The 123,208-nt window shown below is 39.2% G+C and overlaps 2 long non-coding RNA genes and 2 pseudogenes across 15 annotated transcripts; 1 reads left to right on the top strand and 3 right to left on the bottom strand.

The window, feature by feature from the left end:
- Positions 14,890–16,711, bottom strand: FUCA1P1 (alpha-L-fucosidase 1 pseudogene 1; annotated as a pseudogene).
- RPL29P8 (ribosomal protein L29 pseudogene 8) lies at positions 17,627–20,341 on the bottom strand (annotated as a pseudogene).
- Positions 41,435–59,996, bottom strand: LOC105373757 (uncharacterized). Of its 13 annotated transcripts, none has more exons than NR_187997.1 (5): positions 59,868–59,996; positions 56,803–56,970; positions 54,089–54,188; positions 41,989–42,091; positions 41,435–41,732 (listed from the first exon to the last, which is right to left on the bottom strand). It is a non-coding gene; the product is annotated as an uncharacterized LOC105373757 (long non-coding RNA). The 13 variants fall into 13 exon arrangements; NR_187996.1 differs by having other exon boundaries at positions 59,844–59,996; NR_187998.1 differs by lacking the exon at positions 54,089–54,188.
- A 129-nt stretch (positions 59,997–60,125) lies between these two features.
- Positions 60,126–72,721, top strand: LOC105373756 (uncharacterized). Of its 2 annotated transcripts, none has more exons than XR_923603.3 (6): positions 60,126–60,212; positions 67,107–67,221; positions 67,834–67,921; positions 68,443–68,538; positions 69,681–69,897; positions 72,588–72,721. It is a non-coding gene; the product is annotated as an uncharacterized LOC105373756 (long non-coding RNA). The 2 variants fall into 2 exon arrangements; XR_923602.3 differs by lacking the exon at positions 60,126–60,212 and adding an exon at positions 60,224–60,313.
- The last annotated feature ends 50,487 nt before the right edge of the window (positions 72,722–123,208 follow it).

Here is a 123,208-nt window from a genome sequence, read left to right on the forward strand (position 1 = left end):
CTTCCAGAAGCTGCATAGCCAGAAGTCAATTTTTCCCATTGATATTGGACCAACTGAAAGAATAGAAAGATTAAATTGATGAGAGGATTGGCTGTCATATAGAGCTTTTCTCTCATCTTTGGCCAAGAAGGGAGAATCAAACATAGTGCTCAAGGCTTCAATTGGAGTAGGCACTCAACTAATATTTATTGCATGAATAAATGAATGACTGACTGGAGAATAAGTGTTTCCCTTCATTAATAGTATATCTTTCCCTTAACTTGTTTAAGTTCCTTCTATGAGAACTTCTAATGAGAAGCTTTGACTCACAATGTTGTAAATATTGCTGTTTCTGTCTTATATAGACCAATTATTACATTAAAATTGTAATATCTTTTACTTCTCTTTCTTGGAGAAAACTTCCCAGGGACAGTGAGACTTTTTTCAGACAAACAGCTGCTTTGGAATTCATAAAACCACTGGTATTTTAAACTCTACAGATGATACCAAAATGTTTTTTTTAAAAACTAAAAAGAATAACAGACGGAATTTATTATCTCATCTTGGGAGTGGGGGCAGTGCAGCATGCACTTAGATCAAGAAATTTCCTGAGTTGTGAGTGGATGTGACTCACTTTTTATACCAAGGCCATGGAATATTAAGGGACCATTTTCCATCTCTATCTTCCTGAAATGGTATCATTTCTACATCATTGATGATAAATGTATTATGTTTTCTGTTAAATATCCTATTATCTGGGGGAAAAAAGAGGCATTGGTGTTACCAGTGGTTAGAAAAGAACCTTTGTATATCTCTAAGTTTTTACATCTTTAATTGGGATTATTCTTTTCTCTATTTCTCTCTCTCTCTCTACCCCCTTCTTTTCTTTCTTTCTTCTTCCTTTCTCTCTTAATATACATCTACTTCTCTTGAGCAATTACATGTCTTTGGTAACTCTCATCAACATAAATTGTCAACATTATTATGAGCCTGTGAGTTTTCATCCTGAAGTGATGCAGTGGAAGTTTCACTGAGGCAATATCTTGGTGATATTCTCCTTCCAGTAGGGCTGGGTTGTTGGGCTAAATGTGCAGTTGAAGAGAGACCCCCACCCCCACCCTCCAGAATCACCAAGAAAGTTCTGTGGTTATCGACAGTGGGAATTGAGCCAGCTACAGTTAACTTTCAACAATAAACCAACTGGGATATCTCTGTGTCCTCATCAGCATGTGCATTCAAATGAGCTCCCATTAGCATTATTATCCCAAATTTCTTTCTTTTGTCCCACCCTGCTGAAGCATCCCTGCCAAGGCCTCCCAGTGAATTCCTGGGAGTCCCCAAGGAGTGTCTCGCCTCCTCACATGCCTGCCAGTCAGGTCCTTAAGCAGCCCCACACCTTCCTCTCCTGGATCCTCCACCCATGCCAGGCTGGAGGGAACCTCACTATAGCACCAGCTGGTGGTGCCTATGGTAAGAACGAAGTGTAACACTGGTGACATCTCCCTAACCCGCTAGTCTTCAAGAAGCCAGAGCTGTCTGGGTGCCTCAAAGAAGTAGGGGAGAATGGTCCTCAACCCTAGTTCTGTGCCATACTTTGATATGCACAAGAGTGGCCATGTTGGGGTCCAGGTGACAATGTCTCTTGAAAATAGCTCCTTCAGACTCTGGCCCTTACCCTTCTACCCACCAGGTGATAACCCAGTCCAGGGGATCAGTTGCAGATGGAGGTTAGATCATGGCTTCAACTCTCCATGGCTATGCCCCCATCTCAAAACTATGCAAAACAACAAACAGAAAGAAGTCACTACCACCACCACCAACACACTCTCCTTGCTCCAAAAACAAGAGCTCTTGTGGATATCAGATTATACAAAGTTGTACGCAGAATAGTCACTACTCTACTCTATGCTGTTCCACAAGCAGCCTAATTCTGACCCTCCACCTGTGCTCAGCAGAGCCTCACGCTACTGTGCTCTACATGGTAGCCCCCACTTTCCATGTTCTGCACACCCTTGCTGGAGACTCCGCCATTCGCTTACTCACTGTGCGTTATAAGCATGATGCAATGAGCATTCCTTGCCTCCTTCACTTGTGCATTCAGCAGTTCTGCTGGTATCAGTTAGCCACAGCTAATGTTGTACATCAAACCACACTCAAACTCCATGGCTTAACAGAATAATCATCTATTCTCCCTCATATATTTGGGTTTGGCTGATCCAGGTTCAGTTCAGCTGGGCTTGATTTCAAGCTACAGATTTGGTCCAGATGTGCTCCTTATGTCTTCTTCACCCTCTTTGGACCAACAGGCTAACCAGGACATTTCTTCTCATGGCAGAAGCAAAAGAAGGGCCAGCCCAACTGCACAAGTACATTTGCAGGCTCTGCTTATATCAAGTCTACTAGTATTCTATCGAGCCAAGCAAGTCACAGGGCCAAACCCCACGTCAATGAAGCAGAGAGGTACTGCCTCCATGGAGGTATAGAGGGGCGGGAATTGGGGATGGTGGACAGGGAGTGAATATTTGCTAAATGATAGATTAGACTATCACAATGCTCAAGCTCTAACTTAAATGGTCAGTAAACAAGTATCAAATGTAGTCAAGAAAATACCAACGGAGCTATTTTTGCCTGAAACAGGCTGCTCTAACAAGTTTATGTGGAAGCATACATCCATGTTTCATATTGTGGGACCATGTGTACAAATGTTTCACATCAAAGCATTACCACTTGCCTTCTTGGTCAGCTCCCAGCTGATTTTGTTTGAAACAGTCACGACTTACTCAGTGAGGGACCTCTGGTTTCCAGAACCAATTCTGCCTTGTCTTTCAAGAAATCATTCCTGCTTTCTCTGCCTTATATTCCATCTGAACTTCCTCTTTCACTATTGCCCCATTTCCATATCTCCTGTGTTCAGACTTCCCTGTTGTCCCAAAATGTTTCTGGAGAAGTCTGTAATAGCTTTCCAAATTCAAAAGAAGGAAAAAAACAGAGGTCCTTTTCTATCACTCTTCTTCCAGCTTAAATTATGTGTGTGTGTTAATATATACATGTATGGGTGTATTTATGTGTTTGTATCTATAAAGAGAATATATGTGTGTGTAATGTAATTATTACTCTTATTACTGGTGATGAAACAGAGATTAAACAAACAAAAACAGTAAAGACATATACAGCACTCACCCCTTCCTGCAGGTGAGGAGAGTTGCAACACTATATTTGGGATCCTTCTTGCTTCTATTGTTCTGCATTCTCTTTGATCTGAAATAGTAACATAGAAATTTTCTTTCACAGGGAAAAAGATATCCTTTTTAGCCACATGTTTAATTCTTCAATGTCAATATTTGCAGAAAACATGAGCACAGCATGATATTGCCTTAGAGTTGTTGATTAATCCCATTCGGAAGCTTCCCTAAGTTTTTTTTTTGATCTTCAGTTCATCATTAGTCTGGTAATGGTGTGTGTGCCTCTGTGAGTGTATTATTGTATTGCCCCAAAGCCTAATAATGATGACAGTGAGGCTTTATTGTGGATTAAGTTTACAGACTTCCTCATTCCCATCCAGTTCCATGGGAGTAATGACTTAACTCAGCTTCCATGGGAAATAGAGACCAGCCATAGATGCCTGAGAGGAGTAATGGTGGCACTGATGTAATCTCCAACCTAGATATGCCAGGGATGTTTGTCACCTGTTTAAGAAGCTAAAATGTCACCATGGAGTCTACAGTTTTTTTGATAACCATTTCATCTACAAAACAAAGGAGGTGTGTGAACACATGAAATGAAAAATAAGAGACACTGTGAGCTAGGGGAGCCCTGGATGCCCTCCAGGAGTCTCTACGTCTTGGGGCACTGAGGTCCTCTCCCAGGGCTGGGCACAAGGAGTCTCTCATTGTGCTCACCCTTTTCCCTGCCTCACTCTGGCTTTTGGATGAGAGTAAATAGAACTGAGAAAATATCAGAAAAGTTGCTCCATAAGAGAAAGGCAAACCATTTTCAGTCTCCTAACCACTCTTCTTCCTTTCTTGAGGCTTAAACCAACTTTAATCACAAAGCCATGAGGCCACTGGTTTTCCCACCCATTCGCTGCAATGTGGGATCAAACATTTTCTTTTTTGTGTCTGTTTATATGATCACTTATGTAGCCTGCAGACTTTCAGAGAGATGCCGTATTGGTTTCCTTCAAATATTAGGGCTTTATTTTATTTTCATTTCCCAAAATATAAAATCTGAGTCCCTTAGCTTGGGATCACTAAGTACCAAGAAATTAGCTGAGTTAAAGTGGCTCACAGAACTTGGGACAATTATAGCTTCTTGCAACGCCAAAAAGTACTTCTGAGCCAAGGTCATTCAGGAAATCTCAGCTAAATAAAAATGTCATTAAGTTTTGTAAAACCTTTTTGCTGGGCAAGAGGTAAAAAATAACTTAGAAACCATTTGAAAATCCTAAAGGTCAGACTTCTCTGAGCAAAGGCTTCATCAGGCTTCTGCCTCTTACTGAAAGTCAAAGCATCAAATGTCCACTGATTCTTGAGCCCTCTTTATTCCCTACCCAGAGCTGAGCCCAATGCCTCACAGTCTGCCTGTTTCCAATTCCTCTGTGCCAGCATATCTGTTAATGTCCCAAGCGGCTTCCTTTACAGCCGCGCGATCATCTGTGTATTATTAACTAACCGCAAATTAAAGTCATTACTTGGTGCTTAATTTTATGTAACATTTCTTTGTAATGTGTACAAAAGAAATTTGTTTTTAGCAGGAGTTTTGTAAATAGCATGTGCCGTGATTAATTAGAGAATATGAATCTGCTGATTTGAAATTAAATTCAGTGCAACCATTTTCTTTAGAAATAATTTCTTAAATAACATTTCAAGGTGTGTGAGTCTTCAAAAGAAAAAGTAAGCATCTTGCATTGATTGTCCTAATGCTCCATCCTAGATACTGTTTAGACTTTACCTGCTAGAGAACTCGCTTTTATTTTTCTCGTATCTATAGGCACTGTAAGGAACAACAACATTCAAAGGGCTATTATAAATCCTTTTTGGAACAAGGTAGAGTATAAATGAATAAACAAACAAATGAGCAAATCCTAAAATACTTGGAGGTCAGTTATATTTCAGTATAGTTTGCTCTTCTCCAACTACTGTGCTTTTTCTCTTCCTCTTACACCCCAAGTGCATTCCTGCCTCTAGGCCTTCGCACTTGTTCCTTCTGCCTGGACATCAATCCCCCTGGGTCTTCATGTGGCTTGAACTTTAGTCAGGGACTTTTCTGATCATTGTAGCTAAGGAAGTTCCCTGCCCCAGCCCCTATCACATCACTGTGTTTAATGTTTTATTTGCTGAATAAATCACTCTGTGATATTACCTGGCTTTGTGATTGTTTCTTTTCCTCTGTCTCCTCCTATGAAATGTAAGATCCTCAAGAGCAAAAACTTGTCTGCCTTGCCTTCCCTGTATCTCTAACACCAAGAACAATGTCTGGCACATCAGTGGGTGCTTAAATAATCTCTGCAAAATCAATGAATGGATTGCATTGCTCTCACAAGCCAATAATTAACCATGCCCCTAATGGAGAGAAAGCATAATCGGCTTTCAAAGTTTTCTTGAGGGAACAGAAAGAGAAATTCAGTATTTGTTGCCTAGCCATGAGATACCTTGCAAGGGAATGAAGAATTAAAATATGAAAAAATTAGATGGGAAAAGCAGGAAGTAAATGTTGTAACTAGACGCCCCCTGAGAAGTGAAGCCTTCAATCACTTGGCACCTCCTGCATTTATGAGCCCAGCAACCAGTTGAACTGTTCCTATTAAAATGACTTGGCCAAGCCATCATCTTTGTTGATTGATAATAAATTAAAAGATCTGAAGAATCTTTCAACCTTCATGTATTTAAAACAGGATTCTTAGGGTTGATATGGTGTTTCTGAGCAAGAATTAGATGAGGGTGCTGCTGTGATATCACAAAGAGTTTCTGACCAAGAGAATAAAAATTAAGAGGTATAAATGTACGTGTTGTATCATACTACATTTTAGTTTTGTCTTCAAAATATACCAAAGTCTTTCTTTCTCCCCAGAGTCTCATGCCTTTTAAAGCTCTTCTGTAATTCTTCCTTTACATTAAGTCTAAATCGAATGGATGGGACCTTGCCTAGCAATATTAAGATTTTAGCCTGGGTCCAGTGGCTCATGCCTATAATCCCAGCACTTTGGGAGGTGGAGGCAAGGCATCTCTTGAGGTCAGGAGTTCGAGACCAGCCTGAGCAATATAGTGAAACCCCATCTCTACTAAAACTTTTAAAATTAGCGAGGTGTGCTGACCCATGCCTGTGGTCTCAGCTATTCCAGAGGCTGAGGCAGGAAGATTGCATGAGCCCAGATGTTTGAGGTTACAGTGAACTATGATCACAGCACTTGTCTCCAGCCTGGGTGACCCAGCAAGACTCAAACAAACTACAACAATGACAACAACAAATGATTATATTTCCCAATTGTGAGTAGAGTCTGGAAAATGTTTATTTTCTGATTTTTCTGTGTACTTAAAGTGAACAAAAATTTAGGTGGCTCAGTGTGCAATGAGTTGCAATTGCCACATGTTCAAATTCCATCTCTGCCATTTACTAACTGTATAAACTTGGGCAACATACTTAAATCTCGCTGAATCTCAGTTTTCTCATCTGCAAAATGGGCTTAAGATAACTCACGTGGATCAAATGTCAAGCATTTGTTTTCATGTAATCACAAGTGGCAGTTCTTTTACTTTTTACTTTTGGATTTTAAGGTGTGCTCTAGAAAGTCATCTCCAATCCTGGTTATAGATTAATTCACCCAGGGTTTTTTCCCTCCAATATTTTAGATGTTCTACCTTTTACATATAAATTTCTCATCCACTTAGAATTTGTCCTGTTATTGGCTGGGTGCGGTGGCTCACACCTGTAATCCCAGCACTTTGGGAGGCTGAGGCGGGTGGATCATGAGGTCAGGAGATCGAGACCATCCTGGCTAACACAGTGAAACCCATCTTTACTAAAAAAATACAAAACAGAGGAGCCAAGATGGCCGAATAGGAACAGCTCAGGTCTACAGCTCCCAGCATGAGCGACGCAGAAGAGGGGTGATTTCTGCATTTCCATCTGAGGTACCGGGTTCATCTCACTAGGGAGTGCCAGACAGTGGGTGCAGGTCAGTGGGTGCACGCACCGTGTGCGAGCTGAAGCAGGGCGAGGCATTGCCTCACTCGGGAAGCACAAGGGGTCAGGGAGTTCCCTTTCCTAGTCAAAGAAAGGGGTGACAGATGGCATCTGGAAAATCGGGTCACTCCCATCCGAATACTGTGCTTTTCCCACAGGCTTAAAAAACGGCGCACCAGGAGATTATATCCCACACCTGGCTCGGAGGGTCCTACGCCCACGGAGTCTCACTGATTGCTAGCACAGCAGTCTGAGATCAAACTGCAAGGCGGCAGCGAGGCTGGGGGAGGGCGCCTGCCATTGCCCAGGCTTGCTTAGGTAAACAAAGCAGCCGGGAAGCTCGAACTGGGTGGAGCCCACCACAGCTCAAGGAGGCCTGCCTGCCTGTATAGGCTCCACCTCTGGGGGCAGGGCACAGACAAACAAAAAGACAGCAGTAACCTCTGCAGACTTAAATGTCCCTGTCTGACAGCTTTGAAGAGAGCAGTGGTTCTCCCAGCACGCAGCTGGAGATCTGAGAACGGGCAGACTGCCTCCTCAAGTGGGTCCCTGACCCCTGACCCCTGAGCAGCCTAACTGGGAGGCACCCCCCAGCAGGGGCAGACTGACACCTCACACGGCTGGGTACTCCAACAGACCTGCAGCTGAGGGTCCTGTCTGTTAGAAGGAAAACTAACAAACAGAAAGGACATCCACACCAAAAACCCATCTGTATATCACCATCATCAAAGACCAAAAGTAGATAAAACCACAAAGATGGGGAAAAAACAGAGCAGAAAAACTGGAAACTCTAAAAAGCAGAGCGCCTCTCCTCCTCCAAAGGAACGCAGTTCCTCACCAGCAACGGAGCAAAGCTAGACGGAGAATGACTTTGACGAGCTGAGAGAAGAAGGCTTCAGACAATCAAATTACTCTGAGCTACGGGAGGACATTCAAACCAAAGGCAAAGAAGTTGAAAACTTTGAAAAAACTTTAGAAGAATGTATAACTAGAATAATCAATACAGAGAAGTGCTTAAAGGAGCTGATGGAGCTGAAAACCAAGGCTCGAGAACTACGTGAAGAATGCAGAAGCCTCAGGAGCCGATGCGATCAACTGGAAGAAAGGATATCAGCAATGGAAGATGAAGTGAATGAAATGAAGCGAGAAGGGAAGTTTAGAAAATAAAGAATAAAAAGAAACGAGCAAAGCCTCCAAGAAATATGGGACTATGTGAAAAGACCAAATCTACGTCTGATTGGTGTACCTGAAAGTGATGAGGAGAATGGAACCAAGTTGGAAAACACTCTGCAGGATATTATCCAGGAGAACTTCCCCAATCTAGCAAGGCAGGCCAACATTCAGATTCAGGAAATACAGAGAACACCACAAAGATACTCCTCGAGAAGAGCAACTCCAAGACACATAATTGTCAGATTCACCAAAGTTGAAATGAAGGAAAAAATGTAAGGGCAGCCAGAGAGAAAGCTCGGGTTACCCACAAAGGGAAGCCCATCAGACTAACAGTGGATCTCTCAGCAGAAACCCTACAAGCCAGAAGAGAGTGGGGGCCAATATTCAACATTCTTAAAGAAAAGAATTTTCAACCCAGAATTTCATATCCAGCCAAACTAAGCTTCATAAGTGAAGGAGAAATAAAATACTTTACAGACAAGCAAATGCTGAGAGATTTTGTCACCACCAGGCCTGCCCTAAAAGAGCTCCTGAAGGAAGCACTAAACATGGAAAGGAACAACTGGTACCAGCCGCTGCAAAATCATGCCAAAACGTAAAGACCATCGAGACTAGGAAGAAACTGCATGAACTAACGAGCAAAATAACCAGCTAACATCATAATGACAGGATCAAATTCACACATAACAATATTAACTTTAAATGTAAATGGACTAAATGCTCCATTTAAAAGACACAGACTGGCAAATTGGATAAAGAGTCAAGACCCATCAGTGTGCTGTATTCAGGACACCCATCTCACGTGCAGAGACACACATAGGCTCAAAATAAAAGGAAGGAGGAAGATCTACCAAGCAAATGGAAAACAAAGGCAGGGGTTGCAATCCTAGTCTCTGATAAAACAGACTTTAAACCAACAAAGATCAAAAGAGACAAAGAAGGCCATTACATAATGGTAAAGGGATCAATTCAACAAGAAGAGCTAACTATCCTAAATATATATGCACCCAATACAGGAGCACCCAGATTCATAAAGCAAGTCCTGAGTGACCTACAAAGAGACTTAGACTCCCACACATTAATAATGGGAGACTTTAACACCCCACTGTCAACATTAGACAGATCAACAAGACAGAAAGTCAATAAGGATACCCAGGAATTGAACTCAGCTCTGCACCAAGCGGACCTAATAGACATCTACAGAACTCTCCACCCCAAATCAACAGAATATACATTTTTTTCAGCACCACACCACACCTATTCCAAAATTGACCACATACTTGGAAGTAAAGGTCTCCTCAGCAAATGTAAAAGAACAGAAATTATAACAAACTATCTCTCAGACCACAGTGCAATCAAACTAGAACTCAGGATTAAGAATCTCACTCAAAACCGCTCAACTTCATGGAAACTGAACAACCTGGTCCTGAATGACTACTGGGTACATAACGAAATGAAGGCAGAAATAAAGATGTTCTTTGAAACCAACGAGAACAAAGACACAACATACCAGAATCTCTGGGATGCATTCAAAGCAGTGTGTAGAGGGAAATTTATAGCACTAAATGCCCACAAGAGAAAGCAGGAAAGATCCAAAATTGACACCCTAACATCACAATTAAAAGAACTAGAAAAGCAAGAGCAAACACATTCAAAAGCTAGCAGAAGCCAAGAAATAACTAAGATCAGAGCAGAACTGAAGGAAATAGAGACACAAAAAACCCTTCAAAAAATTAATGAATCCAGGAGCTGGTTTTTTGAAAGGATCAACAAAATTGATAGACCACTAGCAAGACTAATAAAGAAAAAAAGAGAGAAGAATCAAATAGACACAATAAAAAATGATAAAGGGGATATCACCACCGATCCCACAGAAATACAAACTACCATCAGAGAATACTGCAAACACCTCTATGCAAATAAACTAGAAAATCTAGAAGAAATGGATAAATTCCTCGACACAGACTAAACCAGGAAGAAGTTGAATCTCTGAATAGACCAATAACAGGAGCTGAAATTGTGGCAATAATCAATAGCTTACCAACCAAAAAGAGTCCAGGACCAGATGGATTCACAGCCAAATTCTACCAGAGGTACAAGGAGGAACTGGTACCATTCCTTCTGAAACTATTCCAATCAATAGAAAAAGAGAGAATCCTCCCTAACTCATTTTATGAGGCCAGCATCATCCTGTTACCAAAGCCGGGCAGAGACATAACAAAAAAAGAGAATTTTAGACCAATATCCTTGATGAACATTGATGCAAAAATCCTCAATAAAATACTGGCAAACCGAGTCCAGCAGCACATCAAAAAGCTTATCCACCATGATCAAGTGGGCTTCATCCCTGGGATGCAGGGCTGGTTCAATATACGCAAATCAATAAATGTAATCCAGCATATAAACAGAACTAAAGACAAAAACCACATGATTATCTCAGTAGATGCAGAAAAGGCCTGTGACAAAATTCAACAACCCTTCATGCTAAAAACTCTCAATAAATTAGGTATTGATGGGACGTATCTCAAAATAATAAGAGCTATCTATGACAAACCCACAGCCAATATCATACTGAATGGGCAAAAACTGGAAGCATTCCCTTTGAAAACTGGCACAAGACAGGGATGCCCTCTCTCACCACTCCTATTCAACATAGTGTTGGAAGTTCTGGCCAGGACAATTAGGCAGGAGAAGGAAATAAAGGGTATTCAATTAGGAAAAGAGGAAGTCAAATTGTCCCTGTTTGCAGATGACATGATTGTGTATCTAGAAAACCCCATTGTCTCAGCCCAAAATCTCCTTAAGCTGGTAAGCAACTTCAGCAAAGTCTCAGGATACAAAATCAATGTACAAAAATCACAAGCATTCTTATACACCAACAACAGACAAACAGAGCACCAAATCATGAGTCAACTCCCATTCACAATTGCTTCAAAGAGAATAAAATACCTAGGAATCCAACTTACAAGGGATGTGAAGGACCTCTTCAGGGAGAACTACAAACCACTGCTCAAGGAAATAAAAGAGGATACAAACAAATGGAAGAACATTCCATGCTCATGGGTAGGAAGAATCAATATCGTGAAAATGGCCATACTGCCCAAGGTAATTTACAGATTCAATGCCATCCCCATCAAGCTACCAATGACTTTCTTCACAGAATTGGAAAAAACTACTTTAAAGTTCATATGGAACCAAAAAAGAGCCTGCATCTCCAAGTCAATCCTAAGCCAAGAGAACAAAGCTGGAGGCATCACACTACCTGACTTCAAACTATACTACAAGGCTACAGTAACCAAAACAGCATGGTACTGGTACCAAAACAGAGATATAGATCAATGGAACAGAACAGAGCCCTCAGAAATAACACCTCATATCTACAACTATCTGATCTTTGACAAACCTGAGAAAAACAAGCAATGGGGAAAGGATTCCCTATTTAATAAATGGTGCTGGGAAAACTGGCTAGCCCTATGTGGAAGCTGAAACTGGATCCCTTCCTTACACCTTATACAAAAATCAATTCAAGATGGATTAAAGACTTAAATGTTAGACCTAAAACCATAAAAACCCTAGAAGAAAACCTAGGCATTACCATTCAGGACATAGGCATGGGCAAGGACTTCATGTCTAAAACACCAAAAGCAATGGCAACAGAAGTCAAAATTGACAAATGGGATCTAATTAAACTAAAGAGCTGCTGCACAGCAAAAGAAACTACCATCAGAGTGAACAGGCAACCTACAAAATGGGAGAAAATTTTCGCAACCTACTCATCTGACAAAGGGCTAATATCTAGAATCTACAATGAACTCAAACAAATTTACAAGAAAAAAACAACCCCATCAAAAAGTGGGCAAAGGACGTGAACAGACACGTCTCAAAAGAAGACATTTATGCAGCCAAAAAACACATGAAAAAATGCTCACCATCACTGGCCATCAGAGAAATGCAAATCAAAACCACAATGAGATACCATCTCACACCAGTTAGAATGGCAATCATTAAAAAGTCAGGAAACAACAGGTGCTAGAGAGGATGTGGAGAAATGGGAACACTTTTACACTGTTGGTGGGACTGTAAACTAGTTCAACCACTGTGGAAGTCAGTGTGGCGATTCCTCAGGGATCTAGAACTAGAAATACCATTTGACCCAGCCATCCCATTACTGGGTGTATACCCAAAGGACTATAAATCATGCTGCTATAAAGACACATGCACGTGTATGTTTATTGCGGCATTATTCACAATAGCAAAGACTTGGAACCAACCGAAATGTCCAACAATGATAGACTGGATTAAGAAAATGTGGCACATATACACCATGGAATACTATGCAGCCATAGAAAATGATGAGTTCATGTCCTTTGTAGGGACATGGATGAAATTGGAAATCATCATTCTCAGTAAACTATCACAAGAACAAAAAGCCAAACACCACATATTCTCACTCTTAGGTGGGAGTTGAACAATGAGAACACATGGACACAGGAAGGGGAACATCACACTCTGGGGACTGTTGTGGGGTGGGGGGAGGGGCGAGGGATAGCATTGGGAGATATACCTAATGCTAGATGACGAGTTAATGGGTGCAGCGCACCAGCATGGCACATGTATACATATGTAACTAACCTGCACATTGTGCACATGTACCCTAAAACTTAAAGTATAATAATAATAAAAAAATAAATAAATAAAAATACAAAACAATTAGTTGGGTGTGGTGGCGGGCGCCTGTAGTCCCAGCTACTGGGGACCCTAAGGCAGGAGAATGGCATGAACCTGGGAGGCGGAGCTTGTAGTGAGCCGAGATCGTGCCACTGCACTCCAGCTTGGGCGACAGAGCAAGACTCCATCTCAAAAAAAAAAAAATAATAATAATTTGTTCTGTTATGTAGTACAAGGAGTGGCGTCAATTTTATCTCTTTGCATACAGCTACCCAGCTACCCTAACACCATTTATTAAAAGTTCCATCCTTTTCTTACTAATTAGAGATGCCATTTTTATCATATATTAAATATTCATGTGCAACTAGGTATACCTTTGAATTTTCTGTTTTTTCCGTTCTTATGCTTATTCATTAACACCAAACTATTTTAATTTTAGAGGTTTATGTTTTAATATAATACCATTGCTCTTCTTTTGAGGCATTTTCTAGCTATTCTTGCATGTTTATTCTTCTAAACACACTGTATAATCAATTTGTCTAGCTCTAGGAAAAAATGTGATGAGATTTTCACAGGGATTACATTAAATATTTAAATAAGCATAGAAATAACTAAGATATTTATGTTTTCTTCGTGACTATCATTTACCTTTCCAATTAAGTCTAATTTTGTACCTTTATGAGTGTTTAATAATTTTCCTAATAGTGATTTTGAACATTTCTTGTTAAGTTTACACTGAGGTATTTTGTTTTTAGCTATCAGACACATGGTCTTCTATTCCATTATATCTTCTAACTAACTGGTTTTGTTTGCATCTATTGATTCAGGAATCATGTTGTTATGGCAGTACTGGCATTAGTATTCTGAAACTGTTGTGTATGTAGTGTGAGGTAAAGCAAGAATATGTATATATTGGTGTCATTGAGAACTGGAATTTTCAGCTTGGGTGAGAGTAGATACAGCTTTAAGATCAATGAGGTAAAAATACTGTAGTCCTGAAAATAAATCTGAATAGCAGTACTAATTCATAATATGTTTTATGGTTTAAAAGCATGTATTTTCTAGTTCTTTCCACTGGAAAGGCCTAGAAACAATGGCCAACCTACTACTACTAGCAGTGAGCACCTCCAGAACCCTGATTGCATCTCTAAAACTATTTTCCACCAAAAGGAACCCACCTCTTGGAAAGATGGCTGATTCCAGATCTCAGACAGGGAGTTTATGAAATGAGCCTGGAATATATTGTCATGCCAGGTATCAAGGATGCTATGAAAAAGTACTATGATTCTGTCCAAAGAGGATCCAACTGGCCAAAGATGGGATAATTTGAGCTCTTCAGTGGAATGATAAATGAAATGAATTCAATGGAAACATATCAAGTATATTTAAATGTAAATTCGGAATGATATCAAAAATCTAAATTCATTAATCATCTTTAAAGAACGCTACAGGATTAATTCATTGTGTTAAAAAAAATGGTCTCAAAGTAATCAAATAATCAAGGGTAAGTTTCTCTTTATAGAATTTTTCCAGCTAATAAATGAATGAGGATGGATAGAATTGAGACATCAGCATGTTGCAACCTTCTAATGAATTAATGGCTCTGGACAGTGTTCACTAATGGCTGCTAAACACCAAAGAGAGACACTTAGACATTACGTACCTCCTAACGGAAGTGCAGAACACTACATGTGCATTAATCTTGACAACAAAATAATTGAACCTGAATCTGGTTAAGCTTCTAAATCCAACTACCAATTTACAGCTTACAATGACAGAGGAACATGTTAAACATCACAGGGATGCCATCAGCAAACTCCAAACTGTGGGAAATTCCAAGACAGCCAGTTTATTCAACATTAACTTAAACAAGTTGCAAAGGGGAGGTGGGAGATATGGTTGAGAAACTTACAAATTTTTTTGGCACGCAAACATTCATTTGACCGTATTTTAAAGGCAGAGCAGAATCACATTCACTTTCTTATATATATATAAGATTATATATAATCACTATAAACAGGCTGGATTTCAGAGCTCTAAGTTCACTTTGGAAACTTTTGAACAGTTGACCACTAGCAGCCCAGCAAGCTTTTTCCTTCCCTTCCAGGCTCTCCTGCACTTTAGTAGGGAGGAGGCAGTGTGTTGGTGACAACTGATGCTAAATAAATAGTGCGTGGTTGTGCTTGCCAAACCCTTTCCACCTCTTCCACAAGCAACAGGGAGACTTGGCTTATTCTTTATCTGAAGTCTCCAAGTCAACAAGTAGGTTATCAGACACAAAGAATAGAGGGAAGCTTCTGTTGTAGATAATTTTAAACGTTAAGAATGGATGAACTTGGAGCTTAAGTGCTCAGTCCTCCTTTTGCTGACCAGAGAGAGGTATGCTAGCAAGAGAGCTCAGATGCTTGGTCTATTGAAGCATCAGTGTAATATATTCAGTTCCTTTGATTAAAAAGTGCTGGAAAAGCCATCTCTGGGTGGAGAAGGGAAGTGAGTTGATTACAATGATGGTACTATAAAAGGCAAATCAAAGCAGCAAACAGCAGGCAATGCCCCTTTCCTCTTGAACTCCAACAATCAGTCCACTCCTGTCAGCTTTACAGGCCAAGAAAACTCAACTGGGAAAGCAGAGGATGATAACTGGGGCAGAAAAAGAAGGCCTTTGTCCAGACCTGTGGACCACTTCAGACATTCTTTTTTCCCAGCACTGTGTGCTTTCTAGTCAAGGTGGTTATGGGGGATTCAAGGTTTAAGACTCCATTTTCTGGCCAGTGCTGTAAAATCGCATAAACAGCTGATCCTTTAGAGGTATACCATGCAGATGTCATGTTCTTTTCCAATTGCACCTTCCATGGTTTAGAGGCATAGATAGCTTCCCCACTGATGCTCAGCCACTTCCTAAAAGCAAGAAGCCTTTCTTGGAAGACAGGAACAGTTAGATCATCTTTAGCTTGTCCAATGTTGAGAAGATAGTTGCCTCTTAAACTTGCTGTCTGAAGCAGTTCCAAAACCATTTCAGATTCACTTGCAAAGTCAGACATTGCCATGTTGCAACCATTGCCCCAGAATTTCTTGTCAATGGTGGTACACATCTCTTACTTGTGGTCTTGCAACCTCCCCAGCTTAAGTTTCTCTTGACAGTTGTAGTGCTGTCCATGGTGACAGAACCATTTCTGACCCCATCAGTCATTTACTACCACCTCTTCCTTGATAGATATCATTGTAGAGGCAAGTTCAAATAAGTATCAGGACAGTCTCACTTTATTAGACAAAATCATATCAGACTTGTGCCTGTTAACAAGATCATATAGCTGTGGCATTGTTTTTACACTGCCAAAATGCTGTGTTTTGAAGCCATTTTTTTTTAAATCAAGTAGCTAGAGTGGATGGAACCATTCTAAGAAGTGATAGAGTTCATTGTGTATGTTCCTCTTCCAGACTGTTTCCAACTCACCAACCAAACTGGTAGGGCCCCACATCCTTAGAATTTAAGTTCTAAGACATGAGACTCAGCCAGTTTGTGATGCTTTGTATCATGACTACATACTTGGCCTCCAAATCCTGGAAGAGATTGGCCCACTTGTCCATTCAGATGGAAGAAACCCACTGTGAACTGCTGGCTAAAATCTGCATGGCTGAAGCCAGGTGGGTAGTGGTGATACATGAAACGCTGGTAGTGAATCTGTCTTCACCTTTCCAGAGCCACCAGCACCAAGAACACTCCCCAGTGCACAAACATGCCCCAGTGCACGAACATACTGAAACTGGCCTCATCAAATCAGTGTGGCAGCAGCCAGGAATCCAGCCTCAGCCAGTCCAAAGTGTACCTGCCTGGAGCCCCAAGCACCCACATGACGGCTCCATGCGCCAGCAGCAGCAGTAGCAGCAGCGCAGGGGCCACTGCCAGCAACTTCATCTAGTGAGCCCTGGAAGCCTGCAAATTAACAGAGACTTTTAATTAATTAATCCTAATGAATAAACTTTGTTTGGATCTCAGTCAAGCAAACAAACTTATGTTTGTCATGCTTTAAGGAAAGCAGTACCAATACGGTGTTCATGGAAGCAGATGGAATCTATTGTGGAAATCGGAAAGAATTAAAAGAAGTTGGGGAGAGTGAAGGTTCAGGCCAAATGAGCTGGTGGTGGTACTTTTCACAGCCTGTGTGGTGGTACTCATTACAACCTCATTTATTATCCATTGTCTTCAATTTGCCCCTCGGGGAAATAGTTTGGTCTAAATAAAAGCTCAGAATAAGGATCTAGAAAAAGATTAGCTACATTAAGCCATGCACTCCAATTCAACTAGAGATAAAACATGAGGGAAAGAAGGCATATCTCCAAATTCAATTCTCCTAGCTTCAGTTATGTTTTATGGAGAACTTCTGCCATTCACAAGAGATGTAGTTTCCCCAGGGGAGACAGCAGGTGTACATTTACTCTCAAGGTTATTTAATTGCTGTCAGGAAGACATATGATTAACAAAGCCAAATGCTGGAAATATGAAGTATAGACAATTTTAAAGTTGTTTATATAGTGGATTACAGTATATCATACAATGTGTTTATTTGCCATAAACCTGCCTATCACAAACTGTTTCCACACCTGTGTGTCTTCACTAAACTGCCTATTGCTTAGCTGTTTGTGAATTCCCAGCTATGTGGATGGCCAGCAGCTGGACAAGGGGCAGCTTCCACTGGTGGCCTCTCTGAGCCACCTCCAATGTACAAGCTTCACACCAGGGCTTTGACCACTCCAGTCTAGGGTTGAGACCTGCTGGCCCATTGTGTCCTCTGCTTTGATGAGAGCCCTATGGAAGGAAACCAGTATGGAAATGAAGGGCCTGTGAGGTTCCCCGCTGTCCTTTATGACACCCCACTCAACGTGAGGCCCACTGTCTGTCATCTGTGGGATACTCTTCAGAGATAAGTAGGGAGTTGAGAGGAGGCATTTAGAACCGTCAGAGCCATTTGGCAGCATGCATTTGTGTATGTTGAATCTTAAAATTTTGAAAAGGGACTTGAGTTTTATATGTATTGGTTTTTTATTTCACTTTAAGTTATGTTTATTACATTTTGCCAATCAGTCTGTGACTGATTGGAAGTAAAAAACAAAACTGATCCTTCACTACAGATAGTTTGAGATGCACTGGTAGAGAGTGACGGCCCCAAAGCACGCTGCATCCCAGGGCTTTACCCTGACACTCAGCAGTTCCAAGGGGACAGCAGATGGGAAAAATGTGACCCACAAAGATGGCTTTCGAAAGGGTCTCTCAAAGGTGAGGAGCAAACATTGAATCTACTGCATATGTGTTAGGTTCATTCCAGGGCAGGGCAGATCTAACAAAACCAGCCTAGCTGACCCCTAGTCATGGCATAACTCTTAGGCCTTTCAATACTAGCAGCAGCAGTAGTAGTAATAGTAGTAGAAGATGAAGATACAGCTAAGACTTATATAGGACTTAACTGTGATCCAGGTTCTGTCCTAAATGCTTTGCCTTGGCAGCATGCGTTTCTGAGAAGGGGCAGAAAGTCGCTGTCTTTACACAGAGTCTAAGAAGGCTTATATAGACTTACTATAAGCTACAAAATAGCAAATGGTCTTCCCTTCTCTTTGAAGTGATCTATATTCTAGCCTATACATGTACAGAGAAGTATAACATCCAAATCTGTTTACAGTGATTCCTTGTATAGCCATGCAAATTTACTAATGACTGACCCCTTCTTAGGGTATTTTGAAACATCATGCCAAATATACTAGCTATATTGCATATGCCAGATATACTAAAGACAGTAATTAAAGAAATTTAATACCCAGGAAATAGGAGTTTGTGTGCAGATACTGGTCATGGAGCATATCTGGAAAATTATTAGTACAGAAACAGCATTCAATTTTAGAAAATATGGAGATAGTTTGACCAATGTTTTGATTATTTGTTGCTGCACTTGGACATTCTCAGGCATGAAACAGAAACAAAAAATATATAAGAAAGACAACAGAACAAAACTTACATTACTGCATAGAGACATTATCCAAGACCAAGTCTTTATCTGCTAGTTTACTCCCTCCGAAAAGATAGAAGACTGAGAAGTATTTCAGATATTTCTTTGCTCCTTCCTGCATCATTAGGGTTTTTAAAAATGTTTGAGTTTTCTAAAGCCTATATTTAACAGTATAATAGAGAGTCTGTTCACCCTATTCCTCTAAGAATGAGCCTTCTTAGACTCTGTAAAGAGAGCTACTTTCTGCCTTCTCCAATAATCTCTGCAACAGCCAGAGCTACCCCCACTATTGTTGGCAGCCAGATTCCCTGCCTGGCTTTGAGGTGGTCAGAAAATAGTTAATCACACACAGACTTTCAGTGTATGGTTGTAGGGAGGATTAAGGAGTTCACCCTAGGGAAACATAAATGGTGGTAGCGATGGGGACTAGTTCCCTACCTCACGTTTCCATGGCCTCTTGTCCCTCGTCAGGTTCCGTGGACAAGCTGGTGCTTGACTCTGCAAGCACAGTGGATAGTTTCAATCCCAGGTGAGCAGGGAGGGAGATGTTTCCCCTTCCAACCAACTGACTAAAATTTCTTCTTCTTCCCGTAAATTTAAACCTAGTAGTAAAATGGTAATGCTGAATCCCAATCAATTAATATTCACTGGAAGCCCATAACATTCCAGAGCGATGATTCCTGCCCTTGGGAACTTTACCCTAATAAACTGTAAATCACAGGAGAGCCTTCTCCATATTAACTCTGTGTACCCTTTGAGATGAGGTCATGCTTGTAGGCCTACCCTAAAGGTAGAGAATCCAAAGGAAAAGAAGGCCAATGCTGCCCAAGACTCAAGGTGTGCCAGTGAAATGCCAAGAAGAAAAAGACATTTACTATTTAGTGGGGATATTTCCAGGAGAGAAATTTCCAGCTTGTATGAATAGCATAGGAGGTCAACAGCCTCAGGCAGATGGCAGCTGTGAGGCCACACCAATCCTTCTGTCCTCATATTGGCAGACAGAGGCCTCCACCCTGGAGCTTTGGTGGAGGCCTGGCCACATTTGGGAGCCTGAGCTGGAGACAGAGCCACACCTGGTGCTTGGTTTGAGCCCTGGTCTTTGACTTTGGCCAGCAGAACCTGAAACCCTTGGTGATGCAGGGATGAGCACACTTCCTGAGCTTGGGGTGGTCAGTGCAGGCAAGTTGATTGAGTTTGCACCTAATGCCCTTTGGGATCTTGGTCTTGACCTCCTTGGACTTCACAAAGGCCCTGACAGCCTCAGTTGATTCACTCGTGGCCCTGACATCATTGACCTGCGTCTTCTTCTGGCCCTTCTTGTGCTTCTTAGCAAAGTGCATGTTCCTCAGGAACTTGGGGCCCACCCTTTTAAGAGATTTACATCTTTGACATAGGGTTTTCTTGATGCCATTTCTGTTCTAGTTGTGTGTAGTGTGATTCTTGGACTTGGCCGTGTTTACACAGTAGCCCAAGGCTCCCAAAGCAACTAGTAGCGGTAGAGAAAGCGTCCACCCTGTTTCTTTGTGCTATTTCTTATGTCTGTTATAGCGAGAAATAAAGTAACTTATAAAATATCTTCAAAAATTGTTATTGTATCCTCCCAACAAGGTGATAAGATAGATACTAATATCTCCATTTTACTGACAAGGAAACTGAAACGCAGGAAGAATACATCCCTTCTTGAGGTCTTGCAGAATCAAGGCCTTAACTGAAGTCCTTTTCCTTCAACCCCAGTGTTTTTTTGCCATTTTGGCTGCCTTTATGGTCTTTTACTGGATTTTTTTTTCCTTTGGGTATTTCACAGTCATCTCAAATTGAATTTATCCAAAATGGAATTCCTGATTTCTTCAAATTGCGTCCTTCTCCTGTTTTCTATATAAGAAATCTGGGAGTCATTTTTGATACCTTGTCTCTCTCATTTTCCCATATCCAATCCATCACCACATTATGACAATTATACCTCCAAAACACCCCTCTTGCTACTTCTATCTGGTTTAAGTACTCTGGATATTTATTTGTTAAGTAAGTGCTGAGGTGGAATATGTGCAATTAAGAAGGATACCAGGAAGACAAAGTAGCTGGGAAGTGAGCTAGATTTCCTCTTAAAAATAAAGATTTTGAAAGGTCTCTTCAAAAAAAAAAAAAAGAAGAAGAAGAGAAAAAGAAGAATTAAGCTCGTGAGTCATATTAATATCTTAAATTTTCATTTTAGTTTCCCTAGGTGCAACTGAAATTCTTTCTGGAACGAAGCAGTTTAAATTAAATCCATTGTAGTTTAATAATAAATGAATGCCTTAGATCAATTATCTAGTTTTCTTCTCACAACTAGACTCTTAAGCATAGGCAAACAGATGTTATTATAATTTATGGATTGAAAACTGAGGTTCAGAGAGGCAAAGTGACTTGCCCAAGGTCACACAACTGAGACTAGACACCAGAATACTCATGCCAGCATGAGTGTTTTTTCCTAGTAAGCTCTGCTAACTTCTGTAACACATCCTGTCATCATATTTTAGTGCTGAGACAACACCAAAATAGAGTCTAGAAAATGTGGCACATATACACCATGGAATACTATGCAGCCATAGAAAAGGATGAGTTCATGTCCTTTGCAGGGACATGGATGAAGCTGGAAACCATCATTCTCAGCAAACTAACACAAGAACAGAAAACCAAACACCGCATGTTCTCACTCATAAGTGGGAGTTGAACAATGAGAACACATGGACACAGGGAGGGGAACATCACACACTGGGGCCTGTCAGGGAGTAGGGGGGTAGGGGAGGGATAGCATTAGGAGGAATACCTAATGTAGATGATGGGTTGATGGGTGCAGCAAACCACCATGGCACATGTATACCTATGTAACAAACCTGCACATTCTGCACATGTATCACAGAACTTAAAGTATAATTAAAAAAATAGAGAATAATATAGGAAATTCACTGATTTAGCAGAAACCTGTGGCGCATACACTGGCTCAGAAAACATAGTTGTTGTTGTTCTTCCTCCTCCCCCTCCTCCTCCTCATCTTCTAGAGATTGTGTGGCACACTCCAACAAATGAAAACAAAGACCTTAATAAGAAATTTTCCTTATTGGTAATATGACAATTCTGAGTAGGAAAGGAAAAAAAAAACCCATAATGGCAGATTTCTATGATACTCTTTTGCACACTGATTCTTTCTGCCATGGATACAAATCTTGCATTAAGTGACTATCAGTCTTGCTGAACCTTCACTCAAAATACCTTCTGAAAAACTGTCTTTTCTTATGGTCCTTCTTGTAGTTAGAAACTATGTCCTCTAAAGAAATTCAAGAAGCAATTCAAAGCAATTTTTTCATTTACTGTTTACAAGGATTGGGTTGGGTCACTCCAAAATATAATCTTTTTTTGTCAGCTCTATAGCCTAGGTAAAGTATTTCTTTTCTCTCCAAGTGCATGTCATTGAAAAATTTACCACGAGATTCCTAAAACCTGGGTCTTATGCTACAGTGCACTCCTAGAGTGCAAACAAAGGTAATGATTTAGAAAATCTCTCGGTGATGTGGATGAGAATGAGTGTTAGAGCAATCCCTAGGCAGCAGAAAAAGACTCCAGTGCTTACATAGTCCTAGTGTGCACACATGGCTTCTGCTGTAATTCTTTTTTGTTAAAACTTACCTGGCTTTGCGCACGACCTCAAATGTGGTGAATTCTAGATAACACCTAATATTTATTCATGCCATTGTCAAGAGCATCTTTGCAGTTCTTGCCAAGGTCTGTCGTCGAATATGTTTATCCAGCTGCATGGCAAAAACGTAATACACAGTCATCATTTTACTCAGTCACCTACTCAATATTTTCTTCTATAATTAAGTTAACTCATAAATATCACACTTTTAATGCGAGAGAGCCATGGTTCATCCAGCCAGTTGAATAGTTGTTTGTCCATTATCTAATGTTGCCGGGCACTCAGTCATTTCATTATGGAGTTTGAAATAATGAAAATCATTGCATTTACTTAACATGCACAGTAAACAGACCAGGATCCTTCCAAGAGCTCCTTTATTATGCAGTGCAAGGCCATAGAGGAAATTTTGTAAGAAGCACAAAGAACTGTGGGGGCTGTGTTGGAAATGATTTTGGTGTATACAAGCAAATCTGCTCTAATTGTCTAAAGCCAAGGACAGAAATGCTGGCTCGATTTGCAGCTGGCACAATTTCTGGCTCAAGCAAGTAGAGTTGCAAATAAATACACAGATCTTGATCTTGCTTATACCCGATTCACTACCAGCTGTGCCCATGACCCCTCTAGGCTATTTCTATGTACTATGGCATTTTTGAGACCCCTTCCTCTAAATATCCAAACGCAGTCTGGTTTTTTAAAGCAACCTACGGCAGGTCTTACACATTCATCTCCATAGTATAAAGATTAAAGCTTGAGGACAAGAATCTGCCTTTGCCCTCCAATGCCAGCCCTAGTGACAATAGCATAATATGCATCCACGTGGTTACCCAGCCCTAGAGACAAGGGACATATTCCATAGGATCATAGTGAAATCACCTTCTGAATGGAGTATTTATAGCTGGCACTGCCGGGCAGTTATCTTGTCTAGAATTATATCCAAATTTTGCTCAATCATTCTGGGAATAGCCTTGGTTAGCAATTGCTCATAATGTCAATGCTTTTGGAAACTTTTTACTGTCATTTTATTGTTTTTATTTCAAAAATAAAACTTAAAGGAGCTTGAAAAGTAGATTTTTAGATGATCACACACAGGCCTGATTTCAGTAGTTTCAGTTCTGTGCGTTTTACTTTATATGCACCCACTGAAATTAGCCAAAATTAATCCATATTTGAACAAAGACTATGGATACAAATGAGCCCTAACTTCCAAGACTACTCAGTGAAGTACACTAGCTGAAGCGTTTCGAATGCATTGGCCCTGGGAGGCGAGGAAGTTATAGCAAACAACATATGGGCTCTAAAATCTGGAACTATCCAAGACAGAACAAGAAAGCTATTTTCACTTTCCTTGTTCCATTTTTTTCCTCCAGAAGATGAATGATTTCTAATCACATTTTACTCTCATCTTTAGAGCTGGATCCTGAAAGAACCAGGTTGGTTTAAAACAGCTAGTGAGTTTGCAGCCCTGTCTTATGATTACCTCATGCATTTGTGTCATCTGCTTTCCTTGTTGTGTGAAAACACACTGAGGAAATGTGTAAGTCCACTGAATTGTTCCAACTCTTTTATTCACCTTTCAGCATGCTAGTTCCTTCCCTTGGCATTGATATCATGCATTTGTCAAAGATAGACTGTCACTTTAGGGCCTCTATTATGTGCAAGAATTGGCAGCAAATTTTACCACTGGGATTTGCTTATATCCTCTGTATGTTATTGTACTTCTTTGGCATTCAGTAAATTCCGTGCACCCACTTCTTTGATGTGCATTCCAGCCCCTAAATGTGGAAACAATGACTAAAATTTTGGATCAAAGCATCCCATAGATGGCAAGCAACACAGCTCTCTGATAATTCACTAGAACAGAGAGCATCTCCCCTCCCCCACTAAATCTAGGCCAATAGTCCTTCAAGAACAGCTCTGGCTTCCCCAGAGCTGCAAGGGCATGTGAGGAAGTTGAAGAAAACGACTCCAGGGTTTTAGTAAAAGGAAAGAAACTAAACTGGATAGCTCTTTGGAAGCTCCTGGCCATTTCTAACTATAGGGAAAGCAAACCATTGTTCAAATTCCTTCACCACATTATTTTTCCTGGTCCTGCTCTAACTAGCACTTGAACTGGGCCAGCCTTTTTTCAGCTTGGAAAAAGACCTATTTTCTCTATCACGTCAGCCTCACAAAATGGCCCAGATTTTTTTTTAAATGAATCTTTAAAAGGAGAGTTAAAAGGCCCATGAATTGAGGATTTTTTTTTTACTAATTGAAAAATCACAGAACTACCAAAATCTGAACTGGTAACTTTTGCAAACTGGAATTAGCTGTCTGGAACACACTTTCAATGTTTGCTTTTGCTTTACTCCTGGAATGCCTGTGCAAATAATTACTTGATTCAATTTACTTCACAGGTCAACTTTGACTCATAAAAGTAGTAAAGCAGGTAACCTCCCAGGGATGCTGGGAAGACAGATGAGCAAATAGATATAAAATTGTTGTAAGTAATTAGCAGGGGTTGGGGGTATTTTATAAATCGAGCTTATTTTATGGTTATGTTTTCACTTCACACCATTTAGTGTCCAAAATGTGCTCATTATAATTAATACACAATGTTGAGAACTATTATAGAAGTACCATATTCCTTTTAAATATAGTGAAGAAAATAATTGTGTTTGAGGAATCTCATCCTGTGTAAATTAGAATTCCCAGTAAAGTGGCATAATTGAAAATTGGGCTGACTGCATGGAATGGGGAAGAGAGTCATTTTAGCACGATAGTGCATGTTCCATCAAAAGGTAGTGCACCAAGGTGGCGACTGACAGCTCTTAAAATAAGTTTCAGATTCTCTCTCTAGATAGGAAGTTTTTAACTGCCTGATATATGCAATAGTGACATCCAGTGGTTGTAGAGATAATTACAAGTGTATCTCATTTTAAAATATAAAATGTTTTATATTATAATCAAATATTCTGTGTTGTCCAATATTGTCTATATTTTTTATTTGGCAATATGCAAGTCAATAATTCAAACTATATACCAAGTAAAGCAAAATGCACTCTGTTTATCTACTAAGCAAATTCCTAAGTCCTATTATTATCTTCTTGTCTTTTAATTTTACTAAAATTACAGTAAGTCTACTCTCCAAGGGTCTCTCTGGCCCTCCTAAGCACACCTGGATGTTTTTACAGGCATAAATGGGATGGTGTGCATACTACACACACAGCAAAAGTGGGAACTGCATTTTACCAGTAAATACTGGAGAAAAGGCATCTGTGATCCTGAACATGTTCATTGCTGCAGAATTGCTCTAAGAAGTTCATTAAGATGTTTTCTAAGTCATTGAAGAGAAATAAGGATTCAGAAAGAAGAAAGGAAAATAAAATGAAAGAAAGGGAAAAGGAGGGAAAAAGGAAGGAAAGGAGGAAGAAGGGAGGGAGGGAAGGAAAGAAGGAAGGAGGGAAGAAAAAAGGAAGAAGGGAGGGAAAGGAAGGAGAGAAGAAAGATGACTATACATTGATCTTTATTAAGGTTTGACAATGGAGATATTAGCCTCCAAAAGAAATTTTTGTTTGTTGTTTGTTTTTTTCGATGGAGTCTTGCTGTGTCACCAGGCTGGAGTGCGTGGAGTGCAGTGGCATGATCTCAGCTCATTGCAACCTCTGCCTTGTGGGTTCAGGGGATTCGCCTGCCTCAGCCTCACAAGTAGCTGGGACTAGACACCCAGCTAATTCTTTTGTATTTTTAGTAGAGACGGGTTTCACCATGTTGACCAGGATGGTCACGATCTCTTGACCTCATGATCTGCCCGCTATGGCCTCCCAAAGTGCTGGGATTACAGGTGTGAGCCACCGCGCCTGGCCAAGAAATTATCGTTTTAAAATGCACTTCAACTGCCAGGAAATTAACTAAGGCAAAGATAAAATTTTTTCACTTAAAAAAAAATCCTCCTGGCACACCTGTAGTCCCAGCTACTCAGGAAGCTGAGGCAGGAGGATCAACCACTTGAGCCCAGAACTTCAAGGCTGCAGTGAGATGTGATCACTCCACTGCACTCCAGCATGGACAACAGAGTGAAACCCTTTCTCAAAAAATAAAAATAAAACATTGAAAACAACTGCTACTACCACAAAGTACCTAGAACAGAACCACTTACAGGAACATGCTTCAAAAGCATCTCTCTCCTCCATGATGAGGAGGAAATTTAACAGAAGCCTGTGATGTCATATTGGCTTGTATGTCAATGCTGAGCACACCAGGTGACAGCACACCAACTTCCCAGAAGCCACACTAGATAGACTGTCATCTGTGTCAGGCTGTTCCTCAACCTTAGAATCCCTAACTGTTGGAGGTTTTCTTCCCTCAATCACCTGCCTTTTTGAAGCTGGAAACCATCATTCTCAGCAAACTAACACAGGACCAGAAAATCAAGAACCACATGTTCTCACTCATAAGTGGGAGTTGAACAATGAGAACACATGGACACAGGGAGGGGAACATCACACACCGGGGCCTGTTGGGGGGATGGGGGGCTAGGAGAGGGATAGCATTAGGAGAAATACCTAATGTAGGTGATAGGTTGATGGGTGCAACAAACCACCATGGCACGTGTACACCTGTGTAACAAAACCACACATTCTGCACATGTACCCCAGAACTTAAAGTTAAATAAATAAATAAATAAATAAACATTCTCAGAATGGGAAGAACTTAGAGGCGCCCTCTTCCATTTCTTGCTTGCTGGAGGAGAAGAAAAAATCAAACAAAACAAATAAAACAATTAAAACATCAACTCCAATAGAAGGTACTAAAATCGATATGTAACTCCATAAACACACACACACACACACACACACACACACACAGAAAATGTGTTGGATTGGTAGAGCATGTGTGCATGAGGCCTGTTATTTGCATTAAGCAAAGAGCCCTAGGACAAAGAGAAAGGAATAGCCTCCTTTCACTCTGAGAAATGATACCCATTTGTGTCAGTGAGAGTTAGGGGAGAGGTGCATTGAGACAGAGCAGGTGAGTCGGCAGCCTTTAAGCAGGTTGGTTTGCTTTAACAAGGGCTTTGAACTGCAAGCTGGCTTATGCAGATACTGAAGTCAAATACCGCCCTCCTACACACTGCTCTCAGAGTACCTTCCCTCGGAGATTGCTCTGGCTTCTTGCTTCTCTTAGTCATTTTCACAGCACGACTTCATTGGGATATATGGAAGATTAGCATGCCCGGGTCTCACCTCTCCCTTTAATTCTGCAGGAGTCTGGCTGGGCTAGCTTTTATCTTGTGCTCCCTGGAACCCTGACTGGATGATTTCTGAAGTCGAGCTGGAGCCCATCTAGAGGGAAGGTGAAACTTCTCCTCAGCATGCAGGGCCTCCTGCACCCACACTGCCACAGCCACCGCATTACCAGCTCCTGCCAGTCTGAGGAGCAAGAGGCTGGCATGAAGAATCAGTTCCATTCTTTCCTCCCTAAATTTAGAAAAAGCCTGTTTTGCAAAGCTTTCTTCAGTGTTTCAAGACAAAAAAAAAAAAATTAAGCAGTTGCACAACATGCATATCTTCTCCTGGCCTGCAGCTCCAGGTATAGTTTTACTATGGTATATAATCTAATAATCCATTTAATTTCTTTAGAGAGATGTTATATATACAGGTGGCATTTGGATGGAATCACATGCCATAAACCTGTCTGCTCCTATCCAGGTTCAGAATACAGAAGAAGAATCTGTTTTACAGGCCTTCTAGAATTTTTACATGGTCAGTTGGCTGGTTTTTGTATTCTGGAACATATGAGAGCATCTGCAGGGAAAAATATATATAAATCCTATAAAATGGTGGCAGGATTTCTGATTTACTGATAGTGCTGGTTTGAATTTTCACAAAAATATTTAGCTACAGGACAATGTATTAGGCGTATTCTTAAAGGTAAATAACTGCAGCCAATAAAAGTTCGGCCTATAAAGGGTCCCATCTTCTACTAGTTTTCTGCACCGAGAATTACTACCAGTATAATCATGGCTCCCTGCACACTAATATTTCCTCTGATACAGTATGATCAATGTTGTGGAAAAACATTTATTATATTTCTTCTAGCTACTTAAAGGCATTACTGAATTATGGGCATCACAAAACGAATCCACTGTGCATTTTTTCTTTATGTGACGTTTTTACAATCTTCATTTTCTGCTTTGCAGCCACTGAGCTATAGAGATCCACACTTCATCCCTCTTACAACTGCCACTGGGGCCACCCTCTCCTTTCTGCTTTATTACGTCTGAAATGCACTTCATATGATAACATTCCTTTTCATTCTGTACTGGACTCTCATTTGAAAGGAAGAAGTTATGAAAGAAATTAAACAATCAGTGTCGTTAATAACAGTTCTTAATCTCCTTACTTAACAAAGGTTATGAAAAAAGGACAAGGGGAGGAGATGGTAACAAACAAAGGTAACATAACAAAGATGGTAACATAACAAAGGTTATGAGAAAAGGACAAGGGGAGGAGATGGTATTTTACAGATCATTCCAGAAGAGCTGATGAACTCTGAATGGGTGTGGGTTTTTCAGTTTTGACATTTAACGATTTTATTAACATCTTTGCTTCTTATGCACCTTAAATCCACAGGATATGCAGCTGGGAGCGAGTGTCCAGCCAACAGCCCGTGTCTCAGGCCCTGCCAGGGGATGAATCAATTAGCAAGAGAAGCAATGATGCAAATGCTCCGGGGTCACTTGGGATGCTGTTTGCCTTTTTGATAGAGAAAGCACACCATAAATAACATCACACCTCAGGAAATCATTCCAGGAGGCCCCGATGCTGGCAGGGCTGCTGCCAGGGACGGAAGGAATCGTTTGCTCATTGTGTGTATTTCCCCCAGCTCAGTCAATGGGAGATTTGTAGTAAAATCAAAGTATTTAAAAGGAGGACAGTATGTGGTAACAGAGGCATGTTTAGCAATTTTTTTAGTACCAGAACCTGTGATTTATGACCCAGAGTTACAGCCAACTTTATTACAAAAATGACTTCACCCATAATAACCTTATTCAGGGCCCTCTGATGAATGATGTAGTATCCAACAGCATTATAATCTAGTAAATATTCAAACACAATTCCCGCCTCCGCCTCATTTCCAACCAACCCCTCAGAAGCAGGCTTCCCCCTTTACCTGCTGGGAGAAGTGGGGTCCTGGGTAAGGCTTTGTGCTCTGTCTGTGGGAGTTTGCCTGGATCAGGCATTTATACTAAGCCAGGACAGAAAGTGACCTCCTGGGGTCTCAGTCATATCTTGTCCAACCTTGTCCCCTGAGGAGTAATGAGCAGAAGACACCCACTCACCCTTCATTTCCTCTCTGTGCTGAAACTTATTTCCTCCCTGCATTCCCCCACTCCTCCAGAGCTCAGATCCCCACCACCTGAAAGGAGCTCCAGTAAGCTCCCTGACATTTTTAATTGCCATGGTAACTGAGGGCTGCACTAAAACCGCCAGGGCTGGGTGTCCAAGCAGGGTCCCCTGGGCGTACCGGGATCTAGAAACTAGCCCTCCATCTTATTAAACTCCGGTGTCAGTTCCTAGCAATTGTTTTAAATTTACACCCTCAGAGTGGCTTAGTGGGATTACATGTCCATTTGCATTAAAACAGTTTTCTGTCATTAAACTGCCATACAATAAGCTTCCTTGGGACAAATTAATGAGCTCTAAATATCATCAAGTAGAAGTTCACTTCAAGACAGGCAACAAGGAGGGGGGTCGGAAGGAAGTGGCTGCTCAGAATCTCATGGCCCAGGAGAACGATAAGTGCCAACTAAAGAAGGGTCTTGTCCTGTTTCTTCACTGCACGATAAGTGGTCCTGATTTAGAGCTGAATGGGGAGATTTGGCAATATTCTCCCTGTTCGCCAAAATCCTATAGCTCATCTTCTATTCCTTCTTCCAAATATGACTTTACCCTTGACTTTGCTGAAATTTGCTGATGAAACACTGACCTCTTGTCTCAGTGACAATGTCTCAGCCTCATTTTCTTTGTCCTGTAGTTTCTCTGTCCTTGAGGAACTTGCGTGCATCCACGTGGCCTGGGAACAACACGCACACAACGCAGCACTATGTGTAGCTTGAACAAGTGCTCCCTAACTTTGTTAGTTCCCACACACTTTGCTAAAATGCATGTATGATTGCTACTGAACTGTCTGGGTCCTCAGACCTTATCGGGACCCTGGAACACGAGTCCTGATCAGGAGCACCTTTCATGGTCATCAGGAGCAGAATAGGAACAGGGAACAGTTTAGCTTCTAAGACTGAATTTGTCCTGCTCACAAGAATCACCAGAGCTTGTCCTCACAAATACATATGTGTGTCTAAGTAGAAATTTTTCATTAACACCAAATAAACCCCCAAACCTTCCCTTATGTAAAGGAAATAAGACTGGCTGCTAGACAGACTTCTTGATCCACAGAGGCTGTGATCTCATTTCTGTGTAGCCTTAACAGGGGACAGTAATGTATGATTGAGACACTGCTATATTTAGGAATGACAAGATGAACATTATTAATAGCTTAATTGACATTAAGGCAATTACCCCTACCCTTATTACAGTTTGTAGAATTACACAGAAAATATTGGCTGGGGCCTTTTTTTCCCTAGAGCTACCCAAGGATACAGCATTTTATTTCATGCCAGATCCCAGCTTTGACATTAGATACTTAGCCATAGAATGATTCCAGTAAATCATTATAAATGCATTATAATAAAGATGTTATGAGCTATCAGATATTAACCCCCAACCCCTAAAGAGAGATAAATAGTCCAGTTGCATGATTCCCACTTTTGTTTCATAAGAAATAAGCTTTTGCAAAGAGCAACTGACTAATGAATTATAAAATGGTGTGTTGAGCTCAGATAATTAAACAATGCATTTTAGTGTCTAGTGCAGGATGAACACTAAATCATACACAAATAAAAAAGGTAAAAATCTGAGCCCCATGCCTAACTCCTATTTTTGAATAACATTAATGTTGGTCTACAGTCCAAAAATGCTTCAACTATTTTCTTATCTGATTAGAGAGGCATATCAAGTATAAGATCAAGGCACAGTAGGCAAACTAAACCAACAGTCAGAACAAAAACTGTGAAGGTGCTAATTTCAGATAAGCCCACAAGGTTATTTTAATGGAGATTTTACATGGAGATTGCTTTTTCCCCCAAAGTGTTAATGGGACAAAAGTCTAGAAGGACCTGGAAGTTTTCAGGTTTCCTTATACTTTATATTTTCTCTGAACTCATAATAAAGCATATTAGTGGGAATGGGATCTATGCTATTGGTGGTGGTCTTAGCCTTATAGTGTTGGAAAGATGAATACACATCCTAAAATCTTCTCTAGGTTGTGGAGGTGCAGGGATGAGGAGGGGTTGGTTTGGGTTTCAACCATTATCCTCCCCAGGTGGTGGTATCCTGCCCAGCAGGGCTTCATCTAGTGGTCAACCATGGAACACCATGACATTTTCACCAGTGGCCCTCAGACAGGGCTGGTTTGCCATTGGCTGCCATTTCCTGGCATGTCGTAGATTTGCTGCGTGATTTGAAGCTGTGCTTCAGCACATCCTGAATGTGTTTTTTAGTCTTTCAGTATCTCAAAGACATGGTGTCCGCCTCAAGGTAGTCTCCTATTTCTTCGTCAAATAGCACATCATTAAGGACTGTGTGGCCAAAATTACAGATGGTCTTGGACTCTGTATGGGCAATGACCACCTGTGCTGGTAATCGAGGCTTCCCTGGAACACCTGGGAACATACCACACAGCCAGTCCTCTCCTGTGCTCCAGTCAAGCTTAACCTCACAGCCCGATACTCCCTCCACTTCCCTAGCTCCATGTGTTAGCCACTGCAGGTTAATTGATCTAAGGCTTATTTTCTTCAAATATAAAATGAAGATAATAATGCCTACCCAGAGGGTCATGTGAACATTAAATGAGATCAATTATGTAAAGATCTATCTATGCAGTGCCTTTCACAGAGTATGCCCACAAATAAATGTTACCTGTTTCATTTTAGTTATCTATGTTTAGCTATCTTTGTGTTTTTTCTATCCTGCTTCTTCTCGCTCCACTATACTCTTACATCCTAATTCTCTCTCTCTCTCATACACACATACTTTGCTGTGTCTAGCACAGTGCTTTGCTTGTGGCTCACACTCTACATGCTTGTTACCCTGAACTATTAACAAAAGCAGCTGCTAGTAACAGTTAATGTTTTCTGACCACCTACATGAGCCAGGCACTATGCTAAGTATCATCACTTCCTTTAATTCTCACAAGCTTATGAGACAAATACTATTTTAATTCTCATCTATCGGAAATTAAAGATTAAAGATGTTCTATAACTTGCCCAAGGTCACACAAGCTCTTAAGTGGATAGTCAAGATCCAAACTCAGAACCGGCCTGGATTTGAAATCTCAGTTCTTAACTATCACTGTGTCAGACTGATTTTGTTAGCTTTTTCCTCCTTTAGACTGGGCCCTATCAAGGGATCAGAGATAAGCATGTACCCACTCTCAGATGAGTGATCCCACGACCTCAAGTTTTGAAGTTCCAGGAAGTCCAGAAGTGTATGCTAACTCTAGTTTATAGCTGTTCAAAAGTCACTTGTCTAAAAACTTCAGGGACATTATGTAAAACCATCCAAAAAACATTATTGCACACCCCATAAAGTTAATTTCACTTTGCAAGAATGTGTTTGAGGGAGGTGATGCACTTGGCTATGTATTCAGGTTGGTGGCCACAATATATGGAGCTGTGCTGTCATCCTTGACACTCTGGCTTACTGGCAGCCTCGCTCCAACACACTGTCACAGGCGAGGGATGGCCTCCCAGTCTTGACTCAGAACACTTAAGCTTCCTAATGGTCCAAGTCTCACAAACCACACACCTCCCTTAATTAAAAAAGTAAATTAAAAGGAGTATTTCAACTTAGGGATGAATTATCTTAGTAATTTAAGATTGACATTTTATTGGATAAAAGGACATGTATGAGTTTATTTTAAAATACTGCCTTCATGAACAAGAGACCACAGAAAAGATTATCCTGAGGTTGCAAGGCGTTTGTAGAGCCAGAGGACACCCTTGCAAAACAGCCACTGTGAGAGGCCAGTTGCTGCAAATCACAGGTCAGCCACTTCTACACTTGTCCTTCAAGCACATCAGCCGGACATTTGGAGTTTTCTATAGTCTTCATTTCAAACTCGATCATCCTGAGTGTTGTGGTGGACACTACTAGTGTCACAAAGAGTCCAGCACCCTCTCCTTCCAGGTATATAAACGGTGCATTGCTGGGCTCCTTTGCAGTTGGATAGGTCAGGTAATTTGTCTGTTGTGAAGAGTTACTATGTTTCACTTCTAAGCCGAAGCATTTGATTGTCAATGGAATACCCTCCAGCTCTCTCCTTCCCTGCAGAAGTAATCTTGGAAGCATGTGTTGAGATGACAGAGTTCCCAATAGCCTAGATTCCTGAATGACTTAGTGGAGCTGAGTCCTCCACAGGTCCATGTTGGACATGCACAATCAGTGAGAATAAACTTTTGTTGGATTAAGTCACCGATGTTTGGAGACTGTTCATTACCACAACAAAATGTAGCCAAATCCCGACTAATCCAGGAATTAACCTTTTGTTCAGAAAATACAGCCCTTCTAAGTCATAAACCCATATTCTCTTTCCAATAGCTTATTAAATGGTTTATGTATTTTCCATCTTTTTGATATACTCTCAGATGCCTAAAATTACCACAGTGACCTTGGATTGGACAAGGTAGTTGTTTGTCTTTTAGCCATTAATAAATATTGCTACTGTGGAATGAGTGAGGGAAACAGAAGAAGACAAGGTTGGCCTTTTGAAAATAATATGGCATCATGTAACGATGAAAAAGAGAAAAAATACAGAAAAAAGAGAAAACAAGAGAAAAATGAAAAACAAGTCTATAAGAGAGAAAAGTAGAGAAAAACAAAACAATAGAAATGCTGGGCAATTTGTTTCAGATTCACTATAACCAACTGCTTGTTGTTGGGTTCTGCTCTAGAAGGCATCTCTCAGGATGCCTTTGACCCTCAGCACCTTTTTGTGTATGTGCCTAGCATACTGAGGTGCTCAATAAATGTTGATTGAAAGGGTAAATAAAGGAATAAATTTCCATTTTATAATCTTGGAAGCATATATTACTTTAAACGGCCTATGACTATGAATGGACATTCCATTGCACATTGAAAGGCAGTACAACAAGTGAGAAGGGAAGTAGAAATATATGAGTTTGAATAGCTCTTCATAACCTTTAAACCTGAGTCCTTGCAAAGAGCAACTATGAGGTCAGAGCAATAATTCTTTGTCCTAAAAACAGGACACCACTGATAACTCAGAGCCGTCTGTTGAAGAAAGTGTTTCAAATAAACTGGTTAGCAATGCCCTTGTTTTGTTTGCCTCTGGATGGGAAGAACTAGGAGTGCAATCAGCACCGAGGTGTCTATAGTCTTGATGTGGTGGGAGATGAAAGTAGGGGAACTGAATAATGTATTTTTTCAAAACCTTGAATGGAGCGAGAAATACTGATAAAAAGGAAGAGTTGTGAGTCATTCTTCTGCTGATGCCAACTGGGAAGCTCCAGTAGTATATTCCCCTGGTGATGAAGTAATTCACTTTTTCTGAGATTAACATTCTGTAGTAAGGCTGTTCCTCATACAAGGTTGCTCACAGGTAAAGTTAATAAAAGGCAGAGTCTAAGAATTCATAAGGAAGTTTGCCTTTCCATGGGGAGAAAGCATGCAATCAGGGTCTCTAGTCTGTGTGCACACGTGTGTGTGCGCGTGTGTGTGTGCGCGCGCGCACTCATATGCACAGCTCAGATGTCCAGGACTTGAGATGAGAATGGAAAGCACCGAATAAGAAGAAAGCTGCCACACAGTAGGCTGAAGGAGAATGACTACAACCTTTAGGCTGAAAAAAAAAAAACACTACATGCTGGCGTGTATCCTTGTGGATATGTGGAAACACAACAAAAATATTGGTCCATCCTGGCTGCAGTTTTAAAGGAAAGGAAGATCTCCTGGCATCAACATCTCTTGGAGATGAACACACTATACATGCAAGTTCAAATCTATCATCTTCCACCAGTCAACCCAAGCTACATTCCCCTTCCATTTATTATCAAAGGAATAAGCACTTTTGTTTCCCAGGCTTAACTCCTCAAAATCATGAGCTTTTCTTCCCTACCTTTCCCTTCATTCGAACTCTTTCCTTTCAAAATGTTTATAGAATTCATTCTTATCCTCTCCCTGCCTGGGGGGTTTATCTAGCTAGTCTAAATTCTAGATCATTGCCTTTCTATAGGAAATATAAAACACACAAATAATGAAATACCCATAATCCAAGGCAGAAATCATGAGTGTTATAGTAACAATGGCCTCAAGAGCTAGACTGCCCAGGCAGCTCATATTTCATACAGTTTTACTATTTTAAATAAAATCAATTTGAAAAAATCATTATGTTGAAGAATAAAAATGTTTAAATATTACCTGATTTTTTTTTCTCATTTCTTTTTTCCCTTTTGACCTTCCTCCTTCCCCATGCAAGAAGCTGGACATGTCTCTGCTATTTAACTCAAGGAAGGAATAAGACAGTATTAAAGAGAAGAATTCTTTCCCTGACTTGCATATTTCCAAAGCCGAGCCCCTCAGGGATATAAAGACTTAAGGTAGAGGCAAAAGATTTGGGAAAAAATAACGTGAATTTAAGGTAGGCTTTACCCTTCTACCTCTTACCAAAGAAAAGATTCCCAGGATTGATGGAAGGGGATATTTGGAAGGAAGCAATGGGAACAGAGATGTTGGTGGGCTTAGGTCCCCAAAAATAAGAACCTGGGTCCTGTCCACCAGTTTTAGATGTGGGAAGGTGGCAAACCCCCCATAGTAGTTTATGGGCATAGAGATAAAGGAAGCAAAGTTTAGTAAATTGGCTCTGGAGGTTGATTTGGCATCATTTGGTAAAATTGAAACATTGGAAAAATTTTTACACATATACATAAAAAGCTTTGTACAAAAATGTTTATTCCAGCATTACTTTTAGTGGAAGAAAGCTTCCCAACAACCTAAATATCCATTAATAGAAGAGGGAATAAATAAAATGTGAAATATGTTGACTGTAGACTATTGTGTAGCAAAAAAAAAATGGTTAAAATAATAGAAGACAGTACAGAAGAATTTAGATCTTAGAATCCAACTGTCTTGAGAGTTAAAGCCTCAAGAGTTAAACTTTAAGTGCCTCATTTTACAGATGAGAAGGAATGGGGGACCTGAAGGCTAAGTGATTTCTTGAAAGCAGGCTGTTGTTTCGACTTCCAACCTGGCCTTTCATCCATGATGTCATTAGATGCCCCAAGCTACCTGGTATAGTTCAGTCTATTCCAGGAAGCAGAACATCATCCCCTCTGATCTCTCTATTAGTCTAGCACAGAAGAACAAAAAGAGGAGGGGAAAGGGGAAGAAAAAAAAGGTTGCCCTTGTTCTTGAGGTCACAGTTCAGATGAAGAACAGAATCATAATATGAAACCATAAAAGCCACTTAAGTGACACAGTTCTCTTATTTCCCACATTCACAGCTTAAGAAGTCTTTTGATCATCTCCGGATCTCCATTTTCTTACTAGCAAAACAAGGGGTTCAGCTAGAAAGAACGACCATCGACTCCTTAAGTTCAAACTAGTCTCCTTGTAACGAATCTAACTTTTAGCTATGGAATCTAAGCTGTCTCGATTTCACGGTTGAAATCTACACTCACAAAATATTTCATACACTTTCCCCAAATCTCTTGTCTATACTCTAACAGTTCCTTCTGACTGGTGAAACCTAGAGACCGTATCTGATGCTTCTTTGCCAATATAATGTTTAATTCTCAGCACTCTGATAAACTTGTAGGAAGAATTTTCTGCCTTTGTTTTAAAGATAGGCACTACATTAAAATCTCAATACTAAATGGCAATCCAGGCACTTATTTTTTCAAGACTGAGATCCCAATGTCAGCGAAACGGCTTTGGCTTCATCACTTTGCAAGCCTGAGGTGGGAGTGGACATCTCCACCTGCCAGCGCTTATCTCTCGGCATGGTCTGATGGGCCGAATGGGAGTGGGAGTCAGGAACTCCACGGTAAGTACTAATTGTGTGACTGATTTGGGGCTGTGACATCAGAGAAAACTGTTCCACTTCAGGCTTCTTGTGCAAAGGAGGAGAAAATTGTAAAGAGAAAATTTCTCTGAAAAGTACATCATGCTCCAGAGGCCAAATGTGACAGTCATTAAGGAAGCAAGAGGAGATGGCTTCTTCCCCAGCCATGACGGGATCACTCATGGTATCCCCACCCACGCTGCCAGTGTGTCACAGCTCAGCCACAGAAACACAGCAACTTTCATGCAAATGGCTCAAATTCACTTTTCACATTTAAAGTAACACATTTTGTAATTATTAATGGTTAATTCCTGTGACCACCCATGAGTGAAGGGCATTTCCGTCTCCCACATCTTTAATGGCAAATAATTAATGATGTGTTAGAAATTAACAACAATTAACAGTGCATAAGAACAATGGCAGAAGGTCAGAGACTCTGAAGAAATGCAACGTTTAGCTTCTCGGGCAGAATCTGGCAGTCTCAAGGAGGGAGACTCCAGGCAGAAATGTTTCCCTCAGATACAAATACACCTCAACTCTTGCTCCAGAACATGGGCCCAAATACAATCACTTTTTAAGACTAAGTATGTTGAAGGAAATAAACAACTACCCAGCACTTCTATTAAGCTTATTAGTTTTGCTAAACAAGCAAAATGGTATAACATATTAAATTTTTAGCTTAGTATTAATGAGCATTGCCTGAAATATAGAACAAATTTCTGATTTAGCAATTACATGATCATTTTAGAATGTAGTAGGGTCTAGTGAATTTCTAGAAAGAACTCTGAGTAACATGTAGATATAAATCACTTATAGAAACTGTATGTGTATATCATATTTTTGTGTTTATAGGATCTCTGCAAGTATTATTGCTGTATATAGGCAAGTTTAATAAATTGCCTTAACTTTACCTACATGATAGATAAGTGGCAGATAATATTACTATTGGAGTGTTGAATTTCCCAGCCTTGCTCTATGCACTTTTATCCTATTTTCCAAAACAAAACAAAACAAAAAAAAAAACAAAAAACAAAAAAACAAAACAGAAGTCCTTGGGCCAAAGTCTTATATGTCTCAATGTTGAAAATAAAGTCAGAGAAAGTGAGTCAAGCTCAAATACACAAACTGATGATCTAACCAAGGATATCCACCAAGGGTATCCTACTATAGAACAGGCATGAGATATATATATTCTGCTTCCACCCACAAAGTAATTATAATTATAATTATATTACCTGTAATTATAAACATAATTAATTATATTCCTGCAGCACTTTAGAGCTTACAAAGTGCATTCACATACATTAATTATTTAACCTCATCTGCACCTGGGAGGCAGGCATAGCCGAAAACCCACAGAATAAAACCACCGGCTTCATATTGAACCCAGATCTATTGCTTCCAGGTGGCCACTTCCTTCTTTCCATCTTGTGATTATCCCCTTAAACCAAGCATGTTCTGAAAATGGGGGGAGAATCCATTTTCTAGAAGCAATGATATTTCTAGCTTCTTGGTCAAGCAACTTCCAAACCAGGAAAAGTGATTTTCAGGGAAGGAAGAGCCCAAAATTTGTGGGGAGGAAGCACCAATCACAACTACCTCAAGGCTCTGGTTTGGCTCGGGCGCACAGGAGCAGTTGGTGGGGCCTGAGCCTCACCTCTGTCCACGTTTTCATAGGCAAGAGTAATTCAAAGAATGACAGACTTTTGGAGGTAGAACAGAAACATGTCCTGCACATTAGGAAGTGTGCCTTGCTGAAAATGCAAAGAGAGCCCAAACTCCACAGCAGCTTATGGAAGGAACGATCATGATGAGACCTTGCAGTTCAGCCCTTGTGCTTTGCAGGTTAGGGGATCAAATGTGCACTCCTCTGCCTGCTTTTCAAGGTTCCACACCCCCCTTCTCAAAACCCCCATATCATATTGGATATGTGGCACACAGCTGTCTAGCCCCATTTCCCATTGCACCTTAATATCCTAACCAGTCACCCTCGCACAACCGTGCAGCTCTCTGTTCCTGTTCCCATTCCTGGGCTCCTCATGTGCAGGCTCTTGCCTGCTGTTAGTGGATTCAAATCCCACCCAGCCTTCAAGGCCCAGCCCAAGGCCCACCTCCTTCCACCAGACATAAGGGAAAGTAGATTTTGGCCCTTCTAGGGAAGAACTTACAGTCTTCTCAGAGAAGAGATTTGTATTCAAGCAGCCATAGAAGTTGGAAGGTGTTCAGTGAGTAGCCCTAAAACGGAGCTCCTTAAGTATGGACCAGCAGATCAGTATCACCTGGGAACTCATTAGTAATGCAAATTTTGGGGTCCTGCCCTGGACTTACTGAATTAGGATCTCCAGGATCCGCTAAGGAGTCATTGGTTTAACAAGCCCTCCAGGTGAATCTGATGAATGCTAAAGTTGGAGAGCCCCTGCCTTAAAAGAAGTGAATTTGTGGGAAGTCAAAGGAGTAATTGACTTCCAGGGAAGTCTTCTAGAAGAAATTGGCTTTTGAGGTTTGGCCCTTTAAGACTGTTAAGATTCAGACACCTGGAGAGGAGTGGCAGGCATCCCAAGAGTAAAGACAATGTGAGCAGAGACCCAAATCCAGAAAGGCACAGGGGGTCTGGAAACAGCAAGGACTTCCATGTGGCCAGTGTCCAGGATGGCTGGAGAGGAGTTGCTGGCAGTCAAATTTCAAATAATAACAACAACAACTTGTATTGATCCCCTATGGTGTGCCATGAAGATTTCTAGATGCTTTATTTACAAGAATTCCTTTATTCTATTCCCATAACCCTATTAAAGAGAAAGTGTTATTAGATGATCCCCATTTAAAGATCAAGAAACTGGCAGGGCGCTGTGGCTCATGCCTGTAATCCCAGCACTTTGGGAGGCTGAGGCAGGCGGATCACTTGAGGCCAGGAGTTTGAAACCAGCTTGGCCAACATGGAGAAACCCTGTCTCTACGAAAAATACACAATTTAGCCGGGCATGTTGATGTGCACCTGTGATCTCAGCTACTCAGGAGACTGAGGAAAGAGAATCGCTTGAACCTGGGAGGTGGAGGTTGCAGTGAGCCGAGATAGCGCCACTGCACTCCAGCCTGGGTGTCAGAGCGAGACTCCATCTCAAAAAAGGAAACAAAAAAAGAAGATGAAGAAACCAAGGCTTAGAGAAAGTAACTAAACTGTCCAAATCACACAATTTGGGTTTGAATTTTCACAGCAATAAGGATATAAGTTGAGCTTTGAGCTTGGCAGCTGCAAGCTTAGAGCTTGACTTTAGGGCAATTTGGGAGCCATCTAGGGGTGGTTGACAGGCAAAACAGACGGTTGGCAAGGAGACCAGTGCGGCAGCCATAACCCAGAAGAGAGATAATGAGAGTGAGGATTACAATTAGGGACAGGGGCATGAAAAGGAAGGGGCAGATTCCAGATAGTGCAGGGTCAGAGGAGCAGGACTTGACCAGCAATAAAATGGAAGGGACAAAGGAGAGGCTGGGGTCAAAAGTCTCCTGGGAGCTTAGTCTGGGAGGAAGCTGGAGTCATTAACTGAAGCAGAGAACAACAATAATGACAACAAATAGATCATCCTCTTCTTCATATTGGATTTTATTTATCACACACTTATATACCAGGTACTGTTCTAAGTGCTTTACATAGATCAGATCATTTAACTTTTACAACAGCCTCCAGAGGTAGTTACTATTATTCTTCCCATCTTACGGTTCAGAAAACTGAGGCACAGAGAATTTAAATAACTTGCCCAGGACCACGTAGTATAGCCTTCCTCGTCTACTCTTGCTGTAAAATAGCACTGGCATCTTGTCAGGGATTGGAATTCCTCAAAATGATTCAATTATGTTTCTTCCAAACTTGGAAACAAACAGAACTGTAGCCAAGTAAAGCAACAGGTTAATGAATCCAGTAGTTCTCAATCTTCCCCATGCACTAGTATCACCTGTGGTGCTTTACAAACTTACCAGTGCGGGGATCCCACATCCAGAGATCAGGATTGTGTTGGTCTAGGCTGATGCAGCATTTGTTGGTTTGCTCGTTTATTGTTTAAAGCTCCCCAGGTGTTTAATGTACACATAGCACTGAGTCTACTGAATAAATCAATTGACAAGCAAGCATTTGTTGCTTACCTACTAGGTGGTAAGTGCTGTGCTCCATGCAGTGGTAGATTCCAAAGGTGATCAAGATACACCCCAGCCCTCAGAATTGATATCTTCCAGGATTTGCATAAGGCTAAGGAAAAAGAAGCAATTTGGGAGCAGAGCAGAGGTGGTGAATTTAGCTAGTGACCCAGAATTAATCCTTGGAGCTTGCTAGGAGAAATAGGGAGTACTGGAGAAGAACAGTGTTTTCACTAAATAAAACAGATAAAGAAAACTCCAGAGGTTGCTGGGTAAAATTATCCCTTCACTTTGGAGGTCAACTGGTGTAGACCAATTTGTCATCCTCTGTCTCCTTTCTATGCAATAGGAACTCTGAATGGCCTGTGTATCCAGGCACAGATCAGGCCCTGGCGCCAAACCACCAATGGCAAGGCATATCTTTTTTTGGGCCAATGGGGAAAAAAGGAAAACATTTCAGCTGCTGCTAAGTCCCAGTGTCTTTATTTGAACTTCCCTGGAACAGGCAAGTTAGTGATATTTATGGCTTACAAGAATTTCCATCTTTAAGTTTATCTTCTTGTTAAAAATCAGCCATCCCTCTACCCAAAACAACTGAAGACAATAAATCAAAGCTTAAATAAGAATCAAAGACTTATCTCTCCATGTAGGAATCCCTATAGTTGCTAACATACTATATTTTACTATCAGGCATCATAAGAGGTTAAGTGATTGGGAGGCAGGGACGAGCTTCCCTTCAACTGGGTGTGCAGAAGCCATGGAAATGAGACCAGACGTTGTCCAAACTAAGGGAGGAAGAGCTGGGCTAGCATTTTCCAATGAATTCCAGCACCTCATGCCACACTTACCTCTCCCAAATGACGCACACTGTGCTGTTGTTATTCTTAACTGATTCTGCCAATTGATGACTACACTCTCCAATCTGGTTCCTTTCCCTTTTGCAGAAACAGTGGTGTCAAAACAAGCCTGTCTCATTTCTGAATACTGAACGGATGTACCATTCTATCACTGTCAGCGAGGGAATGACAGCGGAGTTTGGCAGCAGCCTTAAGCCAGTGCCATAAGCTGCTGATATTGTAGCAAAATGTAAAAGAGGTACTATTTGGTGCCCACTGGCCTGCTCTGTGCTCTTGTTGTCCACACCTGTGTTCAAGTGCAGTGTTAGTGACAGGTCCAGACAGTGGCCATTCTACCCTAACACCCAAGTTGTTCCCATGGCCCACCTACCACGCATTGCCCGAGTTGGGGGTGACATTTACTTACTGCTCAAAAGCAGCCTTTTTCACAGATACAGTAGAAGGGGCCCATGGAAGTAGGCCTTTTACTACCAAACATGTTTACTGATCAAGTTACCACATTGTCCAAAAATTTTCTTTTCTGAAGAATTTCTGAACATATTTTTTCTGAAAAATCTTGATCAGTGTTTTCTTTTGGAAAAACGTGGGAGGACTGCTCACTCCCTCAGAACTTCTCTTTTAAAATGCAGTTAATCTTTGGAATTTAAGTTCTACATCTTAATGCACTTTTATTATTTATTCCCCATCACACAGAAAGTTTTCCAGGAGTAATAACATATATACAGAGACTATAGAATTTAAAACATACAAATCATGGTCATGGAAATGCTTTGTTCTCAAATGCAATCCCATATGGGCAGATAGGGTCCTAATCTCCCTAGTAGTGAAAATGGCTACCCGGCAAAGACAGGGAATCAACTTAAATGCCCATAAATGACAGATTGGATAAAGAAAATGTGGTACATACATACCATGGAATACTGCGCAGCCATAAAAAAGAACAAGATCATGTCTTTTGTGGGAACATGGATGGACCTAGAGGCTATCATCCTTAGCAAACTAATGCAGGAACAGAAAACCAAATACTACATCTTCTCACTTATAAGTGAGAGCTAAATGATGAGAACTTATGAACACAAAGAAGGAAACAGTAGACACTGGGGTCTACTTGAGGGTGGAGAGTGGGAGGAGGGAGAGGAGCAGAAAAAATAACTATTGGGTACTGGGCTTAATATCTGGGTGATGAAATAATCTGTACAACAAACGCCTATGACACTAGTTTCCCTATAAAACAAACCTGCACATGTACCCCCAAACCTAAAATAAAAATTAAAAAATAAAAATTAAAAAAATAAAGTTGTAAAATCCAGAAAAGAAAAAAAGAAAATGCTGCCTTCCTAAGAGTGCTTTTGCTTTCCATGAGGAAGGCCGGGGAAAGGAGACAGGAGGGAAACAGGCTGTCATCAGCAAAAGTTTCCTCCAGAGGAAGCAAAGCCTGACCTCAGGATTTCTTCCTGTCATAAGGGGGGTGCATACTGCTTTTGTCCTCCATGGTTCAAAGAGAAATCTATCTTATTCTTTTCCTCTGAAAAAAATTTTCTCCCACTCCCTCCTCCTTTTCTTGAAAAATTTAAAAGATACAGAAAAGTTAAACTCTCACATTCATACTTCCCAGAGTTAACAACTGTTAACATCTGGTCATATTTTCCTCCAGTTTTTTTTTTTAAGAAATAATATGTTTCAGATTCCAAACCTAATCCCCTCTAACCAGCCTACTCTCCTATACCCAAGAGAAGCCACTTTCATGAGCAGATGTGGGTCCTTCCAATCCATTAAAATATAGACATTGTATACAATCAGGTATGCCACAATAAATAGCATTGCTTTCTGTATGTGCAGTGTTTCATTATTTACATAAGTGGCATCATTCTTGATAGTTACTACAACTTGCTTTTTTTATTTCTTCTTAACATAGGGTGTTTGGTGATCTATCCATATTGAGCTATGTAGATCTAGTTCTTTCCCTTTCTTGTGTATATATCACATTTCCAATCCACTATTGATGAATGTTTAGGCTCTTTCCAGTTTCTTACTATTTTCTACAATGGTGCAATAAACATTCTTATACTTGTCTCTTTGTATAAACATCTAAGTATTTATGTAGAAAATATACACAGTAGTGGAATCCATGGGGCTAGGATATATTTCTAGTTTGCTTAAGTGCTGCCAAAAGACTCCCTAGTGACTGTTACGTGCCAACATAAGATGATGGAACTATTTCCCCCACATGCTGGCCAAAGCTTGATGTTCTTGGACACTAAATTCATTTCCAATTTGATGGTTAAACAACGATGCCTAAGTATTGGTTTTATTTCTCATTTCCATGCCTATTAATAAGTGTAACTACCTTTTGCAGGTTTATTGGCGTAACAATTTTCTTTCATCACATCCTTTGCTTATTTTTCTGTTAGATTATTTGTATTTTTATTACCAGTTTGTAAAGGTTCTACCTGTATCCTGGGTAGTAACTTTTGCATATTATATACGCTGAAAATGTCTTCTTTTCTTATTTTTGAATTGGAAATATATGCATATGATACGAACTTAAAGAGTTACAAAAGTGCACAGTGAAAAGTTCCCCTTTCACATCTACTCCTCTTCCACCATTCGGTTTCCCTTCTTAGACAAAAACCAGTGCTGTGGTACACCCTTCCAAAGAGTTCTACACATATACAAAAAATAGTCTATATGTTCCTCTACAGTTTTTAAAATAAATTTAAAAGATTCATTCTGCATATTGCTTTTTTCACTTAAAAATATTTTAGACATCATTCTGTAAGCTCCATTCAGCTTATATGGAGCTACTTCTTTTTCTTTCTTTTTATTTTAATGGCTACAAAGTCTTCTTTTTCTATTTATGGACCAGAATTTATTCAACTAGATTACTACTGATTGACACTTCCAATTTTGCGTTATTAAAAATTTGCTTCTTACCAGAGGCTGGGAAGGGTAGTAGGGGGATGGGAGGGGAGGTAGGGACAGTTAGTGGGTACAAAAAAAAATAGGAAGCATGAAAAAGTCCTGCTATTTGATAGCACAACAGGGTGATGATAGTCAATAACAATTTAATTGTACATTTAAAAATAACTAAAACAGTATAATTGGATTGTTTGTAACACAAAGGATGAATGCTTGAGGGGACAGACACCCCATTCTCCATGACGTGATTATAATGCATTGTATGCATGTATTAAAACATCTCATCTACCCCATAAACATATAAACCTACCATGTACCCCAAAAATTAAAAATAAAAATTTTTAAATAAAAACAATTGTGATTCAGTGACAATTCATATTATTTCATACATGTACAAATATCTGAAGGATAAATTCATAAAGAGAACTAAAGACTAAGTGCCTTTTTAAAAAAATAGATTTTGCCACATTGTCCTCTGTAGAGTCTGTACCAATTTATACTCCCATCAGCAATGTATGTGTCACTTGTCTTTTAAAAAGGTTAATATAATAATAACAGATAACATTTATTTTGTGTTTATAATAGGTCAGGCATGTTTCTAAATCCACGACTTGTATTTTACAGAAATCATTATGGAAAATGTCAAACATGAGTAAAATAAACTAAAATAATATAGTGAACTCACGTATACCCTCCCTCAGCTTTACTAATTAAGAATATATGGCAAATCTCCTTTCATCTGTACACCCACCCCCACTCCCTTCCCCACAAACCTGCTGGATTAAAGCAAATGCCAGGCACTGTAAAATTTTAATCATGAATACTTCAGTAGTTCCTCTAAAAAACACAAATCTTTAAAAATTATCACAATATCATTATTATGCCTTGAACGTTAACTATTTCTTACAATTTCTTAATAACCAGTCAGTATTCAAATTTCCCCAGCTGACCCACAAACATTCTTTCACACTGGGTTTCTCTGAATTAGAATCCAAAGGATGTCCCTGTGTTTTATTTGGTCACTGTGCCTCTTAAGTCTCTTTTTGTCCCTAACAACACTCATCCCTTTTGTTTTCTCACCATTTATTTATTAAAGCAAAAAAGCATCATATGTCTTACTCAATTGTCTTAACCTTGTTTGTAATGGGGTCGAGGATTTGTTTGGTTTTGTTTGCCATAAAAGGGGTGAAATTTTGCTACTGTCAGATTTCAGTACCTTTTCCTCCACGGTATGTGTATTTTGTATCTTGTTAAAGAAAGCTTTCCCTACCCCAAGGATACTTATGCATTTTTTTCTCACAGGTATAAAATTACATTATTTACATTTTGGACCTTTACTCTATCTGGAGTCTATGTTTGTATATGATATAAGATAGAAATCTCATTTTATTTTTTCTCTGGTATACAGCCATTCTCTACCCTTTCTTCATTGGTTTGCAATGTTGTCTCTGACACAAGCTAAATTTTTCACATATACCTGGCTCTGTTTACAAGCTCTCTCTGCTGTTTGATTAATCTACATATCTGATCCTACTCCAATACCACACTGTTTTAATAACTATAGCTTTTTAATATGTCAACATGTTGTTAGCACAGATTTGCTTAAAATTTTTTAAGTACAATAAAATCAAGACCTTTAGAGCCCTCCAATGTTCAAGCAATGATGAACTTTGATTTTAGGGAAAAAAATGACATTTGGCAGACTGTTGAAACTGAGATGGGAATCTGTGTTGTCCTAATAAATAAAACATAAAAGCTAGATTTACTTTATTTGGAAAAGTTGTATGCAGTTCTTCTACAAGTACAGGACTTTTATGATGACTTCTCAGATCAACAAAGGATTTGCTCTTTTCCTTCCCTTCTTCTTTCTTCAGCCTTCTCCATATCAGCGTGGGCAGGGAGAAGTGGAGGCTGAAAACTCATGAATCCAGGAGTTAGGTGAGGGTGAACATTCAAATCCTTGCTTTACAGATTAAGAATAAGAGGCCCCAGAAGTGGGAGATGGACAAACCACAAATCTCAGGACTCTTGTTATTTGTGTCCTGCTAACTACTAAATTTTGTAGATTTAAATGCCCCAAAGAGCCAATAGCTGACTGGTCATGGTTAATTCATCAAACATGTACTGCTTGATCAATCTGGAAAACCTGGGAGGAATGGCTGCAGCCAATGTACTGATCAGCTCTCAAATGAGAGATGAGTATTTTTGCTGCAAAGGAAAAAAACACACAGAGCTCCAGAGACAGACCTGTCCCATTTTCCCGAGGCTGATCAAGGAAACTACTTCTACCATATCTCAGTATGAGGACAACTCCACGAAAGCAAACACAACATTCTTTACTCCAAGGCTTCAAAGATCTTTGCCCATCTTCATAAGGCTGACTAAATACATTTTGATGGTAAAGTATGAAGAGGTCTAGACCCAGAGAAAATACACTTGGTGAAAATTAGTTAGGGGTGCTGCATAGCATATGAAATGTGTTTTGATACATTGTGCAGAGAAAAAGACCTGCTCGAGTTTTTCAGTCTCTAATTTGACAAAGTCCAAAAGATAGTAGATTTCATAGCCAAGATGGGTAAAGGAGATGCTGTCTCTTTGGAGACATAAAAGGAGGGGTAAAAGTAGAAAATCAACTAATGTTATATTTTCTAAATGGTATACAGCAAAGAGTGATGCTGCCAACAATTCACTACAGTGGGGAAATGTAACTTTTGTTGGACACAATAAGGTCAATTAATAGGACTCTTATTTATTCATTCAACAAATATTTACTGATCCCTATTAATGCTGAGGAATCCATACTGAACAAGACATTCATGGTGCCATCATTCATGGAGTTTCCCTTCTAGAGCTGAAAAGAAAACAAGTAAAAAATAAATGACAAGCTGCAATAACTTGTATGAAGGAAGCAGGCAAAGCACTGAGACAGAAGCCAAATATGGGGAACCTATGTTATGGGTGGTCAGGGAAGGCTCATCTGAGGACCAACGCTTCTATTAAGACATATGGGAGGCCAGGCATGGTGCCTCATGCCTATAATCCCAGCACTTTGGGAGGCCAAGGCGGGTGGATCACCTGAGGTCAGGAGTTTGAGGCCAGCTTGGCCAACTGGTGAAACCCCGTCTCTACTAAAAATAAAAAAGCCGGGCATGGTGGCATGTGCCTGTAGTCCCAGCTACCCTGGAGGCTGAAGCAGGAGAATTGCTTGAACCCCAGGAGGTGGAAGTTGCAGTGATCCAAGATCGCGCCACTGCACTCCAGCCTGGGTGACAGAGTGAGACTCCATCTCAAAAACTAAAAACTAAAAATAAATAAATAAGACATGAGGGAGGCAAAGATCAAGGAGAAGAAAGTTCCTGGCAAAGCAAATGGTAAGTGAAAAGGCCCTGAATGGCAGAAGCTCAACATATTCAGGAAGCTGAAAGGGAAGCAGCAAGCCAGGGCCCTGGTGAGCTGACTGGGGGTGCAGGAGGTCAGGGATAGTGCTGGAGATGGGCCCTATATGGGTCATGCAGGGCCTTATAGGCCAAGGTAATTCATTTGCATTTTTATCCCAAAAGCAACAGTAAGCTTTGGACAGTTTTAAGCAAGAGAGTAACATGATCTTATTTGCATTTTATAAAAATCTATCTGCTGTGTGCAGAATGGATGGAAAGGTGGATATTTAAATGAGAAGAGATGGTGGCTTGGACTGGGGTGGAGAAGTGAAGAGGGAGAAAAATGGATAGATTCAAATATATTTTGAAAGTGGATTTGGCTGGGCTTGTTGGCAGACTGTATTGAGAGGATGAGGAAAGGGGTGAAATCAGATAACTCCTAGTTTCTTCGTGTGAACAACTGAATGGATGGAATTGGCTTTTACCAATACAGGAGATATTGAGAGAGAAAGGGCACAAATGGGAAGTGAAAATTAAGTGTGGTATTTAGACAAGTTCAATTTGCAGGAATATAATTATAAAATTCAGAAGTTTGGGCTGGAGATAAAAATGTGGGACTTGTTAGCATGTAAAAGACACTGAACATGGGAAGGAATGTGATTGCCAAAGGAGAGAGTTTGGAGATGGCCAAGAAGGACCAGAACCAAAAGCCTGAGGAGCATCGACGTTTGAGGTAACAAGGTGACAAGGGATAAGAAGCTCACACAATTGCCTGGGGAGAAAAAAAGAAAAAGAGTAGAGCACATTATGGTGATCAGACCATATCTGATTATGATACTCAGGAGAATATCTCAGGAAGGAAGGAGGGGTTGGCTTTACCAAATCCTGCTAGGATTCTTGAGGAGTAGGACTAAGAGAATTAAACAAGGAGAACACACCTGGGATTCTGGCTTCTAACAACCACTTTCTCAGAAGACTTCTACTCCTCTCCTTATGGCCTGTGCAGCAGAAGTTCAGGAATTTACTGTCCAGGAGGATTTGTTGGCCGAAGGACAATCACTGCCCATCTGAGGATTTCCCACTTGGAAGCAAACTCCAAAAGAGTCCATCATGGGAGGTCAGGAACTCAACACCTCTCCCCTGGATCACTGTACTGGATCCTTCCTTGCTGCCGTGATTCTGGACTTACTAGATCTGACACATTAGCTCAACATTATTTCTTAAAATATTGCTCAAAATTGGCATCACATTTTTCAGGGCAATTTGTCATCATCTATTAAAACTTAAAATGCTCATGCACTCTGACCTGGCATTTTTACCTCTATGTGTCCCTCAAGAGCTAAGATAAATGTTGAGGTATGTTCCAAAAAAAGTTTTGTTTGCCATAGTAAAAAAATTGGAACAATTTAAATGACCACCCATAGAGAGATGGTAAATATTAAAGTATAACCTGTCAATACAGTTGAATGTTACGTAGCTGCAGAAAAAACGTGTAGTCTTTCTAGATGTGTTGACATGGAAAGGCAACCATGACATCTGTGTTGGTGCATGTTGAGCATGAAATTCTCTCTCATTGCCTTCTAACAGATCTCCAGTTTTCCTTGGTCTTCACTTCCTCCCCTTGGCAGCCCATCTGACTCAGATTTTCCCAATCCACTTGTTCCCCTAGAGACCCTAAATGTGAAGACCAAATCTGTCCTTAACTCTGCAGCCAAAGAAAATTTAAAAAATCTAATCACATCACCTTCTTCTCCTTGCCCTTAGAATAAAAACCAGAATCCCATAGAAAGGTCAGCGTGGCCCTGTGTGATCTGGCCACTGACTGCCCACTCCATCACATCATCCCCCTCTTGCTTGTTCTCTAGGCTTCTGGCACACTGGCCTTCTTTCTGTTCCTTGAATGACAATGTTTCTTCCTACCACAGGACTTTTAAACATGATGTTCTCACTGCCATCATCCTTCAGACAGCCCAAATGTCACCTTCTCAGGGGAGCCTTCCAGCCAACACAAGCTAGATGAGATCTGTCTGTTTTTATTCTAAAAGCCATTTTGTCTTTTTCCCTCTTGGCCCTTCTCATGATGTGCATGCATGCACTCACTGTTTGATGATTTCTCTGTCTCACTCAACCTCAAGACCTCTGAGGGAAGGACTGTGTCCATCTTGCTCCAGATTTTAGTACCCAGCACAGTACCTGGGGTATAGTCAGTGTTCCATAAATGTTTATCAAATGAATGAATCTGAAATTATATCTTACACATAGTAGGAGCTCCACTGATAATGATTAAATGAAACTGAACTGAAAATGATGATTTGTATTTGTCCTGTTAATTTTGATCAAATCAATGTATGTGGCTTAAAGATTTAAATATAATATATTCCTCTTTCCTCCATCCAAGCCATCAGCAAATCCTATCAATTCTACTTCTTCCAAAACACATTTCCAGTCTTTCCTCTCCCCTTCATTTCCACCACAATCACCCTAGTGCAGACCACTGCCAGCTCCTATCTGGACTATTGAAATGCTTTCCAATGGGCCCCTGCCTCCACCTACATTTCTCTGTAGTCATTTTCAAGGAAACAGACAAGACACCCTTTCGAGTAAATCAGATCATGTCAAACCCTTGCTTAAAACTATCACTTCCCAACAAAACTACAAACACACTTGAGATGCAGTTCAAATTCTTTACCCTGAAATCTTTTTGACATAATCTCATAATGTTCTCAGGAACTACCTCTACACTCTAATACACTGCTCTTCCTTCTATTCTTTGTATATTATCAACCTATTTCCATCTTAGGGCCTGCACTGGCTGGTACCTTTGCTGACAGTGCCCACCAGTCTGTCATGTCCCTCTGTTGTAAATCTCCACCTGGCATTTTTCTTGTTTATCCCTTCAAGTGTCTTCTTTACTGCTGTATTCTCTGTATCTAGAGCAGTACCAGGCCCCTAAGAGGCTAATGAATTTCTGTTGGATGGATGAATGCCTTTAAAAATTCTTTACTAATTGATTTCCAGCCTGATATAGTTTAGATATTTGTTCCCTCCAAATCTCATGTTGAAATTCGATCCCCAGTTGTGGAGGTGGGACCTAATGGGAGGTGTTTAGGTCATGAGTTCTCAAGATAACGAGTTCTTGCTGTATTAGCTCCCATGAGAAGTGATTGTTAAAAAGAGCCTGAGGCACCTCCCTTCCTTCTCTTTCTCCCTCCTCCTCCTTCTCCCTCCTTCTCCACCTTCCTCCTCCTTCCTTCTCCACCTTCCTCCTCCTTCCTCCTCCTCCTCCTCTCTTGCAGTGTGATCTGCAAGAACATATGACTTCCCTTTGGCTCCACTTTGCCTTTTGCCATGAGTGAAAGCAGCCTGAGGCCCTTACCAGAAGAAGAGTCTGGTACCATGCTTCTTGTGCAGCCTGCAGAACTATGAGCCGAATAAACCTCTTTTCTTTGTAAATTACCCAGTCTCAGGTATTCCTTTACAGCAGCACAAAACAGACTAACTCACAGTCCTATTACTTCACTGAAAGTATTCTCTTTTAGCCATTTCCAGAAATGGCTTTTTTGTTCTTATCCTCTTGAACCTCCCTCCTCTTCCCCTGCTGCAAATTGGATACCTCCTTTCTTTTCTTGTTTCCTTCCTTTCCTTCTGTGAAGCCTCTCTCTCACCACCCAGCTGACTGCTCCTTCTCTCTCCCTTCTAATAGCATCTCCCATTCTCACACTTTGAAAATCCTCTGTGGTTTTTATTCCTCTCCCTCTCTTAGAAACACCATCTGTCCCAAGACTTCCAACAAAATCTCTGCAACCATGACTCAACTACCTACACCTCTTACCCCAGCCTTTCATTCACATTTCCGTCTTCTTTATTGCCCTACAATGTTTTCAAATTCCATGTGTTAAATCTTCCTCTTTCCCAGCTAGTTTTGCTTTAAAAAGTCCTCTTTAAGGTCAAAAGCACCAAGACTCATCCTTGCCCCATAACCCAGGAATTGAGTTATGATTAATTCTTGCTTCCCTTTTGGCCTAAACAGCCAAGCTCTCATCTTGGCCTTCTGTGTCTTCTCTATATTTTTCGGATTCAACACTTTTCCATTCCCATTTCAGGCCCACTCTGCTTTTACCTACAATAATGCAAACTCTCCCATCTTTGAAAATGCCCTTTTTAGCTCTGAAAACTCAGAACCACAGGATAGTAGAATTGGAAAGATTCTTTGAGGGAACCTGTCTCATTTTTTGAAATGGGAAAACTGAGTCCCAAAAAATAACTAGGATTTGCTCAATAGTGCAGCTAAGCATTCACGTTAGAGATTTTTCCACCTATCCTTCCACAATGTCTTGTCTCCAAAACATTCTTTCTAACTTGGCTTTCTTTTCTACACAGCTGCCATGTTGGTCTTCCTTAAGATGGAAATAATCCTGTTGTTTTCCTACATAAAAAAAAAAAACTTCAGGGACTTCTAATGCCTCAGTTAAGCTGAGAAGTTTACTCAGAATTGCTAGATCTACTGCTCTCAGATTTAAGCTCAAACTCCTCCACCCAGTATCTGGCATTCAGGTTTTTATAAGCTGATACCTCTCCTGCTTATAAATGGAATGGAAAGGGAATGAATGAGTAGAGTATGGAATGGAATGGAAAGGGAATGAATGAGTAGAGTATTGGCAGACAAATTTCAGAGCAGTATGAAGAGTTTTCTAAGTATTAAAATTATTCTTCAATGGCATGGATTTTCTTGGGAGCTAGTGAGCTTCCTATGAACCTCAGTGTTCAAGAACAGGCTAGACAATACTTAACAATAAATATTAGAAAGAGAGCCTCCATTATGGTGGTGGAAGCTGGTTGAGATGAGTTCAGACTCCTTACACCTCTGAGTGCTAACACCCAGTATCCTTCCTGTCTTAATTGGCTTGGGCTGCTATAACAACTAGGTGGCTTGAACAATAGAAATTTATTTCTCACCATTCTAGAGGCTGGAAAATCTAAGTTCAGAGTGCCAACATTCCTGGGTTCCAGTGAGGGTCCTCTTCTGGGTTGCAGACTGCTGACTTCTTATTGTATCCTGACATGATAGAAAAAGAGCAAGCTATCTCTGTGGCCTCTTCTTATAAGGGCTAATCCCATTCATGAGGGTCCTACCCTCCAAATACTATCACACTGGGAAATAGATTTCAACACGTGAATTTGGAGGGGACACGAATATTTAATCCATTGCACTCCCCATTCTAGCCTACTTCTGGATTCCTTTGACATGCCACTCCAAAAACATCTGAACTTCTAGCTTGCCCCATATGGCCCTCCACTTTCCTATCCTTCTATTCCTTTGTTTATGCTATTCTTGATGCCTACAATGTCTCTTTCAACCATCTCCATGAAACACATTTAAATGTCATTTCTTCTAAGACATCTTTACAGATACCTCCAATTGAGTGTCTCTGTGTCACTGTCTCTACCTCTAGCTCTGTCTTATCTCGCTCAACTCCCTTAGCATAAAATCATGTAATTATGTTGCTCAGGATAGATTGGAAGGAACATTAATGGGCATCTGGTCCAAATACCTATGATTTTATTCTCTTGCTGTCTCCTCTCCCAGGGAGTCCTGTACATCATTGCTGGGTAAATCCACATACCCTTCCTTTCATTGCATTTTTTTCTGTTAGAAAACCTCCAGAAATCCCTGCCTCAAATCTGTGCCTCTTCATCCTGCAGTCAAAGTCACCATCAGTAGCTCCCACTCCTGACTCTCTCACCAGAAGAGTCTCTCTCCTTTGATCGGACGAGCTCCATCTACTCCTTTACTCACATCCCTATTCCTTCTTCCCTGTATGTTCAGGCCATTCTCTATGCCTGAAATGCTTTACCCTTTCTTCACTTATAAGAAATGTGTTACACTCCTCTCCAGGAAGACTTTCTTAATTACGAGGGCCAATGTTTTTATTTTAAATTTCTTAATTATTACCCATACAGTAATGAAATGCCTGTCTCAATACTGATGGTGAATTGTTTTCTAGCTATTTTGAGTATTGACATTCTCTCTTCCTACTGGGAACATGAACCACCTCATCTTTCTCTTACCCACTTCCACCCACTCAGTGCATCAAGTACACAGGAAACCATAAACACTTGCTGATATTTGTTAAGCAAGTTACATCTTTATAGTGGCCATTTTATCAAACAATAGCCACAAGTGTATATTGTGGTGAGAAGCAAAACCGGATAGAAAGAAAAAAATATGTATTTGGAAGGGGAGACCACAAGGAGAAGCTGAATATTAGCAGTGAAACAAAGAGGTAATAAACCTTAGTAGTTTCCTAAAAGAGTAGGCATGATTGCTTTAATTGAAACAGAAGACACGAACACTGGAGATGTGCTCCTTTAACACCAGGAAGATGAATTAGAAAAGCTGCCCAAATATTTTTTCTTGAGTGATGTATTATGTGATGAGAAGCTTGTAATACGTTATGGTTGCACCTTTGACATATGATTTAACCCGTTGATGCAAAGTCTGGATTTCTTGGTTTGCCTCTGTCTGCCTTTAGCTATTAGAAAAGATATTCTAAAATGAGAGCAGAAATGGATCCTTATAAGGGTTTGATGTGGAGGGTGAAGTCTTTCTGCAGATTTATGCTGCGAATTTAGAGTAGCTTAGGAAGAATTGCAAAACCGAACGCTGCAATATGAAAGTTATTCCTTAGAGACAGATCACTCTGAAGTCTGGCTCCAAGTGGTCTTCCTGCTTAAGCTTCCAGGCCAAATCATGGCAGACAAATATATTGCTGGAAATTGGAGATGTGGCATTTTCACTCTTCTGAATGTTTCAGACAGGTAACTTTTACTGCAGGAAAGTCTTTCATAGTAGAACTAAGCCAAGGTGTAGACCCTCATCTTGGCCCAGGTTCAGGGAGGTGGCCAGTGTCTAACAAGGCAATCAGAGGAATTTGTAAAGGGGCTTCTGAACATTCTGACATAAACTCAGTGAATTTGGGTTGGGGTGGAGAAACAGGGTCCTCTCTCCATGGAATCCCCAGGCATGCACTTCAAAGGCAATTAGCATTGCTGATCAAGCAAACAACTTGTACCTTACTATCTTTTATAGGAGTATTTAAAACTTTTTAACAAAACACATGCCTTCTTCATGTCACTGCTATGCTGGTAGCTCTTATTTTAAATGTATTATGACTTCTAAATGCTTTTCTGCCATGCTTACATAGAGCCAACCCAGCTACATCTCATATTTGGCAAGTTTAATGAGTTTCCTCTCCTATCTCTCTCTTCCATCATTAACATTGTTCTTGAGATGTTCAAGCAGGCGTGAGCTCAGCCCAACACTCATAAACCTTGTCCTCTTCTGCCTTTTGGGTCATGCTGACCTGGTCTTGGGGTAACTACTCTGTGGTCACATCCTGTTTGCTAGTTGAGCACCCATCTAATGGTGTCTTTGCCTCTATAGCATTTCCTCCAGATTACTGATGACTACAGCACATGGGAAAGCACCAAAAGCCAGGGTACAAGGCAACCAGAGTGTATCAGCTGCTTCCCTTCAATTCACCAGGCCGACCCTAAAGTCCTAAGTCCAGACTAGCCATGAACTATTTTCTCACTGTTACCCTAGTCTCCTTAAAACTGTTCTCAAAACTATTTTTCTACTACTTTGCTGAGTTTAGAATAAATACCACCTTGCATTTGCTAGGTCTTTGAGTTCTGATTGTGGCAATTAGCTTTAGCATCCTCTTTTATGTCCTCTTATAAAAACGATCCACCACCTAGTCCATATCTCAATTTCATCTTCAATATGGCTCCAGACTCCTCCTTCCCTTTGTCTCTCCTTGTTCCAGGTTGCAGTCCTAGAATGAACACAGAGCAAAATTCAGACACTAGGCTATTTCTTTCCTGCAGTATTTTTTCCCAGCATCTGACAAGTTCATAGCCTGTCTTTCTCTCTGGGATTGTTCCTTTACAGAAATGTACATGGATTAAATAACAACAATACTCACCATCAGGTTTGAAAGGCATGGGGGATGCAAAGTGCCTGACTCAGGCTTTCCCACAAATCTGAGAAATGAATCTGGAGAATTCTGTTACTCTTTAACAGCTGTCTTTGAAAGGGAGAAGACATAGAGTGGATGTTATGGGCCCACCCAACAAAGTTGACCTCCTTGAGTCAGGTGCAAGGCCAGACAGACACACAGGAGAACAAGTTGATGGGACCTAACAACGCCATCTAAAATTTTCACCCCAGAATTTACAAACTGGGCATTTCCTTTGTTTAAAAAACTTTTGCTTTAAAGTGGGTGTTCCAATAGCATGTGGGACTCTATAGCTCAGACAGAGGGTCTAACTTTTGTCTAAAACCAGGAGTTTCATTGAGGAAAACAACAGAATAACTGATTACAGGTTATGATATTCAATGAAACCTCAAGAACACTGTAGCTTCTCAGTCCACTTGGGACTGTAATGATAAGCCCCACACTCTAAAAGATTTAACTGAGAGAAAAGGAAGTTAGCATATTTAAACCCCTTTCTTATTAACACTAACAACAATTAATTACAAACATTTATTCTGATTTATGGACACCTGCTTAGCATCAGCAACACAGACCCACCCCTCCAATTATTTAGTGATACAATGGCACATTCATTTTGCTCTGTGGAGTCAAGCCTTTTCTAATTTCCTGTGTAGCCACCTTCAGTTCTGTGTATATCTTCCTATTTTAAATTACCAACAGGCCTCAAACATATTTGCCTGGTTTTGAAAGCAGCAGGAGGTGCTTTTTGAAGTTTCTGAAATACACACACATGCATACATGCATTGCATGCATGCACTCACATGGGGCACTCAATCCAAGCACAAGGTGATAAGATCCTTTCCGTGCAAAAGTTTTCCAAGTACTTACTCACACTCAGACATACAAAACTTCTGTTTTTCTCCCTTATTTTAATGATCTATCACAATTAGATAACTTCTTATTTATAACACTATTTTTGCAGTCACGAAGAAATACAAGAAAAGTGATGACCAAAATGACTTTAGAAGTCAGCCTCGGACATTATTTTCTGCTATTAGTCCTTACCAATGTCAAGTGCAAAATTTAAATTAACAAGCACTTCCCTTATTGGAATGACTTCAGCACTTTTGCTGCCTTCCATTGATTTCTATTTACTTTGGCAGCCACAGGCAAGAAGAACATATTTCTGTGCCTGAAGAAGCACCCTAAGGCTTCACTAGGGTGTATAGATGCGAATGCCATGATGAAATGTTGCTGCGAGGTTATTCTAAAAATTAACATAACACAAGAGGAGCACTATTTATGTAGTGTTTCTACAGGCCTTACCTTCCTGTTAGCGTTGTGTTAGAGTCATCTCCTGGCTATATTTCTCATATTAACAACTGGTCTATAGTCCTTTAACCTAACAGTAAATATGCTGTCAAAGCCATTTTAATACTAAACAGCTTACCTGCAAATATGTCATATGCCAGATATTCTGGACCAGAGGTAACCTTGACCCCACACTAAGCTTGTAGGAAAAGAAGCTAATGCCTCTAAATCATGAGGTTACTGTTGGTGACAGGTGTGTATAAAGAACATTCTTCATTAGAAATACCAATAATAAATATTTCTAAGCTCCAAATTGGCTTCAAGAAGGCATGAAAATCTATAGAAGGGTTAAAATAAGCTTTGGACTCATTGTACGGTTTTTTCAATTCTTTGTAAACTGTTAGCCTCAGGTTTCTTAGAGTTGAAAAACCCATGGAATAAATACAATCAGAAGATACTCCCTTTCCTTTTTTCTCTTCTCCATTTTATCACCTGCAATAAATAGCCAATCATATTATAGCATATTCATCTATGAAAGATAGCTAGACAGAAATATGAGCTACCACATTTTTCTTGAACCCATTTCCCATATTCTGACATTTCAAACATTTGCCAACACCCAGTGGCTCCGCCAGTTTTATCAATAATATAAAAATGAAGAAAGTTAAACTAAATTAAAAACAAAAAAACTCAACTCTAGAGGACTACAGACAATATTTCTCACCCTGCTTTTAAATTAAGGCTTTGTTTGTCCAATGTCGGCCTCAACTCCTCCTTCTGGGACTGGAGGAGATACCAATAAGTGACCTTGATATGGAGGAAGAGTACCCAGACTTCTATCACCATAGCCAGACAGATTATCGTGCCTCAGTTTTCTTATAAAGACAAATGTTCCTAATAAAATCCTAAAGGGTACTATGAGAGGATGGGTACAAACCCACTTTGGGAACCAGAGCTTCCCAGCCCTACCATGGTGACTCCAGCCTTTCCTGACTCCCTGCCTAGCCTTCCACAGGTTGTGTCCACAGGATAGAATGCCCCAGAAGCCTGTTTGGTTGAAAGTTGGGTGGGGGGAGGGGCATGTTGACAGGCAAGAGGCAGTTAATTCAGCTGCAACTCAACCAGAGCACCCGAACTATCCCTCTGGGGTAGGAAGAGGGGGGCATGGGCTCCTTTAATGACCCCAGATAGTCAGGACCTCTGTTTTATGTCTTATCGCAATTACAGCGAGACCAGGCCCGGTAAGTCGAAGCAGCTGCAGGGCCACATGCACATTAACTACGGATGTGCTGCCCCTTCAGATCTCGCCTGCACAGGCACTCCCCCCACCCCCCACTGGGCCAAATCCATTTCTTTGAAGCATTATATACAAAAGCCACTTCTCGGAAATTCTGACTTACTTTTGAAAGATGCTATATACTTACTCTTCACCACTTTGAGACACTGGCTAATGATACTCATAGAAAAACATTAGCCAGTCCCCTGTATAAATGGGCTATTTCTAATGAGAAAGTTTCTACAGTAGAAAACATCTCATGGTGTCTCCTGCCATTGTGGGGTGGTTTCCTAAGCAACCTCACTAGCGTCTACCAGCAGGCATTATTCCATCAGGTCCTTGCCCTGCCTCACCTCCACACTCTCTTAGCTCTTCAACAAACCTGTCCTGACTCCAACGTGGAGATGCTGGGAACACAGCCATGAGAGATTCTGACAAGTCTTGACTTCATTCAGCTTCCCAGTCAAGGGACAATTAATTACCGTGATGTGGAGTGAGTGTGCAGGAAATTAGAACCTTATTAACAGTGACAATATGGTTCTCAGGACAAACACATAGAGCCCATCTTCACTTCATAAGGGAAGCTTTAGAAGGGTAAAGATGGCTTTTGAACCACTTTGGCTAAAAAGGAATGTGTAGTTTTCTAAACCCAGATATGATTCCTACCTATAACCTTGGAAATTTACCAGGTTAAAGAATGAATCTAAATGTGAAATTCTGCCACCTTAGAATAGAGCAAGGACTGGATTTTGTTAGGTCCTGCATCCAGTTAACAATTTCTTTATAAGTTGTATTCCTGAAATTCATTAGGAAGTAGTATTTGGGGTTTCAGAATGTGTGTTTCCATTAAACAGGTGTCATGGTAGCATTTCATTTTATTTGTTCAGCAATTATTTGCATAGGCTTCCCTAAATAAATAATAGGTCTTAACCCATTAAACCCTCATTGGAACCCTGTGAAGCAGATGCCTTTCTTATCCCCATTTGCAGATGAGGAAGCTGAACATTGAGAGGTTAAGTAACTTCCACAGGGTCACACAGCAGATGAAAGTAGCAATTTCCACAGGATCCTTGCTAAGCTGTCTAGGCATCAGCTTGCCAGGGAAGCTCTCTGAGAACAACACTCTGAACAGCCCATTCCTATCCTCAAGGCTGCTCCAACTCTGCTACCTGCTGGGAATAATCTGATCTGGACCCTATGTCCAGGGCAAACACTGCTCCATGCCAGGAGGAGCAGCAGATCTTGAATGCTGACACTTGCAGGTTCCCTGAAGCCAGGGAAGGAAGATACAAAGCAGAGTCCATCCCCTGTGGCTCCTTGACCCTAGGCTTTTGGGAAGAGACTCTTATGCCAAAAGAGATCTCAGGGAAGACAAAATCTCATAATTGGGGGTGCCTAATCCCTTTCCCCAGCCAATCTGCAAGAGCCATTGCTTCAGAGTTGGGCAGCTGAACAGCCAGAGTGGGCTGGAGGTGGAAGGGTGCAGCTGGGCTCACACCCATATTGGCCGTCAAATGCCAGGGTCCTCTGGACCACAGCACCCCATCTGCATCAGGAGGTACACAGCAGTGGGGTTTTGACTAGGAAAGGAAAAGCACCAGTTTCTTTCCCAGGAGTCCAGATACATGTAACTCTGACCCTAGTGTGGTAGACACCATTAGTCTAATTCCCATGCATTTGATGGAGAGCTGCCCTTAAAACACAGGCAGTAGGCATTTACAGTTTTGCACCACTAAATGAACCACCTGCCGTTGTCATAACAGAAGGAATAAACATTCAAGACAAAATGCAGGTGAAAGCTATTTTCAAGGGTAACAAAGTAAGCTCTCCAAGACGGGAAGTGTTCAAGCATCACTTGGCCCAGACGTGATAGAGGGAATTCAGATATCTAGGTGGTTCAACTAGATCAATGCTTTCCAAATGTAGACATTCACCACGATCTCCTGGGGAACTTTGAAAAGAAAATACATTTTGTCAGGTCCAATGCCATATGGTAAGATTCATTAGGTCTGGAGTGAGACTTAAGGAATCTGTAAGTTTCACAAAACTGACAGTGATTCTAGAGCTCACCAGGACAAGGAATATTTGGACAGGATGACCTCTGTGATTCTGTTAGAGAGTCTGTGATTTCTTACCAAGGCTCTGGGCCTCACCTACCACAAATTTACAGGTTGAAAAATGCCTGTGTAGATTGCTTGTCATTGGGGAATAGTTTTTACCCCCCACACAATGCAGTGGTGTGCATATTTGCTGATGTTTTCCCCCCAAAGCATGTGAGAATGAATCATTATTGAAACAATTTACTTTCAGTTAGTGCATGAATGCCTTCCCATGATTCTCTGATGCTTTGTTTGTCCTCCTATAAAAATTATTTATGACCCAAGTGTGCTCTTTTAAATCAGAATACTTATTTCTGAAATCAAAGCTCTAGCATGCTAATGCGAGTAGAAACCTTGATAATTTTTCAAAGCCATGTTGAATATTCAAAAGCTGGAACTGAAGGAAAGGAGTTAACATTAATTAATATTTGAAGCACTAAAATAAAAGCAACAGTGAAGCTAATTTTGCAGGACAATTAATCATGAGTCTTGCTAATTACACATGGGATTTTGCAAATGATTTTTTTCTCAGGTAGCAAAGTAAAAATGATAATCCGCTACCCATCAAAATCATTGGCTTCTCACCAATGTCCCCAGCAAGAGCAATTAGTGGAAACAGCAGAGCCCTAGTAATTGCATGTCAAGAGAGGAGAATGTTAGAATTTTAATTGCTCTAAATAAAGACCACTTGCTCATATATACACCTGATGGTCCAAAACAGCTCTGCAAGCCAGAGCAAGTATGCCACCACTTCCAGGTGCCCGCATAAAAATAACTCTTTGGGAACAGTATTCTCCCAGCAACCCATGCAGTTTCTGGAAGAAAATATCAATATGCATTCACATTCTGAACTGCAGTGTCATCACTTGAATATAAGAAGTGCAAAAAAAAAAAATCACCCACTTGGGAAAATGTGCATATTCTTTATATTTGCCAAATATTTATTGCTGACATTTTTTTGAAGAACTTTAACTATCTACAAGGTGCCAAGGGCTTCAAATTTACTGAATTTTAGGATCCCCAATAAAATGTTTTTAACAAGACATCTCAAGAGGGCATAAAATAAAAAATTACCATATTCATGAGTGTAAGCCTCTAAGATTGCAATGCTATAAACTGGATGTTTATAATTTGCTTGTGGCTTTCTTAATTAAAAACTGGTAATTAGAAACTCAAGTACTATTTTTACACTTCATCTTCTACACTTTACATGCTACTGTTACTTTTCAGTTTAATATATGTACACATGGATGCACACAATTGCAAATGATCAATAATATTTAACTGTGTGTCTAAAACCTAAATGATGATGGATACATTTAAATATTGCTTTCCAGGAGATTATTATTCCAATGGCCATGTCGTGGCTTAAACACTTAGTTTAAACAAAACAGCTACCATTTTTTGCTCTTCCCAACATGCATCATTTACTCTCATTTTTAAGCTGAATTGCTGAATTGCCTTCCAAGTACTTCTAGTATCTATTGTCTCCCAGACTAGCCTTGCATCTTTTAAGTGCACCATATTGAGGTGCTAAACCACCAAGCACTTCCTGCTGTTAGCTTTGTGGGCTGAGTGTTAGGTGCAGAGCAGTAACCTTAACTTACCACCATATCGTCTTTGCACATCCAAAGTTTTGTGCATGTTTTACTATACCAGAACCACCTAAAATCAACAAGCAGGACGTAGGGAGTGCTGCTTCCTTTGCTGAATTACCAGCAGATCACAGGTGTGTACCTGACCCCCGGAGGTGATCCAGGTAATAACACTAGGATGGTGATTTAAAGGGTTAGAAGCTTTTCCACAGAAGGTAGTCCTTGAATTCTATCATTTTGCAAATATTGCTCATGAATGGCAACTTACTTACCGGCCTCCTTAAGTGGTTGCTTTTTATTTGTATTATGTTTTAAAGTAGAAAACTTTGAAGATGGTTGTTTTTCTGTCAAAGCACAGCCATTATGCCATCCTCAAGTTAGAATTTCTTCATCAGGTTATTATATATGCATATCTCATGAGACTTTAACCCTCTCCCTGCTCTTTTTTCAAATATCAATTTAGGGCCAAAAAAAGGTGAGTCAGAACAATCATTATTTATTTAGAAGCATTTTACCAAGACACAAAGAACACGCTACCCACTTTTGTAGCAAGATTTTTTAAGAGGACATAGCATAAAATGACAAAAATAAATAAATAAATAAAGCCATAAGCAGAGCAAAGCCTATTGGGTAGGATAGCATCTACGTCTCAAGTGACATGAGAGAATCTGGTGTAAATTATAAGATGATTGATTAGAAAAAAAAAATATTTGGCCAGGTGCTGTGGCTCATGCCTGTAATCCTAGCACTTTGGGAGGCCAAGGCAGGTGGATCATGAGGTCAGGAGTTCGAGACCATCCTGGCCAACATGGTGAAACCCCATCTCTACAAAATTAGCCAGGTGTGGTGGTGGGCGCCTGTAGTCCCAACTACTCAGGAGGCTGAGGCAGGAAAATCACTTGAACCTGGGAGGCAGAGGTTGCAGTGATCTGAGATCGCACCACTGCACTCCAACCTGGGCAACAGAGCAACACTCCATCAAAAAAAAAAAAAAAAGAAAGGAAGGAAGAGAAAGAAAGAGATTTTGTACAGATCAAGATTGCAAGGACACACTATTATTCTAAAGGGCAAAAGGAGTAAAGCACAGGATTCTGAAAGCTTCTTTCTTGCAGCATCTAAAATGCTCGTGTAGACATTGTTTCCCAAGCTGTCTGGCGTTAACATCAGGAGACTGCCAAAGTGCTATTTATATTGCTGCTCATGGCTGGGTGGGAGAAGGACAAAGAAGCTTTTTGGTCAAAATGTATAATTTCCCAACATTAAGTGTTTATAAAAGGGTGTTGTAGTAATAAGGGGTTAGGTGTGCCAATAGCTTCTAAATCAAGGGCCACACTAATCAGAGTGAACTTGGCATAAGTACTAATAGATTATAGCTACCCATTAAGGGAACAGAGTAGATCTTGGCTTAACCTTTGCCCCACAAACTCCCAGGACCTTTTGTGGTTTTTCCTGACTATAGTATCTGCAGACATCTTGGTAATTTTTAACACGGTGGCAGACTTCCATTGTAATAAAGCTCAATTATATTGGCCCTTTGATGGAGTTTATGGTGCCACATCAATTAAATGAGGCAGAGAGAGACAGTGAGCAGACCTTCCATCACCCATCATTTGGGAAGAGATTTGCAGTAAAAGAATAAATTTTGTGCACACATATCAACTTAACATTAAAGAAAAAATGATAAGTACAAGTAACAAAGAAAGAAAGGGGAGAACAGAAAGAAAATGATGAAGCTGAATGACTCGCTTACACTTTTGAGTTTCAGTTGCCACCTCTGCTGTTGGACCAAACTAGGGGCTCTTAAATCTGGGTTTTCTCAATCCCCTGTAGGATCCGCTAATGGGCTTGATGATACCCGTGAGTTCCCTGAAATTATGGGCCAAATATTGTGTCTGCACATATACATATTTTTCTGGGTTCAGCTTTATAGCTTTTATGAGATTCTCAAAAAAGATCATAAGCCAGATAACGATAAAAACTACTAGAAAAAATAGTTGTGTAGGCCTTTGCTACTTCTAATCTTATAAGGAACAATTTGGTAATCCCATTTCTAAATAAAGTCTGCTCCAAGTGACTCTGTTATGTCCAAAGAATCCCAAGGTTCGAAATTTGTTTTCATTGTATCATTTAATATAATTGCCTTCTGTGGTTGGCACGCATCTAGAAATTCAAGATCCCTCAGCAAACACTTCACAAGGTTTCACTTTAGTCTTTGCTGTTCAACCTTCCTTCAGTGCAGTATTGAACTGAGCTATATCAATAACCACAAAAGGAAGAAAACGGAGCTGAACCTTTTCCTCCATAGCCAGCTGAGCCACTTGAATGTCTCTAGGGCCTGAACAGTAATAGCTCTTTTATGAATTGGTTACACCTTTGGAGTTAGTGAGTTTGGCTGAAGTTAGCTGTTACTGTTATTATACCAACATTGCAAATTTTGTCTAGTTCCCTGTTGAAAATGAGCTGTTACTCTGGGCTTCACACTGGACAGTCTTTCTGGGCTCTATGTTCTCAAGGTTTCTTCAGCTTACATGTTATAGACTTTTAAAGGAATTCTGAAATCAAAGATGACCTATATCTATTAAAAAATAAAAGGAAAGGGAATTCGGGAAGCTGAAAAGAACTGACCAAATATGTGAATGGACAGGCAGCCTGGAATTAGCCAGAAATGACCCTCCAAGCATATCTGACAGAATGATGTGAAAGCATACAACATGAATTATTCAAAATAATTAGAGACAGCACTAAGGGTGTTTGCTCTGATAGGGCCATAGTGGAATTTGAAGGGGAAATCAAGGCAGCCAGAGAGAAGCAGGTAATAAACCACTTGGATTCTTAAATGGCAGGCCCTAATTTTTTCAATGTAAACATGGAGGTGTCTGTTTCCTGAATTGTAAATTGAAGAGGTTATCTAAACAGCTCTCTTTAGCATTACCACCCTGGGAGTAAGTCACCAAAGATGCTAAAAATTATACTGCTCCTGGAAAGATATGAAAACAGTTTTTCATGCAGTTTGTACAATGACATGTTATAGAAGGAGGAAAGAAATGTAAGCAGGATACAATAAGATGTTCAAGCAGAGTGGTCTTCTCTCACTCTGGACCCTCACAATTCCCAGCTAGGCAGGACCGGGCATGTTCAGTATTTGGTTTGCTATTGAACAAGAACACTTAGGTATTGCAGGGAAGAATTGCCATTTAGTACAGGTTTAGTGATCTCGAATTCCTATGATCTAGTACACCCACATGAAAGTACATACACGAAAATGTGGCATTTTCCTCTGCAAAACTTTGTATGCTGACCCAAATAAAATAAAGCTATTAGGCTATTAGTAGTTGACCTTGGGGGGAGTCAAAAGTTATATATGGATTTTTTACTATACCAGGGGTCAGCACCCCAATTCCCACATTATTCGAGGGTCAATTGTACACTGTGTCTGTTAAGGCAAAAGCAGCCTCTCTATAATTATGTCTGAGACTTGGGGTGGGATATTGGTGAGCTGCTCTAGGGCGCAGGGTTAGGCCCTTCACAGGGGAGATGGAGGATGCCTTGGGCCACCTACACGGGCCAGGCCTGTGCTGCCATCACTCCCTTTCCTCCCTAGCTACATGATTGTCCTAGGGCCATGAATAAAGGCCCAGGTGCCTTTAAAGCAGCCAGGCCCTGCCTTTCAATGAAAACAGACTTTGTTAACAGTGCCGAAGAGCGATAAAAGAAAGAGAGAAGACAGAAACATGGACCTAAGAGCTGTTTGGACACAGAAGGAAGAACCCTGATGATCCAGCATTCTTTGTCTTTTCATTTCCAAAAGGTATCATCTTCAGAAATTAAAAAAACCCTTTCTTTCTTTCTTCCTTTATGCAGTAAAGGAGGTCAACCTGAGCCACATCATCATCTTTCCAGCCATTATTCACTCCCTCTTCCTTCTGTCCCCTGAACAAAACATACACATCTTCTCTTGTCCAATGTCAACTTGTCCTTCTTGGGAGCTCTCATCTTAGAAACAGCTGTTTCCTGTCTCCACCCATACTTCTGTTTCTCTTCTCTCTGGCTTTCTAAACAAGCTGTTGACCTATTTTCAAATGGAGGGCACTTAGAAGACACAGAGGAAGAAAGAGGAGCAAAAGAGTTCAGGTCACCAAGAAGAAATGACCAAATAACGGTGTTCACAGAGACCTCCACCAACATCTATAAAGGCCCCATTCCCAAAAGACCTTAAGCACCATCACAGTGCAGATTTGAGGCTTGTATCTAATAGTCTCTCTTCCCCTCTCACAAACTGTAAAACTGGTTGAGATGCCTCAACATGCTATGTACAATTCTTCACTAGGAGCTACCCTCTGATTTAAAAGATACATTTTTTCTCTTTCTGGTTTTCCAGATAATGGATTAAATTTTCATATTTTCCCCTTCACTCTTCCAGGGATTATCTGGTCAGTGAAATCTTTATAAAGCATTTACAATAGTGCAGAATTTTGTGTGGCAGTTTAAGTAAGTGTGCACCCTATGAGGTATGTATGCAATCAGTCAAAATGAATTTTTTTATCAGAGATGTACAAAGATCTCAAAGCATTTTATAATTATATCATGTTTTGAGATGGTGAGTAAAATTGTGTCTTAACAGCTAGCACCAAAATGCCTCTCAGAGAGTAAATTATTTTTGTTAGGAAAAGACCTTGATAAGCTTTGAGAGGAGATAGTGAAACACGAGGACCCAGGGTTAGCAGGAGCTAAGGTGGCTAAAGAGAGTGAAATTGCTCTTCCCAGGGAGGGAGAGAGAACAGAGGACAGGAAAACAAAAGGAGGACAAACAGGACAGAAACATGGCATGAGAGGACACTCAGTGAAAGTAACTGGTGAAAAAAATCCCTTGTAGTGATATGATGTGGGGGGGATAGAGTAACTCTTGAGGAGATGAATAAATTCTACTTAAGGTTATTCACTTTGCTGTGATGTAAACCCCTCCTGTGTCCCCAAAAGTCTCAAGTAATGTGTACTGAACATATGTCTTGGATTTCTTTTCTTTTGGTAGAAGTCAAGGAAGGTCTTGATGTGACGCAGGCAGAAACTCCCTAAAAGATTCAGCGCATGGACTCAGGAGAGGGCAGCCAGAGATGGCCGTGAGAATGTAAATCCTCTCCCCTGCCTTCGTTTCCCCCTCAGGGATTCACAGAACTTGGGAAATGCTTTGGAATTAGGGGTTCGAGTCAATCTTGAGGAATAGGAAGACTCCAGCTAACATCTGAGATAGGCTTTCCTAAATTACTGTCCTTTATGTATAAGACTGATAGGAGACCTTCAAGAGAGTATGCTGTCACTTATTTTTCAAATTATCCTTGACTATTCTATCTTGCCTACCTGCTGCAGCCATTTGTGAGGTATCATTATAAGGGTTTGAAATGCAATAACTAGAATACACAAAGTTAACTATCCAGGCTTGGGTTCAGTACATAGCCATAGAGTCAATTAGTAAACAAAGATTTATTTATGATGAATGTATCCCATTAAATTAAGTATCATCAAGCTCTTGCAATATGTATTAATCAGTACCACAATCATAACTAGATATCTTATCTCAACCCTTACAACAATCAAATTATGCATTAGGTTGGTGCAAAAGTAATTGGGGTTTTTGCCATTACTTTCAATGGCAAACTGCAATTACTTTTGCACCAACCTATTATTATTATTATTTCTATTTTGTAAAAGGGGACCCTAAAGCACTTAAAGGTTTCTCAAGCTCATTTAACTAGTAAGTAGCAGATCTGAGATTTGAACCCAGGTATTTTGATGCCAGATCCCATGCTCTATAATCCAACAATACCTTCCTTTTGTGCTAATCTATCATCGTTGTTACTGCTTCTGAGGAATTCACCACTGGACATCAGTTCCACCTTGAGTCTTCCAGAGAAAGTAGGTTTTAGTGGTTAAGGGCACAGGCTTGTGTCTGATTACCTAGGTTCAAGTCCCAGCTCTACCACTTACCAGCTCTGGTGAAATTATTTAACTTCTTTAACCTCAATTTGTCATCCATAAAATAGGAATGATGAAAATAACCTTAAAGAACATATTTTAGAATACTATTTTTAAACAAATGATCTGTCCAATAACCTTCATGATCATGGACACAAAAACCCTCAACAAAACATTAGAAAATCTAATCCAGCATTATATAAAAAGAATACATCACAAAAAAACATGGCTTATCTTGGAAATGCTACACTGGTTCAACATTCACAAATCAATTAATGTAATTCATTGCATTAACAGACTAAAGAAGAAAAATTACATGATTGTGAAGAAAACTACATATATCTAGAATGTATAAAGAACTCTCAGAACTCAACAATAAGAAAACCAGTAATTCAGTTTAAAACTGGTCAAAAGATTTAAATGGATGCTTTATTAAAGAAGATATTTGGATAGTAAATAAGCATATGAGAAGAGGCTGAACATAGTCAGTGGGAAAATGCAAATTAAAACCACAGTGAGTACCAACATATACCTATTAGAATGGCTAAAATTTTTAAAAACCTGAAAACACAGAGTGCTAAACAGGATATAGAACAAGTAGACCCTCATATATTACTGTGGAAATGCAAAATGATAGTTACTTTGAAAACAGTTTTTGGCAGTTTCTTACAACCTAACAATCCTACTCCTTTGTATTTACCCACATGAAATGGAAACCTATGTTCACACAAAAACTTATGACTGCTTATAGCAACTTTATTCATAATTGCTAAAAACTGGAAATAACCCAAATATCCCTCAACTGGGAAAGAGATTAAACAAACTGGTAAGTCTGTAAAATGGATCCATAAAACTACTCAGCAATAAAAGCCTCAAACTATTTGTAGTTTGTTAACATAACAAAGTACCACAGTCTGGATGACTTAAGCAACAGAAATTTATCACCTCACCGTTGTGGAGGCTGGGTGTCTGAGATCAAGGTGACGGCAGGGTTGACTTCTTCTGACCCCTGTCTCTTTGGTTTGTAGATGGATGCCTTCTCCGTGTTTTCATGTGGTCTTTACACCGTGCTTGTCTGAATCCAGGTTTTCTCTCCTTGTAAAGACACCAGTCACATTGGCTTAGGGTCCCCTAATTACCTGATTTTAGCTCAATTACTTCTTTAAAGACTGTATCTCCAAATACAGTCACGTTCTGAGGTACTAGGGGTTAGGACTTCAACAGGAATTTTGTGGGGAGGGCACAATTCACCCCGTAACAGTATTGTTACAGGCAACAACATAGATGAATCTCAAATGCTTTAGGCAGGATAGAAGAAGCCAGTTTCAAAGGCTACATATATAATATTCTAGGAGGGCAAAACTACGTGGACAAAGATCAGATCAAGGCCACAAGAGGTTGAGAGTGGGGAAGGGATTGATTACAAAGGGTTAGCACAAGGTAATTTTGGGGCAGTAATGGAATCTTCTGGCCATTTGATTTGGGTAGTACTTAGACGACTCTATGCATTTGTCAAAACTTAAAGAATAGTAGACCAAATAATGAATATTCCTGCATGTAAATCAAAAATTAAATGTATAAGCATGGGCTCAGAATCAGAATAAAAAATGTTTTAAACGAAGCAGTCTGTCCACTTAAAGAAAGGCACACTCATAGAGCAAACAGCTGAAGAATGTATGTACATTGCCCCCCATCACACATGAACCCAGCACTCTTTATGCTTCCAGACTGGCACCAGCATTATCATGTAAAGAAATCATGACTAAAGAAAGATGATTCACTTTTAAACTTCCTCTTAGCATGAATATCTTTGAGGAAGTCACAGGTTATCCATTTCCATAGGTATGGGGTTTCTACAGTGGGCTGACAACACCCAAGCTGACTGCAGCACTCACAAAGGGAGAGACCCGTTTGAAATCCCAATGGGCAGGTACACAATCCTTCTCTTCCCCTCCACTTCTGCTCTTCATTGAGGAAGGAGACTCCAAATTCCAGCTGCTGCCATCTCCTCAATTCCTCGTTTTCCCTCAATTTATCATGATTCAAGCAGCTTTTTCCTACTCTTCTACGCAAAAGGAAACAGTTATTTTCATCATACTGTATTTATGGCTATTCCCCCCAAATCATTATCAGTCCATATGAAGCATCAATGTGTAGCTTGTATTTGTTTGTTTACATTGTCTCCTTCCAAAAAGGATTTCAGATGGTTTTAGTTTAAATTTATTAAATAAATGTGTATTGAGTTCCTACCATATGCTGGGAGTAGGGATATGGGATTAAATTGCAGCCCCTGCTCTAGAGGCCCCACAGTCTAATGAGGATGGATGGGAGAATAGACAGTCCCAAAACACTGCAGCAAGGGTCATGGCAGAAGCAAACATGGGCTGTTCTGCAACCTTGGGGATGGCACATATAGTCCAGCCTGGAATCACCGAAGGTGTCAGAGATAAACCTTACCTTTTTTTTTTTTTTCACACAGTCAACACAACACAAAACGCTTCACCTCTGATCACCAAAATGTATGTGTTTTTTTTCTCCCCCACTGACCAAGCACTTCTCCAGGGAACATTAACTAGGTGTTCTATAACTCAATTCAATTCTGCCACGACTTACCTAGAGGTAGCATCATATCGCACAGTTAGGGGCTCAGTCTCACAAGACTGCCCCCACTTCAGATGCTAGTCACAAGTAGTAGGTTGTCACCTAGACTTCTGACCCATCCACTTACATATCAGAGTTCCCATGACCCCCTCCTTGGGTTCAATTAATTTGCTAGGATGGCTCACAGTACTTGGGGACACACTTATGTTTACTAGTTTATTATAAAGAATATTGCAAAGAATACAGAAGAACAGCCACATAGAAGATATGCAAAGGGCAAGGTATGTGGGAAGAGACATGGAGCTTTCATGCCCTCTCCAGGTGCACCACCCTCCAGGGACCACAATTGATTGCATCATTGGTCATTAGTGATCAGCTCAACCTTCAGACCCTCTCTGCTTCCTGGAGGCCAGGGGATGGGGCTGAAAGTTTCAGCCCTCGAATCACATGGTTTGTCCCCCTGGAAGCTAATCCTTCCCTTGCCCATCCTAAGGCTATTTAGGAACAAAAGATTCTCCTGGTACCCCTACATACAAGGGTTTTAGGAGCTCCATGTCAGGATCTGGGGGCAGAGACCAATATACATTTCTTCTTATTTCACAGAAGACTTCAGAAAGCTGGATCTTGAAAGATGAGCTGAAGTAAGCAAAGAAGAATAAAAAGGGGTGCAGAGGGTGGAAGTTGCTCAAATGGCTGGGACACCTGTGCTATGAATGGGGAGATGTTGCCAGAGACAGGGTGAAACCAGATAATAAAACACTGTATGCCCCCATGAAGGAGCTTATTTAACAAGCAAGAACATGGCAAGGTCAGGTTTATAAGGATCTCCCTGGCAGCTCTGTGGAGGATGGGTTTGAAGAAGATGGACCTGGAGGACTGGAGACTGGTTGGCAGAATTTCTGAAACATTTCAGGTAAGAGGAAGAAAGTGGCTTGACCTGGACAGAAGTTAGGGAAAAGACAGATTCAAGATACATCTGAAATCAACTGGACACTAAGTGCTGAACAAAGCCCAGATGAAGTACAGCTCCATTTACCCAGACTTCTGATCTAAATACGATAATTAGTTATTATATAAATATATAAATATTCCCATTTTCAATGGCTCACATGTCATTGTCTCATTTATTCGATCTTTATAATAAACACATGTATTCATGAATGTCTATTTGAAGATTTGTAAGGCAGCATCAAGTATTTTGTAAAGAATGTGAACTCTAGCGTCAGACAAACCTCGCTCTGGATGCTTCTTTTAAATGGTTATTTCTTAAATAATCATGCAGTAAGATTGACCTGTTTGGTGTACAGTTATAAATTTTAATAAATGTAAATATTTGTGTTGCCACCACCGCAATCAGAATAGAGAACAGTTCTGTTATCGCAAAAACTTCCCCATGCTATTTTACCCTCACCCTTAACTCTTGGCAAACTTTGGATTTGCTTTTTCTCTCCATCACTATATTTTTTATTTTTTTGAGAATGTTGTATAAATGGAATTATACAACACATAGTTTTTGAGACTGACTTCTTTCATTCAGCATACTGCCTTTGAGATTCACCTTATTGCATGTATCGATCATTCATTCATTTATAGTGCTGGGTATTGTTACATTATGTGATTGTGCCACTGTTTACCCATATCCCATTTGAGGGCTATTTGGGTTGTTTCCAGTGTGGGGCATTATAAAATGGAGTTGGTTTTTATATTTATCTAGAGTAAATACCCAGGAGTGGGATTGCTGGGTTACATGCTAAATGCATAAACTTTGTAAGAAACTGCTAAACTTTTCTCCAGAGTACATTTTGAATTCCCACCAGCAGTGTATGAGAGTTACAGTTACTCTATATCTTTGCCCGTACTTGTTACTGTCAGAATTTTTAAAAAATTTTAGCTATTCTACTGGGTGTATTTACTTAACACTAGGTAACAAATGTTTTCTCCTCTGTTTTTTTTCTGAAAGCTTTATAACTTTATGTTTTATATTTAGATCTATAATTCATTTGTGTTAATTTTTTGGAAAATGTGTAGGGTTACATTCAGGTTCTTTTCTGGGCTTTTGGATGTCCAATTGTTTCATCATCATTTGTTGAAAAGACTATCCTTTTCCCGTTGAATTGCCTTTCAATTTGTCAAAAATCAGTTGTTCATGTTTGAATGGCTCTATTTCTGCCCTAGCTATTCCATTCCATTGATCTAGGTGTCTATCCTGTCATCAATCCCACACTGTCTTAGTTACTGTAGCTTTATAGTAATTCTTAAAATTGAATTGTGGAATTCCTCGAATAGTATTATTTTCTTTTTTCCACCAATCAAGCTGATTACCCTACCCATCACCTCACATATTTCCTTTTTTTTTTTTTTTGACAAGAACACTTAATATCTGTTCTCTTAACAAACTTCAAGTACTGTAGACAATACATTATTATTGACTGGAGTTACCACATGTTGTACATTAGATTCCCAGAACTTATTTATCTAATACATTTTATTTTTGATCCACATCCACCTCCAACCCCTGCCAACCACCATTCTACTATTTCTATGAGTTTGAATTTTTTTAATTCCACATACCAGTAAGATTTTGTAGTATTTGTTCTGTGTCTGGCTTATTTCACGTAATAAGTGAATGTCCAACAGGTTCACACACGTTGCCGCAAATGGTAGGATTTCCTTCTATTTTAAGGCTGAAAAGTATTTCATTGTATATATTATATGTACATTACATTTTCTTTATCCATTCATCCATCAGTGGACATTTGCATTGATTCCATATCTCAGCTATTGTAAATAATGCTGCAATGAACACAAGAATGTCTCCTTGTCACACTGATTTCTTTTCCTTGGGATATATACCCAGAAGTGAGATTGCCGGATCATATGGTAGCTCTATTTTTAGTTTTTTGAGGAGCCTCCACACTGTTTTCCTTAAAAACAGTACTAATTTATATTCCCACCAACAGTGTACAAGGTCTCCCTTTTCTCCACAACCTTGCTGATACTTGTTATTTTTTTACTTTTCAGTAATAGCCATTCTAACAAGTGTGAGGTGATAGCCATTAGGTTTTGATTTGCATGATGATTAGTGATGTTGAGCAATTTTTCATATACCTGTTTGGCATTCGTATGTCTTCTTTGGAAAAATGTCTCTTTTTGCTCATTTTTACTCAGATTGTTTGCCATTGAATTGTATTGAGTCCCTTGTATGTTTTGGATATTAGCCCCCATCAGACATATGGTTTGCAAATATTTTCTCCCATTCTGTAGGTTGTCTCTTGACTCTGTTGTTTCTTTTGTTCTGCAGAAACTTTCTAGTTTGATGTAGTTTCACGTTATTTTTGCTTTTGTTGCTTGTGCTTTGGGTATCACATTCAAAAGACCATTGTCAAGACCCATGTCAAGGAGCTTTTTCCCTATGTTTTCTTCCAGAATTTTAATGGTCTTACACTTAATTAGGGTCTTGTGTTTAATGTCTTTAATCCTTTTTGAGTGGATTATTGTGTGTGATGTAAGATAACCATGCAATTTCATTCTTTTGTCTGTGGATATCCGATTCTCCTAGTACCATTTACTAAAGAGCCATTGCATATGTTCTAAATCATTTTTGCTTTCTTAGTTCCTTTGCCTTTCCATATAAACTTTTAAATTAAGTATTGATAAATATAAGATTTCTTGATAAAATGTTTATTAGAATTGCATTAAATCTCTAGATCAACTTGAGGAGAATCAGCATGTTTACTGTGTTCATTCTTCTAATCCCTGAGCATGATATGTTTCTCCATTTATTTAGGTCTCCTTTTACTTTTGTCATCAGCATTTTTAAGTTTTCATCATACAGATATTATACATATTTTGCTATATTTACAGCATTTTGTGCTGTTATAAATGGCATTTTTTAACTTTTATTTCTAATTGCTCATTGCTAATATATAAAAATACAATTGGTTTTTATATATTGGCCTTGTATCTTAAACTCACTTTGCATGCTAAACTTACCTAGTTCTAGGAGACCTTTGTAGGTTTCTTGGGATTTTCTATATAAACAATTATGTTGACCTCGAATAGAAGCAGTTTTATTTCTTCCTTTCCAGTCCACATGCCTTCTTATTTTCTTGCTTTATCTCACTAGTTGGGACTTCCGGTTTAGTGTTTAATAGGAGTGGCTGAATAAACATCCTTCCCTTTTTTCCAGTCTTAGTGAGGAAGCCTTCATTTTTCATAATTAAATATGTTAGATGTAGGGTTTTTGTAGATGCCCTTTATCAGTTTCAGGAAGTTTCTATTTCTAGTCTGCTGAGAGTTTTCATCATGAATGCATATTGAATTTTGTCACATACTTTTTCTACATCAATTTATATGAATATATGGTGCTTCTTATTTAGACTCTTCATATGGTAGATTATATTGATTGATTTCTGAATATTCAACTGCTTTACATCTCTAGATGGCTTATTATCCTTTTTACATATTGTTGGATTTGTTTTCATATTTGAGTGTTTTGTGTCTACGTTCATGAAGAATAATAATGTGTAGTGGGGGTTTCTTGGACTGTATTTGCTGGATTTTGGCATCATGGTAGTGCTGATCTAGTAAAATAAGCTGGAAAGGGCTTCCCTCTTTTCTATTTTCTGGAATTCATTGTATAGAATTGGTTTTATCTGTTTTTTAAATATTTGGTAGAATTAACCTGTGAAACCATCTGAGCCTGGATATTTCTTTTTTTGGAAGGTTGTGTTTTACTATAAATTCAATTGTTTTCATAGTTATAGGACTACTCAGAATGTCTATTTTATCTTGGATGAGCTATGCTAGTCTGTGGTTTTTAAGAATTGATCCATTTCATATAAGTTGATGATTCCATGCATGTAGAGTTATTTGTAGCCTCCTTATCATCCTTTTAAGGTCTACGGGGTCTGTAGTTATATTCCATCTTTCATTCCTGCTACTGGTAATTCTGTGTGTTCTCTTTTTTCTTTGGTAGTCTTTCTGAAGGTGTAGTAATTTACTGACCTTTCTAAAGAACCTAATTTCTTTTTACTGGTATTTGCATGATATATCTTTTTCCATCCTTTTACTTGTTATCTACTAATATCACTACACATGAAGAGAGTTTCTTATAAATAGCTTATAGTTAGGTCATGTCTTTTTATGCATTCTGATCATTTGTCTTTGTATTAATGTGTTTTGGCCATTTTCATTTATTGATATCATTGGCATGCTTGGATTTAAGTCTACAAATTTTTATTTGTTTTCTGTTTGGTTTTTGTTCCTCTGTTTTCCAATTCCTGGCTTGGATTATGTGAACAGTTTTCAGTATTCCATTTTATTTGTTGGATTTTTTTAAAACTATGTTTCTTTTTATAATTTTTTAGCACTGTCTCTAGGGAATACAATATACATATCTAACTTTTCACAGTCTACTTAGAATTAGTGTTTTACCACTTCTTGAGTGCAGAAATTTACCACTACCTAGGACTTTTCATCCTCTCTTCTTTATGTCACGCTTGTCTTACATATTGCAGGTATATACTTGATAGATGTCAGATAAAGCCATAATTTTTGCTTTCAATGATTAAAAACATTTTAAACAACTTACGGGAAAAGAATGGGCTTTTATATTTACCCAGATATTTATCATTTCTACTGCTCTTTCTTCATTCCTAACATTCTATGTGTTCTTCAACATCGTATCCCTTCTGTCTTTTGGCAATTTTTTTAGAGTAGATCTCCTAGCAATGAATTTCTTAGTTTTTCTTTATCTGACAAAGAAATCTGGGGGACATTTTCAAACCATAGCATCTATGGAATCTAAAAAAGTTTAATTTATAGAAACAGAGTAGGATGTTTGTTACCAGGGGCTAGTGAGTGGGGTGGGGGGAATATCTTTATTTCACCTTCATTCATAAAAGATATTTTCACTTGATCTATAATTCTGGGTTGACTTTCCCTACTTTCAGCACTTTAAAAATGTGTCACTTCCTTCTAGCCTTCATGGTTTCTTTTTTTCTTTTGTGTTTGTGGCCAGGGGTCGGGGGAGGAGGTAAGAATATTTAATATCTAACCTGTTTGCAGTTTTCAAGCATACAACATGTTATTATTAACTATAGTCACATGCTGTATAATAGATCTCTGGAAATTATTTATCCTGTTTAACTGAAATTTTGTACCCTTTGACCAATATGTCCCTATTCCCCTTTCCCCACTCCCTAGACCCTGGTAAACAACATTCTACTCTGTTTCTATGGATTCAACTTTTTTAGATTTCATAGATGCTACGGTTTGAACATGTCGCCCAAATTTCATGTGTTGGAAATTTAATCCCCAATGCACAGTGTTGGAAGATGGGTCCTAATAAAAGGTGATTAGGTTATGAGGGCTCTGCCTTCATGAATGGATTGTCATTATCATGGGAATAGGTTCATTATCTCAAAAGTGAGCTTGTAAAAGCAAGTTCAGCCACTTCTTGCTCTTGCTCTCCCTATCTCTTGCATTTCTGCCTTTCACCACAGGATGAGGCAGCATGAAGGCCCTCACAAGATGCTGGTGACATGCTCTTGGAATTCCCAGCCTCCAGGACTTTGAGCCAAATAAATTTCTGTTCATTATAAATTACCAGCCTCAGGTATTCTGTTATAGCAGCACACAATGGACTAAGGCAACATTTAAGTGAGATCATGTAAGTCTGTCTTCCTTTGTCTGGCTTATTTAAGTTAGCATAATGTCCTCCAGGTTCATCCATGTTGTCACAAATGACAGGATTTCCTTCTTAAGGCTGAAAAATATTCCATTGTGTATTTTACCACATGTTCTTTATCCATTCATCTGTTGATGAACATTTAGATTGACTGTATGTCTTGGCTATTGTGAATAATGCTGGAGTGAACATAGGAGTATAGATATCTCTTTGACATACTGATTTCATTTCCTTTAGATATATTCCCAGAAGTAAGATTGTTGGATCATATGGTAGTTCTGTTTTTAATTTTTTCAGGAAATTTCATACTGTTTTCCATATTGGCTGTACCAATTTGCATTTCAATTAGCAACATAAAAGGATTCTCTTTTCTCCATATCCTTACCAACACTTGCTATCTTTTGTTTTTTTCATAATACACATTTTAACAGGTAGAGATGATATTTCATGGTGGGTTTTTTTGATTGCTTTGTTTTTGTTTTTTGTTTGTTTGTTTTGAGACAGGGTTTCTCTCTCTCACCCAGGCTGCAGTGCGGTGGCATAATCTGGGACTACAGGCACGCACCATCATGCCCAGCTAATATTTTTATTTTTTGTAGAAATGAAGTTTTACCATGCTGCCCAGGCTGGTCTTGAACTCCTGGGCTCAAGCAGTCTGCCCACATCAGCCTCCCAAAGTGCTGGGGTTAGAAGCATGAACCACCACGCCTGGCTTCATTGTGGTTTTAACTTGTGTTTCCCTGATAATTAATGATGTTGAGAATTTCTCACATACCTATTGGCCATCCGTATGTCTTCTTTTAAGAAATGTCTATTCAGGCCCTTTGCCAAGTTTTTTAAAGTTTTATTTTGTTTTAATTGACACATAATAACTATGCATATTTATGGGGTACAGTGTGATGTTCTGATACATGTATACATTGTATAATGACCAATCAGGGTAATAAGCATATCCATCACCTCAAGCACTTGTCATTTTTTTCTGGTGAGAACATTCAAAATCCTCTATTTTATAGTTACCCTACCATACTTTGCCCATTTATTGAATTGAGTTGTTTTCTTGGTATTGAGTTGCTTGAGTTCCTTATCTATTTTGGATATTTACCCCTTATCAGATGTATGGTTTACAAATATTTTCTCTCATTCTGTAGGTTGTCTCTTCACTCTGTTGTTTCCTTTGCTGTGCAGAAGTTTTTTGGTTGATGCAATCACATTTGTCCAGTTTTGCTTTTGTTGCCAGTGTTTTAGGGTCCATAGCCAAAAAATCATTGTCCAGACCAATGTCTGGAAGCTTTCTTTCTCTGTTTTCTTTTAAGTAGTTTTACAGTTTCAAGTCTTACGCTTAAGTCTTTAATCTATGTTGAGTTGATTTTTATACACTAATATAGTTTGGATATTTGTTTCCTCAAATCTCATGTTGAAATGCAATCCCCATTGTTGGAGGTGGGGCCTAGTAGTAAGTGTTTCCATCCTGGTGGCATATCTCTCATGAATGGTATAGTGCTGTCGCCTTGGTAGTGATTTCTCATGAGATCTGGTTGTTTAAAAATGTGTGGCACATTTTCCTTCCCTCTCTCTCTTGCTCCTGCTCTTACCATGTGAGATGCCTGTTCCCCTTTTGCAATCCACCATGACTGTAAGCTTCCTGGGGCCTTCACCAGAAGTCTATGCCAGCACTATGCCTCCGGTACAGTCTGCAGAACAGTGAGCCAATTAAACTTCTTCTTTATAAATTACCCTGCCTCAGGTATTTCTTTATTGTAACACAAGAATGGCTTAATACATACACAATGCAAGATAAGGATCTAACTTTCTTCTTCTGCATGCAGAGATCCAGATTTTTCCAACATCAGTTATTGACAAGACTATTCTTTCCCTATTGTATGTTCTTGGCACCTGGCCTTCATGATTTCTAATGACAAATACACAGTCATTCTAATTGTTGTTCTCCATAAACAATGCATTATTTTTCTTTGGCTGCTTTGAAATATTTTTTCCTTGTCTTTAGTTTTCAGTGGTTTATGATGTGTCTAGACATTGATTTCTTTGGATTTGTCTTGTTTGGGATTTCCTTAGCTTACTGAACCTGTACATTCTTGTTTTTTTTATATATATGGAAAGTTATCAGCCATTATTTCTTTAAATTTTTTTTGACTGGGTCTTGCTCTGTTGCTCAGGCTAGAGTATGGTGACACAATCATAGCTCACTGCAGCCTTGAACTCCTGGGCCCAAGCCATTCTCCAACCTCAGCCTCCTGAGAAGCTGGGACTACTGGTGCAAGCCACCATGGCCAACTAATTTTTGAAAAAAAAAATGTTTTAAGAGACAGGTCTCACTATGCCTCCTAGGCTGGGCTCAAACTCCTGGGCTCAAGTAGTCCTTCCACCTGGGCCTCCTCAATCCCTGGAATTACAGGCATGAGCCACCACACCTGGACTTCTTCAAATAATTTTTTTAGCAATATGCCTTTTCTACACTCCATGAGACTACGATAAACCAAATGTTAACCCTTTTGTTATTACCCCACAGGTCCCTGACTTTAATTTTTAAAGTTCTAATTGATATAGTTATATTAATATCTGCATATTTGTAACTTTCCTATCCATTGCTTTTATTCTTTGTTTTTCCATCTTTCTACCTTCTCTGATTTTAACAGGTCATGTTATGATTTCATTTTCTCTCCTCTCAGCATATAAATTATACTTTTTAGAAGGCTAGTTGTTTACCTAGAGTTTACAATATATATCTTTAACTAATGTAAGACTACCTTCAAATAACCCTATAGCACTTCATGTGTAGTGTAGGCACCTTATAATTCTCAATTCCTCCCTCTCATCCTTTGTGACATTGCTGTTATTCATTTCATTCATTTGTGCTGTAATCACTCAATACATTGTTATTACCATTTATTTAAACACTTATCTTTTAACTCAACAAGAAAAATGATTTACCTTCATTTATTGCTTCTCTAATACTCTTTATTTCTTTCCGTAGATATGAGCTTCTGACATATATTATCTGCTGAGGAACATCTCACAACATTTTTGCAGGTCAAGTCTGCTAGTGATGAATTCTCTGTTATTTGTTTGTCTGAGAAAGGCTTTGAAGGATAATTGTGTTGGGTATAGAATTCTAGGTTGGTGGTATTTGTCTTTCAACCCTTTAAATATTTTACTTCACTCTCTTCTTGCTTGTGTAATTTCTGATAAAAAGTCCACTGTCATTCTTACCCCTGTTGCTCCTTAGGTGGGGTGTTTTTTTCCCCCTCTGGCTTCTTTCAATATTTTGTCTTTGATTTTCTGCAGTGTGAGTATAAGCCTTGATGTGGGTTTGTTGGTATTTATCTTGCTCAATGTTCTTTAAGCTTCCTAGATATGTGTTTTGATGTTTCTCATTAGTATTGGAAAGTTTGGGGACATTATTACTTCAAATATTTCTTCTGCTCTGTTCTCTATTTCTTCTCATTCTGGCATACTATATTGCCACAGTTCTTGGATGTTCTTTCATGTTCTGTTCTGATTCGTTATCATCTTTTTCTCCTTGTGTTTTATTTTGGAAAGTTTATATTGCTCTAAATATTGGAAGTTTACTGACTCTTCCCTCAGCTTTGTAAAGCCTATTGATGAGCCTCCTAAGACTTCCTCATTTCTGTTGCAATGTTTTTCATTTATATAGAGCATTTTCTTTTAATTATTTCTTAGAGTTTCTATTTTTCTGCTACATTACCCATTTGTTCTTGCATATTGTCTACCTTTTTCATTACAGCCCTTAACATCTTAATCATAGTTACTTTCAATTCCCTGTCTGATAATTCTGATATCTATGTTATATTTGAGTCTTATTCTGATGATTGCTTTATCTCTTCAGACTACTTTTTGTTGCCTTTTGTCATGGTTTGTAATTTGTTATTGAAAGCAGACACATTGTGTGGAATAATAGGAACTAAGATAAATAGAATTTAGTGCAAGGATTTATATTAATCTCTATGGAGTTGAGCTGTGTTTAATGTTTTCTCTAGCTATACGTGCCAGAACCTTCATAGTGTTATTGTTTTGTTACCTCTTGACTTTAGACTCCCCTAAGTACTCCTGCTAAGAAGAACCTGTGTCTAGCAATCCTTTCAGTTGTAACCTACTGTTATTATACTGGTACCCTGTTGGTGTGATAGTAAACTGTGGGAAGGGAAGGACATTCTGTAATCCTCTGATTAACTCTCCATCATTTATGGATCTATGTCTCATGATTGTGATCTTCAAAGTTTTTCTCTTTGTGAAGTATTCTTCCCTAGATGCAGTATTCCTGCTTTGTTTCCTTGAAGCCCTGACCCCTGCTAACTATGATATTTCTCCTTTAGTTGAGACAGGACGACTGGAGGGGGCTGGAATAAGAGGAATTTCTTTTCCCTAGCTGGAATAAGGCTCTGGAAAAGTCCTTTCCCCTGGAATGTAGCCCTTTGTTATGGAGAAGGCTCTGAGTGTATTTCACAATGATTATTCTTCCGCTCCCCTGCCAAAGCCATGAGGGGATCTTTGTCGGCTCTTTGCTGTGAGTACCTGGTGAGGTTCCTAGAGATAAGGCCCAGGAAAGACTGCAGTCACTGGGAATTTCTCATTCTCTTAGTTATCCACAATCTCAATCTCCAGCAATTTGTAAAATTTACCATTTAATTGGTCCCACCAGTCTATGACTCCACTGGCTTCTGCTCCAGGCAAGATGATCTCAGCTGTGTCTCTCTGAATGTGCTTGTCTCTCTGACTTAAGGGTTGTGTTTACCCCTGTAAACTCAGTTATCTGATGGGTCCAAGAAAAGTCATTAATTTTTAGTTTATCTAGCTTTTCTTGTTGTAAGATCAGGAGTGGTAACTTCCAAGCTCTTTACATGTGGAGCTGAAATTGGAAGACTCTTTGCTAATATATTTTTTACTCCTTCTTTCCTGTTTACCTCAGATAATTTCTATTGATCTATCATTAAGCTCACTGACTTCTTACTCTGTCGTCTCCATTCTGCTATTCAGTCCATCCAGTGAGTTTATTTCAGTTATTGTATTTCCCAATTCTAAAATGTCCCCTTGATGTGTCTTTATACCTTCTGTTTCTTTGCTATGACTTTCTACTTTCCCATTCATTTCAAGAGTGTTTGGAGTTACTTGTTGGAGGATTTTTATAATAGATGCTTTGAAGTCTTTGTCAATTATTAGAGCATCAGTGTCATCTTTGAATTGGCTTTCATTGATTGTTTTTTTCTCAGGTGAAAAAAGTCTCCATTTTTCACTCAAAATGCCAAGTAATTTTGAATTGCATCTGGACATTTTTAATATTGTCTTATAAAAATCTGGGACTGGTTTAAATCCTACGGAGAATGTTGATGTTTTTGTTTTACCTGGCAATCAGCCTCATTGAGTTCAGGCTGCAAGTTCTAACTCATTTCCTGTGGGCTATGGTTTTGAGTTTCTTCAGTTTTTTAAGCCTTTTTCAATGATATTCAGATCCATCCTGCATATGCACCACCCGGTGGTCAGTCTGGGACCTGGGCAGCAGGCTATCTGTTACTTCACTTCCCAGAGAATTCTACGTGCTGATTGGGACCGGATCCATGCATGCACAGTTCAGGGGTAAGCCCTGGAGTTCATAAATAATTTTATAGGGGTCACTTCCAAAGCTCCTTCCTCTTCATAATCTTTTAAGTAGTTTCTGGTACTGGGAACTCCTGGGAAAATAATTCCCAGTACCTTCAGTCCTCTGGCCAAAAAGCTAAGGCTTCAGTTACTTCAATCTAGCATAGCAACAGGAGTTTGCACTGTCAGGCAAATTCTCTTAGGACCACAGTTCTATAGATCAAAGGAAAGCTCACCTCTCTGAAAATTTTGGCTTTCATACCCATGCCATTACCACAGAATTGCTTAAGATAAGACTGCAAGAGAAAGGAGAAAATATTTTAAAAAGAAAAGAAAAAGAAAAATGAGTGATATTCCTCACCCTCTCTGAGTGTTAGGAGTTCCCTCTGCTGCTTCTCAGTCCAGAAGTAGAGGGTTTCTCCTGAAGCTCTCTCTGCACCATGGCACCCACTTCTGGGTTTTGGGTTGCACTGAGTTTAAGCCAGAGAGAAAAAAATCAATGGCCTGATCAGAGACACTTCAAATTCTGGTTTTCTTTCCCGATTCACCAACTACTATTCACTTTGCAGGGTCTTCAAATAACTGCTCCATGCATTCTATTCAGGTTTTATAACACACTCACTGGGAGAGACAAGGTGGTTTATGCTTAATTCATCCTAGTAAGAACCAGAATTTGCTACACACTTAATAATCAGATAATTTCCAAGCCTCAATCTCTTCATCTGTAAATTGGTAATGACAATAATTTTTATGATTAGAGTTTGTGGAGAGCAAAGGAACCAATAAACATTACAGTGTGTTTAACAAATGTTAGCTGTTGTTATTATTTTTATTAGATGCTGTTGCTGTTGCTGCTGCTGCTGCAAAGCTGAAAAGGCACATAGGAAAGCAGTAGAAAGAGGCAAAGGAGAAGTGGTACCATCAGCAAATGTTAAAACAAACAAGGAGAGTGTGTTTTCTATTTCACACTTAAATAGATCATTTATACAGGATACATTTTGCTTTGTCATGAAACATTACATCTATATGAACAGTATGTCATGCAGCAAACGCTTGTAGGCAGCACCAATGTCTTATTGTGTGATTTCTTATACCAAAGTATGTACAATGTTTTCAGTGGACATTTTATTCCTTCTGTATTGTCTGGAAGAAAGATAGAGGGGAGAAAAGCTCCCCTGTGTGTGATGGCCTGGATGCAGATATGGAGTTCACAGAGATAGATGTAGAAGTGGAAAAGTCTTTATAACCTTCTTTCTGCCTAATCCATTCCATCTACAAGATAGGTTTATATAGTCATTCTCTTTGGTACAAAATTCATCCATTTATCCCAGAGTTGACATTCTTAAAGTAAGAATAATTTTATTCTTGTTTTATTATTCGTGTAATACTTTTTAAGTGTTATTTAAAATGTTACAGGGGCAGTGCTAATAGATTATAAGTGGTGGGTGGTGGTGTTGTGGGAATGAATCTAGGCCTTCCATTTCTATCACCCTAAGGAAAGAATTGCCTTTTATATGTCTTTTGGCTGTAAGTTGGACTTTTCCTGGAATGTAACTTTGATATACAATGTGCTTCTCTGTACTGAGGCTCATTGCCATATTGATAGCCTATATACTCCCCCCAGGGACACCAAAGCAAGGGAGGGTGGCATCCTTTCCACATCAGCTGAGATCGGGTGAATTGTTTAGCTGTGGGGAGTATATGGTAGGATGAATAGGAATTTTTTATTCAGACACAGTTGGGTCAAATTCTGGCTCCTCTACTTTTTGTTTTTGAAGTTAGGTAAGCTATTTAAACTCTCTGAAACTCAGTTTCCTCATCTGTAAAAGGAGGTTAATAATACTTAGCACAAAGAGCTTCTTTGGTGACTAAAAAGAACATATGTATTGTGTGTATCCTGTGTGCATAAGTACATTTATGGAATATTGAGGGTACCTTGGGTAAAATGCAGATGCCCCATGTATGCCCATTTATTAGGGTTTAGAACTCAAAGATTATTTCAATGAATATTTATAATTGTTTAATCTTTGTGTTTATGACAATCCAACCTAAAATCCAATTTCTAATAGAACATCTCAGTGAAAAGTAGGGACTTCTATACTGTTAAAGATGTTTTTAATGCTTCAGTAACAAGCCCAGCTTATTGTTCAGAAAATAATTGTTATAAGTGGAATTCACTGTAAACAAGGCACCTTGTGCCAGCCATAAACATGTCATTTGGCCTTGACTTAACCAACACTAGTCTCTGTTCCATGGGACTATCCCCAAAGAGAACTATAGGGTCAGTGACTATTCCTTGCTGGTGGGAGCTTCCTTTGCTGTATCTTGACCTCTGTAAAATGCTAATGTAAAAGAGGCTGTATGTATAGCTCTTTACATCTGTGGACCCTTAAGAATAAAGACTATTAAAATAGCTACTCTATATAGGGTGACTACTTCCATCTGCCAGGGTTTTGCTCAGCACTGAGCTAACATTTTCTCAAATAATCCTTCTGACACCTCTAAATGCTGAGCCACTTTACAAATAAGGAACCTGAGGCTTAGAGCCTTTAAATAAGTTACCCAAGGATGTACAGTTTACACACTGCAAAGCAGGGAATCAGGCCAGCTCTAGCTGATTCTAAAACCCATACTCTTAACCACCATCCTACCTACAAATTCTTCAGTTTATTACCTCTTGCTGGTTGAGTCTCACTAACCAAAACTGAACATTCTGGACCTGTGAGGCATTGGTTATACAAGGTTCTCCTGTTTTTATCAACAATAAGAACCAAAGTTAGTCATTTTAGGCACAATAAGGTCAAAATCCATTTCAACTTCCAAGCGTCTTTCCAAATTCTTTTGTTGCATTTACATTTTGTTGAGTTAAACAAAGAGGCATTCACCCAAAACCTGACTTTTCTTTTCTTAAAGTGTTTCTAATAGGATTCATCTCAATATGATCTTCATGACACACAGAAATAAAAGGCAAAGAAACTAGCCACTGCTATTTAAGGAAGTGAAAACAGTTCATCGAAAGTATTCCTAAAGGATGATATATTTAGATAAATTAGGTTAAAACCTTCCATTTAAAAATCTTTTACAACACATAAAATGCTTTTGCAGCTGGTGGGGAGTAGGGTTTGGGCCCATATATAAGCTCTTCTAGAAAAAGAAACTCAACCTTAAACAATTAAGTAACTTGCCAAGCTCATATAACTACAAGGTGGTGAATCAGAACTGGAAAATGAATCTTCCAAATATAGGTCCAGTTTCCTATAAGAAGAACAAGAAGACGTGGTATTTCCCAGAAGTTAATTTAAGTAGAAAACACTATTGGAGACGCTTTGTGCTAAAAAACAGTTGAGTTTGATTTTGTTGTTACCCATTTTAATGTATAAGATACTAAATACTATCTCTGTTATCGTTATACAATTACAGTATTGTGGTACTGTTATTATTTTATAAGTCAAGACATAAGATTAAAAAGGTAACTTGTCCAGAGAATGATGAAAATAAGTGATTGGTTACAGATGAGGACACAGATACAGATCTTGTTATTGAGCAATTGACATTTTAAGGAATTTTCTTGGCTGAATATATTGGTATGATTCTAGGTGACTATTTCTCTTTTATCATATAAGCTACATGTCATTGTTTAAAAGCTTTGGCTTCAGTCAGTCACAGGCCATTGTGGAGAGAAATGTATAGCACATACTGTATTAGAACCTCATTTTCTATTTTGGGAAAGAAAAGAATAATATGAATGCGAGCTTTTTATGTACATAAAAAGGTTAAGAGAATTATATTGGGTAGTGGAATATTGCACTTCAAGATTTACACACTTCAAATAGAAATGCATTAGATATGTTAATATGCCTAAATGCACAAAAGGAATTTAAATATTATGATTAATTATCACCTGTTGACAAATAACATTTTATACTTAATGTTAGAGAAGAAATATTTTTCATGAAATGGCCAGTTCCAATAAATATGCCAAACGTGCCTGTAAATAAAAGGCGATAATGTTAGTCAGCACCTTATGAACTCTCTGAATTCAATCTACTCTAAGTAATGTGAGTGCTAAAGAGAAGGGCAATAATAAGAACACAGTGACAGAAGGAAGAGCTACAGCTTTCTCCTAAACTTAAGGGGGAGATGTTCCAGGTCTGAAGAGAAAGGCACATGCATGGTTTGGCTCACCATTTTTGCTTTCTTGAAGCTGCAATTAATTTTCAAGAGGAAGTCACAAAACATATATCTGCATGTTCCTGGGTAGAGACCTAAAACTCCCAGGCTTTATCAGAGGCTTAAATAAAGTGTTTCTTTGGTCAGAAGCATTTTTCCTTTCGAGAGAAAGCTTATGTTTTGACTATTAGGTGTAATTTCAAAATGATCTATATATTTTATAGTATAGATTATTATTAGGTTTTAGCTGTGGGTATTTAACAAATCTAATGAATAAATAACATTTTCTGTCCCATTTTTCTATTTAAAACAAATACTAATGATTCACTCCACCACATTATGACCACTAAAGGACCAAGAATGTGAAGAACAAATATCACTGTGAAATACAGTTCCCCCAACTCCAGAAAAATAGGAAAAATGACTGATTCCTTTAATGTGAGCAGGCTACCTATTCCTCAACATTAGTGCATTACATTTGCTTTTAAAATTATCCAACTGGAATGCAGGGACAACCCATCCTTTCCCTCTTCAGCTTCACAGCATTGAATTAAAATGAAAACATCTATCATATTTAAGATTTGCTAGGGTTTATCTAGGTTTTTTAACACAAAAATTTGACTGTGTCCCCACCCAAATCTCATCTTGAATTCCCATGTGTTGTGGGAGGGGCCCGGTGGGAGATAATTGAATCATGGGAGAAAGTCTTTCCTGTGCTGTTTTCCTGTGCTGACAGTGAATAAGTCTCAGAAGATCCAATCATTTTATAAAGAGGAGTTCCCCTGCATGAGTTCGCTCTCTTTGCCTGCTGCCGTCCATGAAATACGTGATTTGCTCCTCCTTGCCTTCCACCATGATTGTGAGGCTTCCCCAGCCACGTGGAACTGTAAGTCCAATTAAACCTCCTTCTTTTGTAAATTGCCCAGTCTCTGGTATGTCTTTATTAGCAGTGTGAAAATAGACTGATACACCCAGCATCCTTTTATATCCACAGGACAAGGATAACTGATGTTTCATAATGATGATCCTAAAGAGGAATAAGATTCTGCAGAATATTATAAAACATTAAATCAAGAATAAATTATGATAGTTATCATGTAGAGCTAAGCATATTTTATTACAATTTGAAAATTATCTGAGTATTATGTACATTTCAATATTGTTTTCAGAACAATTGAGGCATCAAGCATGCAAGTAACAAAGCTTGGGCAGTTCAGAAAAGTGGTCAAGTGTATACCTGCCGAGTTTGATCAATTTGCTTTGGAATCCCAGTTCTGCTTCTTACTAGTTGTGTGACTTTAAGCAGTAATTACCCCAGTTTTCTCATCTTAAAAATGAGGATTATATTAGTATCTACTCTACAGAGTCATCATGAGGCTATCAGATCATGGAGGCAGAACATTTAGCACAAAGACAGACACAAGATAAACACTCCAAGAGAATAACTAATATTATATTTTAGACTTACTATTGTGGGAATATGAGAAAATGTCTAATCATTTGTGTAGTTAGGGAAATACAAAACAAAAATATCCTCAAATGGAACTGACACAAAGAGGCTCACTCTGAATTTAACACCAAGAAAGTGCAAAAGAAATTAGCATTCCATATAAATAAGCTCTTTGTGATGACTTTTTTTAAAAAACGAAAGGGAATGTACAGCCCCAATTCACTGAGAGCTGCCAGGGTCATTGCAACATTTGAGGAGGAAAGCATGTAGGGTGAGCAGAGAGGAGCAGGTCAGGGCTATGAATTCAGGCCCAAGGCATCATTCACAGAAGACATTAACTGCAAAGAGGCCCTTCTCCCCTCGCTTCAGGCTGTTAAGTGAGCAGAAACGCAAGAACCACTATCCCTGAAGCTTTTCACTAGCTTGTTTATTTACCCATCAAGAACCATAAGGACCTTTACTGCATAAAATGCCAAGTGTGGTGGTAATAGACATCAAACGATCTATGTCTACCAACAAATAAAAGACTAAAGTAATAAACATAGAGAGATGAGTGTTTAATGACCTTCAACAAATTTTTATTGTAAGATCCGTAACAGTTAACTATATACACTGACATCTCTGACCTGGAGCAGTCTCTGTTTTCAAAGACAGAGAAAGAGGCCCAAATCCTGCCTTGCTATAGTGGCTCTTGAAAACTGGCTTGAGTGTATCAGCCTGGCACAGCTTGCCAAAATTGCCAGGCCCCTGAAACTTCCTCCATGATCATAAAGGTGGAATTTCTCCATGTTGAGCATCTCCCAACCCCATGCCCCAACACAGATACACACACACACACACACACACACACACACACACACACACTCCTTTAACTCTTTTCATAGCTGGATAAAATACTCAAGTCAGCAGATACTTTTAGACCATTTCTTCCCAAAATCAACACATGCAGATGAAGCATAATAAATGCCATCATTCAAGATGCTTTTGAATCTCCATAATCCCCAATCACTGGTCGTAACTTTGTCCTACCAACATCTGGCTATAACTTAAAGTGAATGGTCATTTTGTCAGTGTTAAGATACCTTAGAATGCTTCCTTGTATAGAGATTTTCATTTGTAAACAGAACATAAATAAAGACAGAAGAAAGCAATAATTGCTTCTCTGTTAAACATCACAGATTATAAAATCACCACAGCACAAAGCTAGAAAGGTAGCACAAAGATGTTAATTTCCTTTTAGGCCCACTGCCTAGTTTTCCTTCAGCACCATAAGGCTTCATTTGGGTCCACAGTCTATGTGCCAGGCCTTAAATTCAAGCCTGGATTCATGATTCTTCACCAGAAACAGGGGAGCAGTTTTGAGAACTCATGAGACTCAGATTCATGGAGATTCTGAAATAAGGAGGCTACTTCTCTTTCTCTCTTTGGTTTGGCCGGCAGCAGATGTCAGCCCTGAAACAGACCTAATATAACACACAGCCAGTCTTCCAGTAGTGTGGGCTTTGAGGGAAGAGGTTACTTGTTATTTTGTGTGTGGGCGTGGTAGGGGATATGACACTAAGGTACATAGTAAGTGCTCAATAAATGTTCACTAAATTCATGTCTATGATACATTTCTTTGAAGACCAAATGGAAAAATGGTGATAGTTTTTTCTTCATGGTTTCTGAAATATAAGATTAATATATTAGCAAAATAATAAAAGGATTTCACATGCCTATAATCCCAGCACTTTGGGAAGCTGAGGTGGGAGGATTGCTTGAAGTCAGGAGTTCATGACCACAGCCTGGACAAAATAGTGAGATCCAGTCTTTACAAAAAAAAGAAAACAAACTAATTTAAAAATTAGCTACAGGCAGTGGTAGGCACCTGTAGTCCTGGCTACTCAAGTGGCTAAAGCAGGAGCATTGCTTGGGCCCAGGAGTTTGAGGTTGCAATGAGCTATGATCACACCACTGCACTCCAACCTGGTGACAAGGCAAGACCTTGACTCAAAAAAAAAAAAAAAAAAAAAAGAGGGATTTCAGAAGTTATGAATTCAATTGACAATGGCAGAGGAGTATCAGTTTAGAAGATAAGTATCTGTGTAATCCATGATCTCCAGAATCATTTTAAAAATAATGTAGGCTTTGGGCTTAAGCATGATCCAATTGCTTGTCATTCACAAGCTTCTGTAATTTGAAGAGGATCTTTCCAAAAGCTGGGTAAAACTTAGGGCAGAAGCTCAGTGTCATGGAAATCCATTCTTTGGTCTGCCCAGAACAAAATGCTTCTCTAGGAAATGCTCCTTCTACTATGTGTTTCAAAAAAGCAGTGGCCATATTCTGAGAGATCTTACCTTCCACTTAAAGTAGGTCCAGGGTCAGCCACTGAATCAATATTGGCCAATTGTCCAGCAAATCCCTCTGGCTGTTATGACTGGTCTAGCACTTGACCCAAACAGGTCAATCAGAGTGCTTTCTGAGATGTTTTTATTTTTAGATAAGAAAGCATGTCTTACATATGAAAAAATGCTCATCATCACTGGTCATCAGAGAAATGCAAATCAAAACCACAATGAGATACCATCTCATGCCAGTTAGAATAATGATCATTAAAAAGTCAGGAAACAACAGATGCTGGAGAGGATGTGGAGAAATAGGAACAGTTTTACACTGTTGGTGAGAGTGTAAATTAGTTCAACCATTGTGGAAGACAGTGTGGCAATTCCTCAAGGATCTAGAACTAGAAATATGATTTGACCCAGTGATCCCATTACTGGGTATATACCCAAAGGATTATAAATCATGCTACTATAAAGGCACATGAACACATATGTTTATTGTGGCACTATTCACAGTAGCAAAGACTTGGAACCAACCCAAATGTCCATCAATGATAGACTGGATTAAGAAAACATGGCACATATACACATATGGAATACTATGCAGCCATAAAAAAGGATGAGTTCATGTCCTTTGCAGGGACATGGATGAAGCTGGAAACCATCATTCTCAGCAAACTATCACAAGGACAGAAAACCAAACACTGCATGTTCTTACTCATAGGTGGGAGTTGAACAATGAGAACACATGAATACAGGGTGGGGAATATGACACACCACGGCCTGTTGGGAAGTTGGGGGCTGGGGGAGGGATAGCATTAGGAGAAATATGTAATGTAAATGATGAGTCGATGGGTACAGCAAACCAACATGGCACATGTATACCTGTGTAACAAACCTGCATGTTGTGCACATGTATCCTAGAACTTAAAGTATAATAATAAAAAAAAAAAATTACCTACAAAAAAAAAAAAAACAAGGAAAAAAAAAGAAAGCATGTCTTAGAGCTTCTGTGTCTCTCTGGCAGTGAAATCAAAGATGGGAGTATAATAGTTACTGGGTACCATGTCCCAACGCCGTAAAGAAACTGGTCTGCAGTAGAAGAGGAAGATATTAACAAGCAGAAAGGGGTAGAGCATAACAAGGAATAGACATGGAAGGTGTTGGTGGCATTAGTCCCAGATTCCACTTGTCCTCCTCCCTGCAATCTGATATTTCCACCATATAAATATAATAGATATAAATAAATTCAAGAGATAGGTAACAGCAAAATATAGTAAAATACTTAGGAAGAGATAGGTTGTTTTATGTATTTATTGCCTTTGCTCTTCATGCAATTTATTTAATTGAAAGTTTACATAATTTTTAATGATGACTGTTTAACAACTAGCTTGAAAAATTTCCCATCAGTTCTGGTATGATACAAGCATATGAGCATATAAGTTCTTGTATGAGTGGTACAAGCATATTCATTGAGCATTGGTAACCTTAAGTACATATATATATATATATACACACACACACATATACATACACATACATATACACTAAAGTTTTACATTTTTATGTACTTTATCAAAATTTTGCGGTTTTGGCATTTAGTATTGTATTAGAAAGGTCTCCTCCTGTTAGAATATTATTAAAATATTCATATTTTCTTCCAGCATTTTAATAGTATTATTTTTTCATATCAAAATTGTTAATTTATCTGAAATTTATTTCCATGTAAAGTGTGAGGTAAGGATCTAAACTTTTCCCCCAAATATTAGTCTGTTATCATAATGTCTTTTATTTGAATAAACCATCCTTCTACTTTACCTTTATATTACATTCTAATGAATATTTAGATCCATTCTGTGGACATCTATTCTGGCCCATTGATTGATTTCTACTGTTATGGCCAGTATCACCCTGTTCTAATTAGTGACTCTTTAAAATACATTTTTATCTCTTTTAGAGCACCTTACCCACTACTCTTTTCTGAGCTATTTTTGTGTAATATTATTCCAAATGAATTATATAATTTTTGTCAGATTTCAAAAAATCCCATTAGAACTTTGATTGCATTTGCATTAAATTTTTGCCTCCTCACAATATTGAATTCTGCCATCCAAGAACATGATATTTTATATCTATACCTATATGCCTGTAATCTACATCTATACCTATATGCCTGTAATTCTATCTCCATTTATTCAAGTCTTCTTTTATTTCTAATAGTTCATATATATATATATATATATATATATATATATATATATATATATTCTTTTAATTTGGGTCTTGTACTTTTCTTGTTGTTTATTTCTACCAATATTATATTTTGTTGTTATTACTAATGAAATTTATCATCCTGTTCAATCAGAAATTTTCAGTTAAAAGTACAAAAGGGTCAATTTTGACTATTGCTTTGTTTGTATATTTACAACTGATCACTTTTCTGGCTTTTGTTTGTTTGTTTGTTTTTTGAGATGGAGTCTTGCTCTGTCACCAGGCTGGAGTGCAGTGGCGTGATCTCGGCTCACTGCAACCTCCGCCTCCCGGGTTCAAGTGATTCTCCTGCCTCAGCCTCCCAAGTAGCTGGGACTACAGGCACGTGCCACCACGCCCAGCTAATTTTTGTATTTTTAGTAGAGACAGGGTTTCACCATGTTGGCCAGGATGGTCTCGATCTCTTGGCCTCATGATCCACCCATCTCGGCCTCCCAAAGTGCTGGGATTACAGGTGTGAGCCACTGCGACCGGCCACTTTTCTGGCTCTCTTAATGATTCTATTAGTTCTTTATTTGATTCCTATCTGAAAGTAAAAATGTTTTTACTTTATTTTCAATACTTACACCTCTTACTTCCTTTTCTTGTCTGATTGCATTGTTGAAGACTGCCAAACAACACTGAATAATGGTAAAACTAGACATCCTTGCCTTGTTGCTTCTTTTCATGCAAATTGCTCTAGCTGTTGTCTTCAGATACATTTTTATTATTTTAAAGTATATCATTATAATCTCATTTAACTAAAAGATTTTATCAGTTAAATGTTGATTTTTATCAAATGCTTTCCTGCCTTATGAGAAGACTTATCTGGTTTTTCCTTTATTGTAGTAATAAGTATTCTAATGTTGACCTGTTCTGCATTCCTGAAGGACACCCTACCCTTAAATTAGCGTGATGATTTCTACAGAATAGGTACAAAATATATAGATTAATTTACTAATCAATTGATTGGGAAATGAAAATAAAAGTCGCTGATCCTCACTGTTGTTAGGAAGTGAAATTACTGTGGTTATTTTGTCCTCCTTAGGATAATAAGAACAACAAAGACCCAAATTAATTAGCTCCAAGAATGATGAATGCCAAGGAAGAAATTTTCCTGGATATTAAGTTTCAATTCCTGAGAGAAAGTAGTTACTGGCTTCTAAGTAGATTTTTACATCCCTTGACTTGATAAATGTTAAAGTGAGTATAAAACAACAGCACTCAGAAAGTTGGCCTAATTCAACTACTGTTTACAATGGGTGGACATGTTGGATAGGTTAACATCTGAAAAACAGATGTTCCCTGTTGTGGAAACCTTAGGAGGTATTATTATTCTGTCTAAGAAAGTTTAAGTGGGCTAACGACTTTAGTAGGGACAATTTCCTGTGGCAGAGACTGCGTCTGCCAGATCCATGTTAAAAGTGTGCCAATATGCTGACTTTTGCACCCCATCCACAGTGAATGATTCTCCTTGCTGTTTCCATACTCCAGCCATGAAATCTGAGCCCAGAAGGGGGACTACCTCTTTCTCTCTCAGCTCCCGTACTTCTGTGTAGAACTAGGTCTGACTCACTCCAACTATCCTAATATTCAAAATCTGTCAAGGAAGATGGTAGCCTTGCCCTTGAAATACAATGTCTGGATATTCACATTTCTTTCAGTCAAGAAACACTTCCTGACAACTAGCTTCTATTCCTCAAACTCTCTTTCTCTTATAATTAGTGTTTTAAATTGCTTTCAAAATGCTTCAAAAAAAGTTCTTGCCCTTCTAGCTGGCCTTCCTTATTAGGGATCAAACTAACTGAGAAATTGCTACACAAAATCAAATTCTCCCAGCTTTATTGAGCACCTACTATGTACCAAGTACCAAAGCAGATGCAAGAGGGGACTGGGGAGGGAAAGATTAGGAAACTTTTAGAGTAAAGATGACTCAGACCTGGTTCGTGCCTTAAGAAGCTTGTGAGTTACCTGAGAAGCAAACACCAGAAACAAAATTATTCCCTAAGGGCACTTTCCATGGATTGTGACTTCCAAAGGAGAATCCACATATGGGGGAGTGTTATCTGCAAACACACAATACAAAGCATTTCACGCTACTTGATGTTTATATAGATCATTTTCCAAGAAAATAAAAGTGGTTTATATATGGTTCCTACAACATCTACACAATTCCCTCACCTGCCAAGGCCTCTGCTTCCCTTCATACACACATAGGCCTTTAATTGACTTCAAAGGGAACTTGGTGCATAAAGGGAGAGGCACACAGAGGCTGAAATGCACACACACTGCCATTAATCTCAGAACACTTCTCTGCGCTGAGGAGGCAGGAAGTACTGTTATAGCCCTTTAAAAACAAAGGAATTGGACATAAAGGTTAATCATCTTTCCCAGAGCCAAAATGGTTCCCAGGAGTTTAGCATGGTGGTGAGGTGCTTCAGCTCTGAAGTCAGACAGCTGGAATTTGAATCTTGGTCCCAACACTCATCACCAGTGCAACCTCAAGTAACTGACTTAACCTCTCTGTGGTTTCTTCATTGGTAAGATGGAGATTTTAAAAATGGCTACAATATAAGTTTGTTTTGAAGCCTGAGTAAGTCAAAACCTCTAAAATATTAGAGTACTGATTACCATATACTAATTACTCAATAAGTATTTATAAATATTATTCTGGAAGCAATAGTGCAAATAGCTCCCAGACTTTTGCATAAGTATTAGATTTAGGTCACAGCCAATCCAGCAAGTGAAACTTTCAAGATAGAATTCACCCCAAGCCATCCCACTGAATTAGAAATAACAAAACTGGCTCCAAACTAGCTCAGCAAACCTCAGACAAAAATAAGGGACTCTCCTTCCCTCCCCTACCGTAATGTCTTTGTTTTCATTATCCTGAGTATACAAAACTGAAATATGCTTCAGCTGAAATTATACACTTCCATTGTCATGTTTCTTCTCTTTTTTTATGTCAGGATCACAAAGATGACATAGGACCTGAGAAGTTTCATTTTGCCCCAGGAAGATTACCTGGCTATTTCCAAAGAGATGCTGCACATGAGTCTTGAGGAAGGAAAGAAGAGTTCATTCTTATCACCAAGCTGTAAAAACACCTAAATCAAATTGTCAGGTCATCCTTCAATTCCAGTTAGTTTCATAAGGGATGTATTATTTATACATGATTACAAACTATGCTCTAAAACATCCATACACAAAGCAAAACTGGATATTAAAAACCTCAATCTGTAAAAACTTGCATTCTGCCCCAAACAGACAAGTGGCTGTCATGTGGGAATCTGTGCTATAAATGTACTGCAATGTAATAGAAGAGTAATTAAAAATCCCTAAAGTAGACCACCACCACTACTCAGCAAAACCTTAGATCAGCCTCTGCTAACTTAGGAGGTTAATGCTCGTCAGTCTTCAGTAAACTTCTCAATTCCACTTCTATTTGATTCATTCACCTTACCCCTTTGCATGGTTACAGATGAACACTACTGGCCCCAGGCTGACTGACATAGGTAATAAACTGAACTCGACTGGTGTTGAACATAGGTCCGTGCTCAAGAGCCATTAGCATCAGATGAATTATGACTTCAGGTGACTTGTCCAAAGTCACACAGAAAGTTTTAGTAAGAGATTCACATGTCTGCTTCCTTGGAAACATTTTAAACATTATCCATTACCACTACTAATGGATAAAATGACTCAGGACATATACCAACCGATAATGCACTGGGCATCAAAGCCATTAAAGGAAGAACATAGAAATGTTACTGTTTATATTTTTAATTTGTTTAGGTGTAGAAGAGCCCTGTGAAATAACTGCTCTGATCCCAATAACCACCCCTGTCTGGGAGCTTCCTTCCTTACCCTGCAGGGTAACCCCTTGGCAGCTATGTTTGCACTATATCATCTCTAAAAAAAAAAAAAGGGCAGAGATGGCCTAAGTTGGGCCAATCATATTATCTCTCCTGAGAATATGGTCTCTTCTTGACAGGTTTGAAAATAATATAAAGGGGACTGGAAAACCTAGTCAGGGAACTGCATGTTGTCATCAGGATAACATCACCTTATTCAGAAAATCACTAGTCTTCCTGCAGGGAACAATGGTCTGTGACTGAAGATCCAGCAGCACCGCAGGAAGGTGGCCCTGCCATCAGCTGTCTGTGTGAGGAGCTGAAAACTGAGGCAGGCCTGCCATTCAGGAGGAGGATGCAGCGTCCACGTGGGAGGATGATTCCACCTTGTCGGGAATGTCAGGAAGGTTGCTCCTTCACCTTCCTGGCTCACTCCCTGGGACCACCTTCTGCACTTTCGGGTTTCATCTCAAGACATTTATTTAGCAATTTTCACGTACACCATACCTTATTATTAACTTTATAGTCTCTGTGTTGTACAATAGGTCTCTCGAATGAATTTCTTCTAACTGAAATTTTGTATCCTTTGACAAACATCTTCCCAGTCCACTCTCCATCCCACCCCAGCCTTTGGTAACCACTATTCCACTCTTTGCTTCTATGAGTTTGACTTTTTTTGATTCCATATATAACTGAGAACATGCAGTATTTGTGTTCCTGTGCCTGGGTTGTCTTTCTGTGCCTGGCTTATTTCACTTAACATAATGTCCTCCAGGTTTATACATGTTGCAAATGACAGAACTCCCTCCTTTTTTAAGGCTAAATCATACTCCATTGTGTATATAAACTACATTTTCTTTACCCATTCATCTGTCAATGAACATTCAGGTTGATTCTGTATCTAGACTATTGTGAATAGTGCTGCCATGCACATGGGAGTGCAGAATCTCTTTGAAATACTGATTTCATTTCCTTTGGATATATATTCAGAAGTGGGATTGCTAAGTCATATGACAGTTCTATTTTTAACTATTTGAGGAACCTCCATACTGTTTTTCATAATGGCTGTACTAATTTATCTTCCCACCAACATATGCAAGCATTCCGTTTTCTCCACATCCTCACTATCACTTTATTTTTATATTTTTTATAATAACCACTCCAACACACGTGAAGTGATATCTCATTGTGGTTTTAATTTGCATTTCTCTGATGATTAATGAGGTTGGACACTTTTTTCATATACCTGTTGGCCAGGCATTTCCTTATTCATAGAAAGTGGTAAAATCATCCTCTTTAAGGGATTAATTGTAAATAACTTTAAATGTTACTACTTTAAAGAGTATTTACATTTCTATAAGCATTGCTAGCAGTAGTAATAGTAGTAGTAGTAGTAGCAGTAATAGTGATAACTGCTAACAATTCAAAGACTTCTAAGCTGCTACAGGCCCTGGCCAGCCCCTATAAGCTCCATTACTGTGCTTAAGTATTCTCCTACATAGACACCCACCCTACTCCAAGAATAGTCTCCAAAAGTCTTGATGAAATCTCTCACAGTGGCCTTCCACCTTAGATTGCCTCCTTTGTTGACTTTATTCAGATGTCTCAGAATCCAACACACAAGGAACTGACAGAATGGGATATAGGATTAGGAGTCACTGCCTGGAAATGCAACCTATGGGAACAGATGTGATCTCCCAGGGAAAGAGCATAGAGTGGGAATAGCACCAAAGACTGATTTCAGGGTAAGGGGAGAGCTAATGGAAATGGAGGGAGCAGAGGAGTCAGAGAAGAAGAGGAAGAACCAACAGAAATCTCAGTGAAGTAGAGGTGGAGAGAAAGCTTTTAAGAAAAAGGGATGGGCTATAGTGCCAGAGGCTGAAGAAAGATGCAGGCTGAGAATGGCAATGGGGCCAGCAACTGGGAGACATCAGAGCACTGGCCTTATTTATCTCCAAGCATGAGCAGGTGACAGGAAGAGCATCAGCTGGCAGGGTGGTTATGATGTGCCAGGGAGGAGACAGGACTCAACAGCAACAAGAGGCCAAAGACTAATTGGCTAAAACTAGTCCCATGGAGCCACAGATATTGAAGTTGCCAAACTCAGAAAAAGTCCATCAATGTTGTATAGAAAATAATTAAGATTACTCATCAATGTCCCTCTTGCCTTACCACCACCATTATGCCACAGTTAAGGCACGGCACACTGTCTTAGATGGATGAATACTACTGTGCCTGGTGACAATAATGATAGCAACATATTGACCAGCATAAACCCAGCTACGTGGACTCCTTAAACTGATTTTATTTATCTGTCCTTTACTTGTAAAACAGAGAGAAAAATTGCCAAAAATATTTCAGAACTTTCCTCCACAAAGAAATATAAGATTTATACTGATTCAACTCCACTCCATATCTTTTCCAGCCACACAAAACAATAAGAGCTGATATTTGGGATAATAACCTGAAACAAAAATCCGTAATCACTGAAGAAATATTTATGCCCAAATACTTCACTGAACAAAAACTGTATACTTTCAGAAGCTCTATTCCACTTAATCTTGACAAGAACACTAGGAGGTAGATAGTATCTCATTAGAGTTAGTTAATCAAATTCAAATGACATAATCTTTGGATATAGACAGAACAACAAATTTATTTTGACAGTGTTAGGCTTGGTACTCCTATGCGTTTCAGAAATCAAAAATTAAATCACTTATGAAGAAACTAGCCTCATGTGCTCAAAGAAAACACTTTTATAATATTCTATTCCTTTATATGAATATTTTTAAATTATTGAGATATGAAATGGAAAAAAAGAAGCAATGAATTTGAGGTGCAATGGCATTCCCCTAGGCTCAAAAATAACACATTTAATAGAATTTTTAGTCTATAACTTGGGTGCAGGGGTCTTACTGAAATATCTGAACCCCTTGACCATCTATTATGTACAAATCTATCATTAAGGCTTTATCAGCAAGAGGTTGGGGAAGATATCACTGATTTTCACATGAAGCCAATGAAACACACAGATATGAAGCCAGTAAAGGGAGATGCCAAAATTATAACTCATTTTTCCCGATTTATTTTATATTACTATATTATTTTTCTATCTGCTAGAGTATTTGAACTTATTAATAAAATTAAGATGCATTACTCTAATATAATATCATGTTAATCAATGAAATTTTGCCTATATCATGTATAAAAACCAAATGTTTTCATATATGACTAGGAATTACAGCATCCTGCAAAAATGAAGAGTACCTCATATTCTCCCTTCCTCTCTCTCTCTCTCTCTCTCTCTCTCTCACACACACACACACACACACACACACACACACACCAGCCAGCTGTTCTGTCTCGGATGTCTTTGTGAAAGGCTGTTGGTTGTTGACTGACCATTGACAGACCCCTCTGGGCACCCAGTAATGGCTGATTCCTTCTCCTTCTCCACCGGCCAAACCATGTTGTCAGAGGAAAGATGGTCAGCTATGAAAAAAAATAATTGCTCCAGGAAAGAGCAAACGTGCAAAGGGCAGCTGTTTCCCTTCTCTCTCAGGACATCCAAGTGCCATTACCAAATTTCCTGTATCCAGGGCTATGGAAAAGTTCGTTGCCCCAGGCAGGGCATGAGGAGTGGGGAATACCTTTTCCTTTCAAACCTTTTTTCTTTACCCATTATAACTAGAGGATCACCACTCACTATGTTGTCTTATAAATTATTCCTATAAGATTTATTTTCATTTCTATGCTTCAAGTCAAACATTCTTTTAAGGCCAAACAGAGTAATTTACTGGATTTGTGTCTCTAAACTATCTTATAAACAGTTGCTCTCTAGTTCAAGGTGAATAACAGTCTGTGGCAGGCTAGTATCAAAGAATACTGATTGCAATTCAATTTTATTACCTTTGAGGATTCACCGTGAGGAAGAGGGCAGACTGGTCAAAATCTATAGGCTGATCATCATGAGTTTGTACTGGAAAATTCTTTCCAAGTAAATACCTCCTATAAGGATTTTTTTTACCTCCTCTCTTCATTGATGACCATATATATTTTTTTCTTTCCTGGAGATGCCAAGATGACAGTGTTGCTAATCATACCTGCAGTTATGGCAGAGGCAGGCAATGCTCATTCTTTCTAGTCCACTTGCACATAAAGCCTGATCTCTCTAGATTGGCTGCAAATGCTTGTTTAGACCCTGACATGCCCAGTAAACTCACTTTATCTCTGACACCATTGCAAATGGAAATAAACACAATGTTAACGTCATTACAGCTTCTCACTCTTGATCATTTCATCTGTCATTTAAAGCTCAGATGAGATGCTGGCAAGATTTTCAGGAAACTAGATATTCTGTCTGGGTAGATTTAACTCTCACTGTTCTAGAAATACTCCCATTAGCCTATGATCTTTGCTTTGGCATGGAGTCTGATGACACATTGATACCATTTTCTGCCTGTTAACCTACCAAAGGACACAAAACCCTCTTCATTTCCCTAGAAGTACATGTAATATTTCAAAATGTATCACGGGGCACAGCCATCCCAGGAAAAAGATGTAAGGTAATGAGATAACGTGAAGAATTCTAGGCACTGAAACTCAATTCTGGTGGTGATTTTAGTCTGAGGAAACACAACAAAGGTAGGCTAAGGTTGCATTTGTTTCTGTTTTCTTTAATGTCCTTAAAACCTACAGATTATTTAGCCAAAGTAAAAATTTAACTTTTTGCTAAAGTTTCCTTTCTCTTATAATCTCACTTTTCAAGTCTGAAGCTCTTCAGACTTCAGTGTTTCTCCAGAGCCAATCTCTGTATTCAGCAAACAAGATTTTGCTAAATGTGTGTATGTGCTGTCTTAGCAGCCATATGCCAAGGAAAAATTAAAGGCAAGGAAGAGGAAATGAAGTGCAAATGGAACTGTAATGTCTATGTTATTGGTGATGTGTGTGAGAGAGGAACCAAGTCATTACCGTGGGGTGCAAAGGATTTGTGTTAATGTAAAAACTAGGTAAACTTTATTAAAACTACCTTGCAGCTTCCAAAAGAAGGCTACTGCATTAAGGTAGCTAGCTACCTTAATGTTCATTCTGTTATATTGCTGGTTGCCATGACAATATCCTCCTAGGTATTTGTAAGGTCACAAGAAGAAGAGCTAACCCTCTTACTCCTGGAATAACTAATGTGGTTCTGTTACTTGCTTGATGTAAATGGTCTCAAGTGACAGCAAACTGTACATATAGTCAATTACAACTGCTCAAAGGAAATGATTTGTTGTAACAGCTGCTGTTCAACCTCTGTGACATCAATGTTTCTATGGAAACAGTTGCCTATTGCACTGCTTTGAATTGAGTATTGATCAAACTAGGGCCAACACTATTTCAGAGACTTGCTACTTTACTGTGTGGCAATTTACGATAGGAACTCATAACATCACTGTATATTTCAAGCCCCAAGGAACCAATTTAGCAGACAGTTACAGTAGAATATTAACAGAGGTCAATAATGGAAGTCTGATTATAGTCCTAGGACAATTATTCAATGCTTTTGTTGTCTGCCCTTTCAACATTCCAGCAGCTATTACAGTTTTCAAATAATAATATTCATGCCTGAAGAAAGTGTTATATTCATTCATCTTCTATTTTAAACTTGATTTTTCATTGTTATATTATCTATCAATAAAATTATTCAGCTATATTAACCAAGCTATGACCCCTCAGAAGTAAATAACTATTGATCAAGAAGTAAAGATCTACTGGTGCACAACACTGTTTTCCATTAATGATCTTATTGGCCCAGCTGATAAGATGGTTTTCTCTGAACAATTGAAGATACAAAGTAAAGAATAACACAGGTCTAAATTCTATGGAAAATAAAAGCTCAATCCCACATCTCTGTTGAAGATTGGATTCTCTAACCTCAGTTGAAAGAGTAGTGAAAATAAAAGCAATGCCAAGCAAAATCTATCCGTAAGCCCTTCATTCTATGTGATATTTCCATTGTCCATAAATGTTTTATTCAATCTTCTTTGGAAACAGTCCTCATGATGGTCTCGTCCAACCCTCTCCTTTTACAGATAAGGACACGAGAGTCCTGAAAAGTAACAGGGCCTGTATGATGTCTCTCAGGAAATAAATGTTATTCTTACAAGTATATGTGTGAAAAATGTTATGCTGGAAAAAAATCATGATTTACACATTTGTCATTCATCTGAATGAAAACACATGCCAATTATCTCTGCTTTAAGATTGATTTGTCAAGGACCTCAGTCAACCAATACTTTAAAATTGTTTATTTCTACCCTTCATCATTCCAAAACAGAATTTGAGGCACAGAGTCAATCAGTTCATTGCAGTAACATTGGCCACTGCACAGCTCTTTTTGTGATAGTGAAAATTAATTTTTGCAGCTAAAGTTATAAAACTTCAGAAAGCACTTGAATAACATGGCTGCATGCCAAAGAAGGGGAGCTATCTATGAATGAAATCTGTTTCAATACATGGATAACAGCTCTAACTTTTTTATTACCATAATTGAAAAATTATGGCTTGGAGAATGATTCTTGTCAGGTAATAACAAATTCATCCACCTGCTTGAAAGAAGCTTTTCCATGTCTAAGGGAAAGGATATTCTCCTAGCTTAGCTATTGATTTTTAAAATCCTACCTGGATAGCTTAAAAATAAAAATCAGTAAAAAAAAAAAAAAAAAAAGGCCCAGGTAAAGTCTAAAGTCATACTAAAATAAGTCTGGGTATCATTATACTTTTTAAAAAAATCAACTAAAACTTTAAGTTAGTCTTCCTAATGACAAACATTGTCTACATCAGGAGGCATGTTCCTTGTTCATACAAAAAATACTGGGCACTGCCGGGCGCGGTGGCTCACGCCTGTAATCTCAGCACTTTGGGAGGCCAAGGCAGGTGGAGCACGAGGTCAGGATATCGAGACCATCCTGGCTAACACGGTGAAACCCCATCTCTACTAAAAATACAAAAAAGAAGAAAAAAACATTAGCCGGGCGTGATGGCGGGTGCCTGTAGTACCAGGTACTTGGTAGGCTGAGGTAGAAGAATGGCTTGAACCCGGGAGGCACAGCTTGCAATGAGCCGAGATCGCGCCACTGCACTCCAGCCTGGGTGACAGAGCGAGACTCTGCCTCAAAAAAAAAAAACATGAAGGCAAAAAAAAGACTATTATGAGGTAATCCTAGGTCTAGCTAATCCAAAGGTGATATTATTTAAAAGCATATTAAGTAGAAAGGGGCTAGGACATATCCCTGCTCTACCTCCATTGAGCCACCAAAAGGTCATTAATTGAAGTCATGTTGTTTAATCCTTATCTAGAGTCAAAGCAAGAGAAAGGCTCAACAAAATCCCACCAGGAATCTCCATATTTCAACAGCTGACAGTGTAGAGTGGTGAAGGTAATATCAGAGGTCACAGAGGAATACCCATTAAAGCCTACTTGCTCCTCAAGCTCCTTGTGATTTTTCAAGGAGGAAATGGAGCTGCATTTTACTTATAAATGTCTTAAGTTCACGATCTGTAGGAATCCAAGGTCAAGGCAGGATAAGAAGCTACAAAGCTCAAGGTAGTTAAATAGAGAACAGGGAGTTTCTCAGGTGCCACCAGGAACTAGGCTTCGCTAACCTCATTATCCAAACATACACACCTCAAGTAATTACATCTCAGAAATTGCTCTTGTCATTGGACCAAACAGTGAAGGTTAGTTCTACCCTCACCCTTCCCCAACCAATAGATTACCCATATCTTTAAGTCACTAAAATGATTGCAATGATATTTGAATTTGGTAAGGTTTGGGGTAACCTCTTCTTCCAATATTGGTTTCACAATCACCTAACTTTGCCAGGTTTGCTTTTTTCCTTTAAAATTTTTTTTTCAATTTGTGTGGGTACATACTAAGTGTATATATTTATGGGTTACATGAAAATATTTTGATATAGGCATGCAATGCATAATAATCACATCAGAATAAATAAGGTATCCGTCAGCTCAAGCATTTATCCTTTGTTTTTAAAATAATCCAATTATACGTTCTTAGTTATTTTTAAATGAACAATTATTTTTTTACTATAGTCACCCTGTTGTTCTAGCAAATACTAGGTCTTATTCATTCTCACTAATTTATTTTTGTACCCATTTATCATCTCCCCTTCCCTCCAACTACCCTTTCCAGGCTCTGGTACCATCCTTCTATTCTCCATCTCCATGAGTTCAAGTGTTTTAATTTTTAGCTCCCACAGATAAGTGAGAACATGTGATGTTTGTCTTTCTGTGCCTGGCTTATTGCAAATGACAGTATCTCATTCTTTTTTAATGGCTGAATAGTACTTCATTGTGTGTATGTTCTACATTTTCTTTATCCATTCATCTGATGATGGACACTTCGATTGCTTCTAAATTTTGGCTATTGTGAATAGGGCTGCAATAAACATGGGAGTGCAGATAACTCTTTGATATACTAATTTCCTTGTTTTATGCCAGTATCATGCCAGGTTTGCTTTTTCTATGCAGTACTTCTGACCAATAACAGGCTTTGGTAAGGCAAGGCCCCATTTGCAAGGACATAGCCTGGATGTCAGTGGTTTTTAAATGCTTCTCAAATTTATTCATGAAAGAGTTAGTTCTAAAAGGTCCTCAGAAAATAAACTATCAGTCATAGAACCTGTAAACCTTTGGATCCATTTTATACTTTTCAACTCCCATTGCAATATAAGGACAGAAAGACCAAGGGTTAAATTTACTGTTTATCACCTATGGAGATATAATGTTTATCGTATTTTTCTGCTTTCTTATGGTGCTAACCAAGACCAAGATTCCTCTAAGAACAATAGATATGATCCAACTTTTCAGAAAAAAAAAAATAGAACCACATAGTGTTTTCTTTTAATCAGTCAGGTAAATAAATAAATTCAAGCTGGGCCTGGGCTTCATTCTATACTGTTCATATCAGTCAAATCAAGGACTATTCAATGCATTCTCTTTTTGGAAGAGAGGTAATCCTTTTCTTAAGATGAGCTGTCACCACTCACCTTAAACTATTTCTGTGTATCTAACTCATCCTTATCAGTGGAAAGTACTATGCTTCATGTCACTCATTTTGCATCTTTTGGAATTATTTGTTGTTTGCAAGCCTGATATCAACTGGTCTACAGAGAAAAGAAAGATGGATTAAGGGCCTTGAAATTACATATGTGAAAAAAGAATGCACTATTATATAGGGGGGAAACCCCTCTTAAGGGCTTAATAAAGCCCAATATGGTCATTGGTTCAGGTATTCTCCAGGCACTTTCTTTTGCCTTTGTAAATTTTTTCTTTCTCCCACAGAAGCAAACATGATTTTTTGTTTGCTTGTTTGTTTTTTAAAGTAGGAATTAGGACACCTTGGGGCTCCACATGTTCCAATGTGTAAAGAACAGTTGTGCACTCTATAGAACACTCCAGACTCAAAACCAAGAAAAGGATGTGGCTCATTGTGAGTGGGGGCTGGGATAGCAGAAACGGGGAGCTACTAAGAGAGCTGCTGCTCTTAGAATAATCAGGCTGGGCACGGTGGCTCAAGCGTGTAATCCTAGCACTTTGGGAGGCTGAGACAGGTGGATTGATTGAGGCCAGGAGTTCAAAACCAGGCTGGCCAACATGGTGAAACCCCATCTCTACTAAAAATACAAAAAATTAGGTGGGTGTGGTGGCAGGTGCCTGTAATCCCAGCTACTCTGGAGGCTGAGGCAGGAGAATTGCTTGAACCTGGGAGGCAAACTCCATTAAAAAAAAAAAAGAAGAAGAAGAAGAATCAGACACTGGTTCTCGTCTTTTGCTGCATATGTTAGAATCCTCCAGGGAGCTTTTTACACTCGCAATTCCCTGGTCCCATCCAAGACTTACTAGATCAAATTCTCTAGATGTGGGACCCAGGCATCAGTGGCTTCTTAAAGCTACTCATCTCAAGTGAATCTGATGTGCAACCAAAATTGAGAACTGTGAAAAAAAATATGCCCAGCTGGAAGTAAATTTTTACTTGTTTTTTAAAAAGTAGATTTAGGGGTGCAAGTACAGTCATGTTACATGGAAATGTTGCATAGTGGTGATGTCTGGGCTTTAGTGTACATCACCTGAATAGTGAACACTGTACCCAATAGGTAGTATATCTCATCCTTCACCCTCCTGCCTATTGGAGTCTCCAATGTCTATTATTCTACTCCACATGTCCATGTGTACCCATTGTTTAGCTCCCACTTATAAGTGAGAACATGCAGATTTTGACTCTTTGTTTCTGAATTATTTCAGTTAGGATAATGGTCTCTAGCTCCATCCATGTTGCTGCAAAAGGCATAGTTTCATTTTTTTTATAGCTGAATAGTATTCTAGGTATATATACCACCTTTTTTAAACCAATTATCTGTTGATGGGCACTTGATTCCATGACTTTGCTATTGTGAATAGCACTGTGATAAACCCATGAATACAGATTTTTTTTGATATAATAATTTCTTTTCCTTTGGGTAGAAACCCAGTAGGGGGGTTTCTGGATTGAAGGGTGGGTCTATTTTTAGTCATTTGAGAAATCTCCATACTGTTTTCCATAGAGGTTGTACTAACTTGCATTCCTACCAACAGTGTATAAGCATTCCCTTTTCTCTCCATCCTCACCAACATCTGTTGTTTTTTCACTTTTTAAAAATAGCCATTTTGGCTAGTGTAAGATGGTATCTCATTGTGGTTTTGATTTGGATTTCTTTGAGGATTAGTGATGTGAAGCATCACTTGGTCTTCTTTTGAAAAATGTCTGTTCATGTACTTTGCCCACTTGTTAATGGGGTTACTTGTTTTTTTCTTGTTAAGCTGTTTGAATACCTTGTAGATTCTGGATATTAGCCCTTTGTTGGATGCATTGTTCATAAATATTGCTCCCATTCTGTAGGTTGTCTGTTTTCTATGTTATTTATTTTGCTATGTAGAAACTTTTTAGTTTAATTAAGTCCCATTCGTTTTTTTGTTGTTGCTATTGTTGTTGTTGCATTTCCTTTTGAGGACTTAGTCACAAATTCTTTGCCTAGGCCAATGAGTTTTTCCTAGGTTTTCTTATAGGATTTTTACAGATTGAGGTCTCACATTTAAGTCTTTAATCCATCTTAATTTTTGTAGAGTGGTATGGGTCCAGTTTTGTTCTTTTGCATGTGGCTTTCCAATTTTCCAAGCACCATTTATTGAATAGAGCATCCTTTCTCTAGCATATATTTTTGTTGAATTTGTTAAAGATTGGTGGCTTTATTTCTGGGTTCTCTATTCTGTTCCATTGATCTATGTGTCCATTTTTATACCAGTACCATGCTGTTTTGGTTACTATAGCCTTGTAGTCTAATTTGAAGTCAGGTAATGTGATACCTCCAGATTTATTCTTTTTACTTAGTATTGCTTTGGCTATTCAGGCTCTTTTTTGTTCCACATGAACTTTAGGATTTTTTTTCTAATTCTGTGAAGAATGACTTTGGTAATATAACAGAAATTGTATTGAATCTGTAGATGGGCAGTATGGTCATTTTAATGATATTAATTCTTCTGATCCATGAACATGGGATGTTTTTCCACTTGTTTGTGTCACCCACAATTTATTTCATCAGTGTTTTGTAGTTCTCCTTGTAGAGATTCTTTGCTTAATTTCTACTTTTTCCTCATACCTGTGGTTTGATTCCATCACCCAACCTTTCTTACTAACGATCCTTCTACAGCCAGAACAGTTGTTAGAGCACAGAAAATGAGAATTCCCTTAATCATGGAAACAGAGAGACTTGAAAGGATCCTCTAAATGACCATTGTGCCGAATATTATACTAGGTACCAGTATCCCAATTTCCTAAAAGTGGACATTATCAAATAGAGAAAAGTGATGTTTCTGAAGTGGAATATTGTTGCATTTTTAAGGTATGGACTCTGGAAACTAGTAGATGTCTCCTTAGCATTAGGCCTGCAGTACTGGTAGTGCCACCTAATGACTATTATCAAATCTCCAAATTAGAGCACCTCATTAGCCTGAATAACTGAGACATGTTAAAAAGACTATGTTGTTTAATCTTTTCTCTGCTCAAAAAACTCTTGATGAAGAGATTAATATCAATTTATACTAAACACTTGTTCATTACATTTGCCTATCAAGCCTAAGAAATAAATGCAATTTGAAGCAAGAGTTAAAGAAATTATACATCTGAGGCAAGTTAGTAATTACTCCCTACTTGGTGTTATTATGTTATTTAGCCATTCCTTAACTTCCTCTAGCCTTGGTATTATGTTCTGGACCCAAGACAGATATTTTTGAACTATATTTTTAGAGCCAATAATCTTAGAACTCACGGAATTTCAGAACCACAAGGACACTTAAGAGATGACTTGATTCAGCCTTCTCACCTGGGGCTTTTGCAGCTCCAGGCTCTACCATTCTGATAACCTGGGCAACAATTTTGCCAGAGATTACCCTATAGAGAAATGCTCAGCTCAAGCAGGGTAAGTTTTCCTCTCCTCTGTGCTATACTGTGGAGTGGAGTTCAAACCTGGGTTGTTCAGCCAAAAATTGTTTCAGAATTTAGTAAAAATTTTTGTTTTCCCTTTTATTCTTAGGGTGTATATGAATTTCCAGGGTAGGAATGGGTTCCAGCAACAGCTGTCACATTATACCTGGAACTCCTTACCATCTTTTTCCTGGAGACCTATTGCTAAGTCCACCTCACGTTCAGCTGCTTCTCCTATGATGAACTACCACTTGGGGCTCTGCTTTCCTTTTTGTGGTTTGGAATCACTGGGTTGCTGCAATTCTGACACTCTTTGAGTTAATTTTCCAGAAAAAAAAAAAATCAGTTCATCCTATTAGACAACCCAACAGAGGAAGAAGAGGGCAATGTGACAAGGCTCCACCATAGCTAAATCTCAGTTTGGGCCTTCCAAGTAGTGTGGCCTGGAGAAGCATATGACTTCCCCATATAAAATGCTTTTAGTGACAGAGACTAAGAACTCAATCCTAGTTATTAAGATTTCTAGACAGTGCTCTTTCCACTATAATACACGGGCTACTGGTTAGATACAGTGTTGTAATGGTTCAGAGGGAACCAACCATTCTGAGTCAAACTGTTGTGGATTTTGTACAAAACTCCTTAGAAACTCAGTGCCTGGTGCTCCTGTCAGCCGGAGCAACAGAAGGACCTGAATGACTGGCTTCAAAGTATTCCCTGACCCTTCAGGGATGGTTTTCAACAGAGGAAGCACTAGGGGAGCATTCTGGAAATTTGAAGAGAGGAACATATTTGATCGTCACAATAACCAGTGAGGAGAGCAATACTGAAATTGTTGGCCAGAGTCAGGGCTGATAGACATCTTGCAAATCATGAGACAGCCCTACTCAACAAAGAATTGTTCCACATCCTGAATGATGTTTAAATGTCCCACTGGACATGCATGTGAGTAAACTACCTATTTGAAATCATCTGAGCCTGGAATCCACCTCCATTTTACACGTAATCACAAATAATTTATCACGTGATTCTAATATACGCTGAATTTTCTGGAAATGCAACTAGTATGAAAATGGAAAAAAGATAATCTCTTGTTTGGAACTTGACTAAGAGGTGTTCATCATTTTTTTAGATGCTTATCATTTTGAATATCACCAATGGCAGTGCCACTCATGGCATTTGAGTCACCAGTATACACGGCCTTATAGTCTGAATTCATAGGTGTTGCACCCATGGACATTCTATGTGTGTGTGCAGACACCTGGTTACTTCATTGCAGCTTGTGCCGTCATGCCCAAGCATTTACATATTGAAATTATTACGAATTACTTTATTATAAATGCTTTGCTTTTATACGTTACAAAAGTAACAAAAAGTCCCCTTTATACCACAATTAAGGCATTATTTTTAAAAATTGTGTCTGTAAGTAAGTAGAAATTTCAAGATAAGAAAGGAATCATTACAAAAATACTGGTGTTTAAAAGGGGGTGCAGGTGGTTGAATCCACTAGGATATCTTCCACTACCTGCTAACTCCTACTGCCCAACCCTGTATCTGCAAGGCAGGCCAGCCTCATGCAATTTCTTCAGCTCCTCAAATTTGTCCCTGTAAAGTACTTCCAGTTTTGGTGGTGAGCAGAGGGGTTAGGGTTCATTCTTTAGTTTTTTTCTCAGTATATAAGGTGGAAAAACAAGAGACCAGCTCACATCATTCAGTGACTCTTATTTTCCAATCAGGATTTGATACCTGGTCAATTAAACCCACCTTGTAAGCTCCTAACCTCTGTTCTTCCCCAGCTCCTTTTTCTCAGTGAATGAAGCTGTGTGAAACAATTAAAAAAACACCAATTACCTGGGTTCAAGTCCCACCTCTGCTTCCTACTGGTTACCTGACCTCTGTCAAGTTATAGCAAGTGACCTTTCAAAGTCTCCTCATCTAGTAAACACATTATAAATACACAACCTCCCTTACAGTGGGTTGTGAAGATTCAATGAGGTACTACATGTGAAAGTGCTTTGTAAACTACAGAACATTATTTAAATTTGAAAGGATTGAAGCTTTTTTTTTTTCACTGTCTGCCTAAATCTCTGAAAAACAAGGTGGCATTTGGGGTTTTTCAGATGTAGTAGAATTTATTTGAGCAGAACTTCTTTAAAGAGATGAAGACAGGGAGGAAAGGCTTAGGCAGGTAAGTGACTCCACTCCACACATCTGTGGTAGAAAAAAAAACACAGGTCTTAGAATCTAACTTCTCTAATGGGCTCCAGCCTCGTCGCCACCCCCATGTGAGAACAGGCTGCGTACTTGGCCCTCTGAGATTGTAAACTCTGGTTAATGATCCCACGCCTGAAGTATCCTTGTGATGAATACTAATGAATGACATATGAGGGCACTTAGCACCCAGCAGGTGCTCAATAAATGAGCACTCTTACTATTTCACAGAGAAAGGAAACAATAAACTGGATAGAACTATATAAACCTGTCCATAATATTATTCACTGCACAAGGAGATTTAGGATAAGAGGGTTTAATCTTAGAACCCTGGAGTGTCAAAAGGTACCTCCAGGAGTCTACCTCAATGAGGTTTGGTTAGTAGAGGAGGTATTACCTTCATTCCCATTTCAGAGTTGAGAAAATCGGGCAGTTACATTAGTTAGTGAAACAAGTTAAATGGGATAGAAAGGTCTTCTGATAACTGTTGTTCTTGTGTTTGTGTTTCTACTGCAATCCTCTGCCAAGCCTGCTGTAAGGCAGCCCATGACAAGTACACCCTAGCATAGCATCCTAACAAAACTCCAGCAATAAAGGGAAGTGCAGATGGATGCTAGCTGTCAACTTTGGGAAGTTTCAGCTGGCTATGATCATCTAGAGAGATCTTAAATGAGCGTATCCCTTGACAGGTCTTGGGAGAAGTCATTCTAAAAATGCCAATTTTTAGTTCAATCCAGAAAGCAGGAGGACCCTTCCACAAGACGGATAGCTGCTGTGTCCTCTCCCAGGTCTTCCCGTACCCCAGCCCACATAATTTCACAATCTTGGCTACATTAAGGGTCCCAAAAAGTCTAATCTAATCCTAGACAAGCCTTAAAGCATCTCTGAAGCACAAGAATTCTGCTTGTTTGAATTAGCCAGTTTGAAGAAATAGAGGGAAGGAATATAGAAAAAAATCGGGAAAGAATTATTAGTGGCCTCAGGCAGGAGATTTCAACTAGATGTCACTGCATCTGGCCTCTTATTGCAGTGTGGATCCCTTCTCTCATGTTTGGTCTTCTGAACCGACTTAGGATCCAAGCATGTGGGTCATAGACCCAAAGGGCTGACAGTACACACTTCAGGTCATGGACTCATCTAGCTCGACAGTTGAAAATAAGTCACAAACATAACCACTGGCAAAGCTGGAACTATCTGAAACCAGCTCCATTTCCCCATCTCTCAAGAACCTCCTATACACTTTAAAAGCTGCAGTCCTCCTTCAGAAAAACTATTGCTGGGATATGCCCCCAGAAATCCACAGCAAATTTAAACAGTATGGAGATGCTATAAATTCTGGCTGATTTACTAATTAACATAAAGAAATAATAATGGAAATCTGAACTAACTCTGAACTTTTCAATAGGAACACCTAATATTTTGTGGCCATTTAATATGTCTTGACTTCATAATTGTCTTACACTTTTTTCCAATACTTCATCCTACCTTCTAACTATCCCCATGAGGAAGGTAATCATGATTAATCTTAACCTTTGAAGTGATTAATAGAAGGGTGATACACACATACCCCAACTTGTTTTTTTTCTAGACTTCTGAAACAAATATTGACTTCGAAGATCTTTATGATTTTTCTCAGGAAACTGATGAGGTCTTTGGATTGGGGCTAGGGATATGCCTTCTCCAAAAGCTATTCACTAGTCACAATAGTAAAGACATAGAATCAACCTAAATGTCTGTCAATGGTAGACTGGATAAAGAAAATGTGGTACATATACACCATGGAATACTATACAGCCATAAAAAAGAATGAGATCATATCTTTTGCAGAAACATGGATTGAGCTGGAGGCCATTATCCTTAGCAAACTAATGCAGGAACAGAAAACCAAATACTGTCTGTTCTCATTTATAAGTGGGAGCTAAACAATGAGAACACATGGATACATAGAGAAGAACGACACACACTAGGGCCTATTGGAGGGTGGGGGCTAGAAGGAGGAAGAGGATCAGGAAAAATAACTAACGGGTATTCGGCTTGATACCTGGGGAACAAAATAATTTGTACAGCAGACTCCCATGACACATGACTTGAGTTTACCTATATAACAAGCCTGTACATGTACTCTTGAACTTAAAAGTTAAATAAAATTTTCTAAGCTACAATTTATGCTGCAAGTATCTCAGGAAATACAAAGTCCTTGAGGGTATATCATTTTTCCCCTGCTTTAGTTGCAGATATGTAAACCATAAATTGTTGATGTTCTGTGAATCTACCTAGCCTCTGACAATATTGCAGTCCATCACAACATTATTCTGATAGATATAAGGGGAGAGCCTCATCCCGTAGCTTATAGGTCCTTCCTGAATGGAGAAACAGAGGCTCAGGTAGTAAAGATTACCTACTGTAGTGCCTATGATCAACCTTCTCAGACCTGACCTCCACGGAGAACTGGAATAGCTGGACCGGGTGAGCAAGAGCTGAAGTGCTATGTGTATGTGGTAGAGGAGGGAGTTGGGCTAGGGGTGGAGGACAAGGATGAAACCTGAGCGACAGAGCAAGGGATTCTCTCAAACGCTGAGGATGTGGAGGAAGGAGCCTGCAGCCTTCATTTCATTTCATGACAATTCACTCATAGAAATTCATAACTTCTTAAATTCCATCTTCAAATTTAGCACATCATGGACAGTTGGCCACACATGCACTATGAGAAGTTTCCTCCTCAGGGTTACATGTCAGAACCATACAGGTAAGAATAGGAAATCCTTAAAGTCAGAAGTCACTTAACAGTAGGTTTCTTACAAACCTCTGTCTTCCCATTGGGTTCTTTCTGCCTTTCAGGGGTGGACATGAACATCCTATGTCCCAAACCCTCATCCTGTCCTCTGCTCTTCCTTCACTCTGGGCTGGATCACCTCATTAGGAAAATGACTTACAGCTCAGTGATGCATTACTGGTTTTCTCTTATTTATTTGATTCTCAAACACAAAAGCACAGATCCAGGAATGGCACTATAAACCCCCCTAAATACAAAAATAAAATTTGATATTTCCAAAAGGTCACAAAGAAAGTCACTGGGTCTGACTTAGCTATTCCCACGAGTTCTCTCCAGAAGTCAGAGGTAAGGAAAGCCGTATTTCCCAACGCGGACATAGCATACACCTTTATTACTGAAAGAGGATGTTTTTATTTGCACTGCATTATACCCATAAATTCCATCCACTCAGCAAGTCAAATTATTGCTGGCCTCCAAAATACATTAAGTTTGGGTTTAAATCAGTCACTTTTGGAGATATACTGCAGCCCACTTCCTAGCCATATTTGTAATATATTCACCCTGCAAATGTTCTTTAAAATGCATGGTTTGTGGAGTTGTCTTACTTCCATCAACCATGTGAAGATATAAGGAATATAAGCTCTAATTTGCAGTTTCTTTGTTTGTGTGATTGTTTGTGATCTCTACCCATAGAGTTAATGGCTGCCAAAATGCTTTCATACTATGAAGAGAAAGAGCCCTCTGAATCTGAATCAAATTAGAATTCGTGGTACAATAATAAGCAGCAATGGGAAAATACAGGGCCTTGAGCAGTTTATGCTAGAATTTGGTGACAGCAGACAGGCTTTCCCAGATAATGGTAGGAGGAGGGAAGCCAAGGAATTATTTGGAGTGCTTAATGGTGTATGGCAAGATGAAGGTATGCTTAATGAATATACTCAATTTTCCCCCAACTTAGACTTCCTATTTTACAAAGTTACACATTTGTGTTCTTCATCAATTGTCATTCGAATAATTTTAACACAATGAAGTGATTCAGAGAGTGTGCAGAAGCTAGGTCAATTATCATTTTAAATTGCTAAGAAAGGGAGATATAGGGAAATAGAACTAGAGTTCCATTGTTTCCCTGGGAAAAAAAGGCCTGTTTTCTCCGAACTTCCCTTTGTCAAGCTGCTCTGTTTGATGGGGAGAAGATGCATGCAGGGAGGGATATGTGTGGCAGCCCCTTCCAGAGGCTGAGCTTTTCTCTGAGCTTGGAAGGAAACTTGGGCCCTTCAAGTCTGTGCAAAGCAAGACATTTGGACAGGTTTGCACCTATCACTATTTTTGCCCACCATATTTCAGATTATATATATATTTTTTTCCTGCGAACACGTCACCAAAAAAGAAGGCACCACAGCATTCTGTACTCTGAAGGCACCATCTTTAAAACAATGTGATATAGACTGTTCTTTTATTTCCCAGAAATCAAGCATACATATTTTCCCTTTCTAAGGGAATTTGTGAGGCACTTTCCCACCCATTTCTCACTAGGTATACAAGCCTAATACAATAAATATCTGGTGAATATTAAGATATGAATTTCACACAAGTCACATGCAAGGGCCTATTGACACCTATGATATTCCACATTCCATGATAATCATAATATTTCTGCATAGATTTGGGGGCTGACACATTTAATCTCAGGATATAATAATATTAATAACAGCTACCATTTTGAGCACTTATATAACAAGAACCTTGCTTAACACCTTACATTTATTATCTTCTTTATATTGCCATCAACCTTATGATAAATATTATTTCCATTTTGCCACTGAGGAAATGGAGGATCTAGATACTACTCTCTCCAGAGCTTCCTTAATCATTACCCATGTCTATATCACCACAATTACTATATACTGAGGGTTTTGCTGGAGATGGCTTGTATCCACTTGCAAGAGCTGATTGTTAAATTTGTAGGAAGTTGGTGAGTTTGTGGCTTTCATGTTGATAGCTTAAAATTGGCCATGGTGGAGTATTTACAACTGGAAATCAGCAAATGCTACAAATCAGGGCTGTTTTTGAGAAAGAGTGTGTGAAACTTTTTCAACAATTACCAACATACTACTGCCAAGAAAGAATATTTTCAGTATCATGGAACTACTTGACCCTTTCCTCCCCTCCACATTTTTTTGTCTCGAGAACATTTAATGTGACAAAGCAGTAAAACAGAACGAATACCCTGAGGAATGGTGCCAGCCTCTAGGCTAGGTGTGGACTTCCCTACATAGTCTCAGTTTCAGTGCCTGGCTGGCTTGATTCTGCCCTTTCTCTTCAACTGCAGTCATGCATCACTTACCAAAAAGGATACTGAGAAACACACTGTTCGACAATTTTATCATTATGTGAACATCATAAAGTGCACTTACACAAACCTAGATGGTACAGCCTACTACACACTTAGGCTAGATGCCTTAGCCTATTGCTTCTAGGCTACAAACCTGTAGCTGTACTAAATATTGTAGGCAACTGTAACACAATGGTAAGTATTTATGTATCTAAACATATTTAAAAATAGAAAAAGTAATGTGTTGCACTATAATGTTATGATAGCTACAAGGCCACTAGGTGATAGGAATTTTTCAGCTGTACTATAATCTTATGGGACCACGATTGTATATGCAGTCTGCTGTTAACCAAATCACTGTTATTTGGCTTTTGACTGTATTTACGTCACTCACACTGCCTGTGAACCCTAAGGTTAGCGGCAGAGCAAATCACAACATTTGATAGTTGTTTTGCTGAAAAAATTCTGTAAGGCAAATTCAGTTCTTGTGACTCCAAATTAATGACCTCAGCCTAAAGCACCAATTAGCTTTTTTCTCAACTCTTTTACTTTCCATCAGGTGAATGTGATGCAAATCCAAAGGAAAGACACATTCTGAACACAGAGGGCATCTCTTGATATTCACAACCTAATCTCCACTGGGGAGCATCATACTCAATATTTTTATTATCATACTATTAACATTTATTGAGTGTTAATAGTGAGCTTATATATAACAAAGAGACAATTACTGTACCTGGTTTCTTCGCAGATTGTAGGAACAGCATGTTTTTGATATCTTGGATGGCACCAAGCTCGCTATTATTTCCCAGTGAAGTCAGTTGCTCCTAATTTCCTGAACATCTGTGCATCAAATTCATTAAATGGCTAATGAATCCAGACATATAAGGTTCATAAAGATATTTATATCTGACATTAACAAAATTGCACTCCCGCTTTGTTCCTGTACGTGACATCCTTAAGACAATCAAGTTTTTGTCACTGGCTAGAACATAGTAGGGGAAGGTAAATGACTGAAATCAACACCTTCATGTTTCCTCCATGGGACAGAGAGATAGAGAAACCAAGGTTCCAGGTGGACAGTGAATACAGGACAAAGGATAGAGGAATAGGAGCTGAGGGTACAGTCAAAGTCAGGAGATGTCCATATTTCCATAAAGCCATTTACATTAAAATATCAGTAAATATCAGTGGGCAGGATTTTGTGTGAACATAAGTTTTCAACTTGAGTAAATACCAACGCGTGTGATTGCTAGATTGTATGATAAGAGTATGTTTAGTTTTGTAAGAAATAACCAAACTTTCTTCTAAAGTCGTAGTACCATTTTGCATTTCCACTAACAATGGATGAGTTTTCAATGAATACATTTTTAGGGCAGTGAAAATATTTCATATGCTATTACAATGATGTATGCATGTCATTATACATTTGTCCAAATCATGGAATGATTTGTACAACACCAAGAGTGAACCCTGATATGACTATGAACTGGGAGTGGTAATGATGTGTCAGTACAGGTTCATCAGTGGTAACAGATGTACCCCTCTGATGGGGGATGTTGATAATGGAGGAGGCTATGTAGGTGTGGGGCAGGAAATCCCTGTACCTTCTGCTCAATTTCTCTGTGAACCTAAAATTGCTCTTTAAAAAATTAAGAATTTTTCCTTAAAAAAAAGCATTGTCAACTTTAAAGAAAAAAAAAAAAAACATTGCCAGCAAACCTACCTAGACTGAAAGCTCACTAAGAGTAGAGTCTTGTGCAAGGTGTGGCCAGTGACTGCACGTCCCCCCAACCCACTGCCCCACCATTACCTGTGCTCTCACCATTACCAATGGCCAGGTCAGGGGACCCCCATGACACACCTATGCTTACAAAAATTAACAATATGCCATTCTTATAAATGTAAGCATTAGGAAAAATACCTAATGCATGCAGGGCTTAAAACCTAGGTGACAGATTGATAGGTGCAGCAAACCACCATGGCATATGTATATCTATGTAACAAACCTGCCCATTCTGCACATGTATCCCAGAACTTAAACTTTAAAAAAAATTAAGCGTTCTACAGACAACTGAAGAGACACTATGGATGATCCCTGACATACAATGGTTCAACTTAATGACTTTCCGACTTTATGATGATGCAAAACCAATATGCACTCAGTAGAAACCATACTTCTGTTTTTGAATTTTGATCTTTTCCCAGACTTGTGATACACACTGTATGATACTCTACCCTCAGGGGCAGTGGCAGAGAGGCACAGCTCCCAGTCAACTATATAATCCTGAGAGTAAACAACCAATATTCTGTTGTGTTTTTTTGGATATTGTGTTTTGTTTTCACATCCCATCATGCCGACAAAATGTCCATCTGTGTAAAGTATTCAACACTTTTATAAAACAGGCTTTGTGTTAGATGATTTTGCCCAACTGTATACTAATATAAGTGTTCTGAGCATATTCAAGGTAGGCCAGACTGAGCTATGATGTTCAGTACATTAGGTGCATTAAATGCATTTTTTATATATAATATTTTCAGCTTACAATGGGTTTGTTAGGATGTGACTCCATCAAAAGTTGAGGAGTGTCTGTATTTGTCATGAACTCTGAACTAAGAGTCCAATACTGTGGCTCTCCTCTGAAGTCTGACATTCTCTGGCTAGGAACTTTGTACCTGTTATTAGATTTCACTGTTGTCTCAGGCTCTGCCATCACCATGCATAAAATGAGCGGGGTATGAGTTAGATTTCCAGCCCCTTCCAACTTTGAAACATTCTCAGCTTTTTCTACTAAGAAGGAAAACAGGATGTTGGCAATTAATGTCTGCCAGTAGAACTTCAGCCCAAAGCTTGAAAACAATTGCTCACTTTTTGTATTTGTACCATTTAAGGAAAGGGCTTCGGTCAGAGTCTAGCAGAGGAATCCTCCAGCTTCAAATTCTCTCTTGTAGACACCTTTCTTCTTCCCACTGGAAGTCAAGTTTGCAAAACAAGGTAAATTTGATCAGGAAAAAGCAAACAAACAAACAAAACACAGGAGTTCAGAAGAGTTGGAGCTCTGAAACTTCTTTTCCTGGTTCACAGAGAAGTGCTTGCCAAGAAGTGTTTTGAGTTAAATGGGCAGCACATGGCCTCATGTAGCCTCTTATGATCCTTAACAGAGAGAAAGGACCTCTTAAAGGGCTTTATTTACACCAGGACTATCCACTACAGGAGAGTTCAGGAGAAGACTTCCAAATCACATTTGCTTAAGCAAAATTGTCTTGATGACAAAAAGTAGGTCTATTTTAATTTGCTGCTTATTCTGTTAACTACTGAACCCTCAAAACATGCTCTTCAGTTATCTTTTCATCTAAAGCTATGAAATGGTGAAAGCAAAAACCTTCCATAGAGAAAGGAAAAGCATGAGCAATGGTGGTGAGAGACCTGGAAAGTCCCCCCAGTGTGGGGTGCTGCAGCTCGTGGCTTGCTCACATGGTCCCACCTCCTGGAGGGGTCCCCCTCATTCACTTCCCGACCCTTCCAAGTGCAGCTCAAACCCCACCCGTGACTCTCCTGGCCTCATTACTGCCTCAGCCCAGAGTAATCACCTCACCCTTCTATTAACTCTTACAGTACATATTTCTCTCTCAGTATAATCAATTTTATAATTAGAAACTGCTCCGTGATACTGCTCTCTGCTATCAAGCTATTATTCAAACATATTATTATTATTGTCATTTACATATGCACAGTTTACTGCCCTGATTTGGCTATAAACTCCTTGAGAGCAAGTTTTGTGTCATTCACCCTGGAGTGTCCCACAACACCATGGTAAGTTGCCATAGCAGGCTCTGCCTGAGCTCCTGCATCTGTAAATGGGGATGATGACAGCACCTACATTACAGATCTGCTGTGAGGAGAAAATGAGACTGTGAAGAGTAAATTTTACCTGACTCATTAAAAGTTAGCTTTTTTTTTTTTTTGAGATGGGGTCTCACTCAGTCCCCCAAGTTGGAGTGCAGTGGTGCAATCACACTCACTGAAGCCTCAACCTACCAGCTCAAGTGATCCTCCTGCCTCAGCCTCCCAAGTAGCTGGGACTAAAGACATGCACCACCACACTGGGCTAATTTTTGTATTTTTTGAGAGACGGGGTTTTGCCATGTTGCCCACACTGGTCTCGAACTCCTGGGCTCAAGTGATCCACCTGCCTCAGCCTCCCAAAGTGCTGGGATTACAGGTATGAGCCACCACGCCTGGCTGCATATTTTATTAATAGTATTAATATTATATTGGAGAAAAGGAAGGGATATAGTGCCAAAAATGAAAAAAACCTGAAATCTGTTCCCATCTCTACTAATTAGTAGCCCTGTGACTTTAAGAAAGTCAGTTAAATGCTCAAGCCTCAAATTTTTCACCCATAAAATTAGAAAAGCAACATTCCCTGCCAACTTTCTGTTGCTGAAAAGATGAAATAACACTTTTTTTTATTATTATACTTTAAGTTTTAGGGTACATGTGCACAAAATGCAGGTTTGTTACATATGTATACATGTGCCATGTTGGTGGGCTGCACCCATTAACTCGTCATTTAACATTAGGTATATCTCCTAATGCTATCCCTCCCCCCTTCCCCCACCCCACAACAGGCCCTGGTGTGTGATGGTCCCCTTCCTGTGTCCATGTGTTCTCATTGTTCAATTCCCACCTATGAGTGAGAACATGCAGTGTTTGGTTTTTTGTCCTTGCAATAGTTTGCTGAGAATGATGGTTTCCAGTTTCATCCATGTCCCTACAAAGGACATGAACTCATCATTTGTACTATACAAAGGTATCATTTATTGGTACTCAGTAAATATTTGATTTGAGAATGCTGTCCTTATCACAGAAACACCTCACTTTCTCCCCTTTCTGGCTAAAAGGGCATCAGACATGCATCTTTCGGGCTTGGAAGGAGGAAAAGGATCTTTTGAATCCTTTGAATTTCCAACAACTAGTTTATATTCAGGGGATTCACAGCATCTTAACCTCCTACTGTTGTATTCCAGGGATCTCA

The sequence above is a fragment of the Homo sapiens genome, chromosome 2 (assembly GCF_000001405.40).
Source record: "Homo sapiens chromosome 2, GRCh38.p14 Primary Assembly".
Classification (NCBI taxonomy): domain Eukaryota; kingdom Metazoa; phylum Chordata; class Mammalia; order Primates; family Hominidae; genus Homo; species Homo sapiens.